At 42.8% G+C, this 144,179-nt stretch overlaps 4 protein-coding genes and 1 long non-coding RNA gene across 6 annotated transcripts in view; 4 read left to right on the top strand and 1 right to left on the bottom strand.

The window, feature by feature from the left end:
• The first annotated feature begins 4,915 nt into the window (after nt 1–4,915).
• On the top strand, nt 4,916–12,140 carry LMOD2 (leiomodin 2). The gene is made up of 2 exons (XM_012929054.3): nt 4,916–5,770; nt 10,742–12,140. The coding sequence occupies exons 1-2, from the start codon at nt 5,498–5,500 to the stop codon at nt 12,119–12,121; spliced, it is 1,653 nt and encodes a 550-aa protein (XP_012784508.2). The 5' UTR covers nt 4,916–5,497; the 3' UTR covers nt 12,122–12,140.
• An 11,412-nt stretch (nt 12,141–23,552) lies between these two features.
• Nucleotides 23,553–85,319, bottom strand: WASL (WASP like actin nucleation promoting factor). Its single transcript, XM_004592491.3, has 11 exons — nt 84,771–85,319; nt 48,194–48,328; nt 45,174–45,260; nt 44,728–44,824; nt 42,764–42,787; nt 36,402–36,570; nt 35,049–35,091; nt 33,983–34,136; nt 30,657–31,174; nt 27,075–27,183; nt 23,553–26,152 (listed from the first exon to the last, which is right to left on the bottom strand). Exons 1-11 carry the CDS (start codon nt 84,891–84,893, stop codon nt 26,091–26,093), a joined length of 1,521 nt encoding a protein of 506 aa, XP_004592548.2. The 5' UTR covers nt 84,894–85,319; the 3' UTR covers nt 23,553–26,090.
• A 16,041-nt stretch (nt 85,320–101,360) lies between these two features.
• On the top strand, nt 101,361–106,621 carry LOC131477969 (uncharacterized). 2 transcript variants are annotated; one of them, XR_009244226.1, is made up of 4 exons: nt 101,361–101,553; nt 101,772–101,896; nt 102,655–102,737; nt 106,308–106,621. It is a non-coding gene; the product is annotated as an uncharacterized LOC131477969 (long non-coding RNA). The 2 variants fall into 2 exon arrangements; XR_009244225.1 differs by having other exon boundaries at nt 101,361–101,896.
• A 12,848-nt stretch (nt 106,622–119,469) lies between these two features.
• LOC101516685 (hyaluronidase-4-like) lies at nt 119,470–126,650 on the top strand. The gene is made up of 3 exons (XM_004592553.4): nt 119,470–120,412; nt 123,960–124,049; nt 126,176–126,650. The coding sequence occupies exons 1-3, from the start codon at nt 119,492–119,494 to the stop codon at nt 126,605–126,607; spliced, it is 1,443 nt and encodes a 480-aa protein (XP_004592610.2). The 5' UTR covers nt 119,470–119,491; the 3' UTR covers nt 126,608–126,650.
• Nucleotides 126,651–141,650: 15,000 nt separating this feature from the next.
• Nucleotides 141,651–144,179, top strand: part of HYAL4 (hyaluronidase 4) — a 9,162-nt gene continuing 6,633 nt past the window's right edge. Inside the window, exon 1 of the mRNA XM_004592554.2 lies at nt 141,651–142,636. Coding sequence (XP_004592611.2) covers nt 141,683–142,636 — 954 coding nt within the window. The 5' untranslated portion in view covers nt 141,651–141,682. The remainder of the gene's footprint in view (nt 142,637–144,179) is intronic.

Raw genomic sequence — 144,179 nt, 5'->3', positions numbered from 1 at the left:
CCACAATCTCTCTTTCTTCCTTTGCTCTGCTTTGCCACGTCAGCATTTCTGACTGCTGGGTTCTATATCGTCATGATCATGTACATATTGTCTTTCTCCCCAGGTAGAATACAAGCCCCATGAAGGAGCTTGTGGGTTGTGTTAACGGCCTTAATGCTAGTAACCAAAGTCAGAACCTGACATGCAATGTGTGCTAAGTAAGTAATTAAATAAAAAACCGACTTGGGGGCCAGCATTGTGGTACGACAGGTTAAGCAGCGACAGTTCCATCCTGGCTGCTCCATTTTTAGCCCAGCTCCTTGCCAACATGGCTGGGGAAGCAGTGGAAATGGCCCAAGTCTCTGGGCCCCTGCACCCATGTGGGAGACCTAGATGAAGCTCCTGACTCCCGGCTCTGGGCTAGCCCAGCCCTGGCTGTTGCAGCCAGTTGGGGAGTGGAGCAGCAGATGGAACATCTCAAAGCTGCACTCTGTAGCTACCTCTCTCTCGTTCTCTCTGTAATTCCGCTTTCAGATAAAATAAATCATTAAAAAAAGAACAAAAAGAAAATCATAAATTTCAGAGGGAAATAATTCACAATTGCACTATTATTTGTACACATGTATGTAATTCAACAGTGGTCACTGTATCACAAGACCCAACACATAATTATTGCAGTCACCTTGTGTCACAATTATATGTATTTTTCTTTCTCAAGGAACACATACATTTTACATAGCTATAAGCATTGTTCCTCCTTTACCTAAAATATATGTACAGCTAAATAATCTACCTTACTCACCAAATTTGGCTCTTACGGTTTGATGACATTGCCAAAAATGAAACGCATTTTCAAATAAAAACATGAGTTTCCATAGAGGCTACAAGAAGGTATATTGCTGCCGGCTCTAAAACAACACAATGAACTCATCTTTTCCAATTTCAACATCTTCTCCCTCCCTCGTTGGTATCAATGAAAAGTGTCAGGATTATTCTTGGAGGCAGAATATCATGAGTTAAGATCAAAATAGTCAAAGCATTTTTGTTAAAGAACAAAGTTAGAGGATTCACCCTTGCTTTGTGTAATCTTTCAAACTGTGTTTGACAGACGGGGAGGGAGAGAGAGACCGAGAGAGAGAGAGACAGACAGACAGAGAAAATACTTCCACCTTCTGGCTCACATCTCAAAGGCCCACAAAGAAGTCAGGAACCAGGAACTCAATCCAGGTCCCTCGAGTAGGTGACAAGAACTCAAGTCCTTGAGCCATTAGCATTGTCTCCCAGGGTGTGGATGAATGAGAAGTTGGACTCAGGGACTGGAGCCAGGTTTGACCCTCAGGTGCTGTGGAGCAGCCACAAGTATCCTAACCAGCATCCTAACTGCAGGCCAAGCACTCCTCCCCGCCCAGAGTATTCAAGATGGAAAGATAAAGTAACTCAGTGCATGTGGTAGGCCTGGTGCAACAGCCTAGCAGCTAAATTCTTGCCTTGCGTGCACCAGGATCCCACATTTGTGCTGGTTCATGTACCAACTGATCCACTTCCCTCCCAGTTGCCTGCGTGTGGCCTGGGAAAGCAGTCGAGGGTGGTCCAAAGCCTTGGGACCCTGCACCTGCATGGGAGACCTGGAAGAAGCTCCTGGTTCCTGGCTTTGGAACAGCTCCGGCTGTTGCAGCCAGTTGGGGAGTGAACCAGTCCATGGAAGATCTTCCTTGCTGTCTCTCCTTCTCTCTGTAAATCCACCTTGCAATAAAATAAATCTTTCAAAAAGAAATAAAGAGATCATGTGGTATTGGTGTAAGGATTGACAAATAGATCAACAGAATGAAACTGAAACGATCCCTTGATTTTAATCAATTTTCCAGAAATATGCCGAGGCATATTAAAGGGGGATAGCGAAGGGTGTGGAATATTTTAAAATAACATAAAAAATTGTTTTTAAAGCTTTTAAGAAAAACAATGTAGAACTAGTACAATTTAGCATGCTAAATAATCCTTTCTGCAATGCCAGCATCCCATACAGATGCCAGTTCCCATCCTGGCTGCTGGATTTCCAACTCCCTACTTATGGGAAATCATCAGAGGATGGTGGACGTCCATGGCCCCCAGCTCCCACAAGGGGACCCAGCAGGCGCTCCTGGCTTCTGCCTTCAGATGGTCTCAGCTCCAGCCGCTGCAGCCATTTGGGGAGGGAACCAGCAAAGGAAAAACTCCTATCTGTAAAATCTGCCTTTCAAATAAAACATTTTTAACATCTTAAAAAACTATATAAAACTGCTCATCAGCATGAAAAAAGATAAATTTGCAGTTTTCTTTACATATATACAAAACTTGAGTCAAAATATATAAGCCTAAAGCTATGAAGATTTTTGAAGAAAATCTGAGTATATACCTGTGGACTTTGGTTAGGAAATGGTTTCTTAACTAACAGCAAACACAGCAGCAGAAAGGGAAAAAAACCCTGCTAAATTGGATGTCATCAAACTACCAACACCTACCTTTCAAAAGACGCCAAAAAAGCAAGCCACAGAATGGAGGACGATACCTGGAAGTCACACAATTAATAAAGCACATGTTCTCAGAATCTTAAAAAAAAAGGGGGGGGGAGGGGTCCCAGTGTGGTAGCCCAGAGGCTAAAGTCTTCACCTTACACGCACTGGGATCACTTATGGGTGCTGGTTCTAATCCTGGCAGCCTCGCCTCCCATCCAGCTCCCTGCTTGTAGCCTGGAAAATCTGTCGAGGACGGCCCAAAGCCTTGGGACCCTGCACCTGTATGGGAGACCCGGAAGAGGTTCCTGGCTCCTGGCTTTGGATCGGCTCAGCTCCAGCCGTCGCAGCTGCTGGGGGAGTGAATCAACACACAAAAGATCTTCCTGGGCTCGGCAGCGTGGCCTGGTGGCTGGGGTCCTTGCCTTGATCCCATATGGCCGCTGGTTCTGGTCCTGGCAGCTCCACTTCCTCTCTGTCTCTCCTCCTCTCAGTATATCTGACTTTGTAATAAAAAAATAAAATAAATCTTTTTTTTTTTAAAGATTTATTCATTTTATTACAGCCAGATATATACAGAGGAGGAGAGACAGAGAGGAAGATCTTCCATCCGATGATTCACTCCCCAAGTGAGCCACAACAGGCCGGTGCTGAGCCGATCCGAAGCCGGGAACCTGGAACCTCTTCCAGGTCTCCCACGCGGGTGCAGGGTCCCAATGCATTGGGCCGTCCTCAACTGCTTTCCCAGGCCACAAGCAGGGAGCTGGATGGGAAGTGGAGCTGCCGGGATTAGAACCAGCGCCCATATGGGATCCCGGGGCTTTCAAGGCGAGAACTTTAGCCGCTAGGCCACGCCGCCGGGCCCTAAAATAAATCTTAAAAAAAAAAAAAAAAAATCTTCCTCTCTGTCTCTCCTCTCTGTGTATCTGACTTTTGAATAAAAATAAAATCTAAAAAAAAAAAAAACCTGCTAAAACTCAGTAATGACGACTCAACTGGAAAATGGACATAAACCTTGAGGAGGTAGGTGACCGAGGGGACATAGAATTGGCAATAAACACATGGAATGGGGCTCAACACCATTAGCCATTTTTTAAAAGATTTATTTATTTTTGTTGGAAAGGCAGATATATAGAGAGGAGGAGAGACAGAAAGGAAGATCTTCCGTATGATGGTTCACTCCCCAAGCGGCTGCAACGGCTGGAGCTGAGCCAGTCCGAAACCAGGAGCCAGGAGCTCTTCCAGGTCTCCCATGCAGGTGCAGGGTCCCAAGGTTTTGGACCGCCCTCGACTGCTTTCTCTGGCCACAGCAGGGAGCTGGATGGGAAGCAGGGCTGCTGGGATTAGAACCAGCGCCCATATGGAATCCCAGTGTGTGTAAGGCGAGGACTTTAACCACTATGCTATTGCCATTAGTCGTTATGGAAATGAAGAATAAAGGTACCAATCCACACTCATGAAAGGGATTTTAACCCTATAAACAGGAACAGATCAGCATGTGGAGAAACTACAGCTCTCATCCATTGATAATGAGAATGTAACTTGGCACAGCCATTTGGGAAAACAGTTTTTCAGTTTCTCAAAAAGCACATGTACCAGGGCAGGCATTCAGGTATCAGATACTCCATTTGTTATTTATTTGTTAATTAATTTATTTATGTAAAATGAGTAGATTTCACACTTTCCACAATAGATTTAGAAACACATTTTGACATGTATTGAGAAATATTTATTTTTACATAATAATACCTATTACATATATTTTATACACGTTAATATATTTTGTGTATCCATGTTAAAATTGAATTTTTACGAAGTTTTGAAAACTATGAAGTTATTTTAAGAAATTCATGGCAGATGGAATTGAAAGATAAGATTATTTGGGGGCAAAAAAAATTTGGACTCTAAGCAGTTTTTATAATACATATTTGTAACTTTTGAAAGACACTTTGTATGTATTTTAATATGCTCATTTAAATATGCGTGTGTGTGAGAAAATACCATCTCTTCAGTGTTCAGCCTAGATACACCTTTACATTTAAATTCTAGCTCTACCGCGTCTTAGCTCTACTTTCCCAGGCTATGTCACCTCTGAGCCTCCACCAGTAATTTATTTTTGCCTTGATTGCCTGTGCTTTTGGGGTCTTTTCCAAAAGCCACCTTTCAAGACTTGGGGATTAAACGAGATAAAGCATGGAAAATACTCCGCTCCAGGGTGACATAGTGTCTGTCCTTAATAAATCATACCCGTATCACTAATTCTTGGAGGTTTCTAGATTGTTTTCACACATCTGGCGATCTCCCAAAGACATACAGAGAAGGAAGTCATTTTGGGCAGTGAGCACTTCTCACCGTCTGACTTGAAATTGTTCATGTGATCTCTGAGGGTAGGTTATCCAGCTCACAGGACTCCCAAGTAGGAAGAATGCATGCAGGTGCCTTGGAACCAGCAAGCACGGTACAACTGCGAGGTACTTCGTTACGACAGTCCTCTCTCCGCATTCCTACCAGCCATGATATGTTTCTAAGAGAACCTGAATAACAACCCAAAGGACACTGTGGGGTCTACTTCTTGGCCCCCAGGACTACAACAGCAGGGACTTTTCATGGCTGTGGTAGTGGTGACAATTTGTTTTTAAGTTGCATTGTCCTGTTCCAGCACGAAGTGAACAGCCCTGTTCTGCTCCCTGTCTGGGACATCCTCTGACTGTCCTCTAGAGCTGTCGAGCTCTGCTAAATATGGCCCTGGCCAGAGTGTTCACAATCCCCACTGGTTCCGAGACCTCCGTCCACCACCGATGTGACATTCTTTGTGTTCAAATGTCTAGCTGACGTCTGATGCTTAAAACAGCCCATGCCTTCACCCCCTCCGCATTGTCACAGCCCTGCATCACCAGTCTTAAAAGGCTACAGCAGCCACGGGAGGCACCAGTTGTTGCCCTGCCTGCCCACTTGCCTCCCTGCCTGCGTCTGGCGGTCTTGAATGCCTGGTTCTTCAAGCTCCCTGTGGGTCTGACAACGAAGGGACCATGTCTACCTTTGGCTACAGACGAGGACTTAGTAAATATGAATCCATAGACGAAGACGAACTCCTTGCTTCCCTGACAGCCGAGGAGCTGAAGGAGCTAGAGAGGGAGCTGGATGACATTGAACCTGACCGCAGCCTTCCAGTGGGGCAAAGGCAAAAGAGTTTAACTGAGAAAACCCCCACGGGGACATTCAGCAGAGAGGCTCTGATGGCCTATTGGGAAAAGGAGTCTCAGAAGCTCTTGGAGAAGGAGAGACTGGGGGAGTGTGGAAAGGTAGGCTCTTGGACCCTGTGCCTTGGCTGCTCTCACTGCCTCACCCCCATTCCACACCCAGGCACCTCGATCTAACTTCTCAGTCCTCATCACTTTAACCTACTTGTAACCCTCGTTGTATGCTGCTACTGAAAAAAAAATTGCAATGCTTAAATAGCCATGTATTATCTATGGCCGTTCAGTGAATCTTAACTGACTGCCTTAAAACAGGAATATAGCTCACAACAACCAAGGTATGTGTTTTAATAGTGTTCTACACGTGTCTTATCCAAATGATAAATTGCTGATGTGGCCTGGCATAGATGACAATATTTCCCAAGCGTTTGTGGAAAGTGGAACTAAAAGGCAGGCTTCTTGGGGTAGAGGAGATTTTTCAAAGTATGCATGGCTTTTTCATAACTTGTATTTCTCATGAACTCTGAAGAACTCATTGTGTGTTTATACAGGACATTCATTTTCTTTTATAAAGATAGAACTGAGACTCAAGGGGCCTTGTTCCAGTCCTGCACTCACTCTAGATCTTGAACGGTCAGTTGTTCGGGGTTCTGTTCCCCTCTGCCCAGCCAGGGAGTCAGGGCAGTGTTCCTTCTGAGAATCCTCTGTTAGGAATGGATCTGCTCTGCAAGAAAGCATGACTGCAGATCTACCACGGGTGCATAAGATTTCAGGAGGATCACACATCCTGAGCCCATCTGAGCACCCAAGTGGAGTTGGCCTGGGTGCAGGATCCCCCCAGCCCTCCCTGCTTTGTGGCGATCGCTCCGAGGCCAGGGCTTGTGTTTGATCCAAATCCCAGGCTTCTGAGACTGCTGTGTACTGCCAGGAAACCATTGCTTTGAATTTGCCCAAAAGGTTATTTACTGCAAGGAAATTCAACTACTCTGGGTGAGCAGTTAAAAATGTTAGTGTAAGAAAGAAATTCTTGAATTTGTGGGTGAATGTAGGTCAGGAGCAAGTTCAAAATCCCTGTGATCTCATGGCATCATGTAAAAATGAAAATGGCCTGAAATCAACGGCGAGGGTACCCCAGTACTCATCCAGGTGCTGTCGGATGCTTACAATTGAAGGGCTGGGAGCAGGTGTGGGTTCATTTGCATCTAGACATGCGTGAACGTTGCCCACATGCTTACGGACGCAGGAAAGGCTGTTATGATCAGGCCAGGGTCCGCCAAGGCCACCGTGGTTGCCTGGATTGAAGAGATACAAGGCGAGGGAGCGGGGAGGAAAGGGAGGACACACGAGCTCAGCCAGTCAATTCCTCCAAACGCTCATTTGAAGAGGTTTTCTTTTTCTCTGATGTGGGAATAAATGTCCGAAGTCTGGTCAAATATAATGACACTTTGGTGACAGTTATTAAAGAATTTTTCTCAGACAAGAAAATTATCTCAGCATAGCCAGGACAAACAGCTCATTGTAGCAGCCACCCAACAAAGGCATTTTAATGTCACAGTGTCATGAGCACAGTGAGAACCGAAGGGCAAAGCTTGCTGTCAGCTGTTGATGAAACCCACCTGATCCTGCCAGCCGTCTGGCTGCTCCCTGCCAATGGCTTATCAGCTCAATTAGAGAGGCTGCCGGGCTGATGAACTTTGATTCCTTTCTTAACCGGTTCACTTTTCTGCTGCCATGCTTGCCCTGCCTGCCAGCTGATTTGGTTGGCACAAAGGGCGTTGAGCAGAAAAGCTGGTGAAGGGTGTAAATCCACTTCCACTGCAATAGAAACCCAAAGCTGCCGAGTGCTGGTGTGTGTGTGTGTGTGTGTGTGTGTGCGCGCGCGCCCGCGTGCTGCAGGAGCAGCTGCAGAGGGCAAATGTGATGGCAGCCAGACCCTGCGAGGGGGCAGGGGGTTCTGCGGGCAGGGTGCTGGCTCTGGGACAGTTTCTGAAAACACTGCAATGCCTGTCTAGTCAAAGTCTTCTGCCCACAAATTCTGACTCTGCCAGAGCCCCCAAGAGGCCTTGGGAGCCCATCCGTCAGCTCCCCTAGCTTGAGCGCCTGCTGGGTCTCACAGGGGCCGGTAAGTTTCCCCGCTTGGTGTCACTTCATTCTTCCCTTTCTGCACACGAGAAGTGAGGTGAAGGGAGGCGGAGAAACCCACTCAGTGTTATCAGCCTATAAGTAGAATGGAAATTCTAATGAAGTTCTGTTGGCACAGTGAGCATGGCTCTCATGCATGCTAGACCCCCGGCACAGCAGCCCCTAAGAAGTTCTGAGAACTGCAAATTCTGGAAGATCTCCACAATGGGTTGAATGCAAAACTCTGGGCATAGGTCCCCAAATCTGTGGTCTACCAAGCCCCACAGGTGACTGTGACAGATAACCATATTTATGATGCTTAGAACCACTCAGCTACTTCTTTAAGATCCACGTGGGCTTCACGACTTGTCAAAAGTCAAACATTTCTATTGTGGGCAGGAACAGGACTAGAACTAAAAAAGCATGCCTCTTACCACCTAGTTCACCTAGTGATGCTAGTGAGACAAACAGGAGAAGTGACTGGCCTCCTCCTTCTTACAACTTCATTTATTTTCTCCGCACACCACCATCGCCCTTCTCTTCACTCAGCCCCTCACCTCCTCTCCACCTCCCCAACCCTGGCCCCACCTTCCCGTCTTCATTCTTCAAAGGATCAGCCTCAACTCCAAAGCAGTGGCCTGTAGAAGATCTATAGTCCAGAGCCAAAATAATTTTTCAGAGAAAGCCAAGTTTGGCTTTCTGCAACTTCCTACCTCCCTTCTGGAAACCTGTTTCTTCCTTTTTGGTGTTCTGTTTCCAGATGGTCCCTCCTTAAGTGATCAACCATCTCGGCCCATCAGTGACCATCCATAGGTGCTGTAACGTACCAACAACCCCGCATCCTGAGAAGCCCCTTGGGCTCAGGCAGAGAGGGGGGCACCTGTGACCCAACACCCACCTCACCATATCACCGCTTTCTCCTGAGTCTAGATGCCGTTCTCTGTGGTTGTTAACCAAGTCAGATTAGACCCATTTGCTCAACAAACATTTGCTGAGGCCCTACTACATGCTAAGTGCTGTGGTAGGTAAGTAAAACAGACAGGGCCAGTGCCTTCACCCACACCCAACGGCCCTTCAAGAAATGGCAAATAAATCGCAGTAGATGCTGGGAGGAGTGGTGAAATTATATTACAGAGTAACTCAAAGGCTTCCTAAGATATGTCACCTGACTACTGACATCACTGGACAGTAGTTTCAGGTATTATTTTTCCACATTTTGATGGGAAAATAGCTCTTGCATATGAACCCTAAGGTCATTAACCAAGCAGAGGAATGAAACTTAACAGTGGCCTAAGATAGTGCACTCTGGGTTTTGAGAATGGCACTTTTCCCTCCAAATACTGCAACAACTAAATTGCATACTGATAAACACATACATGTGCACACAGCTAACATGGATCGGAATCACCATGAAACGGATTTGGGGTGGGACAGAGGGGACATCTCTGCCTACAGTTCTTTTCATCCATTCAGCTACTTACTGCACCTTTGAACACATACATAGAAGGCTTGCTCACCTTATTCCTGTAGGCTTGGTTAAAGCCCAGCTCTTTGTGCTACTGGATTGTGACTGAGCAACACACACACACACACACACACACACACACACACACGGCGCTTCTGAAGAAGTGAGTAAATTAAGACTGACCCAGTCATCTCAGGAGCGCTGACCCCTTCTCCAGGCCATCATCTGATGCCTGCCACTCCAAGCAAGTGGATAACTGGAAGCTATTTTCTCACCACAACTGGGCAAACAAACCTGGAGACAAGTGCAGTTATCCAAGGCTCTTGTATATCTACGGGCCTCGGGCAGCAGCAGGCCTTGGGGGTCAAAAAGAATTTTCTATAAAGGGAGAAGACAGACTACAATTTGGGGGCAGGGAGAATCCCAGGACTTTAGAGAGAATAAGGAGGATTAGCAAGACTGCTGCCTGAGGAAACACTGGACTTCGGCAGCAGTCTCAGAGTTCATTTTAAGCATAAAAGATAACACGATCAAAAAGGAGTCCCTTGGGCTTGATTACGCAGCAAAGTCTTGTAATGACAAAGAAAATGAAATTGTGCTTACCTGAAAGCCTTTCTTAATTGATTGAATGTGGGCAAGGTGATTCTCTTCCCAACCGGTCTTCTGCAGTTTGTTTCATTTAACCCTGAACTGGTTGCAGGGGTCAAGTTTGCTTTGTTACCTGAATATATATATAATGTTACAATATATTATTATTATATAATATCCTATAATATTTGCTTGGACTCGGGGTTTGAGCCAGTCTGGTCTGGGCACTTTCCTCTGTAGATCGGGGATCAGTGGAGAGGCATCTTCAGATGGCGCAGGGCGTGAGTGCCTGTGCCCAGCTCCAGTGGAGGAGACGGAGGCTCTGAGGAGCAAGTGGCGCCCCTGCTTCTGTCTTAGGGCAGAGAACACGCAGCTTCCATAGCATCTGCTACTGAACACAAGGCTGGGGAGGAATTTCTGAACATTAAAAAAAACGGAACTCATTTACACATAGTATGAATTTTTGCTGTCATCTGTTTGGTAATGAGAAATAAAGAAGAGATGCATGGTTTCAGAAGGGAGACTTGAAGCTGTCAAATGTAAGTAACCAAGGACTGAAGCAGTGCAAAGGCAGTCCAGGGATTGAAAATTTCATCAAGAGTTCTTCAAAGTCAGGGTTCTAATGGATTCCTTCAAATTGGCAAAATGATAACATGTTTTTATTCAGTGAAGTTGGACTTTGGATATTTGTAGAAAACAAAAGAGATGCCTGCAGAAGTAGCTATACATAGCTATGCAACAAAATGTTAGCACTGCTCATATGAGCTAGGGAGATCAGAAGCTGGGGATCAGTAACTATTTTTCAGCATAGACCCTTCGTGTTACTTGCGATTATTACTTGTGCAAATTAGAAAAGTATGTTTAAAAATGAACAACGTTAATAAGGATACCCTGGCTTTCAGGTTGCAGAAGAAGAGAAAGAGGAGAGTGAGGAAGAGCTTATCTTCACGGAGAGCAACAGTGAGGTTTCCGAAGAGGTGTACACCGAAGAGGAGGAGGAGGAGGAGGAGTCCCAGGAGCAAGAAGAGAGCGAGGAAGAAGAGAGCGAGGAAGAGGAAAGAGCGGCTGAAGCTGCCAAAGGTGTCAACGGAACTCTCAACTGTGATGGTGTCTGCGCCGACAGCGCTAAGCCCAAGATATTTAAAAGTCAAATAGAAAACATCAACTTGACCAATGGCCACAGTGCAAGGAGGGCTGAATCTCCCGCTGCCATACACCCCAGTGGCAATCCCACAGTTATCGAAGATGCTTTGGAAAAGATTAGAAACAATGACCCCGACATGGTGGAAGTCAACCTGAACAACATAGAGAACATCACGACGCCGACCCTCACCCGCTTTGCTGAAGCCCTCAAGGACAACACGGTGGTGAAGACATTCAGCTTGGCCAACACGCACGCCGACGACGGCGCGGCCATAGCCATCGCGGAAATGCTCAAAGTCAATGAGCACATCACCAACGTCAACATCGAGTCCAACTTCATCACGGGCAAGGGCATCCTGGCCATCATGAGGGCGCTGCAGCACAACACGGTGCTCACGGAGCTGCGCTTCCACAACCAGAGGCACATCATGGGCAGCCAGGTGGAGATGGAGATCGTCAAACTGCTCAAGGAGAACACTACCCTGCTGAGGCTCGGCTACCACTTTGAGCTGCCCGGGCCCAGGATGAGCATGACAAGCATTCTGACCAGGAACATGGATAAACAGAGGCAGAGGAGGATGCAAGAGCAAAAACAGCAGGAGGGGTCTCCCGGAGGAGCCAATCTTAGGACCAAAGTCTGGCGAAGAGGAACGCCCGGCTCCTCACCCTATGCCTCTCCCAGGCACTCGCCCTGGTCCTCCCCCAAACTCCCCAAGAAAGTCCAGACAGGGAGGAGCAGGCCTCCGTCTCCCGTGGCTACACCCCCACCTCCTCCACCGCTTCCCCCACAAAAGCTCCCGCCCCCACCGCCCCCACCCCCGCCGCCACCCCCGGAGAAGAAGCTCATCACCAGAAACATTGCGGAAGTCATCAAACAACAGGAGACCGCCCAAAGGGCTATGCAAAACGGACAGAAAAAGAAAAAAGGGAAAAAGGCTAAGAAACAGCCCAACAATATCCTAAAGGAAATAAAAAATTCTCTGAGATCAGTGCAAGAGAAGAAAACGGAAGAGGGTTCCCGCCCGTCCACCCCACAGAGGTCAGCGCACGAGAATCTCATGGAGGCAATTCGAGGAAGCAGCATAAGACAGCTAAGGCGGGTGAGTAAATTTAGAGCAAACATCCAGGCACGGAATTAGTCCATGGGTCCGACGCCAAGGCACGGTGGCGCCAGTCACCTCTCAAGATGCTGGTTAGTATTTCAGCTCCCCGGGTGTGTGAGAGGAAGCGTGCCGAAGGCCACCTCTTGGTGTCTCAATCCTCCATGTCCCGGGACCATTTAACACATTGCCATAGATCAAAATCCCTATTTCTCTAGGGGGGAGCCAGCACCTGCCGCCACAGAGCAGCTGCACACCGCCGATGGCACAGCCCCACCATGCCCCTGTGCACACACACACACAGGACATAGGCAAAGGCCGGCCACCCTCAGGAACTCCCACCCCTCAGTGTCAAGGAGTGCACCCTGGGTGGGAGAGAATAGAACTCACATTCTAAAAGGATTGTCTCATTCCTTGTTACAATTTTTATCTAGACTTGCATGCTATTTAAAACATAATATAAAATGTGGAAACTCTGCAGCAGGAACCAATCCGTAGTTGGATTCTTCTCAGAGAACCCATTGGAGACATCTGCTACTGGAAATGATCACTTCATCCCTGGTTTCATTGGAGGCAACTCCCTGTCTTGTAGGTCGAAGTTCCCGAAGCACTACGATAAAACAGGATCTTGAGAAGAAGTTGCAGAACTGGTTTGGGAGGCTTTGCGACATGTTTCTAAGCTACCTTCTTCCATTTGAAGTGTTTCCTGACTTTACGAAGAATGTTAAGAAACCAGCAGCATGTTCCTACTGTAAATATGAAAAACTTTTTTTATGTTGCGACATTTGTTTGGGCCACGAGAAATTAGAGATACTCTTTGCGCCTCTGAATGTGTTGGGAACTCTGAACTGGAATGAGAGAAGGAAATGTGCTGTTATTTTTATAATCCCAACAAATTTAGATGGAAGGTTTTTCCCCTTTTTTAAAGCTAAACTAATATTTTCCTAAACTAATATTTCCCAGTTGACACATCTGTCAGGAATGTATGTAACATAGCAAAATATTAAACATCTTATGTTCTCACCCAAAAAGGATTTGGGTCTTTAGCATTCGCCTTTTTTTTGTTGTTTCATCATGTCCAAAAAAAGCTAATCGAGTTTCTTTCTAAAGGACCAGAATAAACAGCCATTCTTAAAACATTCCTTGGTAATAAAAGGTGCCAGAACTGCCCCTCAGGGTGACAGCTGCCATTCTAGACTTCTGATGTTGGACTCAGATGAAAAGCTGATTTTTCTCACTCCCATTTCCATACGATGGACAGTCCATTCACTGATGATTAAAACAGACAGCTTATGAGAAGAAAAAGTGGCAAATAAGGAATTTTATTGGGAGAGACAAAGTAAATGCTAGAAGGAATGCCTGGAAGATAAACCCACTTAAGCCAGAGTTGGCAGGTGACAGATGTTAAACATGCACGGTTACGTTTCCCCTTGAAGTCTCACTGGACAAGTCTTAGTCCATGGGGTCTCGGTGATGTTTTTAATGTTCCTCACAAAGTGATGATTCCAGCATCCGTAACATCCCCTACAGGCATGGCACGAGTACCCGCGACTCCCAGCCATTAGTCTGCTCTTTCCCTGTGCTTAGGGAGGGCTTGAATTCAGTGAAAGGCACACCAGAGATTCCTTCAGTCTGCTCTACTGCTACATTCTCAATCACGGAAGACACAAATCCCTTCCAGAGGCCTTTGCATTAACTCTAATTAGTGATGCATCCATTGTATCCTACAGATTAGAGCGCTGGTGTCGGCAGGTCCCTGGGCCGCCCACGTGGTAAATGTCTGCATTGTGTAAAGCGCTCTGGATTTTCTCCAATTAAGATGATTGTGTTTCACTAGAAAATGTTTCCGATAGTTCCTGGATCCATTTCTTCCAGTCTGTTTCTATTGTTCAGGTGTTCTGTTTGTCAAGAGAAAGTGCTGCTGCAACTGCCTACAGAGGGCTGCAGAGGCCCAGCAGCAGCCAGTGACCCAGCCCTGTGGGAGGGAGTTGGCGAGCTTAATTGTCCACTGTACTTTCCCCAACAGCAAACGCCATTCCACTCAAAAGCTGTAAAAACTGCAGTGTGGACAGAGGTAGGGGGTTCTGTGTGGAAAACCCTTCTGTGTGCCTTGGATGGTGACCCAAAACTCCCAAAGATGCCCCATTGCTGAAACAATGGTGGGAAATTCTCTTGCCTTTGCTAATTCACTGTTTTCACCTCTTTTTTGCATTAGTGTTGACAGTCGTGTTCAGTCTTGTTAAGGAAGTAGAAGCTACATTGTTTTTCAGAGGGCTGTGTGTGTGTGTGTATTGAGAACAGAGAGCCTTCCCCTGACCCTTGTGTGTGTGCGCAAGCATGGAGCTCTTCCCAACTGATGGGGTGCAGTGACAGTAAGAGCTGCCAGATCCACCTTGATGCAGAGCAAATGTTTGTTGGCCATCTGAGTCTCTGAGGAAGCCATGCAGCAGTCCCCAGAGCGGAGGGGGTGGCAGCTGTCCTGAGACAGCGCCCAAGGGCCAGCATTTGTCTGTGTGGCCAGGAAGTTGCTTGGTCTGGAGAGACATGACTAGGCTTTCTGACCAGAAGTGAGCGATTCAGAGACATATTTTCTCCTTTGAATTTAATTTTATTTACAAATATTTTATGTATGTTTTTCAAGAGACCATAATTTTGTCTTACATGATAGTCAATGACTTGCTGTCTCCACTAAATAAAGAGCTTAAAAAATGAAGAGTGACGAGACCAAGGTTCAATGGGAACAGTCATGCACTGTCCCCAATAACCCAGGAAGATGTTCAACTGTACTCTCAACAAGTCCATTTGAAAATAGTCTCACAGTCAAAAGGTTCCTGTTAGAGCTTTCTGTGAGGCAGCTGCAATCACTGACTAAGCATGTTGCAAACTGAAACTCACCAGGAGACACTTAATTAGGGTAAGAGGCATTTCTGGAATATTCTGTTCCAGAATCCAGTACTGCACACACGCAAGCTATCCTGATGGTCATTATTCAGCACAAACAGACATCCTGGCTGATACTCCCTGCAAGTTCCCAGAGCTGCTTTGAGAACTAATTAGCTCATCCTCTATAAAGAGCTTCTAACTCACCAGGAGTTATCTGTCCAAGACTAGATACAGTGTTTTTAATTATGATTTATATGTACATGTCAATCTCTGAAAATGCACTTTGCGGTGGGACCAGAATATTGAGTCTCATTTGCCTCCAGGCCGTGCTGCTCGAGGTATTTAATAACTCAGGGTCAGGAGGATCTTGATTTAATACCTGTCCTCAGCTGCTATCAGAGCAAGCAAGAAGCGATCACTGCTTAGAGAGTCTAGAAACGCTGGAGACTAGCTAAATCAATATGTTCTTAAAAAGACCTCACAGTTACTTTCTTGTCAAAGTTCTGCCTCTTTGTTTCTGAGAGGTCCTTCAAGTGGGTTTTTAGTTCCATCAGAAACCAAATGGCATGATTTCAAAAGCTAAGAGTTGACTGAATGTATACAGAACTCCAAAATGAGCTACAGTTCATGTGCTAGGCATCCGCAAATATCTTCGAGTAATTGTGGGGTTCCAGATCCCCTGTTGGACACTGGAGATGCACAGTGAAAAGAAGATAAAACCCCTGTGCTCAAGAAACTTTCATGCTAGGGCAAGGAAGGAACAACACCACTGCATACACCCATGTGTGTATTTACCCACTGGCTGCTCCCCACGGGGCAGTCTGCTCTCTGCTGGGGAGACCAGCTCAAATGAGAAAGTATCCTCTACCTTAAACAAAATAGACCCTAAAGGAAGCCAACCCTGAGCAGGGTTAAAACTTGCCCTTAGTTCATAGCTGCACAAAGAGTGCTGTAGGCTGAATTTGACCTTGCAGCCACAATTTACCATAGCCCATCGACCTAATGCAGACATAACAGGTGCAAAAGAGATTCCTAATGGGGGGATGGGCAGGAGTGACACTTCATTTGATTCTTGAAGAAAAGAGAAGCCACTGGGCTTAAAAAGAGAGATGAGAGAAAGTGTTCTAAGATACAGTGGAGAATATGCAGGGGCATTTCAGCTTGAAGCAATGAAAAAGTATAGAAAATGGCTGAAATCCATGGGATTTGATGTAATACTATAAAAATAAATTGGCAAAGAGTTAATACTTCATTTTTTTTCCTGGCATTAAAACTTTTGGTGCATTAAGATGATGAATGCTATAAATTTCTATGTAAACTTTTCGTTTTCCAAAAATAGTAGACATGATCATCGAGTAAAAAATCAGAACCTAAATGCATGTATAAGCCATAGAACGCTAGAACACCTACCCCCAGTCCCCGCACAGTAACACCTGCTGACCCTTTAGTGTATGTTTCTTTAAAACCTTCCTTTAAAAAAAAATTATCCATTTTTTATTGAAAAGTCAGATTTAGAGTGAGGAGACACAGAGGCAAAGATCTTCTATCTGCTGATTTACTCCCCAAGTGGCCACAACAGCCAGAGCTGAGCTGATCCAAAGCCAGGAGCCAGGAGCTTCTTCCGGATCTCCCATGCAGTTGCAGAGTCCCAAGATTCTGGGCCGTCCTCAATTGCTTTCCCAGGTCCCAAACAGGGAGTTGGAGGGGAAGGGGAGCAGCCAGGACACAAACCAGCACCACATGGGATCCCAGAGCATGCAAGACGAGGATTTTAGCCCCTAGGCTACTGTGCAGGGCCTGTAAAACTTTCTTAATGTAAATACAAACACAACCGAACACAAACACAATTTTTTTTTCAACAAACTGGGGAAGATGGCTTACAAACCATTATGCAGCTCCCATTTTATGTAGGCAATTACAGTAACCTACAGTGGATCTGTGGGTTATTTTGATAGTTCCAGCTCATCCCTTATTTCTCGGTTGTTCTTTTAGTTTTTCCAAAAATCCTGACTAAGAGAGCTCGACTGCAAGACCAGAGCTAAAAGCCATCTTGCAGGCAGGTGAGCATCGTGAGCCATCAGTGCTGTACATCAAACTGCAAATTGGGCAAATCCAAGTCATGTTTACCGTGAGTCTGAAAGTTGAATCTAAACCCATCAGCCCACAAAGGCATGTTTCTCAGAAAGCCAGGAAGCTCCTCCATGTCTGAATAAAAAGGCTGATATGCCAAGAGGCACAGGAGCCTGAGGAATTTGGAATCAGTTATGAAAACCATGAGGGACACTGAAGGATTGTAAAGGGAGGAATGGCATGATGTTTACACAGATTTTAAAAATGCAACTTGAGTAAGCGATAAAAGGAGGGGTGACTTCACTGAGGCCTGGAACAATCAGACTCTTGCAATGATCTCGGAAGGAGAAGATGCTAGTTTTAACTATGAATGGAGCATAATGATCTCTAGAATGGTCCAGAGATCAGAGTAGTTAGAACAGAGATGAAGAAAGCATAAATTCTGCAGAACCCAGTTACCACTTGAATGCAGGGAACAGACGGCCAGAAAAGAGGAACCTAGATTGACATCTGCTTTCCTGGTAGAGCCATTTTTGTTTCAGAAAATGGTATAAAGAATATGCCTATGCCCCATGCTGAACACTTGGTTTGAGTCCTGCCTAAACTGCTTCCAACTAATGGTTCTGTAGCCTGAGAGGAAAGAGCTGTTGGCTCAAGTGATTGGGTCACTGTGAACCACATGGAATTCTGGAATTCTAGCTTTGGTCCAACTCAACACTGGTTGTTGCAGGCATTTGGGGAGTGAATCAACAAATGAAAGATATCTTCCTCTTTTAAGTAAAATAAACAAAAAGTGTTTTTGTTTCTGTTTTAAGCAGAAGTTTGGATGTGGTCATTCAGAGAGAAAGAGAATGCGAAGAACAAGAGACAGTCTGCTCAGGGGGGGCAGAAAAGAACCAGGGGTGAGTTATGTTGCAAAGCAGAAAGCTTCGCCACAAAAGCAGCAGTCAACAGCAAAAAAAAAAAAAAAAAAAGAAAAATAAGAAAAAAGAAGAGAGTTCTAGATCCAGAAAGTATCCATTTTAACTACTGACCTCGGTGAGAACAAGTTTATACGATGATGGAGCCGGACATTTGGGTGGTAGGCTCAAGTGGCACGACCCATTGAGGTGAAGGGTGTTGTGCAAGGCTTAAGACAACGAATATGCTATTTTCGTGGAGAATCAGAGGGCCACAGAATCTCAGGATAAAAAGACACATCTTCCTACTATGTCATTTCTACTTCACAAAATATTTAATATGTAAAAAGCATTTTATATATGTCTATGAAGTAGGTAAAGTCAACCGGAAACCTCATGCTGCAAGTAACAACCCAAAGTCTTCTTCAGAGGATTCTTCGATGTCTGGAAGGAAGGGGCTGGAGGCTCATCAGTTAGGATGGTCTTTGGGTCCCTATCCTACACATGCATCTGGTGAACCTACAATAAATGCCTCTCCTGCATCACACGGACCACACAATTCCCCCCACCCTTTTCTTAGGTTCCATGCGTACTATTGTGTGCGGACCTGGGAAACAAAGGTAGAACTGACATTACAGTAACACAACTGACTTAAAATTGAAAATGAGATATTCTGTGAATAAAAATCCCCTTCATCAGGGGCCTTTTTCCCACTGTTGTGTTTTTGTCCCACACTATTCTGTTTTCTTGCTGGTTCTCACTTCCTTTCCTCTGTGGTACTCTCACCATCCTAAATGACTCTTGAGAATTCCCCACAGAATTCAGCTCTCTCCACCTCTTCTCACAGGCAGTTCTGGTTCAATTTTTGCATATATCCAAATGGGTCAATGTGGTCAGCAGATCAAAAAGAGATTTTCACATAACAGGAGCCACTCTAAAGACTCAGTGCCAATAGAATGTTCTCCCCTAAATGGTACATCGTGTCTTTGGCTGCCACAAAGTCCCCTGTTGAGTGCTCTCTGGCCTAGGACATTGCTTTTTCTTACTGGTTGATTTCTCCATCTCTATGCTCAGGTGCTCTCAGTTTGTTTCCAACATGCCAGAGTGATCACTTCCAAAAACTCAATTCCAGTTACATCAGTTGCCTGTGTAAAATGCTTCAGTGGTAATCCACATTGTGTAAAGTTCAGAGGCCTTAGCAAAAGTCTTCTGCGTGTTCTAATATTGCTTTTCCTTGTGTGCGTAAGCCATCCTGAACAACTTACTGTTCACTGAACAAGTGATGACACCTAACTTTTCACATTCCATCTGCATGCTTGGAATTGGCTTCTGACTGTTTTAACTTGGCTAGCACCTACTCATTTTTCAGGAGTAGCTCAATGACTCAAGAAGGAAAAGGCATTCTTCAAAATGGCCTCAGTGTTCTAAACTAAAGTCTCCCTACGTGGTCCTATCCACATCCTCATCTTTAAATACCATTCATACCACATAACCCAATCTTTAGCACAAATTCCATCTTGGCGTTCCAGCTCCACACTTTCCATCTTAAACTTAGCATATTTAAATCCAGACTCCCCTTCTTCCCATAGGCACTTCTGTCATCTTCCAGTTTCCCACAAAAAATCATGGCAGCCCTCCCTCTGCCCACCCCCCAGTCTTTCAACATGACACAGCAGCAGCTGTCTTTGATTCCCACATACGTCATCCTGATAATAGGTTCTAACACAGCTCTTGCCACATGATCTTCTCAAGGACATTAGCCATGTCTGCTCTTGTTATTGTCCCAGAGTCAGACACATCCAAAAAGCATTGGTTAAAAAAGTGATCGGCTCCTAGATATTTTGCACATGTGGCTGTTTTCACGGCAACGACATTTTCTATTTCTGATCTGCATGAGAGCAAGTGGTTTGCCTGATCGGAGAGGATGTCACTCCCATCAGTGAAGAGGTCCCGCTGCTCTGTCCTGGCTTCTCCACCTCACTATTTCCACTCGTCTCAAAATGTCCTTTTGTTCCCACCGATGGCTAATAAGCCACTTGGGGGGGGGGGGGGCGTGAGGGAATATTTAAGGACCTGAAGAGGCTTTTGACAGGAAAGCATTTGGCAATGTTAGGACTGGCAACTGAAGAGTAGAACTACCATTCTCAAAATTCTACCATGTTTCTGGAGGTGGAATGTGAACAGTTTTTAAAACCCTAACTCTTTAGTTAATTTGGAAAATTAGCACGCTTAAGCTTAGGGTTTTGACTTGGGGTCTGTTTGCATATTGGCTATTCTGCACTGAATTTCAGATGGTAAATCAGTCTTTATCACAAGGTAGACAACACGAAGCAACATGATCTTTTGGTCAAATATTTAGAAATTTTTAAAAGTTAGACATGTCATTGCAAAGCATACAGTTCTCTTATTAAAACATAATCACAAGTACAAACTGCTTAAATTTTTCTCTTTCTGAATGAAATCTAGATGACCCACTGATCATCGTTACATATACTCAAAACCAATACCTGAAGCTACTCTACCCTGCAAGTTTTTCTCAAATTTCTCGTGTCATAGTTTCCCTTCCAACCAGAATGGGTTGGTGGGAGTGGGAACACTCCAGATTAAAAATCAATGAATTCATGTGAACTAGTAAGTCAACAAGCAACATTAAACAAAACTAGAAAAATGAGTGTCCAGTGCGGTAGTCTAGTGGCTAAAGTCCTTACCTTGCATGCGCTGGGATCCCATATGGGCGCCGGTTCTAATCCTGGTGGTCCGTTTCCCATCCAGCTCCCTGCTTGTGGCCTGGGAAAGCAGTCGAGGATGGCCCAAAGTCTTGGGACTTTGCACATGCATGGGAGACCTGGAAGAAGCCCGACTCCTGGATTCGGATCAACACAGCTCCAGCCACTGCAGCCACTTGGGGAGTAAATCAACGGATGGAAGATGTTCCTCTCTGTCTCTCCTCCTCTCTGTATATCTGACTTTCCAACAAAAATAAATACATATTAAAAAAAAAACCCTAGGAAACTGAAATAAAAGTTAATATATTTTTTATTTTTGACAGCGAGACAGAAATGGAGAGACAGATCTCTCATCTCCAGGTTCATTTTCTCCAGCATCCACATTAGCCGATGATGTGCCAGGCCAAGGTCAGGACAGCAGAACTTCATTCAGGTTTCCCTTATGGGTAACTGGATCCTGCCATCTGAGCCAGCACCTGGGGTCTTGGTAGAATGGGAAGTGGAGGTAGAACTTGAACTAGCCATTCACTATGAGATCTGACTGCTCCAAGAGGCATACACATACACATACAGTACAAGGTGCTCATCCCAGTTTTGTCTTGTTTTAAATTACATTTCAGGGAAGGAGCAAGAGAGAGAATAACATTTCCTTATTCCTTTTTGTGAGTGTCTCTTCTCTCAAGGAGTTATGCTTCGGTCTCCCGCAGCTCCTCTTCTGTCATGTCACCAACTGGGAGCTGGGGAGCCTTGGCACGAAGCTGGGAACTTCATATTCAAGGGGAGAGGGCAGTGCGCAACATCTTTGTGTTTCTTCAAATGCTGCCAAGAATTTTCAGTGCTTCTTTGCAGAAACATTTATAGAAAATTTTAACAAAAACTTTGACCTGTCACAACTTGTTGAAGTGGACTGTGATCCATTATATTCCAGAAGCTACCACTACGTAAACTGTTTTTAAAGAAATGAAAACGTTTTAAAAAGATAAGCCAAAAGCAAAACACAAAAAACAGCGAGCTACATCTGTCAGCCTTGACATCCACAAACTAAAAGCCTCCACTGGGCTGACAGAGGACACACAGGCAGAGGGTAAATTCACAAAGACTCGGAGATAATTCCAACTAAAATGTTGGGTAAGCAAATTTTTGAACATTTGGGATTACACAAAATGCTAGTGTCCTAATTTGCTATTTCAAATAGAGAAAATATTTTAATGGTGATGGATTATAGAATGATCAGGAATAAGCAAAAACAAAACATTCGTAAAAAATATTCTACTTACATATTCCACAATTCTGAGGCTGTTACAGTTTCAAAATTTGCTTTGGCTTGTCTTCCTGGCAGCTGGCATAGCCCACATAATGATGTATTTTCCTTCCTGTTTTTTTTTTTAACAATGCATGAGAATATTCCCCTTTCAGTTTTTGCATGCGCATAAAGAGAGAAATCCCCAGCCTTCCACATTTGAAGTGAAAATACTGGGGTCGCATTCTTGTTTTTCATCCAGATGATCTCTCATGTTTTAGCTGTCAGCTGGTACGCAGGGTACTGAGGTGGTTAAGTGTTTGTATTCAGACAGAGTTTGCAACCCAACTCTGTCACTTCCTAGCTACTTAACTTTGGATATATTACTTGACTTTTCCAAGTTTCATTTACCTTGGCTGAAAAGTTGGGATATCTCACTCACATAAAACTTTCCAAATAGTGCCCGACACCTGAAGTATTCCTGCAAATACTGGCTAGTATTACGATGGGTGCTTTCCAATGTGATTTCCCTCAAAGGAAAGTCACCTTCGTCAGGAAAGGTCTGGGAGTAGGGGAAGCAGCGGTATGGGCCAGGGGCAAGTCCGTCCCCTTGAGATGGCTTCCTCATTGTTATCAAGCAATCATCCAACCTGGAATATAGCATGTTGCACACACACACACTTACTTGCCAACCGTGTTTCCCTCACATTTATCACGGCAGGTTTATCACACTCTTCCCCAGTGGCTTCCCTAAACAGCAAAGTTAAAGAACAAACTATGAATATCAAGAGATAATAAAAAACATGAATGATTCTGGAGGTGAGAGATGACAGCATTACTAAAATGAACACCTTCAGCTTCCCCACAGAGGATTTTTTGCAGTTCTATAAATAGGCCTTATCTTGCCCCTTGGCCTCTTAGGACCCTGTTTCCAAACCAGTCACTTCAGGAATCTCTCCACTGATTAGATAAACACAGGACAGGAACAATTTTGCAGCTTGTCACTTCAAAAATTACCTGCAAAGTTCAATACATTCTTAATGGTTGTACAAAATCGAAAGCTCTGTCAAGAACATTGTCTTGAAATGTTAAATGTGGCTGAAGGTTCCAGAAAGTATTCTTTACCATTCGATACTCCGAATTCCATAATTCCGTTCAATCTTCAGACATCTGCCTGCATCAGATTCAGGGAAACAGAAAGTTCTATTTACCAAAAAACAAGCTTCCTGTTTAAAATAAGTATTGTGTTTGAAACTGTTTATTAAAATCTACTGATTTCCCACAAAAAGTGCTAGACTACCTACTCACTGGAACAACCAGTAAACTCGAATTAACATTTTGGTTTAGAAAATTGCAACATTTTTGGAATGTGCAAGAGTTCCCGGCAGCGTGCCCTCACCCTGTGGCAAAGGCAGGAGCCACCGAGCAGCTGTGCTGCCTCCCTGCAGGACACAGTGTCCCATTCCTGGGCTCACCATGTTTACTTCATGGCACACTCACTGGCAGCAAGGCATGTGGGCTGCTGAAAATGTCAACCATTACTCCCAGCCACGTTCCCTTTGCTAGACTCTGCTATTTAAAATTCTTTGTTTTTTCCCATTTCAATCTCTTCATACTTGAACAAAAAGCACACTAATGTTGTATTGTTTGGGTCAAATTAATTTTATTATGTTCCATGATGAATTGCCACCAGTGCAACATCTGATTCACTATACATTTCAAAAAAAAATTTCACATACTAAAACAAAATTTCAGTTGATAAATGGAAATGAATGATTGAAAGTCTTTATGAATCTCATACATAGAATACGTGGCTAGCTGGAACTGTTAATCACGTAGCACTTAGATATAAAAAGCCTCATGCTAGTTTGTTAAATGCGAAGGCTACCAGAAAATCATCTAGCTGGAGTACATAGGCGAGGCTTTCAGACAACGCGAAGGTACAGTGCTCTTACGGTGCAAGACGGTGGAGGACTGAAACATGCAAGCCTGCATCCTACCTGGCGGAGCAGGTGTAATCTTCATGCCTGAACTCCATGGCTGCTGCTTTGACCAACAACGATTCAGATTGTGCGACAAATCTTTTTATTTTTTAATTAAAGGAAAAAACACAATAAATTATCTTTGGCAAATTATATATATGTGTGTGTGTGCATGTGTACATGTATATATACGCACACATTTTAAATGTTTAAAATTCTATTTTCAACTCAAAGAGTTTTCCTCAGAGCAGAGCTTGATAAATATTTATCATACTAAGGTTAGCTGGAACAGCAGAACTGGCCAAAAATTAGAGATCTTAGATTTGGCATTACCTTTAAAAGACATTTCTAAGAAAATTTTTATAATGTCAAAAGTTTTAAATGGGAAGATGTTCAATGCGATTTAAAATAATTACAGAGTTCTATTTTCTGCTTGCACACACTCCTCATTTCACTGGTTCGTAGTTGTTCAGCCTCATGCACACCAGACTTGCTGAGCTCAAGCCACGATAAACACAACAGAAGGCTCAAGCAGCAGAGGGCGCTGTTTTCACAAGAAACAAAAGTCTAGAATCTTTCCCCTGTGCTTAAATTACTCTTGCAAGGAAGGTAACATTCTTTGAATAACTTAACTATTTTACTGCACCACATACTGCTTTCAGCAACAAAACCTTTTAAATTATTTCTTATGATAACTAGATGCATGATCACTAGATTACGTGATAACAGGTTAAAAATTCAAGCCCAGTCTTGCAGGTCCAGCCTGTCAAGATCACACCCACACTAGGTCTGGGGTGGTCTAACTCTAGATAGCATCGTCTTTAGTTGGATATTGTGACTACAGCAATGAATACATTTGGAACTACATTCTGAACACGACTCAGTGTGAGGAAAAATGTTTGTATTTCAACCAATTTTCTACCTAAAATGTAAAGTAGGTAGGCGTGGTAGTGCTATAAGTGTGAAACCATCGCCTCTAGGCAGATCAGCAGGGTGCAGAGAGGCCAGGAAACCCTAACTAACACACCGGTTAGTATTCATAACAAATGTGCAGGTTGTAAAGTTTTATTTTAAAAAAGCAACCATTCAGTTATGTGTTCCAAGAAATCTGACATTGGGTCAACCAATATTTTAAGGAAAATGTCATCCTTCACTTGACATTTGACAAAAATCTGGAGAAATTATCAAAATAAAGATACGCAGAATGTTAGGTTTATTAGCATTACAGTACAAATCTTTACCAACTAGGTAAGAATTTTATGGTTGGTATTTCTCAACACTCAATCTATACAGATTACAAAATAAAAATATGTAATTCTATATCACTTTGATTTGTATAGCATTTGAAATAAAATATTAGAATAACCATAATGCATAAACCCATTTCATTCATGTAGAAGAAAATTTCTTTCCAAATTTTCAACTTACACAAATCTTCTCTTTTTCAGAACAATACTAAAAAATATTTTTCAGGGTTTGGCGAAAAAGACTCTGCCACATTTGTTACAACACAAAAACAGCCTCAATCAAGTACAGGCACGCAAGGGCTCACAGATCCCAGCCTGAACCATGGCGGCTGCACCAACACTGTAAGGGGCTGTCCGAGGCGGGTCCCTGGTTCTCCCAACGGGGTCCCTGCAGTGATCCGATGTAGTGTGTACGCTCAAGTCTGAGAAACAGTGTCAGTGTGTGATGTCTAGAACTGTGCAATGTGTCAGCTTCAACATTCATTTGTAGTGTTGTATTCAAAATGAAGGCTCTAGAGAAACTAAGGGCTGTGTCATTTAAAAAAGAATGCAGTGCTAGGCTAGATTTCAATAAGAAAATTTAGGTACAGAAAAAGTAGGGTATGAAAATAGTGTTTTCCTTCCGGCATTATAACTAGATTACATTAAGGTTTTTGTCAGTCTCACATACAATATTTAAACTCCCTTGTTGATGGAGTGAAAACATATTCACACCTCACGTGAGCATCCTGGTGTCAGCCTGCACACAGTCCCAGGGAGCAGCTTTGTAGAGGATTATGACAAACCTTTACAGATTATGTGAGGTATTGCACAGATTAATAATAAAAAAAAAGCAAAAAAAAGGGCAACAAAAATATACAGCAATTGGTAGAACATTTACATGATAATTTTACAGAAACCATAGACAGAAAGCAGTGTTTAGTATTTCACCTTAAAAATATATATTTATATAACATACAGATCAGTCTTCCCATTCATCATCATCCTCAAAATCTTCTTCATCATCTTCTTCATCATCTTCATCTAAAAGAAAATCAAGACAATTGAAGCATATGAATAAACAAAATGATGTCCCATAAATCTAGAGTGATTTCTCCATTTAATTCCTGAAACACAAACCATTTTTAGATTTTTATTTTTCAATAGATACATTTTTAAAGATTTATTCATTTTTCCTGGAAAAGCAGATCCACAGAGAGAGAAAAAGAGAGAGAGAGATCGAGATCTTCTGTCTGTTGGTTCACTCTCTAAGTGGCTACAATGGCCAGAGCTGAGCTGATGTGAAGCCAGGAGCTAGGAGTGTCTTTTGGGTCTCTCACACGGGTGCAGGGTCCCAAAGCTTTGGACCATCCTCTACTGCTTTCTCAGGCCAGCCCATGAGCAGGAAGCTGGGTGGGAAGTGGAGCAGCCTGACACAAGCCGGCACATGAGCTGGCACCCATATGGAATCCCAGTATGCTCACGGCAAGGATGTAGTTGCTGGGCCATCGCATCGTAGTTTATTTATTTTAAATAAATACATTAGTATTCTTTAGCAAACTGCTGAAACTTGGGAATCCTCCATTTTCTTAGTCCAGACTCTCACAGATGACAGAAACCTGAATTTTCTGTCCTGGAATGTCCTAAGATGAGACCTGGAAATCACAAGCCTATTTAGAGGTTGCTTGCCAGGAGTTCTATTAGTCTTTCCAGTAAGAGAAATAAGAGAAATAAAAGTGTCATTTTTCCTCCTAAAGCTTTTGCTCAAATTTATGGTTGTGGTGTCATGGCATACAGAAGGTTTCAGACAGACCCAGTTGCAGAAGCATCAACTGTTTATAAAATGCCCAAGAACTCATAACAGTAATTACTCCGACAGCACAGCAAGGCGAATGGGATAAAATGCTGTATCTATAAAATACAAATTAAAAGAGAGCATCCAACATTCCAGGGTATGAATTTGCACCTGAGGAATGAATGGCTTTGCTCCGTTTCTGCATCACTTCCATCAAGGCGCCGACAATCCCAGAAGTGGGTGCAGGCGTTGGTGGCGCAGAGTCTGGGCCATCAGATACCTAGGGAAGAAAGCACAACTCAACACTTCCTTTGCAAAAAATCTGTTCCCAGGACACTTTATTTTCTTAGGCTCATTTATCTTATAATAGGAAACGAAATTTAGAGACAATAAACTGGTAAGTCCGCAATGGGATTAATACGTTCAGACCAATCTGCTCCCTTACAAGAAGCCCTCTCTTTTTGCTGCACAAGCCATCCACACACTCCCAAGGTGACGGTCACATGACAATTCAACCTTCTCCTGTGGAACACCCGTATGGCACTGAGTTACTTCTGTTCATTCCAGTGCACAAACCTCAGCTGACCAAACTTTCAGGCTGTCTTCAAGGGAAGCATTCTCACACCCACAGTCATACTAACATACCAAGAAGCTCAGAAAAAATGCGGAAACTTCTGCCTTCCTAGACAAGTTGAGTCTGTATATTTGTATTTTTAATATCTCATGTGACAGAAAGTTATAGTCACCAGGTACATACTACAACTCAAAATGAACTTCCCTTCCCATACTATGTAAAGTCTCTTTAAAGTGTTCAGCTGAAAATCAGCTTTCAAAATAAACACTTTTCACAAGAAACCGACCCATCCCTAAGTGCAGCGCTTTCATCTGCTCCAGTCAGGGGAACAAAAATATCAGATTCTCACTAGAATGTGATTTCTCAAACGACAGTCCACCCAAGGTGCTCTCTGCTGGTAACGGGGATACTTTAAGGGAGAATACAGGAAGTAGGCTGATGTGCGGTTTAAAATTTTTTAAAAAAAGCGAACTTCTGGAAGGACTGTCATAAAGCTATTTTACTGAAAGGAGCCGCTGCTTTTACAAATACACTTTGAGTTTTGTCTCTGGACTTACTGATATAGTTTAAGATTATAATTAAAGATGGAGAAACACGAGTACTTATATAAAAGCTTATTTGCATATATTTGTTTAAATTCTAAATCAATTCCCACAAATTATTTTACTAAGACACACTTTATCTTGGTCTTTGTAACTTTTCCCGCAGTAGTCTTTATTTTTGGACAAAAGATCTTGTAAAAGGAATATTCAGAAAGGTCCCAGTGAGAAACAGACTGAGCCACCTAGCAGTACTTAAACGTTAGAGACCACATGCTAAGTATTAAAATTCCACAAAATGGGAAAAAAGAACAGAGTTTCTTCTCATTCCTCGTCTGCGCAAGGTCCCCAAAGCAGGGCATCTGCGTTCCTTCAGGCAATGCGGTGACAGGCAGGACTGCGACACTGTCAGCAAACACACTTCCTGGAGTGTGTGAGGAACGAATTCAAAATACACCTAAGTCAATACTTACATGTCTCCCAGGTATATTTTTAAGTACATCTATGATTGTATCTCGTCAGATTTATCACACAATAAATGGATAACCTATGCATAAAATTTAAAGAAACAGAGCTAAGGAAATTCCAACAACAACAAAACGGTTATTATTTTTAAAAACTGGGGTGAAGCACAGGCTCAGTTGTCACGCATTAGCACAGCAGTGAGCGACTACGCGCTCTAGGACATACACCGACTGCAGACAACAGGAGCGAGTACTTGGAAAAAAACAGCCTCGCGTCTTACACTCCACACTGGAGCACGCTTCTCTGGGCTGGATTCTGAGATTCAGTGAGAGGCTGGTTCCTCCCCCACCCCCATCCTGGACGGCAGCTGGGACAGGACGATGCAGAGAGTACAGTAAACAGAAAATGGCTACTTCAATTTGGAAATGAGGATGTGATTTTATTAGTTAAAAATAAACTGCCACCTTCTTACAGCGAAATGAGAAAAACTAAGTTTACTGTGGAGAAAACAAGTGGAAGAGCGAACACAGAAAGCCCTTCCAGGAAAGGGAGATGGAAACCATACTGAAACAGCAGCGATTCTGCTGCAGCAACTGTGCTCCACCTGCTATTCACTGGATCGTGGGCAGCCTCTCCACTAAGCATAACCTGAAGTTCTCCAACTGCTCGTGACAAGTGTTAATGGGAGAAGGCAGCTGAGCTGAATGCCCACGGCTGATCTAGGGGCTGCTGCGTGGCCTAGCAGCGAAGATCTGTCCCTTCTGAGAATGCCTGGGTTCCACGACTCCTACTGCAGGCCCTGGGAGGCCGCAGCGACAGCTCACAGGGCTGGACTCCCTCCCTGTCGGCATCCAGCCGTCACCGCCAACAGTGAGCCGGCTGGGGTTCTGCATTCCCCAGACTACACCTCCGAGGTCAGAAGCTCTTCCCACAACGCTATGCTAACATTTAAGTGCTCTCATTCACTTAGTTGTGTTTCCTATCTATCACTTTCCCTTCTACTCAAAGCTTCTGAGATTAGAAAGTTACCTTTAAATCCCAACACACAAGTTAACTTTAAATTCAAATGTGCATTTTGTATAGTGGTTAAGTGGTCTGGACGTCTCTCGTACTGGAACGGCTAGGTGCCAGTCTTGGTTCTGCTCCTGTTGGGCTAATGCCTATTTCGCAAGCAGCAGAGAGGCCCTGCCAGCCAGACCCACACTGCATTCCTGGCTTCTGTCTTTGGCCTCACCTGCCCTGGCTCTTCAGGGCTTTTGGGGAGCAAACCAGTGGATGGGATTTCTCTGTTCCTCAAATAAATAGAAATCACCCCAAAATTTCAAAGAAAAAAAAAAGTCCTCTATCATCTGTTTACTTCCAAGAAGAATCTGGTATCTATGACTCGTCTGAAGTCCAGCAGAACACATTATGTGCGAGGCTCAGAACAAATGTGTAAGTACAGACAGGGCAGGAGCCGGCAGGGCAGCTAGAGAGCTCCAGAACAAATCAGCCTGTCTCCTGCTGTGCTGTTCTTAAGACAGACAAAACACCACAAAACTCTGAAAGTTAAGAATGATTTTTACATGCTTAATGGTTGAAGGAAAATTGAAAGAAGATATATGATGTGGAAATTGTCTAACCTTTTCTAATTTACAGAATACAAAATGGTCATCACCGTCACATATTCTACTAGAAGTTTCTCAGATTTTCTGTGCAGCCTAATTGCTTGACTAATCTAAATTTCAGAACTTGAAAACTTCACAATATAATTTAGTTTTCATAAATGTATTGGCCTGGATTTATCAAGGTGAGTTCAAATGGTTTCAGGTAGTGCTATTTTGAATTCTGTACAATTATATAAATAAGCATTTTCTGTTTAAGTGTCTTTTACTTGAAAGTAAAGTCTAACATAAAAGAATTGCCAACATATTGCGAAATTCCATTTACATTAATTCTAGAAAAGGCAGAACTACTCTATGGTGGTCAGAGATTTTATTTTTCTTTTGCAGAACTAAACCGGGAGACATGATGTTCTGTGACAATAGAACTAAAATTTTCTTCATTTCGTTTATATAAAATATTTCAAAAATTAATATGGCTAAAAAACTACATGACAAGAGAAAAAAAATAAAAGCATACATTTTTCAAAGATCTTACAAATCCCTTCACATCCCACCACTCTGCATGACTTACAGACTTGAGCTGAATGCCCTGTCGGATCTGGTCCAGCAGCGCATCTCTCCCAGAGCAGGACACCGGTCGGCTGTTCTGTTCCACTTTCTTTAGCTGAGCACCCTCTCGAATTTGATCTAAAAGAGCTGCTTTGCTTCCTGCAGGACTTGGAACTTGATGGTCCCCATCAGAGGGCAGGCCAGGGGGAGGCGGTGGCCCTGGTGGTGGAGGAGGTGGAGGAGGTGGAGGAGGGGCCGCTGAGCCGGACAGAGGTGGCGGTGGTGGCGGCGGGGGTCCTGTGGGTGCTGAGGAGGGAAGGGCTGGAGGTGGAGAAGGGTACACCCTGTTTGGTGGTGGCGGAGGAACTCCTGCACCTGACCTGGAAGGAGGTGGAGGTGGAGGTGCAGCCGTGGGGGCTCGTGAAGGCGGGGGAGGAGGGGCGCCCCTTCCTCGGGCAGGGGGGGGAGGAGGGCCTGAGCTATGTGGTGGGGGTGGAGGAGGCGGCGGCCCTGCCCTTGATGGTGGTGGAGGTGGTGGTGCTGAAACAAAACAGAAAAAAAGAGGTTTTTTTTTCCTCCCACAACTATACTGAAAAAGCAATTCACTCTGACGTGTATAAATACAAAATAATATTACAAACTAAAAGTTTTATGTACACATTTTCTTTGCAAAACTATTTCTGCAGATGTTAACCCATGATTTTATTTGGTAATATTCAGCTTCAAGATAACCTTTCTGTTATTTCTTGAGAAACAGTCACTAAACTAGAATTTAGCTTTTAGGAATCAGTACCAATTTTGGAAATGTGGGAATTCTCTGTATTAAAACAACAGTGAAATTGAGCATTAGTATTATTTTACATTTAAAAATTAATGGATGCCTTCTCTATTTGAAGAATTAAGTACATTTAATATTTTTCTTTCAAAATTAATTCACATTTGTAGATTTAAGCGTAGGAAAAGCAGGAAACTAAGGAAAGCTGAATTTTCTAACTAGACCAAAAGCAGCACATCTTACAAATACAGAGAAAAGAAGAGAGGCTCTCCCTTTCACATAAAATGAATACTTCCGAACTAAAGACAATACTTCACACCTTAAGATTTCACACTGACAGCTTAGGTTTTCTGTGTGAAGTGACAGCAGGAGTCACTGAGCAGAGCGGGCTACACGACAGCCTGTATCTACACCTGACACAACAGACCACTGTACACTAACGGGCTTCAAATAACTGCACATATGCACACAATCACAAGTTACTTTTTACAATCCTATCACATACAAATTTTCAAGCCAGATTAATTAACTCCTCTTTTCCTAATTTTTTCCAAACTGTTGCATGTTAATTATACATCCTATCTACACATATCTGTGGTTTTACATGGCCTGCAAACGGAAGGTCTCCAAGTTCTATTCTAAAATGTTGCAGAGAGGATCCTGAATACAATTACAAAAATTGTTATTCTACATTCTTAAAAGTATGTTTTGTTTTGTTTTTTACTTCATTGGAAAGGCAGATTTAAAAAAGAGGAGAGACAGAGAGGTCTGCCATCTGCTGGCTCCCTCCCGAAATGGTTGCAATGGTTGGAGCTGAGCTGATCCAAAGCTGGGAACCAGGAGCTGCTTCTGGGCCTCCCATATGGGTGCAGGGCCCAAGGATTTGGGCCATTCTCTACTGCTTTCAGGAGCCATAAGCAGGGAGTCTGATGGGAAGTGGAGCAGTCAGGACAGGAACCAGTGTTCATACAAGATGCCAGCACCACAGGCAGAGGGTTAGCTGACTGTTCTACCACACCAAGCCCCAAAGCATTTTTTTTTAAATACTTGTATCTTTCAATGGTTGTTGTATGGAATTCAATGAAGAACTCTGCCCAATTTGATGTTTTAAAAGCAGGTAAAATAAAAAGCATGAAGAAATCAACTTCAGCAAGGTCAACTGAGTTGCAGATATTCAGGGAGAGGGTATTAGTGTCGTAAGTGTGTAAGGCCAGCCAGGGAGAACTGAGAGCAGCTGTACTGTGCGGCTGCTGGCAGAGCTGACCAAGGATGGTGCTCCAGGCCAGCAGCAACTGGGACTGAAACACAGCATGACAAACAGCTGCGCTGTGCCTGCCATGTTTTCGGAAATTCAAAGAACGTGCAAATGTAATTGTTCACAAAGTGAAACAGATTCGCCTTCTGCCGGCTTCCGCAGAAACAGCCGTTTCTCCATGGCAGTAGCTGACGTCACACTTGCTTCCCTTCCTACTCCACTGAGAGTGACGGCAGAAATATCATCCTTACACCCAAACATCCTGAGTCCAGGGCTCACAACTGCTGGCGAGAATGCATCAACCAATGCATGCAAGCATTGAGCATGCAAATGAGCCAATCAATACTGAACAGATAGTACCAGCAAAAAAATACACATGTAAGTCAAATATCTCATTTGAAACAATACATTCTCAAAGTGAAGTTTTAGCTGACATTTTTGCCCTGCTATGAGAATGTAAATATTAGGAACGGAACAGGTGTCAGAGGAACACGTCGGCACAGAGCGGCTGCCTGCGAGACAACTTGCATTTTACTGTGATAACCAACGTACAGCTAATGTACAGACACGTTAAATGAATTATCAGATTTTCACAAACTGCAAATTGAACTGTCAGGTGCTAAGAGAAAGTATATTTTATACAACAAAAAAGCACGCATCTCAAAATTAATAAAAAGATTTCCATTTATATTCTGAAAACATACTACTGATTAGAATGATAACATTTCAATCACTACTTCTGAACTACAAGCAACTTTACTGGTGGGTTCTAGAGTCTATTGAGAAATACTTAACGATATGTACACAGATTGTTTTTGAATTCTAAAATGGAACAGATGGAAGATTTTGAATGGATTTTCATGAATTCAATATAAAACTTAAAAAAATAAAGAAAAGAAAAGAAGCAGGGGCCCAGCACCATGGTGTGGGGGCTCAGCAGCCTTGCAGGCCTTCCGTGTAGCTGTCAGTGTGAGCCCTAGCTGCTCCAGCAGCTTTATGGTCCCGCACCTGCTAAGCGACAGAGAGTGGCCCTAGGACACGGGGGCCCGAAGAAGCCCCTGGCTCTTAGTTTCGGCCTGGTGTGGCCACTCGGAATGATTATCACATCGAACATAATTTCCCCTCTCTCTCTCTGTTTTACTTCTCAAATAAATAACATGAATCGTTTTTAAATAACAAAAAGCAGAATCTTGCCAAGTTTTTTAGTTACATCAAAATTAAATATAACATGCTGGGTCAAATTAACTATCCATAAATTCGAACATTTTGCTCAAAAAATGAAACTGACACCAAGAGCTGAAAAAAGAAGAAAAGTTACCTTGCCTTCGTAGTTCATTTTTAACAGCTTCAACACCTCCCGTTTTCTCAATGAAGTCATATATAACTTTCGATGTTTCCCTGTCTTTAAGCTGTGCCTCTGAGATGCCACACAAATCGAAAAGATTCTTCAATTCTGGATCCAAATTATTCAGCTACAACAGATAAAGCAACTGCTAGCATTAACAACCTATCCCAGTTTATTAAAATAAATATGACAAACTTAATTCTGTCTTAATTAAAATATTTGTTAATGAACTTCCAACACGGCTGAGTAATTACATGCTAACTAAACTTGCGTGTAAGAAAACAGAATCAGAACAAAGAACACATTTTGCATTTTGTTTGACATTTCTTTTTTGTTCCCAGACTCTGGAAGGCAATTCAGATTTCCACTGACCATTCATGACTCAGACATCACCAATGTTCATCTCATCTCCTTGCTGCATCCCACCTAAGATTCCCAGACAAGCACAAACACACAAGCGCAAGGCTGAGGCCACGGAAGTCACCTCCAGCTCCCGGACAGCGCGCGACAGGAAAGACAGAGTGTCCGGAACAACGCGCAGCTGTGGCAACAATATTAGACACAAATAATATTTTTCAAAATTGTTTATAAAGTTTTCACTAGCAACTTCATTACTTTGTTCACAAATCTATAAAATAATGAATGATAAAACAGCCAAAAGCAAAGAACAAAGAGCTGGATAAGAATCTGAGATTCACAATTTGTGTTGTACTACTTTCCAGCGACGTAGTACATATTCCTCTGAAATTATCTCTCAGCAAAAATTATTTTGTCTCTTGGTGAAAGCAGAAGAATTTCATCAGTGTGGGACCGAATGCCAAGGTATACAAAAACTTGATTTTTGAAGAGTTAAGAAAGGACAACACTATGGTTTCCAAAGTCAGTGGTATACACACATATATATAAAACAAACACATTTAAATAGACACTAAAATCCACATGAATGAGTAAAAAAAACCCTTCAAACAAATCTAACTGCAGATCATAACACTGCCACACATTAAGAATGAGAATGTGTAAAGCTTGGAAAAACACTTACATCAAAGCCCGTATTTGGATCCCAACCAACATGTCCGATGTGCCTATAGTAGTAAGTAGAGAAACAAAATGCATGAGGGCGATACACACACAGTATGCAGGAAATCCAACTCATCCTCTGACTGGCAGATCTGAATTAACAGTTCTCATAAACACATTCATATCCTAGGAAAAACTATATATACATAAGGATGCTAGCCCAGTCCTACAGCCAATGGAATCTTAATCTTTCTGTACAATCTCTTGAACATTTAACTTTCCAATTAGCTTAAGAATATATAAGTACTTGGGCTCGGCAGCGTGGCCTAGTGGCTAGGGTCCTTGCCTTGATCCCATATGGCCGCTGGTTCTAATCCTGGCAGCTCCACTTCCTCTCTGTCTCTCCTCCTCTCAGTATATCTGACTTTGTAATAAAAATAAAATAAATCTTTAAAAAAAAAAAAAAAAAGAATATATAAGTACTTTATATACACATACCTATGCATTTAATAAATATGTACATATTTGCATGTATGAATACACAAAACTACTTTATAAGTGCATATGAAATGTCATATGAAAATGTAATACAAATACAAAACACTTTTATTGTCCTGAGGCAAAACCAAGAGGTAATTCTCTAATATTATTTACAACATAAGGTGAGAAATTTTTTTTTAATTAAAAAAATGTTTGTTTTGTTTGAGAGGCCGAGTGGTACGGGTAACTAAAGCTCCCAATGGTTCACTTCTCAAACACGTAATGTGGCCAAGCTGGGCCAAGCTGAAAGCCACAGTCGAGAACTCCCCCAGATGGTTCCCAGGCGGCAGCAGCACAGACACTGCAGTCCCTGCCGCGCCCACCTGCTGTCCCCGGAAGGCACCCAAGGGTATACATCACTGATACAGGACGCGCTCTAACTGGCAGCCTGATCTCCAGGCCAAACATCTACCCCAAGAAATCACCTCATGTGTAATCACGATCTGACAAGAAGACTTTTCCTCCTGAGGGAAGGCACTGGAGCAGAGGTTAAGATGTTGCTTGGAATGAACGCATGCCATAGTGCACGGCCCAGATCTGAACCCCGGGTCTGCTCCTGATTCTTGCTGCCTGCTAATGCTCACCCCGGGAGCATGAGGTGATGGCCCAAGCACCTGGGTTCTGCACATCCAAGGGGAGACCTGCATTCAGCTTCTGGTCCAGTCCCAGCTAGTGTGAACACCTTGGGAGTGGACGACAACAGGGTATCTCTGACGATGTACCACCCCATGCCCCAACCTCTTTGCCTTCCAACAAACAGAAATTACCAGAAAAATCAAGAGCAGCAATGAATAAGTCAAAAGTAAAGATACAAATCACAAAGGAACTGTCTTACTGGAAATTACTGGGTGTTCCAATATCTGCCTTGGTTAATCTCTTCTTTTTAGTTTTTCCTTTCTTCTTCTCTTTGGTATGCGATATATTGTTGACTTGTGGACCATAAAATCTATTTGTGGTGATTTCTGGGTTTTTTATGTCAACTGTAGCCATGGGTAGACTAGGACCTGCAAGGAAAGACAAAATACTATGAAAAGGACATACGTCAAAATAATAACTATATAATTTATAATTAAGTATCTTCAAAGTAGAATAATACTATAAATTATTTGCTTTAATTTAAACTTCAATATTATTGTCGTAAATAAAGTACTGCCTAAACTTTAGCCTACAATAAGTTATTAAACATTTAATATTGGTAAGTTATTTCTAAGAAAGTATATTTTTTATACCATTAGGTTTTATAAATATGAATTTCCATTTAGATTTTACATTTAATTAGTCTGATTCTTTAAATATGGATGGATGATTGTCTCATCACCAACATTTCTCTTGCTGTGTATTAGATAACAGTAAGAAAAAGCTTAGCAAAAACAAAAAGCTACCTTTGTTTTAAATTTAACATATTTAGTCTCACTTTGTTTCAACTTCATTAGTTGAAAGAAATAGGTGAACAAGAAAGTGCTTAGAGAATTAGAAAACATTTTCCCACAACTACTGTACATAAATCCAATATTTTTCCCACCAATGCACAGTCTCACCTATCATACATAGTAAGAGTTCAAAAACTGTAAATGAAACATTCTTACAACACTCATCTTTCATAAAAATCAACACTAAAAATAGGCATTTTCATGTTCTACAGGAGTGCCACTAGACACAGCAGAGTCAAAGTGTGGTTGCAATCCACTCATCCCAAAACTTTTCTCAAACTTAACTGACAGGAAACACTTGTTCCTTGAACACACTACTTGACTGATTCCTTGACAAAACTGCCCACTAGACCAAGCTCCCATGAAATGAATAATGAAAGCTAAGATGCTGTGCGCTAGACCATCACTAGACCATCACTAGCGCACAGAAACGGGTGAGCACTGCAGGCTGGAGCTCCACCTAGACAGCTTCCTTACAGCGTTGGCCGTTAGCTGGCACCTGCGAACTTCCATTTTGAGAAAATTGGGATTCCTTGTTGAGCAGAGGGATTGATTGTTTTGCGCCAATAGCTGCTTTCTACTGGGGACTCTAGACCTTATGCTGTGCAAAGGAAGCCTATATGATCCAGCAAAGACCAGGGGCATGACATTTTTTCTTTAGATGTGTCCACAATTTCTAGAGAAATTAAGCTTATCCCGTGACTGCACTGAGAGAACTTTCTGGAACATGTGTGTCATTTCCTGCAAACTTCATGTTTGTGTCTTGGTCCTTGTTAATTCTCCTTTCTAGCTTTACACTGTAATAAATCCTTGCTATTACAACTGTACACTGATTCCTTCAGCCCTTACAACAATTCTCAAGATGTTAAATGCTGATGCAAGTTAGGTGATCATGACAATTTAAATATAATTCTTCAGTTATGCTCCAAGTCCCAAATGTGTCCCATTCATCAACACTAATTCTATTGAGTTACCTACAGAATCTACTTTCTCAACTCAATCTACTACCAAAGAAGGCACCGAGATAAAACAATCATAAAAGCCACATGCTGGGCCTGGTGCGGTAGCCTAGTGGGTAAAAAGTCCTTGCCTTGCACGCACCAGGATCCCAGATGGGTGCTAGTTCTAATCCCAGTGGCCCGCTTCCCATCCAGCTTCCTGCTTGTTGCCTAGGAAAGCAGCTGAGGACGGCCCAAAGCCTTGGGACCTTGCACCCGCATAGGAGACCTGGAAGAGGCTCCTGGCTCTTGGTGTCGGACTGGCTCAGCTCCGGCCATTGTGGCTGCTTGGGGAGTGAATGAACGGACGGAAGATCTTCCTCTCTGTATATATGACTTCCCAAGAAAAACAAACAAATCTTAGAAAAAAAGAAAAAAAAAGCTATGTGCCACCTCAGAGCATAGAAACACACTGAAAAAAATGTAAGCCTTCACACCACTAAAATTTATTTCCCATCAACAATCAGGCTACTTATATGTAACATACTATAAATGATTCAAAACTTATATTTACAACTTCACTAAAAAATATCATGGAAGGTTTTTAAGTAGAATTTAATAGAATTTACGAATTAAGACATATTCCGTGATGGGGGAGGGATTTGGGGAGGGGATAAGGGAATATGGAGGTGTATCATAAAATGATAACAACAATAATAAAATGTAAAAAAAAAAAAGACACATTCCAGTACCAAAGTTAACTATACTCTTCACATCACGTCCTGGAAGAGGTGTCCCAACGGCACCGAGCAAGGGGAACCACCATTAAAAACGAAAATCCAACATCATTAGCTTTCAGAAAAAAAAAAATCTTTTTCTGCTGCCTTAGTTTGACTGGTGACAGACTTGGCTAAGGTTACTTGAAGTTACCCAAGCTAATCACCTCCTGGGAAATGCACCGTGGTTCTCAGAAGGCTCATCTAGAACTCGCTGGAGAAATGAACTCAGCTGTCCCTGAAGAAGGTTCAGAAATGAAGAAAGCAGGCACAGAAGGCAAGCAGTATGTTAAATGAATAATAACTTTTAATTCATAGCATACTCAGTCCGTATTTCCTCTCCTCCCTCCACTGCTAACCCAGGCCTGGCTGGCTTCCATGCACCTGCCTTGCAGCCCAAACATCTGAGCGTTACCTCTTCAACAGTTAGTACTGATGAACTTTAGTGTTAGTAGAAACACTATGTAAAGAAGCCTATTTAGGAAAACAAAGATTGTAGAGATATACAGAAAGTATTAGATGGGAAATTAAGAGTCTCTTGAAGTTACACAAGGTGAATTCCAGGCCTGTGGTGCCCAGCCCACTCTCCTTCCTATTGGCTATTCTTTCTTTTACATCAGAGTAAACCCGCATGGTAATCACAATGCTATTTATTTTTAGATTTATTTATTTTTATTGGAAAGGCAGATATACAGAGAGGAGCAGAGACAGAGAGACAGAGAGGAAGATCTTCCGTCTCATGGTTCACTCCCCAAGCGGCCACAACGGCTCGAGTTGAGCCAATCCGAAGCCAGGAGCCAGGAGCTCTTCTGGGTCTCCCACACAGACGCAAGGTCCCAAACTTTGGCCCATCCTTAACTGCTTTCCCAGGCCACAAGCAGGGAGCTGGATGGGAAGCAGGCCACCGGGATTAGAACCAGTGCCCATATAGGATCCTGGCGCATTCAAGGCGAGGACTTTAACCACTACACTATTGCGCAGGGCCCTGAAATGCTAATTTACAAACATCAACATCCTTTATTTCTTTGCCAGTGCCCTGCTTCTCTCAGTTTCCAATTCAACAATTAATCAATCAATACTTACTAGAATATGTAAAATTTATATTAAGGAACATGGTTATTTTGGCTGAAAATATTTTAAAATTTAAGACTGTCAAGAAATAAATTAAAAATGGCATTCTAAAGCCTAATTAAGCATGTTTCCAAACTGACATACTGATAACCTAAATGAAGTACACAGAATAATTTTTCATTAAATTAGTTACTGGAAGCTTTGCTAAGACACTCAAGTCATTTGTAGCAAAGTTTGATTTAATTATTATGCTTGTGAAATTACATTTATTTCAAGAACTTTTACTGAGTAAATACACTGACAGAGGAGGCTGCCGTCCTTCATTTGTATAAACAATCAAGATGCCTCCTTTTGGTTACGTACAACTGTCACAGGTAAAGGTTTCAAAATGTTCTTGTGAACAGACATTTCTAGTTAATTTTAAATCCAAGACAACAAACGAATGTCTCCTTTAGCTGCCTCCAAAGCAGAGCGCTCCCCCTGGGCCCACCGGCTGAGTAACAGGTGGCCCGAGGCTTCTGATGTCAGGAGTCAAGAAGCGGAGAACAAATCAGAGGAAAGCTCAAACGTGAGACTGACCAACACACAAATGAGGAATGAGCAAGGAAGATACCTAACCGCGTTTAGGAATATGCTTAATGCCTGCACGAATTGTCTTTTTAATGGTTATAACTTGAAAAGGTCTGGTGAGCTGATTCTTCCCATCAGGATCCCAGATGAGCTGAATGGATCTTACAAGAAAAGGTCTGGTACACACTACCACCAAGTGGGGGCGCACCAAACACAGTGACTACAAAGTGGCCCTACAACAATGCTCTCCAGGGTGGGGACAGTCACTGACTGCAGGGCAGGACGAAACATTAAAACCTCTGTTGCTAATTATTTACTTCATTCTTTACTGTGTATGCAACATGTTAGTTTCAGGCTAAATGTATATTTTATAAATAACTACGTATTCAAATACATATTCTATAGTTATTTTAATGGCACTTTAAAAATACTAAAGATGTGAAACAAATAGAAATCTCACAGAAACTATATTTAATTGCAAATGACTCTCTCACTAGGGACAATAAAACTGAGAGAACCACTGCTGGAGGAGAAATGTTCCAATTCTGTCTGTTTGCAGAAATTAGGTGTTTACTAAGAAATACATTTTTTATGGAATGAAAAAGTTAAATATTTTTGATAATCAAGTATTCACAACCTCAATTTTAACTACATTTATGTATCTACACTTTCAAATCTCAAGTCACTTTCCCCAGTTTTTATAAGCAAATACTAGGAAGCCTTCTCCTTTTAAACTGAATATATGTTCACCAAGCATAAAGCAAATTCAAAAAGAGGTTAAAATACTAGGTACACAAGCAGGGAAAAAATCCTACCACTGCACTGAAAGGTCAAAAACAACTGACCATGAGCTGGCCCCTCCTACTTCCGGTCTGCCCCTGCCACCTAGCAATCAAGCATCTTAAGACAGTATTTACCCTCCCCAGGTTTCTGTTTCTCCTTCAAAATCAGCTTGGCTTGCTAAGTGGCCAAGGGGCCAAGTCACGGTCTTGAAGCTGAGTTCTACTCCTCTAGCATGAACCTGCAGTACCACCTGTCTGGTTACATGGCCTTCAGCAAGTTACCTCTCTGGGCGCCAGTTTCTTCACACCAAAATGGAGATTAAACAAACTACTCTGGCAGGTTACTGGACAGTGTCCAGGGGACAGTAGACGCCTGGCTTTATGGCCAGCAGATGAAGGCGCAGCCTGACGCCCGCATCCCGCATCCCGCATGCACACCAGTTTGAGTCCCAAGACCTGGACACCTCACTTCAGATCCGGCTCCCCAATAACTCACCTGGGAAGGCTGTGGAGCATGGCCCAACTGCGTGGGCCCCTGGGCCCCACGTGGGAGGCCCACAGCCAGCTATCAATACTATTGTCAACAACATATTCAAAATTCATGTTTATTAAGAACTATGCCAAGAGCTTTAACTTATTTACCCCTTAGAGAACAACAAAGTACGTAACACTTGCCACATGGTGAGCAATACTGAAGGTGGTGGTTAGCTCTTGTAAAAACCACAAATTGAATGCAGCAATAATTGGCTTACATCTTTATATAAAGAATACAAATTTAAGGATAAAATCAGAGGATATATAAATATTTAAAGAGGTATACCTCAAGAATCAACAACAGCTGTCATATATATTAAGGAGTCTGGTGTTATTTCTCTTTTAATTATATAAGTTCTGACGAGATCTGAGGTCCGTTTTTAATTTATTTTAACAAAGGTTTTTGGAACAGCAGCTCTTTATCCTCTTACCCAGGGATCCTTTAACATGTGACGCAAGCCAGAGACCCAGACCAGCACAAACACAGCACCGAGCTCGAAGCCGGGCAGCTGCAGCCCGTGCCCCCGCCGCAGGGAGCAGAGCCCTGGCGGTCACGCTGCCCCCACCGCAGGGAGCAGCACGGTCACGTCGCAGTTCTGTGCCTTTATCCTCTGGCATCCCAGCATCATACATACACAGAAATAACACTTCAGGTATCCATTATCAACCTTAAGAAAGTTATATACAACTTCAATTATTCCTAAACACACCATTACAGTAACTTTGGTTTCGTGTAATTCATCGTCAATGTGAAAATTTCTGAAATTAGAGAAAATTTAAAGAAATATTAAAGAATTTTTAAATTAGTAAACATGTTGGGAAAAAATCTATTCTCAGAAAAGATTTTAAGATGCGATTATAGTTTCTAAATGTGACAAGCTGTGAACAGAGGACTAGGTACAAACATTCCTGACTTTTCACCTGCTGTCTTCCTTCTTCCTGGTAAAAAGGTGCCAAGGAGAGTATGTTTCCCAAGTCTCACCTGTGACTCGCTAAAATAAGAACTAAACCATGGTATCTGATCACAGATATGTCTATATAAGAACTGAAGTATAATATAAAATATTTTTGGTCAAAAAATTATCAAAGAGCTTACCATTTGGGGGATCTCGTCTTTTTTCTGTGAGAAAATAAAATCAGAATAACATTATTAGACATATAACATAGTGCCAACATAAAAGTTAATTCCCATAAATGCCATCTTATCCCTAAATGTAAGCACAGATGATCAAGACAGCTTTTCCGAAGAACTGACAAATAAGTAGGCATCAAAATGAACCGGGCATGGGACCGATCATTCACGGCCCTGAGGAGGGCACGGCATGAGGCAACTTCACGAAGACTGCAATGGAGACCAAGAGGGGAGAGTCAGGCACACCACCAAGGGCCCACAGTCCATGGCTGAGGGATGCAGCTTCCGTTCTAACAGGACAGGAAGTAGGACAAGTGACATGATCTAGCTAATGGTTTTCAAAGTTTAGCCGTCAGTGAGCTGGCACAGCACCACAGACAACAGATGGTGGCAGCCTGGGTCAGGACAGTGGCAGCAGCACAGGAGATGAGCGATCAAGATGTGTGTGGATTTTTTTATTTAAAATTATTTACCATGACACAGATTTGTAGGCATCCCTATTCATCCCTCCCTGTTTTCCTCTCCTGCTGTTTCCCCCATATTATCACAGTGGCATCACCCTTAGTTACAGCTTTAAGTGTTTCATGGCACTGTAGGTAGAAGCTAGACCATCTAGTATCATACTGCCAAGGTGTATCTAACTTTCCACTGGGAGTCCTACTTTGTTTGGTACAGACAGCACACACAACACTTTTTTACTTCATATTACACTAGTGTCTGTTATACAATTCATCAATGAGAATGTGGATATACATAAACAGATACATATTCACACATATTTGTTTGCCTATATGCATTCTGTCTGTACTTTGTATAAACGCTTTCTTAGAACATGGTATTTGCCCTTTTGGAACTCATTCACTTCAAAGGCATAATGGTTTCCAGTTGAGACCATTCTGTGGCAAACAGTAGGATTTCACGGCACATGTTCAAAGGCAAAACCAACAGGATGCATGAGGGACCATAACGTGCCTGAGTGATGTGGCAGAACAAGCACCTGCTACTGAGACAGGTGAGGCTGGACCAAGGAAGCCTGGGGATGGGGATGCTCTACTCAGAGACCAAAGGCTGTTGTCACGCTCAGAGCACACAGATCCTGAAGGGCAGTGGAGAGGGAACTGTCATCATTAGGATGTTTTACAAAGTCATGGGTCTAGATAACAGCAGAAAGGGAGAGCACACCCAGAGGATGCTGTGCACCGAGAAAGACCAGACATCAAAGTCACCGGCAGTTAGGGCGGAGGAGGAAAGCAGGGAGGACTTCATCCATTGCTTTCCATGCCTACTTCTACGTACCAGACTTGCTCAGAATATATTGCTTAATCTTTCAGATTTTAGCTTTTTGGTTTAAAGGTGATTGAAAAATGTTAAACAGATGTAATTTCCATATATTTTCTAACACAAAACTTTTTGAAATTATGATCGAATTATGCACAAATGACACAGTAAGTATACCAATAACCATGACTCAAAACTGGCTCCCTAGTCGCTGCACTGGGGAGTGAAACAGCATGGAAGATCTCCCTCCCACCTCATTGTTTCTGACTCTGCCTTTCAAACAAATAATTAAAATCTTCAAAAAAAATTGCTACAAAGTAAAAGTTTGAGAGTGGGCTTACATGAAATTTCATCAACAAGCAAGGTATTAAAATGGGTCATTCAGCAAATCTGGAGAAACTAGTTCTCAAAAAAATATTTCTCTTCACATAGGACTAGATAAGCTTCTTTGCTAAAGGACTCAGACAGTAAACATTTTAGGCTTTGCTAGTCATACAGCATAAAATAGTCACAGAATACAGGTCAATCAGGGAATCAATGAATCCAGCTGCATTTCAATAAAATTTAATGTATACGCTAGGTAGCGGGCTGCATGTGATCACGAGGCAGTTTGCTCACCTATTTAAGCAAAGAAAGAAAAAAAGGGTTACCAGATTTCCTCTGTCGTCGACCCAACAAGTCTGTAACTGCTTTCCGGAATTTTTTTGCTTCTTCTTCATTAGCAAAATTAAGAGCAACTTGACAAGTCTGAAATATTTCCACCAAATAGAACAACAAAATATACAAGTTTAGCTTTATGTCACAATCACGGTTAACAAATATGTTTCTCAAAAAGGAGGTGGACTTCACTCACAAAAGAAATTATTCTGTGATCTGACTCTTCTAGGAAAGCAAAAGGCACAGAGAAAGTAGAGCAAAAGACTGCTATTAGCAAAGCCAGCAGTTACAGCAGACACTGGCACTGAAAGGCGCCCACTTCATCTTTGCCAAAACAAGGGACAGTAAGTTAAACCTGAACTTTCAGGAGGGCCCATAAATAAAAGTTATACTAGGAAAGGCAAGCAATGGCAATAAAGGAAAACAAAACCCAACTTACATCTCCAGCAAAGGTATGAAAATATCCTCTAGGACTATTATATACAAAGTTATTGTATAACTCTTGTTCCCACAACAGTTTCCCGTCCTAGGAAAAAAGCAAACATTTAAGTAAGAGCTACCAACAAAATTTCTAGAACTAAAACAGATGACTCACATTAAGGGAATTATTAACAATAACTTCCATGCAGACATAAACATCTCAGAATTTAATCAACTATTTCACAATGGTAAGCACCATACAACATTTCTTTCATAAAACCTACACATCAAGTGAGTTTAATCCAATATGCTAAAATATAATCTCACTGGCCAAGCATTTCCACATAAATTATGTGGCCAGACATGAAACTAGAACAATTATGTGATCAGCAACGTCACACAGAAATAGGAGCACGCTGCTGTGTGTGTGCTTGACAATTCCACCTGCAATACTTAGATTGTGTGTTATCAAAGATTATAGGAATACTTCATGTTTTTTTTACTCATTTTTGTAAATGTGAAAGGGTCAAATATACCTGTCCATACTGCTCAGTAACCATCTTTGAATTCTGGTTTTAGAGTAGTTTCCTAATTAAGTACCAGTTTATCAGCCTTGCCATGCTGTAGAAAAAGCCTGATGATGACAGCACATCAGTGCTGAACGACAAACAGCTCCAGGACTGCTGCATCTGTCGTTGCAGAGTGACAAACACATTTAGCCTGAATCCCAAATAAGCGAATTCTGAACATGCACAGCAATGTTATCTCCAACTGGAGTGAAGCGAGCGAAACATAATCACTGTGCTCTGTAACGAAACGTGAGGGTCTAACCAGACCACAATTTGGAACTACAAATTGTATTGTTTATATATTTTGAGCAGTTAATGGAATTTCCTTCTTCTTATGTAGTTATATGATTATTCCATTCCTAAATAATGCTTTTCATTACTGCTGAGAGACAGCAAGCTTCTTTTAAGCCTGCCCATGCTTCCCATGCTCCGGGATCACTACCCGGCAGCCTCCGCAACAGGAGCACACAATCCTGAACTGTCCAGGCTGCGGAGAAGCAATGCTGAGAACGCACTTGGGCAGAATCATGGTGTGGCTTCTAAACTGACACCTGCCGTGCTGGCATCCCAAATGGGCACCAGTTTGAGTCCCAGCTGCTCCACTTTCGATCCAGTCCCTACAGATGCGCCTGGAAAGCCAATGCAATGGCCCAAGTTACGGGGGCTCCTGAATGGATGCGAGATGGGAGACCAAATGGATGGGAGACCAGGATGGAGCTCTTGGCTCCTGGCTTCAGTTGGGCCCAGCTCTGACCACTGAGGTCCTCTCTTTCAAATATTTTTTAGAAAATTCACTGTATAAAGTATAACTTAAATTTCAACCTCAGTGAAATACACTGTAACGGATCCAGCCATCCATTTACAAATACCCCTAAGAGTAACCAGGAGTCCAGTTTTTAATACGTACAAATCTTATTACACTTACTGCCACATAAAAATGATAACCATGAAAGCTAACATGCCAAATGAATTTAGGTGCCAATGTCATGGCACAGGGGCTGAGTCACAATCCCATAGTGCAGAGCCACCTGGAGTCCCTGCTGCTGGGCGTCTGATCTAGCTTCCTCCTGTGACACCTGGCAAGCAGTCCACAATGTCCCAAGTGCCTGGGCTCCTGACACACACCAGGCAAACCAAGACGGAAAGCCTGGCTCGGGTTTCAGCGCTGCCTAGGCCTGGCTCCTGCGGCCAACGGGGAGTTAACCAGTGGGGAAGAGATCCATTCTTTCTCTACATTTGGTCTTTCAAATAAATACATAAATAAATCTTTAAATTAATAAAACTGTGTGCCAAACAAAAGCACTTTAAAAAAGTTTCTAAAGTAACTGAGACCTTACCTCAGCAAAACAATAATTACTTTTATGGCCACCCTAAGAGAGCAACGATGATAATGTGGATTTATGATTCACAGTGACGAATTCAGAGCTATAAAATCTGAACATAATTAAGTTGAGAAACAACAACAAAAACATGTAATACATTTTATAGATATGACATAATGCTTCAAGCTAAGCTGAATAACCATATACCAAGCTGAATAGTTTTTTTTGAAGAATATATGATCTACTTTATTGTTTATACATTCAGCCAAAAGGCAGAGAGAGGAGGGATCCACATCTTCCACCCCTGGTTCACTCCCCGAGCGGCTGCCATGGCGAGAGCTGAACCGACGTGAGCCAGGAGCTTCTTCCCGGTCTCCCGCATGCGCACAGGGACTCGAGCACTTGGGCCATCCTCTGGTGCCTCCCTGGCCATCCGCAGGGAGCCGCATCAGGATTCGAGCAGTTGGGCCTATACTGGATGCCAGTGCCTCAGGTAGAGGTTTAACTTACTATGTCACAGCAGTGGCTACCACTACACGGTCCATGCGATACTTACGTGTGCTAGTCTATGAAGAGAAGATGAAACAGAGTATTACCAGAACAGATAAGTGTTGGGAAAGCTCAAGACCTGCAGGTAGAATTTCTTAAAAAGTAGCTTTAAAAGCTTGGTGGTGATGACAAATAAGAAGCTGCAGTACTCCCTCCTACCTGGAGGGCGCGTTCTAACACACACAGAACCCTTCACAGGCTGTGCTTTTTCATATATACAAATATCTATGGAAAATGTAAGTCATAAATTAGGGACGGTAAGGATTAACAACCGCTAATGAAATAAAAAAAATATATAAAATACAATTAAAACAGAATATTATAATAAAGTTAATTAGATTTCATGAATTGTTTATTCAGGAGTCTTTCATAACATTTTGGGATCACGGTCAATTAAAACCATGGAAAGTAAGACAGAACGCAGAGACTACAGCATTCCCATCGTCAGGACATGTTTCCACTTGATCACAATGTCCACGCCAAGCTTTATCCTTCACATATGAGCTTCAATATACTTTATCAGATACAAGACACATAAATCTATACCAAATTCTTATTGAGGCAGAAAATCTACAGTTTAGAGTTCAAACAAAACTTACTTTAATGTCATATATTCTTAAAAAATAAGATCTCTGTGGATTGTCCTTAACGAGACAAGCAACCCCGCTGCACTTCTTCGACCACATACAGTTCCGATCTGCAGCGTACAACTGCACCACGGCCGAAGACATGGTCTGCAAGACAGGATTGACAGCTGTCAGGTGTGGGACAAGAGTCAGAGGCGCCCAGAGCCTGTGAGCATCTCGCCTCGGGCCCCAGGACAGCCCCCCTCACCGCTCCCACATGCCTGACCCACAGGGAGAGAAACACGCATGTGCTTTTTGTTTTTAAAGATTCATACTGTTTTGATCATCAAAGTTACAGATACAGGGTGAGATAGGCTTCTAGCTTCTGAAGTAACTTTTGAAATAAAGTTACTTCAAAAAGTTAGGTATAGTGATTAATAATGCAAATAAAACAATAATCAGTAAAAACTAATTTATTGATGCTTTGCAAGTATTGGGAATACAACCTCTTTTAACTTTTTTCAACTATCATAACTTCATTTTAAACTTAAGAACTGATGCCAAATAAGCAATTTTCTCAACACCATCACACAGCTAAGTCGTACAGAGCTGAAATTCCAAGCAATCTATGACTTTGAGTTTTGTATCCTTACACTCTATATTATACTGTTTCCCAATAAAAAGAACATTTAAACAGTGGAGTAGTATTAGTAAAGACTGGCATCCACAAAACCAGTTAATTCTTCACAGCAAAGACACCAAGCAGAACTTGAAAGCAGGACTGGCAATTACTAATTACAGTGCTAAATACTTGAAACATACCACCTGGAGTAGCCTAGTGGCAGAAGTCCTCGCCACGCAAGTAGCCAGGATCCTATATTGGTGTTGGTTCGTATCCTAGCTGTTCCATTTCCCATCCAGTTTCCTGCTTATGACCTGGGAAGGCAGTGCAAGACAGTCCAGAGCCTTGGGCCCTACACCTGCGTGGGAGACCCAGAAGAAGAGCCTGGCTCCTGGCTCTGGATCAGCTCAGCTCAGTTCAGCTCAGCTCTGGCTGTTGCGGCCACTTGGGGAGTGAACCAGCAGACAGATCTTCCTCTCTGTAAACATGACTTTCCAACAAAAATAAATCTTAAAAAAATTATTTAAAAAAACTTATAAAAACATGATCTGGGTATATGTATAAACCAAAAAATTGAAAAGGAGGGTGGCCATTTGGCACAGTCATTAAGACACCAACTGGGAACCCTGCACCCTGCATCACAGTGCATGGATTCAAGTCAGCTCCACTCTGATTCCTTCTTCTGATGTGCACCCTGGGAGGCAGCACGGGATGGCTCATGTGACTGAGTTCTTGCTCTCCACGTGGGAGACCAGGCTCGAATTCAGGCTCCTGGCTGCAGCTTTTTCCACACACACTCTTGTAAGGCATCTGGTGAGTAACAGAATAGGACATCTGTCTCTCGAACAAACAGGAAATCTGCTTAATCAATAGAGGTCAAGCATCTGGCTCCACAGTTAAGTCGCCACCTGAACCACCTGAATCATTATAGTTCCAACTCCTCCAATCCCCATCTCCCTTCCTGTTGCTGTGTGCAGCCTGGGAAGCCACAGACTGACAAACACTTGGGCTCCCTGACATGCAGGATTCCCCGACAGTCCACAGTCCCCGCTGCAGCCTGGCCCAGCTCCAGCTGTGTCCTGACATGCAGGAGTCCCCGACAGTCCACAGTCCCCGCTGCAGCCTGGCCCAGCTCCAGCTGTGTCCTGACATGCAGGAGTCCCCGACAGTCCACAGTCCCCGCTGCAGCCTGGCCCAGCTCCAGCTGTGTCCTGACATGCAGGAGTCCCCGACAGTCCACAGTCCCCGCTGCAGCCTGGCCCAGCTCCAGCTGTGTCCTGACATGCAGGAGTCCCCGACAGTCCACAGTCCCCGCTGCAGCCTGGCCCAGCTCCAGCTGTGTCCTGACATGCAGGAGTCCCCGACAGTCCACAGTCCCCGCTGCAGCCTGGCCCAGCTCCAGCTGTGTCCTGACATGCAGGAGTCCCCGACAGTCCACAGTCCCCGCTGCAGCCTGGCCCAGCTCCAGCTGTGTCCTGACATGCAGGAGTCCCCGACAGTCCACAGTCCCTGCTGCAGCCTGGCCCAGCTCCAGCTGTGTCCTGACATGCAGGAGTCCCCGACAGTCCACAGTCCCTGCTGCAGCCTGGCCCAGCTCCAGCTGTTCCCAGTCACTGGCAGAGTGAACAGGGGAATGAAGATCTGTGTTTCTCTTTTTCAAACAAAATAAAAATATTTTTAAAGGTTAATTTCACAGAAAGGGACTCACTTAAAATATACCGTAATCTTCCACAAAGATTTTCTAAAGTGTGATAATATATTACATACCCAAGTGTACATGTTTTACTTCTTACTAATGTAGCTAGCAAGTATAAAAATCACACATGATACCAAGTAATAAGCCTTCCCTGACTAGTTATTGCAAAGGTAGCTTTCACAGATAACACTGAACATACAAATGTCAGACAATATAAAACGGTAACTATCCCTTCAACTCTAGCTTGGCAGTGGCTGGATTAAGTTTTCAAAAGCATTCCTTCCATTCCTTTAAAATAACTGCAGCCATCAACTCCATTACTTCTTGCTTTTCATAAGCAAGATGACAAATAACCTGAAAGCAAGTGCTTAAAAGGGAAATCTATTTCTTATTAGTCTATAATGTAAAGCCTGAAATCTGCTAAAAAATATATCATTTTTGCAGACACAGAGGCTGTCGTAGCTTCTGCACTCCTGGCATTCTGGTACTGAGTGCAGTAACACACTGGTGCTCAGAACATTCACTGTCAAGGGCAGAGACGAAGCAGGAAATCCCCTCCCACCGCCCCTAGTCAGAGCACACCCAGCACCTCTGCCTGACTCTGTGCCAGTCAGCACTGAGCGCACAGGTGGAAATGCTGCCCTGCGTCTTCTCTGTGTTTCTAAAATGCTTCTGTCTCTGTCTAGGCAACTCTGTTAGTATACAGATATTATTCTAACACAGAATCATTTTCAGCACCGATTTCCTCCCCCAAACAAATAACAAGTCCCTTAAACACTAACAACAGATTGATAAGCCTATACTTCCTGCTCCACCTGCATTTTGATGGACCCAAGTTAATACCTACTGAATCAAAAACTAAACGCTCTAATTCTGAAGAAATATGGTAATGAATGACAATGATTATAGGATATAACCCTAGAAAGTACCGTATCCTTCTTCTTGTAACTTACTCCACACATCTATATGTTGGAAGAGCAGAAAGCACAAAGGTTACAAATATCTGGCAAGTCTGAAACAGATATACAGGAACTTCTGTACTTACATTTGCAGTTTAGGGAGTAAATGGTCTTACACAGCTTGGAAACGCTGACACAGCATCACTACCATGGCCCTTGACACCGTGTAACACCCTCTACTAACTCTGGATGTGTTCCCATGACTGTTTTGACCAAAATCACATCATGAAATGAAGTGTAAGTTTGAAAAGTGCATGTACCATGTGGACTGTACTCTTGGCTATGCTGCACTAAGAAAGCTAGGATTAAAGACCACATATAAAAGCAAGATCCCCTGCCCATTACACCTCTCCTTTGTAAGCCCAGCCCTCCCTGCCCCAAATGAGAAATGCCAGCTGAGTTCAACTACAGGGGCCAAGCCTCAGTGGCATCAGCAGACTAACCAACCAGTCACCCCACAGAATCAGGAGAAATAAACTGATCATTCTTTGCGCTACAAAATCCTGAGGCAGTTTGCAGCAACATACAACAAATACCAGATTGTTTCTAAACAATCAGGAAAACAAATAACCAACCACAGACATTTGTAACTTCCTCCTCAATTTATTATGGATATGTGTACACTTTTTGAGTTACTTATGCAAAAGGCAGAGTGCCATGGAGACAGAGCTGACATATCTACCTCTTCATGTCTCTGCCAGTGCCCACCAACAGCTAGGCCAGACCAGGTCCAGCTCAAGATGCAGGGCCCTGGGTGGCAGCGGCAGCCAGGACCCGGGTCCTTCACTGTGACACGGAATGTAGGTGTCCCACGCAGCACAATCACCCACTGCAAGATGATTCCTACACCTGGGCATCATGTTTTATACAGAATTTTAAATCGCAAATAAAGTTACCAGAAATCTTAAATGACAAATCATGAAAAGCTTCAGACTTCAATTTTACTGAGTACACATGATTTTTAAAACTCACTTTACTATGATTTTTACTGTGATTTATTGTATGTACAAAACTCATGGTGAAAAATATGCTGGACTGCAAATTATGCCCACCAAGTAACTCATAACTACACAACAATCATTAACTTTTAAATTCATATCTCCAGAAATTACAATCTGACAGACTTTTAGCATTACCTGCCATCAGATTTATAGGTGCTAAAACTTCAAATGGTGAGACTTAATATCATCCTTTGCTTTCTATTTTGAGGATCATCATTTAAATAAAGGTGAGAGGGAGTCTGACATCTTTACAGATGGGGTCGTATTTGCAAACAGGTGTGGATACTGTTAGAAGGGCAGTTCATAGGTGTGGATTGTTCACGCCTGCTACCCTTTCCCTGCAGCTCAAGGACCCTGCTTAGAAGGGAACCCAGCTGAGTGACCCCGCACCGAGAAGGGAACCCACCTGAGTGACCCCGCCGAGAAGGGAACCCACCTGAGTGACCGCACCGAGAAGGGAACCCACCTGAGTGACCCCGCCGAGAAGGGAACCCACCTGAGTGACCCCGCCGAGAAGGGAACCCACCTGAGTGACCCTGCCGAGAAGGAAACCCACCTCAGTGAACCCGCCGAGAAGGGAACCCACCTCAGTGAACCCGCCGAGAAGGGAACCCACCTCAGTGAACCCGCCACAAATGGATTTTTCTTTTCTACTTCTGTCTCCTCTCTCACACAAAATCAACTGAATAAAGGTAAAAGCCAAAATATGAGTTTGTATTTTTTCCCAGATCTACTTACTGAACGACAGGGAGAACAGAGACAGCGTCTCTGCCCTGGGTGCTTCCCCACACGGGCCCTGTGCTCAGGGCGAGGCCAGAAGGAAGCCAGGTGCCAAGGGCTTCTCCCACAGGAATGCAGAAGGCCAGGCACTCAGGCTACCCAGCACTGCCTCCCAGGCCAGCAGCAGGACAGGACTCGACATCCGCAGGGGCATAACGAGCAGGGCCACACACCAGCTTCCTGGGTTTGGATTTTTTAAGGGAAGAAGGTAGAAGGAGACCCTTCCACATCAGCTTACCAAAGTTCAACATTACCAGATCAAAACCAAATCCTGATGAGATGGACCATGAGGAGAGATTCAGGGAAGGGGATAGATTTTTTAAATTTGTATATGCAGCATGCGAAAAAAATTCACTAAAAATTTGTATTATGAAAGAATGCAGGGGTTTCAAGTTTTTTTGCACCAAAATATGCTTATCTTTTAATGTGGTTTTTCTCTGAGTTTGGAAGTACCCTGTAGTCTCACTGTTACAGAATGGTGAAGGAATCTGCCCCGCCCACTATCATCCGTCGCATCACACACGGAGGATTGTGGAAATGCCTCCAGAGCCATCGTCTTCTCTGAAATCGCCATCTTCCATAGCAAAAAACTGTGCTCCCCAAAGTGAGACCCACCCCTAACTTCCTTTTTATGTGGCCAACTCTGTTTCTCAAATATCAGTTCAAATGTTATCATGGGACCCATCCCCAGGGCTCCCTGACACCCTCCTTCAGCCATCAGCACAGAGACCTGGCCACACCACTCCCACCTGCCAGGGCATACCCAGGGCAGTCCCTGTATTGTCATCTATTCACTAGGGTCTCCTCATCAGATGGTCACTTCGCTGAACACAGGGCTCTTGTTTTATTGCTATATTCATGTAGCACTTCGCCATACATAAGGCATGCAACTACAGAATTGTTGAAACACACAGGAAATATTAACACCCCACTGTTACATGCAATCATTTATAAGGGCAAGCACATCACCTTTCCCAACAAGACGCTCTGCTCAGCTCGTATACCCCGAGGTCAGAAGGAAGCGGCAGTTCCTCCTCTCACTGACCTTGCCAACAAGACTCTTCTTAGTAACTCAGTCAAGTGGTTACATAAATAGGTCCTTTCCGATTACACAAATGCCCAGGTTCAACATTTTTAGGGGGTAGGAAACACTAAAGAGTAAGATGACACTCACATTCAATAAGCCAGTAAGAAGAAATTAAAATAATTTAATGGTACTTTGAACAGGGGAAATCTCTTACAACAGTGCAAGAGTTCTCCCACTAGGAGGCACAGACATCAATAACAATTCTTTTGGAAAAGAAGCCCTATCGAATGCCTCAACAGTAAAGCTGCTGTAACTCAGTCTACCCAAACAAAATGCTCAGAAAACACAAGCATTACTCAAATCATATTATTCATCTGGAGTACTAACAAATCTACAAAACATTAAAGGGAAAGTTTCTAACAATTAGCAGTGCAGAGAAGTGTCACAAAATCAAAGACAACATCAAGTGTGAAAAAAAAGGATCCGTAGCTGGTTAGCCCTAACAAACCAAGGTTCCCGACTAAAAATGTTACCAAAGTAGGAAATGAACAAGTTCAGAAGCTATAGGAAAAGACAATATGCACCTTCGAGTAACAAAGATTCTGAAGCAAGGAAATACAGCCCAACAGAACACATGGCACCCCAGCTGTGGCCACAGACAACAGATCATCCTGTAAGGGTTAAAGAAAGTGCACTAGCTACTTAATTTGACCAGGGTAGGGAACTAACACTTCAGAAAGATCTTTGAAATCATAAATATTTCAAATTTTATGCTTATTCAAATCTTCGGAAGTTTCAATTACTGAAAATTAATTTGACAGCTGGAATTGCCTAGTTATTAAGAAAAATACCCATGTGGCTTATGAAATAAACTGGACTTGAGCTCTATACTAGGATACTAAACAACTGCTCAAAAAATGACAAAAGAGATCATCTTTAATTACTAAGAGAAGTTGTTAAGACACATTGCTTTGTGAGGAAAATTGCAAGAACGCGAGAGGAAGGGATGTGTCTGCCCACATCTGTATACAACAGCAGGAGCCTGGACAGAAAACTGGCATTTTCCTAAGGAAGCGCAGAATTGTGTGAAAACAGAAAACCAATTACAGTCCTAACGGCCTGCAGCTTTGGTGTGTGCCCTGCAATCTGTCAGAGCAGGAACAGCTGAGCAGTACAGCAAGCACACACACGAGATCGCCAGTCCTTTCCTACTTTCTAACTTTTAAATCATGTGAATACTCTACTTTATCCAAAACTAAATATTTGAAAAGTACACACACAAAATACAACGGATGATTCAAATCGTATTACTGTGTAAGTCCAGGGAAAAACAAAACAACATCTTTCTGAATCAGCAACTATAACCTAGGAAGGACACGGATTAGCTTTCAAGCCTTGCTCTTCAACATTGCAATGAACACTGCTGAATAACAAAAGCTACAGAGCCTTAAAGCAAGAAAAGATGAGGGGGCTGGCACGAAGGCTCAACTAGTTAATTCTCTGTCCACAAGCACTTGCAACCCATATATGCACTGGTTCCTATCCCGGCTGCCCCTCTTCCCATCCAGTCTCCTGCTTACAACTTGTGAAAGCAGCCGCGGACGGCCGAAAGCCACGGGCCCCTGCACTGTAGCGGTGTGAGACGCCAGCCTCCTGGTGTCGGATCAGCTCAGCTCTGGCCACTGGGGAGTGATCCAGCAGATATAAATGAAAGATGTTTGTCCCTGTGTCTCTTTCTCTGCGTAAATTTGCCTTTCCGATTGAAAAAAAAAATCTTTTAAAAATGAAAACCTGCTTGACAGTTGAAAATACATATGCATATTTTGGTACTCCAGGGAGCCAGCCAGTGAGGAAGGCCAACGTGGGTAATGCCTTCTGCACACATTGCCTTCGAGTTTTTCAATGCTTAGACATGACTAGTCAAGAAAATTTTAAACTGAGGTCCATATTCATGATCCTGCATTGAACAGCTTTAAGTCATTTGGGCACTTAAAGGTCGTCAGTGGGATGCTTTGAGCACATTTAACTTGCCTGACTTTCACATCTACAATCTTGAGGGGAGGGGACATGCAATGGAACTCCAACCTGAGCAAAGAAGCAACATAAGAGTATGAGGAGCATGAAAGTGCAAGGCACTGTGCTTGAAACACAATCACACAGCGGGCTCATCACACAGGCGGGCTCATCACACAGTGGGCTCATCACACAGGCGGGCTCATCACACAGCGGGCTCATCACACAGGTGGGCTCATCACACAGGTGGGCTCATCACGCACGGTGGGCTCATCACACAGGTGGGCGTCTCTACGTTTCTGTGCAAAGCTGTCCTCTCAGTTTGAGAGCTTTTTTTTTTTTAAAGAAAGCATATAATAATGGTAAGAGCCATGTTACTACAGTTCAGTTTAAGACTAAATCTAACTGAAGACTTACACACAACATGTGAGACTCTCAAACACACATGTAAGAATCAGGGAAAACACAAGAATTTTCCTGAAGTGTGAAGTAACAATGAGCAAGCGAATAACCTGAATAATTAATTATTCAGTAGATTGTACACCTCTTCAGCCAGCTTAATGCTGACAGCTTCAAAGGCAACTTTTACTCAAAATACATGAATCAGTGTTTCTAATTCTGCTTAGTCTAACTTAAACAGGGAACAGTCAATGACATAGATGTATAATTTTAAACCTTACAATAAGCAGGAAGCTAAATGTCTTTAACTTAAAAGTAGATAATGTTGTTTTTCTAATTTATTTTTATTGGCAAGGCAGATTTACAATGAGAAGGTGAGACAAAGAACCTCCCTATTCCCTTATCAAGCCACAATGTTATTATTTTTTAGAAACTGCCTGTAACAATAAATTCAGATGACTGCTTACCTGCCATTAAAGGACTAAATATCAGTGACATTCTCTACATAACACAGAGTAACAGTATTTGCAACACATTTATGTAGTACTAACCATGAGTAATCTATAAATGAATTAAAGTATGTAGAAGGTATTGGGCCTGTGGCACAGTAGGTTAAGACACCACTTGGGTGCCTGCAGCCCCTATCAGAATGCTAGTCCAAGTCTCAGCTACACACCTTGTGCGCCTGGGAGGCAGCTGATGACGGCTCAGGTATGAGTTCATGCCACCCACAGGGGAGACCTGGATGGAATTCCTGGCTCCTAACTTCAGTCTGGCCCAGCCTTGACCATAGTGGTCAGTTATGAAGCAAGGATTTGGCCATTAAGCTATTGTGCTGGGACCATATTGTGCATATTATTTTACAAAACAATAACAGGAAGTGATAATGTGAAGTTTTGCCTTCCTTGTCCTTACAAATTTCATCCTATGTCTCTCTCTATTTATCTGAAAGGCAGAATGATAGAGAAGGAAGGGAGGGCTCGTCAATCTGCAGGCTTACTCCTGGGCCAAAGCCAAGAGCCAGGAGCTGCAGCCAGATCTTCCATGTGGGTACAGGGGCCCAAGGACATAGGCCATCTTGTACTGCTTTCCCAGGCGCATTAGCAGGGAACAGGACCAGAAGCGGAACGAGCGGAACTCCCACCTGATGCCCGTAACGGTACGCCTGCACTGCTGGCATAACATGCTGGGTTACAGTGCTAACCTTGAATTTCGTATCTTCTAAGAAAGGGTTTCCATAAAATGTCCTCCCTGGCACTTTGTAGAGCAGTACTAGCAGCCGGGAGAACTTGCTATGATGTATGCTAGTCATTACTGTTACTAAATATTTAAAATATGGCTAATATGACTGGGGGTGGAGGCTGAATTTTTATCTTTATTAAAATAGCCATTTGCAGCAACTAGCTGCATTGTTAGTGCTACTCCAGGGGGCAGAGCCCATGAACACCCCCACCTTCCCTCTTTCAGAAGCCACCCACAACTGGGCTTCCTCGGAGAAGACAGTAGCACTGTTCTGACTCAGAGTGAAATAGCTGGAGCCAGTACAATGGCTCAACTAGTCAACCCTCGGCCTATAAGCACCAGCATCTCATAAGGGCACTGATCCATGTCCTGGCTGCTCCACTTCCCTGTTGCGGCCTGGGAAATCAGCAGAGGATGGCTCAAAGCCTTGGGACCCTGCACTTGATGGTAGATTCCCAAGAGTTCCTGTCTCCTGGACTTGGATTGGCTCACCCGTTACAACCATTTGGGGAGTGATCCAACATGAGGAAAACCTTTTCTCTTTCCTGGTCTGAGGCCAACAACTCATTTACACTCATCTCTGGCTATTAATTCAACATGCATGAGAGACAGAAGGAGGGAGAGCGAGCAAGAGTGAGAGCAAGCAGTCAGATAACCTGCAGACTTGGAACAATACCATGCTCATTCTCACGTGTGATGCCTGCTTTCATAGGAGAACATGGGAAACTTTAAAAACTCCATGTCTGTACTTCAAATATCACTCTTGATCAAATCCTGCCCGATTTCCTCAGAACCACCCCCCTTGACATTCTCATAATGCTTCATCAAAGCATCCATCATGCAGCGACCTGTCACATGCTGCCCCGTGGAATGTGCTCCAGCGATGGCCTCCTCACCCTCTAACGACCAGGGTCACACACAGTTCACGCACACACGGCCTTACATGCACTTCAGACTCATTCCAATCCTCAAGTGAACTGAGAACGATTTCTTACAATCATATTTACCTTTGCAAATCAATGGTATCAAAATTATTTCAAGCTGGATGAGAACAATTTTTTTTGTTACAATTCAATTAATCACAAAGACATGGTGAAAGCTCTCAGTGAGTGCATCTCCACCTCTGACATTTCAAATGCCACACGCTGCAGCAATCTGCTTCACCACAGGGGGCGTGCTGGAGGACAAAACAAGTGCACTGAATTAAATGCAGTTTTAGAAAGAATGTACTTTCCCCACTAGTTCTCAAAATATACCAATAAGTATATATAAGGCCAGGAAGTCAGACGAGCACAGGACATTTGTTGAACTGAACAATGGTGTGGCTTTTTAAAGCAAAAACAGTGTTCCATTATTTGCATTCTGTCATGGGGAATGCATTGCATACAAATGCAGAAAGAACTCTAGTTAACTGTTCAACGAATCAGCTTGTCCAATACTGCTGTGCAAAGAAAATGTAACGCCTGGGCTTTCTAGACTCAAGTTGCTAATCATTAAAGACTGGGATTAATATGAAAATTGAAAAGGTATCCAAAGACAATGGATTAATTAGAACACACGTAATCTCACAAGGGATTTACATAGGAAACATTTTAATTATCAAGGTACAGTTCTATAAAACAAAACTATGCCACATTCTTGAAACATATACCGGATGACTTTTTCCTCATCAGAATACCAAATAAAAATACAAATGCCAGCTACATAAAACTGAGTATTTGTATCTTCCTATTTATTTAGTATCAATCCCAGAAGAAACCAACTTCATACATGAGGAAATGACAACTTGCCCACTCTCACAGTGGCAACAACTAGCTGAGCCGATTCTAAGCTTTAATGCATCTACACTGTCATCATTGTATTACTTTTGGGTGCAAAACACAGCTAAACCAAATGGCCCACTCCGCCTTCTCTAAACATTTAACTAAATCAGTATTTTAACAATGCGTGCAGGCCTGGCGTGGTAGACTAGCGGCTAAAGTCCTCACCTTGTATGTGCCAGGATCCTATATGGTGCCAGTTTGTATCCCTGCGGCCCCATTTCCCACCCAGCTCTCTGTTTGTGGCCTGGGAAAGCAATCAAGGATGGCCCAAAGCCTTGGGACCCTGCACCCATATGGGAGACCTAGAAGAGGCTTCGGGCTCCTAGCTTCAGATTGGCTCAGCTCTGGCCATTGCAGTCACTTAGGGAGTGGATCAATGGACGGAAGATCTTCCTCTCTGTCTCACCTCCTCTCTGTACATCTGACAGTACAATAAAAATAAATAAATCTTAAGAAAAAAGAAAGAATGCTTGTAGTTTTGGTCCTAAGAATGGAAGTCCAACTAATGAGTATTTCAAAGTAGATGTAATGTTCAAGAGTTGACACAGTGGCAGATTTAAAAAATTTCTCTGAAATGTGCTAAAAGGATAACATCAACTTGGTTGGCAGAATCCTGCTAACAAAGCAAAAATACTACTAAAAAAAAAATATCACCACATCCCCAATGAACATTGATGTAAGTGTCCGAAGCATTAGCAAGCCGAAATCAGAAAATCATGGCAAAGCAATCATGCCCAAGTGGGTTGAGCACAGGGACAAGGCCGGCGCACCACTCTACCACCACTCCACTCTGCAGCGGGCCAAGTGCTGGGCTGCTGCTCCCACCTGGAACCGGTTCCTCCAGGTCCTGCTACTCCCGCCCTAATTCCAGGGTGAGAGACAATGGTCACTTGAGGCAGCGGCCAGGGAGGCTGGCTCCATGGCTTATGTGTCTGCCAGTCCTGGGAGAGGGCCTCTGGCTTTAACCAGGCCCTCCTGCCGGGAGCCTCTGGGGCTGCAAGACCATACACAATGTCTATTCAGCAGTCTGTCCTTCTGCCTTTCAAAGAAAAGGGAACATCCTTCATCTGATAAGGGACATCTAGGAAAAATCCTGCTTTGCTTTTATTTTTTTTATTTTTTTTAATTTTTTAAAGATTTTATTATTATTGGAAAGCCGGATATACAGAGAGGAGGAGAGACAGAGAGGAAGATCTTCCATCCGATGATTCACCCTTCTTACCAATACCAAGAACAAGATAGGATGTGTATTCTTTCCTTTTTGTTTTAAACATTTATTTATTTTTATTGGAAAGTCAGATTTACAGAAAGGAAAGACAGAGAGGCAGATCTTCCAGGCACTGGTTCACTCCCCAAGTAGTCCCAATGGCTAGAGCTGAGCCAATCCAAAGCCAGGAACCAGGAGCTTCTTCCAGGTCTCCCATGCAGGTGCAGGGATCCAAGGCTTTGAGCCATTCTCTATTGTTTTCCCAAAACCCAAGCAGGCAGCCAGTGCCCATATGGGATCCCAGTGCATGCAAGTCAAGGATTTTAGCCACTAGGCTACTGCGCTGGGTCCAGGATGTCTATTCTTATCACTTAGACTTCAACATTGCAATCAAAGTTCAAACAAGGGAAAAATGGTAAATCCATAAATAAAAGGGATAAAGAGAAGAAAGTTGCCACTATTCATCAAATACATAGATATATAAAAAAATATAGAATCTACCCAAATAACTACCATAATTTAATTTTAGCAAGGTTAGAAGATACAAAGTGAATATAAAGTATGGTTCTATAAGCAATTAATAATTAGAAATAACAAATTTTAGGGGCTGGTGCGATGGCACAGCACAATCATCTTCTGCCTTGTAGTCCCGGCATCCTGTGCAGGTGCTGCTTGTGTCCTGGCTGCTCCACTTCTGATCCAGCTCCTTGATGGCCGGGAAAGCAGTGGAGGATGCCCCAAGTTCTTGGGATCCTGCACCCACACGTGAGACCTGGAAGTAGCTCCTGGCTCCCAGCTTCATAGCAGCTCAGCTCTCGGCACTGCGGCACCCTGGCAGTGAACCTGTGGATGGAAGACCTTTTCTCCCATCCAAGCACTAACCAGGCCCAACCTACTTAGCTTCTGAGACCAGCCGAGACCGGGCGCGTTCGGGGTGGTATGGCCGTAGACACGAACACTTCTTCTACCTCTCCTCCTTCCTCTGTAAACTCTACCTTTCAACTAAAAATAAACCAGGTAAAAAACAAATAAAATCATTAAAAAATAAAACTTTACAGTACTATTTAAAACAGGACACATTCACACAGAGGTGTCAGATTCATAGACTAAAATTCCCAACATGCTTCCTCCCCACACGGACACACATGAACACATCCTCCCCACATGGACACACATGAACGCATCCTCCCCACACGGACACACATGAACACATCCTCCCCATAGACACACATGAACACATCCTCCCCACACGGTCATACATGAACACATCCTCCCCACACGGACACACATGAACACATCCTCCCCACACGGACACACATGAACACATCCTCCCCACACTGTCATACATGAACACATCCTCCCCACACGGTCACACATGAACACATCCTCCCCACATGGACACACATGAACACATCCTCCCCACACGGACACACATGAACACATCCTCCCCACACGGACACACATGAACACATCCTCCCCACACGGACACACATGAACACATCCTCCCCACACGGACACACATGAACACATCCTCCCCACACGGACACACATGAACACATCCTCCCCATAGACACACATGAACACATCCTCCCCACACGGACACACATGAACACATCCTCCCCACATGGACACACATGAACACAACACAATCAACTCTCCAGCAGACATTCTAGACAGTTTGAAAAATTGATTTGACTTTTTTAAGGTTTATTTTATTTTTATTGTACTGTCAGATATACAGAGAGGAAGAGACAGAGAGGAAGATCTCTGTCTGATGACCCGCTCCCCAAGCAGCTGCAAAGGCCGGATCTGAGCTGCTCTGAAGCTAGGAGCCAGGAGCTTCTTTCTGGTCTCCCACGTGGGTGCAGGGTCCCAAAACTTTGGGCAATCCTCGATTGCTTTCCCAGGCTACAAGCAGGGAGTGAATGGGAAGCGGGGCCGCCAGGATTAGAACCAGTGCCCATATGGATCCCAGCCGTATGTAACGTGAGGACTTTAGCCGCTAAGCTGCCGCCTGGGCCCCCCCAAAATCCATTTCAAAAATCAGATGGAAATTCAGATTAAAATCTTGAATTGTAAGATTCATAAACAATCTTGATAAGAAAAAAGTGGCTTATCATACCTGACTTTAATATTTATGATACATCTATAATAACTAAATCAATATATACTGGGCAAAGGATAAAAAGCAAATTAGTGGTATAAATCAGGATCAAAAAATAGATCTAAACATATAGTCAACTAATGTTTAAAAATTGTTCCTAACCAATTTAATGATGAAAAATAATGTTTTTTAATAAGTGAATACTAAATCCAATGGATAACTGAGTGGAAAAAGAAACTGTAAAGAAAAAAACCAGCCTAGGGACACCCATGAATAAGGCCAGTTTTAGTGTAGGTAAGAGATGAATTCTGGGTGATTCCCAGTAACAGGGTTATGAAACTTTCGGGCAAGTGTGGAGGCTGAGACCTGATGGTTTGGAGGGGAGTATCCATAAGATCTATCTGGGCCAGACTGATTCACCAGCCCAATTAGGAATCCTGAGATGGGCTGTTAGCATTGAGCATCACTGACTGCCACACACCACTCCACACCAAAGCTATGGATGGGGACCTGTCTGGCAGAGCTAGGTACCATTACTTGACTGGGTGGTGGAATAGTGGACTGGTCACACTTGGCAGGGTCAAGACACTAACCAGCACGCAAAAGAACTAGGTCCAGGGGAGACTCTGTGGGGGAAATATGGGCCTAACTGTGGAAATACAAGTCCCGCAGGTTAGCTTGCAAGCTGGGGTGGCGATGGGCTTAGCTAGGAGTGACCATGGCACCTGCCATCACTTATGGGTAAAGGAACCGATGGCAATCTGGGCAGGTCAAGGCAGCACCACCCGAAGGTGCATCCTAAAACAGGATGTTGGGTGGGCCAAGCTGCAACTGGAAGGGGGTGGACTGGGCAGGACCAAGCAAACTTCAACTCACAAAACAGAACAGAAATCAGGATGGAGCACATGTCATTCCAACCTAGGCTCTTACACCAACTGGTCTGCATGAGGCAGGGTTACAATGCCACAGCATCAAAGGCAAAGGCTGGGACAGGTGAGGGGCTAAGCCAACTGGGTCAGAGCAGCCACTGGCAAACATGTAATCTAGGGCTGGGAATAGACTAGGTTGGGGAGCTGTGAGAATACACCCTTGTTGGGTTGGGATTCCCACGGGAGAATGCAGCGGTTGGAGTGGGGGCTGCGTTCTGGTCTGGATATGGCTGCAATCTCCCTTGGCACAAGTGTGGATTGGGGCTGAGCATACCAAGCTGGGCTAGATGCCAGCACCATCTGGCGCTCTGGAGAACCTGGGTAGATGTAGGACAGACTAGGCTGGGTCTCTGTCCCTACTGCGCCATGTGTGAGCAGTCTCTGGGTATGGACAAGCCTTGGCTGGGGTGAAACAGCTAACACCAAGAACTGGAACAGCTTGAAGGCCAGCAATAAAGGCTGGGCCACAGAACCACCAGTACGTGCAAGACCTGGCATGGGGAGAGGTTCTGAAGGAGGAACTAGGGAAAATCCTCTATCAGAACACAGCCCCTACAGGTGAGCACAAGAACCACAATAAAGAGCAACCCAGACCAGGCCAGAGGAAGATACCCACCATCATACATATGGCATAGGTGGGGGGCAGACCAGGCTGAACCCATTCACATCAACTGCTGGCAAATCTGAGCACCAGCATAAAGTGTGAGTCAGGCCAGCTTCAATCGCAACACATACCAGTGCACATTAAGGAATGCCAAGGTGAGATGAGCCGTACCAGATGTGGTTGCAGTGCACACGTGAGAACGGGGGGGGGGGGGGCGTGGGAGAGCGGGGGATGAGGAGGCAAAGCCGGCCGGGGAATGTGGACACCCCTGCTGGACAACCACTCCCGCTGGACAACCACTCCCACTGGACAGCATGAATTGGAATGGGGGCAGATCAGACCAGGCAGGGGTACAGCATCTGTGGGCCTCACGTGAGCTAGATTAGGGAAGGGCCACATTGGGCAGACTATTCCGACTGGTGCAAACAAAAATTAGAGTGGGTGAGGGTTGGTTGGGCTTTGCTGCAGCATCAGATGGCAGAGGCTGGCACTGGGGGCTAATTCTATCAAGTTAAATGACAGAATCACCTGAAGAGTATATAACCTGGGAGTGGGAGTGACCTAGTAGGGAGACAGTGGGCACCTCCCTTGTTGGTTACCACTCCCACTGGAAAGCAGGAAAACCAGGACAGGGGCAGGGGTGACTAGACAGAAAGGCACCTGCCAGTATATGTGTGGGTTGGATAGTAGGTTGGTTGGGTTGAACTAGGCTTCAATGCCCACTGACGAGTACAAGAGCTAAATGGGATGTGGGACAGACTGAACAAGCCTGCGGTACATACTGGCATGTAAGGGAACCAGGGTAAGGGGTAGGCTTGGTGGGGGTTATGGGGAGTCGCCCCAACTAGGCTGCAGCTCCCACTGGTTTGCGTGAGGACCAAGTATGTAGTGGGTAGGATCGAGCTGGACTACAACAGCCATTGGTTCCAGTGGAAGACAGGGCTGGAAATAGAACTGACCCAGCAATTGCATCGACCAGCATGTGCATAAGCTGATTGTGGCAACGGACTGTGCCAGACCCTGTACGGGAAAGCACACACAAGAATCAGGTTTGGGATCATCTCAGATGAAGTTTCTTTGGAGATCCCTCCAACTGAACTGCTGATCTCAGAACCCCAACCATGTAGAGACTGTCAGCCAGTGGATTCTGAATAGGTTTCATTGCGATCGGAACTGAGAGACTGGCAGCAATCCAGAACTGATGAACTATCAAAACTGCTTGAGCAGGACCCTCAGAGCGTGCCTCACATCGGGGACCTGGGATGGGTGGGAGGTTGGGTGGGGCTTTCCCCTTTGTATCTCCCCTGACCCCAGATACAGGGAAAAATATGATGATATTAGTGTGGAAACAATGGTATTACCCACTTTCCTGTAGCCCTTGACACTTTGTACCAACTAAGTAAGAGTATTAAAAAAAAATAATTCATACGACTTTTTCTGTACTCCATATATAAATAAACTACAATGACAATAAACACTGTAACAAGTCAAAATTTCGTAGAATTCAAAATGCAGGAGAAAAAACAGGTCAATCAGTCTCAAAACTTAAAGACCTCATACAAGAGCTAATTAGGCAAGCCACACTGAGAGAAAAACAGGCGGAATGTATCTCTAACTATAACCTTGGATCCAGATTATACAAAACATTTCTACAAATCATTAACAGCAAACAATCTACTGAATGAGCAAAAGAACTAGAAAAACTACATTAAAAACAGAGATATTCTAACAGCCAACAAACACAAGAAAAAGTGCTCAACAGGATTAGTCACAGAAGAAACGCAAATAAAAACCACATGCAAACACCACTTCACATTTACTAAAATAACTAAAATAACAGACTGACACCCCGCCCCTCCCCCAGCACTGGAGAAGGCAGGAAGCTCCTAGAATTCTCACACTGCTGGTGGAAATGTCAAAATGGCACAGCCACTGGGAGGACGCCAAAGGCGTCTCAGCAAAGGTACATACACCCTTCACCTGTGTAATGCTCTCCTCAGTATTCACCCACAAGAAATAAAAGCATGTGACACACACAAGGAAACTTGTAAAATATTCACAGACGCCTTCCTTATTCCTAATAGTCAAAAACTAGAAACAAGTTAAATATCCATCCACAGGAGAACGGAGAGTCTGTGGCATGTTCATCAATGGAACACTACTGACCAATGAGAACAGAGGAGTAGCCGTGCAGTAACTAAGACGGTGTTCAGGAACACGCCCAGGAAAGTGGCCAAGCCGACAAGATGGGGCCGAATAGCAAACCAGAAAGTGGCTGCCAGCAGGGGCCGGGAAGACGGGGAGACACGGGAACTAGAATGTGATTGACAGACACAACAGAACTTTTTTAGGGGTCAGAGATACAAACTTATTTTTAGTATATTGCCTACTTATAATCTTTCTCAAAATTCATCAAAATTAGAAAAATCTGTATCTATTATTGCATATAACTTCAGCCCTAATTTTAAGTAGGGAAAAAAAAGCCATACTAGTGTATAACAGAATTGTAAGAAAAAAAAAGAAAAAAAAGAAACAACACTAATAATTTTCTGTGCTGACACACTGCAGTTTTAAAGTAGCTAAATAAATTGGGAAGAAATTTCCTAGTAACGGTAAGTATTAATGCAAGCTTTCTAGTTGTTTTTATTTGGAAAGATACACTTCCCTTTAAAATGAAAATACATAAACTTAACTATACGTAACCCAGACAGTCATCCCAAGCCTACAGTAGAAGCAAAGTTGTTCTGAAGAGGCTAGAGGGAGGTTGGCTAACAGGTGCGGAAACCCACACAGACAGGAGCTGCAGTGCACAGCCCAGCCCAGGGGCTACAGCCCCGACAGTGCACCACAGGCTACACGAAGAACTGGAACACAAGGGCTCAGGGGCTGCAAAGAAAGAAAACACATGCAGTGTATGTGCCCTGAAGTATTATAATGTACCCTACAGACATCAACAAATATTAGCAAATAAAAAATGCCAAGAAGATAACCTGCAACTCTTTTTTTTTTTTTTAAATTGGAAAGTCAGATATACAGAGAAGAAGAGAGAGATGATCTTCCGTCTGCTGATTCACTCCCCAAGTGGCTGCAATGGCCAAAGCTGCGCTGATCTGAAGCCAGGGGTGGGAGTTTTTTCCGGGTCTCCCACGTGGGTACAGTATCCCAAGGTGATGGGCTGTCCTCAACTGCCTTCCCAGACCACAAGCAGGGAGCTGGGTGGGAAGCAGAGCTACCAGAATTAGAACTGGAAGCCATATGGAATCCTGGCATGTGCAAGGGGAGGACTTTGGCTGCTAGGCTACCGCACCAGGCCTAATAACCTGCAACTCTTATCTGACACCTGGGATGTATCTAATGTGCTGCCTGAAATGTCCGATCACTTTGAATCCAGGTGCACTCAGCCTCAAGCCACCATTTTTATGAAGCCTTTTTTCTTCTGTCTTGTGCCATGATGGCTTACTATCCTGTAAGCTTGCTTCTGCCCACAAATCCTTGATTATTTACATTCTGGAATCCTGGATCTGTCTGCTGTTCCTCTATTTTAAGAACCTTTTGCTTTGGTGGCCACTTGTTATACACTGGGTTTTCTAAAAACAGCATTCATTACCTTTTATGTTAAAACCAAAATGTGTCTAGGAATACCTGGAAAAATCATACTCAACATTCAGGAAAAAAAAACATTTAAAAATGTGTGACATTTTTATAGCATTATATATAAAATAGTATTGCTACTTCTATTTATGTAATCTTACATGGGTATTACACATTTTCAACAATTATACAACATACTAGATTATCATTACAAAACTGGAATTTTTAGAAGGTGAAACTTGGCAAGTCAAACACACATTTAAATAGTACTTACCCTTTATCCGAACCAGCCCATTTCTTGCAAATTATCTTTGTAAAATAACAAGCCAAGTCACTGAAATAAATGGAGGGAAGGAAAAGAGGGGACAGGACAGAGCAGAGAGGGAGACAGCAGGGGAGAGCAGGGGAGTCTGCCCTCCCTACAGGGCCGGTCAGCCCACTGGACAGGTCTACGGGGAACAGTGTACTCCCCAGCATGGAACAGCAGCCACAGAAAACCCGCGTCTGCTCTTGTGGGGGCATGTCTAAGACTAAGGGCCTATGTGTGTGGTCATCATTCAATAATTCTACACAATAAAATGTTTGTGTCCATATTATACATCAACAAAGAATTGTTTCTGGGTAGCACAGTTTATAACTAGTTTCCGTTTTTATCCTTTTTATTCTACAATAGGCCAAAATGTGCATCATGCAAAGGTAACAGGTGAACCAAACAAGCAGCTTCCGAATTGTTACGAGCCAATATGTAAATAAAAAGTGAAACTGATTTTAGTATGCCACCTAATTGAATATATAAAAACACTATAATTTAAATTATATTATTAGAATATTGATGAAATATTTTTCTTTTTTTTGGGTAAGTCTTGGACATGTAAAGTGTATTTCACACCCACCGAACAATTCAATCTGAATATTTCAACTGTTCAGTAAACACGTGCTGTGACGACCATATACTGTACGAGGCATTATAAAATGAAATCTCTAAAAATAGCACATTTTTATGAGAAAGAAAAGTTGTTTCTTAAATAAGTCACTTCACTTGATCGCAGAACATTTGCCAAAGTCTCACAGCTGTGTATTACATAATTTTTTGGATTACTTCAAACTGTTCCCTAGCATTCTGTGGAAGATTCTTGTTTTCAGAAACGCACGGGCTGCTCTGAGCTTACGGAACAGAGACATAACAACCCAAGGGTCTACTTAACATGTGGCACTAAATGAACTTTCTGGTCCTGCGTGGGTATCCATATCAACAATAGTGAGATTCTGACACACACTCTCAATGAGCACTACTTGGAGACTATGATCATGCAAAACTGTCTAATTAAGAAGGAAAGGTTTTTCGACAGGGCAGACGTGGTGCAGCAGCCAAGGCAAGGTTAGGGACGCCTGAACCTCATCTAGGCGTCTGGGTTGGAACCCTGGCTCCGCTCCTGACACTAGCTTCCTCGCAAGGCAGGCGCTCAGCCGCAGCAAGCAGTAACGCCTCCAGCGCTTAGGGCCCTGCTGTTCAGGTGACTCAAGTGAGTTCCTGGCTTCCGGCTTCTTCCCAGCCCAGCCCCAGCAACCAGCGACTTGTGGGGAGTGAACCACTGCCAGAACTGTCCTCACTTCCTCCCACCCCTCACTGCGACTCTGCCTTTCAAAAAATAAAGAAAGAAACAAATCATCTTTAAAAGAAAAATCTTGCTCTGCACTATAATTCAACCATAGAAGAAAACATAAAAGAAAATGTCAGGTGCTCTTAAAATTGGCAACAACTTCTTACACCAAAACTAGAATCTATGCATGAAAAAAATGATTAATGGGTCTTCGTTAAAATTTAAAACCTGTGTTTCATGAATGCGATTAGAAAATTTAAAGGCCACAGACTGAGAGAAAATACATGCAAAAAAATGCTGACGAAGAACTTGGCTCTAATATAGACAAAGAACTCTTCAGCACAGATGGTAAAGAGGTATATGCAATGCTCGGTATCACATGGCCTTTGGAAATTACAAATTAAAACAATATGACAACAAACCTATTAGAATGGCTAAAATTGAAAACACTGGTAACACCACACATCAGTGAGGATGTGGAACCGAAAACAGCAAGCCAGTCTGTAAAGACTATGCGCCATGATTCCAACTAGACCACTTTCTGCAGCAGGCAAAACTACCGAGAAAAAAAAAAATCGGTAATCAGTAGCTATCTGGGTTTCAGCAGAGGAAGAGCAGGAGTTTCAGAAGTTAAATTACTCCATATGACACTAGACTGATGGATACATGATATTACATGGTTGTGAACACCAGAGCCATAAGTCCTGACAACACACAGAGTTTAATCCAACTTCCACCATGGGTGTTAGCCAACACCAGTGTTCTAACAGTGGCTCTTTCACAGAAACAATGTATTATCCTAACGTTAAGAACAAGAGAAACCAGGAAGCAAGCAGGGAAATGGGGCACAGGAGAACCCTGTGCTTTCGGTGCAATTTTTCTGTAAGCCCAAATTGCTATAAACAATAGTCAATTAACTTTAAAAATGCAAATCAGCGACCTACACTGAGCATGCAATATTTCCAACAGGAATACAGACCAGGGATCAAGAATCGAGAATAATCAGACAACTGAACAAAATCAGCATCAAAGAAGGGTACTACCTTAATAGAAAGTACAAATGATTCATACAAGAAAAAAGCTTCTTGTTGAGAATCTTAAGAAAACAAAAATACGTAATTAGCTATTATTGTAAGAAAAATAGCAAAAGAGAATAGGTTACTATTAAAACAGCCCTATCAGCCCCGGCACAGTGGCCTAGCACCTAAAGTCCTCGCCTTGAACATGCCGGGATCCCATATGGGTGCTAGTTCTAAGCCTGGTGGCCCCACTTCCCACCCAGCTGCCTGCTTGTGGCCTGGGAAAGCGGCCGAGGATGGCCCAAAGCCTTGGGACCTGCACCCATGTGGGAGACCTGGAGGAAGTTCCTGGATCCTGGCTTCAGATCGGTGCAGCTCCGGCTGCTGGGGTCAGTTGGGGAGTGAATCATCGAATGGAAGATCTTCCTCTCTGTCTCTCCTCCTCTCATATCTGACATCGCAATAAAAGTAAGTAATTCTTTTTTAAAAAATATACCTATCGGGCTTGGCAGCGTGGCCTAGTGGCTAAGGTCCTCACCTTGATCCCATATGGCCGCCGGTTCTAATCCCGGCAGCTCCACTTCCTCTCTGTCTCTCCTCCTCTCAGTATATCTGACTTTGTAATAAAAATAAAATAAATCTTTAAAAAATATATATATACCTATCAACATTATAGAAAAGACTTCATGAAAAATAAAAAGTAACCCCTTTACCACCAAAAATTCCAGGTTAGATAAGAATCAAGCATAAATGTAACAGTATCTAACATTTAATAAAAAATTACAAGTTATGCCAAAAAGCAGGAAAATATCCATAGTGAACAAGAATAAATCACAAAATAAAATGACACGCAATGTTAGTAGATAAGGGCATTAAGGGAGCCCCTGGGCTGGGTACTGGGGCACACTGAGTAAGCCAGCTTGAGGCAGAGACATTTCACATCAGAATGCCAGATCCAGTTCAGGCTATGCCTGCCTTTCAATCCAGCTTCCTCCTAAAGGACCTGAGAGGCCACAGGTGGCCCACATACCTGGGTTCCCGCCGCCCACACGGGATACCCAGTGGAATTCCCAACTCCCAGCTCCAGCCTGGCCCACTGCTGCCCATCACAGGCATCTAAGGAATGCCCCATGGGATGAAAGATATTCTCTCCCTTCTTCCCTCCCTCCCATATAAAAACAAACCTTAAAAGGTATCTTTAAAAAGTCATAAACAAAAAAAGCTATTATGCCTCAAGGGAGAACCACAGCAGACTCGGTTAGTGATAAATAGGAGAAGAACAATGGGCTGCGGGGCAGTAAGCAGTGCACGACCTCAAGCAGTCCAGTATGTGTCACTGATGTCCAGGAAAACCGGGCAGGGTGTGGGTACTCGGAAGTACTCCTGAAAGCTTCCAAACTTCATGTAGATGCTGTATTATAAACTCAGATTCAAGAAAATTTAGTACAAAAATCCATCAGAAAATTACCTAAAGGTATGTCATATTCGTTGTCATTTTTCAACTACAAAAAAAATTTTGAAAAAGAGACATAAAGATGCAACATATACTGAATATTAATAAAAAGGACAATAGATTTCCTGTAAAAATAACGAAACCACAGGAGACACTGGGCACTGTCTCTGAGGTACACAAAACAAACACTATCATCCCAATGTCGCACACCAAGTGCATGCATCTTTCAACTGCGAGGGTACAACACAGACGTCCTGAGATTCAGCAAACGGACAGAAGCGATGAGCAGGCCCACACCACAGAGATGCTCCAAACAGCAAGAAAGGCCAAGGAACGCCACCGAGCAGGGACCAGACCCCGCAAGGGGAGCGAGGACACCGCAAGGGACAGGCGGGGGAGACACAAACTTGCTGTTCTCTTACTATTTAAGAGACGACCGGATCCTTACAACAACAACAACAACAAAAACCAGTAACAAGAGATCATGAGTTTATAACCTCCATAAAAGTAAAATACATACCAATGATATAGCTTGATGGGAAAAAATTTCTTGTATGAAATGTGAAATGACAATAGTTCTTAGAAATAGACTTAATTATGCTAATAAATGTACTATAAACCCCAAAAAAAGTTAAAACAGAGGTACAACTTATAAAAAGGAGTTTAAAAGTAGATAAGATACTAAATTAATTCAAAGGACCATATAAAATGGAACAAAGAAATGAGACAAAAAACTGAACTAATACAGGACATAAATAAGACGATGGTAGATTCAAAGTCAACAACATCAACAGTCACACTGAATATAAACAGTTCAAGTATCCATATTAAAAGGCATATATTGTCAGATAAGATTTAAGAGCAAATAACTCCTGTTGGCCCTCCTTATATGCAGGAACAGACTGGCAGATTCGATTAGGAATGACTGAAGAAGATTCAATCATTTAAACACTGTATCTGCACTGGCAATGGGTTTACTTCTGGTTATTATTCTCTAAAAAACACAGAGTAACAGTATTTGCAACACATTTATGTAGTACTAACCATGAGTAATCTACAAATGAATTAAAGTATGTAGAAGGTATTGGGCCTGTGGCACAGTGGGTTAAGACACCACTTGGGTGCCTGCAGCCCCTATCAGAATGCTAGTCCAAGTCTCAGCTACACACTTTGTGCACCTGGGAGGCAGCTGATGACGGCTCAGGTATGAGTTCATGCCACCCACAGGGGAGACCTGGATGGAATTCCTGGCTCCTGGCTTCAGTCTGGCCCAGCCTTTACTGTGCAGTGAATGAGCAGGTTGAAGGTTTCTCCCTCTGTCTCAGAATAAATGAGCATTTTTTAAAAACAAAACGAAAAGCACGTGGCAATACATGCAGAGGTTATAAGCAAACACTATGTCACCTAATATAGAATACTTGGGCACCAGCAGATAATAGTATCCAAAGGGCTCCTGCAAGCAATCACCCAAGCATACCGATGACAGCAGTCTGTGCTGACCACAAAAACCCTTCTTGTGTATCAAGACACAAAGAACTTGCAATGTAGGAAAGCAGAGAGATCAGAACCCCAAAGGAAAGATGCACTGGTTATATTCCTAGCAGACAGGGTCGACTTCACAAGAGGATATAACAACTGCTTAAGTTTACACACCTAACAGAGACTCAAATTCTATAAAGCAACAACTGACAAAACTGCAGGTAGAATCACATGATCATGATTACTGCCGAGGAACTGAACACCTAGAACAAGTAGACAGAAAATCAGTAAGGATGAAAGACAACTGCAGGGCCTGGCGCGACAGTGGTAGTTGTTAAAGTACTCGCCTAGCACGCACCAGGATCCCATATGGGCGCTGGTTCTAGTCCCGGCGGCCCGCTTCCCATCCAGCTCCCTGCTTGTGGCCTGGGAGGGCAATGAGGACGGCCCAAAGCCTTAGGACCCTGCACCTGTGTGGGAGACCCAGAAGAGCTCCTGGCTCCTGGCTTCGGATTGACTCAGCTCCAGCCATTGCGACCACCTGGGGAGTGAACCATCGGACGGAAGATCTTCCTCGCTGTCTCTCCTCCTCTCTGTATATTCGCCTTTCCAATAAAAATAAATCTTAAAAAAAAAAAGGAAGATAACTGGAACAATGCTAATGATTAACAACATACTCAACATTTGCAAAGCATCACTTAGGATGAAATGTGTGACATTAAATACTCATGTTCAGGGGGTAGGGGGGTAGGGGGGAGTCTAAAACCAATTCCCTTAGTAATTACCATCTTAAGAAAAACTAGAAAAACGTATTAAAACTAAAGTAGCATTATGGCACAGCACAACAAGCTGCTACCAGTGATGCCCGCATGCCATGTCAGAAAGCCAGCCTGAGTCCCAGATGCACCACTTCTGAGCCCGCTCCTGAGCTAACGCGCCTGGGAAAGCAGTGGAAGATGACCCAACTACTGGGGCCACTCAACGCAGGTGGGAGAGCAAGGTGAAGTTCCTGGTCCCTGCCTCTGAGCTGACAGCCCTGGATCGTGCCGCCATCTGGGATGTGAAGCAGAGGAGGGACGGTCTCTGTGTCTGTCTCTGTCATTATGTCTTTCAAAGTGAAGCAGCACACTCCTCAAAAGGAGTTAATTTTACTGTTATATTAATATATGTATTTTTTTCATATGACACAGTATTATGTAATGCAATAAAATTAAAAAGATGCAGTACACACAAAGGGACATGGAAACGAAATGTATGAAAAAGTTAAGTTTTATGCATAACAATATGCGTAAAACCAGTGTTGTCTGGAAAATTCAAAACAAAGTTTCTCTACTACTTCTTTCCTCTCCAGTGCTCGTCAGTCTGGGCTGTGGTGCTCTCCTCCATGACCCTGACCTTGAGATCTGTACAAATCTAATTCCACTCCCATGGCCTAAGGAAGCAAAGTAAGCAAAGGAAATCCAGAGCACAGCAGAAATCAATATAATAAAAGCAGAAAAACAACAGGGATCATTGAACCCAAAAGCGAATCTACTCAGATGATCATAAAACTGAAAATTTCTATCCACACAGAACTGGGCTGGGAGGGTTCAACAATGCTTAAGAATATGACAAAAGTTGGGCCCGGCGGCGTGGCCTAGCGGCTAAAGTCCTCGTCTTGGAAGCCCCGGGATCCCATACGGGCGCCGGTTCTAATCCCAGCAGCTCCACTCCCATCCAGCTCCCTGCTTGTGGCTTGGGAAAGCAGTTGAGGACGGCCCAAAGATGTGGGACCCTGCACCCGCGTGGGAGACCTGGAAGAGGTTCCTGGTTCCCGGCTTCGGATCGGTGCGGACTGGCCCATTGCGGCTCACTTGGGGAGTGAAACATCGGATGGAAGATCTTCCTCTCTGTCTCTCCTCCTCTCTGTATATCCGGCTTTCCGATAATAATAATTCTTTAAAAAAAATAAAAGAATATGACAAAAGCACAGGTGGGCAGGGATACAGAGCATCAAGACTGGCCATCAGCCGCACCTGCCGAGTCTGGGTGACAGGCGCAGGCAGGTTCATTTTGCTATTTTTGTGCCATTTAACAGCCTCTGGCCCAGCAGCTTCGATGCTGCTTACGCTGGCCACTCCTCACTCAGCGCAGCCAGGTGTGAGCATGGTTTTGTTTGACTTCCGCTTTCCGATAATCTGCGTCTTGCGAGGCCCTAGGTAAGACCTGGGCATGGGTCCCTTCTCTCCTGTGGGAAACCTGAGCCGACTTGGGGGTTCCTGGCTTCGGTCTGGACTGGCACCAGCTGACTTAGGCATTTGGAAAGTGAAGCAGCAAACAGAAAGACCTCTGTCTGATGCCCCACCCCTCAAACAAAATGAACATAAGTAATGAACAAAAGCACCTGTAAACAGATTTTTCAAATAATTTGAGTAACATTTTAAAAAAAAAATCGGATGAAGAATTTATGTGTTCCTTACATTACCTGCCCAGATTATGACCCCAGACACAATATAGACACACACCTACACACATAGACAAGCATATGAGGAGGGGAAAGGCAAAAGAAGAGATTTCTGTGTGGCTTAATTATATTGTTGGATATGAATTCATGTTTAAGTAATACATCAATGAATGTGCATGTATGTGCATGTGTATTTAAAGTATAATCACAATGAGTTTTATTTTTATACTTTTGAAAATGCATTAAAATGGCTGATATGTACAAGAAATCATAAAACCACAGAAGGAAGTGACTTAAAAAATATATCCCTTGCAAACGCAAGCCTCAGTATGTCAATTATTTCTAAGTTAATCTACAAATCTAGTGTTATTCCAAACCAAAGTCAAATATTTTTGGTGGTGGTGGTTAGAAAGCATGGTAGAGGGCAAAACCTTACTGAAACTAAAGGAAAAAAAAAAACCCCAAGCAAACCAAGTTTATTAATATTGCCAGAAAAATACCATAAGAGTAATGGCGGTCCTACTCTAATCAAATTGCATCATCATTATAAAACTACACTAGTTCTGTATAAGAAACTTCCAGCTCACACAGTTCTAGAGCTTGCACCGTGTGAGACACCCAGACTCTGCAATTCACTACAGCAGTCCCAGGAAGCTATCGCACCCCTCCAAAGAGGTTAACTGCATATCTGTTATGTAATTATTACACATTACATTTCTTCATCTAATGTAGTAATATTATATAAGACATACAATGTAACAAAAAAGGATGAATCAGTATGGAGAATATTCAAACAACTCAAAATCAACATACCGTATGATCCAGCAATAGCACTCCTAGGAATATATCCAGAACACTTGTTTTATGAGAAACTAACATGCACTCCTACGTTCACAGCAGCACAATCAGTAATTGCAAAAACATGGAAGCAACCAAAATGCCCATCAACAGAGGATTGGATAAGAAAGCTATGGTTCATCTACTCCATGGAATACTACTCAGCTATTAAAAAAAACAAAATGCAGTTCTTTGCGGCCAAATGGGCCAAACTGGAAACCATAATGCTAAGGGAAATGAGCCAATCCCAAAAGGTTAAATACCACATGTTTGCCTTAATTTAAGATGATATGATGTTATGTATAACATGTTATGTTATGAATGTTATATGTTGTGTATAAACTAAAATTGAAATGTAAGTGAGGTGGTCACAGAAGGTGGCTAGGAACTCGCATTTACTTTTAACATATTGGTTACTCATTACTATGTCAATTAATTCCATAATGATGTAAATTTTTGCTGATGGTATGTTGGAGCTTTCAATTGACTGGGATGATACTCTGCTGGCTCTGTCTTCAGACCAGAGGGGGTATACCTAAGAAGCCGTTGAACTTGACTGGACAATAAGATGCTGGACTCTATGTTTGGCATACGCTTGCAATGGGGGAATCTCAACTGAACTTGAGCTGTGGTTATGCAACAAGGTGGAGGAATCCACCATGGTGGGAGGGTTTGGGGAGGGATGGGGAGAACCCAAGTAGCTATGAAACTGTGTCACATAATACAATGTAATTAATGAATTAAAAATAATAAATAATAATAATTAAAAAAAGAATAAAATCACAAAGCCAAAAAAAAAAAAAAACCCAAAAAAGGATGCAGTAGACACAAAGGGACATGGAAATGAAATACACACGAAAAAGTTAAGTTGTAGAACATGCAAAAAATCAACGGTTTCTAATAAATTCAAAACAAAGTTTCTCTACGTCTTCTTTCCTAATGTTCAAGACCACTACGGTGCTCTGCTCCTTGACCCTGACCTTGAGATCTGTACAGATCTTCTAATTCCACTCCCACAGCCTAAACTATGTACACTCTGTAAAGGATTCCAAAAGCTCCACTCCTACAGTTTCTGCTATCCAGCCATTTGCACAAGGATGTTCTGTTGTCATCTGGAATTCCCAGAGGAAACTACATACTGTTAATTTTTTGTGATGTTGTATCTCACCTTGAAATGGCAACCAGATCCCTATGATCAAGGGGGACAGATACAGCGGCTCCCTGGGAAACAGACATTCTGACAGCGCATCTGCAATCAGAGGGCAGTGCTGTGAGCGAGCGGTGGCCTCTGTCACGGGCACATTCACTCAAGGCCTAATCCTCACTGTTCCAGACGCTGCTAGAATCGATTCTCCTTAGGTAAAACCAGGGAAGCTGAGATAATAAATGAAATGGTATTTAATAAACTTACAGTGTTCCTGTTACGAATGATCGTTCCCAATTTTGCCCAACTCGGAATCATCACTATCTTGATATTTCTTATATCAAAAACCAGCTACTGACTAAAGCAAGCTCAATCCATACGATACAGTTCAAGAGGCAGGTTTGTGGCACAGCTGTTATATTACTGCATCCTCTTCCAGAGTGCCTGGTTCAAGTCCCACCGCCGCTGCTTCTATCACGGCTTCCTGCTAACGTGCTCTGCCGAGGCAACGGCCGTTCCAGTTCCGTCTGCTCCCTGCTAACATGCCTTGGAAAGCAGCAGAGGATGGCCCAAGTGCCAGGGTCTAGAAGAAACTCCCGGCTCCTGGGCTTGGACTGGCCCACCCCTGGCTGTTCTAGCCACTTCTTGCTCCTCCACACACAATGGCTCAGCTCTAACTATATGAGCAGTGAAACATCAAATGAAGATTTCCCTGTCTCTCCTTCTCATACTTCAAAATCTGCCTTTCAAATAAAAATGAAACAATCCTTTTTTTAAAAAATAGCATATTTTAATTAAATCCCTAACAATGTCAGAAAGAGACAGACAAGGCAGGAGATATGAGAATACATAATTGAGAATCCAACTGGATATATCCTTAATAACTGTGCTTGTCTAAATCCAGAGCACAGCAAATACAGCAGCTGAACAGTCAGGAAAGAAAGTAAAAGGTAAATCTTTTCTTTTTTAAAAGATTTACTTTCTTTTATTGGAAAGGAAAATCAGATTTTACGGAGACAAGAGGAGACAAAGATCTGCTGGTTCATTCCCCAAATAGCTGTAACAGATGGCGCTAAGCCGATCTGAAGCCAGGAGCCAGGAACTTCTTCTGGGTCTTCCATGCAGGTGCAGGGTCCCGGGACTTTGAACCATTCTCTACTGCTTTCCCAGGCCACAGGCAGGGAGCTGGATCAGAAGTCGAGCAGGGGGCTCGGCAGCATGGCCTAGTGGCTAAGGTCCTCGCCTTGATCCCATATGGCCGCTGGTTCTAATCCCGGCAGCTCCACTTCCTCTCTATCTCTCCTCCTCTCAGTATATCTGACTTTGTAATAAAAATAATAAAAATAAATAAATAAATCTATAAAAAAAAAAGAAGTCGAGCAGGAAACCAGTCCTCATATGGAATGCCAGCGTTGCAGTTGGAGGCTTAGCTTACCTCACTGCAGCATCAGTCCCAACACAGAAATTCTTCGAAAATGTTCATCATCATTAAAAAGCCCTCTATTTCTAATAGGCCAAATGCTTTGTAACAATAAGGAATAATAACCATAAAACTGCTAAGAGTTGTTCTATTACTAACACCCTTTGAATCTATTCTCCATGGCTGTTTATTAAATGTACTAAAAGTTCAGAAGCAAGTGAATTTGAAATGGGAATTTTAGATGGAATAATTTGAGTCTTCACCGTGGAGACACACAGATGCCAGGGTGAAGAGCAGGCTGTTCTGTCTCTGCGACAATGTGTCCTTGGCATCCAGGAGAGTCGGGCTGATCAAAGGCTGAAAGGAGAAAGACAGTGGGCTCTGCTGGGCAAGCCCTCCCGTGCAGGCTCCCAGTCACCGTCAGAATCACTGGAACAAGCGGACTCCTAACAGATACCTGGGCGGCTCCGAGCGACTGCCAGAAACAATCCCCAAAGAGCTTTTTCCAAGCTTCTCCTCAAATCTTAGTTTATATAATTCATAATTCACTGGCTTTAAGCAACATTATTAGAATTGACTAATTTAAACCACATACAAGAGTTCAAAAATTACTATAAAACCTCCATGCTAGTAACAGAAAATATAACCCAAACTCTCAGATTTCTTCAACATGCAAAGCACTCTTAAGTACTCTGTGTGAAGAATTATAGGACTCTGAAATCCTTGCCTATGTCCAGCTTACAAAACTTGAAACTGAGGCGCAGACTGGCCAAGAAATCTTCCCATAATAAAAAGCTTAGAATAATCCGAAACAGGATTTCTAACCCAGCTTAACTGGAGTCTTCTGACCAGGTGCTTAGGGTCCACGCTGCATATTCACACTCAGCTCATCTTTGTCCTCTGAACTAGACAAAAGTTTCTTCTCATCTTTGTATATTCCAAATCTGGAGGATTTTAACACTTTTCTCCTTCCATTCTTTACTTAAGATGAAATACATTCCCAGCCCTAACTTCCCACCAACAGTGGCTTAACTCAGTCAAGGCAAGGATCCCTCATATCCCATCTCCTCTCTACATCTATGTAAGAATCACTACCCAAAGGTCTGAGTTAAAACAGAAGAGCAGGAATTTGGCCCAGCAGGTGAGTGGCCACCTGGGCCATCAGCACCCCATCAGAGTGCCTGGCTCAAGTTCAAGCTCCTCCACTTCTGACCCAGCCACCTGCTAATGCGCACCTTGGAAAGCAGCAAAAGGCGGCTCAAGTTCTTGGGTCCTTGCACCCTTGGGAGACCCAGATTGAGTTTGGAGCTCCTGGATTCAGCCCGACCGCAGCCAGCGAACATACAAAAGAACGGACAGAGGACAGATCTGTTTGTCCCTGTCTCAATCATTAGAACCCACTGATCTGTGCGCCACATGGTACAAACATTACAGAAAACTAAAAAGGGGAAGGTCCACCTCCCTAACTCACATACAGAAGGGAAAGCCTAACTGAAGAACGAGTGCTGAGGAACGGGAGGACATCCCAGCCAAAGTCGAGAAATAAAAACGGTTTCTTAATAGCAGGTGAAAGTAGAGGGGAAAAGGTGGGGAGTTTCTAGGGAAAGGTAATAATGTTCAACAACTTTATCATGACTGAAAAGGGTTAAAATGACTGTAAAGGGATAAAGTCTTTTTTTCCCCATTCCTTAATTTCTTATTTATTCAGAACTGCAATGAGTCTCCAAAATTTACTGAAAACACCTAGTATGAAAAAACTTCAAAACTATGTTCCAAAATACAGTTATCTTTGAACTCCATTTTCCATTAACTTTTTGAAGTGTAAAAGCACCTTGTGGAGACTGCACATGAATAATACATGAAAGAGAAGAGAGCTATACTTTTAAAAATCATCCTATTGGGAAAAAAAAAAACAGAAGCTAATGAATAGCATCAGAGCTACATCCCTTTTGTAAAAGCACACAACGTATACTTACACATATTTTAAATAAAAGCTCGATTTCCATAAAATCTATTTTTAAAAACTGTGGCAAAGCAATAAATTTTCTGAAAATCCACCTCCTTCATGAAAACAATCGCCAATCACAAGTGTCCCTAACATGCAGCTGATGGGAGCCCTGTCTGCAGGTTAGAACACCTGCCCTGAGTCCCTTCCTGCCCCCCCACTCTAATCGCCCCTGGATCCCCACCAGCAAGGTTTCCATCAGGCGGTGGAGACCTCTCTGCACTCTCACAAGCCTCCTTCTACCTCCTCCACTCCTTCCACCTTTCCCCTCAAAACTTCTCTAAAATCTGAAGCTGATCTTGGGGTTTCCCCACTTCCTGGTGTTTCCTCCATTCCCTTACCCGGCTAGGAAAGGCATGTTACTGATACCTCAAGGAGTCAGAGCAATGCCACTCTCAAGGAACTCATTTTAACACATAAAATACTGGCCAAAGATGGGAGGAAAACTCATTAACATTTGCAAAGTTACTTTTCCAACATATGATATTTCTAACCTGGATTCCAGGATTACTCTATCAGAAAATAATGGAGTTTCCCATTGAGCCTCAAGCTGCAATAAACTTGCTAAAACCAGAAATGCCCAACCTCTACCTCAGACTCAGTGAATTTCAGTGCTGTTTAGAAACTGGGCCCCCAGGGACACAATGATTCAATGCATATCAAAGCTCGAGACATCAAGGGGAAAGCCTTTCAGCTCCCTAACAAAGTATCAGCAGGTACCCTAACTTGCCAAGCTATGGAACATCCCTCGTGGACTGCAGGCTACAAACGCAGTTGTTTTCCACTGCGGCAGGTGGTCTCTTAAGGACCACTCTGAACCACTGACTTGCTCAGTAGTTCACTCGTGGTTCACTCGTGGTTTCCCTCTTCAGAGTTCAAGCTCCCTGAGGGCAGGTCATCAATCAGGATTCTGACCTCAATCAGGATTCTGACCTCAACTTTTAGTCACCTAATACACATCTTGTTGAATGCAAGAAGAAATTAAGCTCTTCAGGAGCTGGTGCCGGAACTACTTCTGGTTCAATCCTTGACTTCTTAGAGAACAAACTTCCTGCCTAACACATTTAGTCTGACCTGTAGCTCTTATTGCTGGATTGATTGCAAAAACGTATTAAAATGCTGCTTTCAAGTATAGGAGACTATATAATCAGCAAAGGTGGAAATGACTAAAAATTAAAATGAAACTGTCATTCTTAGCGTTACTCCCTGTCACCTGGGGACAACACATTTCAAAGTTAATCTTCCTGAAAATGTCATTCCACAGGAGCAGGCAACTGGAGCAAGTGTGGTTTTAAACGACAGAATTTCAAAAAGCAGCACTGATTAATAAAAGATGACATAGACATGGAGCATGCACTACTGACAACCTCTGCCCAATCCGCTCCTGGACCCACTCAGCAGGCCGTCTTCATCCACCCCAGCATCATCCACGCGAGGCATTTTTCTGAAGCCAGTAATCACTACAGGTAAGCCACGGAGCCATTCGTAGGTACACGTGTGCATAACAGCAATGTCCTTCCTGCCTCATGTTTTAGGATGTCCGGCATGTAAAACACAGCACAACTACTTCCTTTTTGATGCAGATTACCCCGCATACGTAATAAACCAGCAAAGTGGTTTCTTTTTTCATTTACAGCTAACAATGAAACATGCTGGAGAGTTTCTGAAGTTGAAAATCTGTAAAAAGTACTACCTTAAAAACCCTCCATTTTTACCTAGGGTTTGGCGCTTTAAAAATGAACAGGTATTTTTTAGTATCGCCTTTACAAACAAATCAATAACGAGGTGGGGAGGTTGCAGGGACTGTGCAAACTACAGCAACAAGATTTGGCAGAAAGCACGGGGCTTGGCACCAGGAGCGCTGGCTTTCTGGTTAGTTACCAAGTCGCCGTGGGACCTGGTGACAGGAGCTCCGTTTTCTCACTTGTTTACAAACGTGTGGGGGCAGAGGAGGACTTAATTATATTTAAAGTTGTTTCCCAAACATCTGATTTGGAGCCACCCTTCCGGCTTGATTCTAATCATTAGCTCAATTAGCTCAATGCTCTTTTAAGGTCGAAATTCTGAAATGCAAAATACATGGAATATTGAATGGAATGACTCAAGTCTCCAACGGCACAGCCCCGAGATATACAGAGGAGCTTCCGGTAAAGTTTAACAATTTGGTGACTTTCCAGAAATTGTTTAACCCTAACATTTTAAAACAAACAGGTGCAGCCTGGTTTGACATCGCTACCATTACTATAGGGAGGGGGAGAAGGTGATATCGCTCTGCTTACCACCACTTCCGTCGGTGGTTCCTGGGTTCCAGGGCAAACTCTCGCAGGTGCGGGCAAAGCAGGGAGAAAGGGTTCCAGCCTGCACTGACCGCAGGAAGATCCCAAGACAAGGCCAACGCCGGGAGCAGAACCTCCCCACCCCCAGAAGTGCCAGCAGCCAATGTAATGAATGCTTCCGTCAACAACGCGCGTTCCCCTTCCCACAGCAGAAATGCTCGCTCCCCACCGCCCAGCTGAGGCTCGGAGCGGCCGCCGGCCACCAGCTCGGCCCAAGACCACGAGCTACTGGAGTCTGCGGTTTCCGCGTGCAAGGCTGCGGGGACACCAGCACCCGCACACACACAGATTCAGTGGGGAGGAGAGGAGAAACCAGGCCTAGGCGAGACTGCTGGAGAAACCAACCCTGCTTCTCCACTTCGGGGGAGCAGCAGTATTTCCTGCCCTTCACCTCTCCCCAGCCCCGTAGATTCCAGAAACTCCCCGGACCCCCGGGGTCCTCCACTGCCTCCTGCAAATCCTCCGGCCTTCACGCCCCGGTCTATTCGCCACTCCTCCGACCTCTGGCATTGTTAGGCAAGGGTACCGCCCAAGATTCAACACAGGAGAGGTGACTGGTTTTGTGAGCTTCTGCGGCTCGGGCGAGGAGAAACCTCCCCTGGGGTCTCCCAGTAAACTTTCCAGCGGCGTTCGGGGCGCACGGCCAGAGGAAGGCCCGGCGAGGTGACACTCCCTTGTCCTCGGACAAGCTCGGGAGCCGGCGTCCGGCCGCCCCAGCCCGCACCCCGCGCGCCCGCGGCCAGGGCGCCCACCAGGGGCCTGGGCCCGCGCGCCGCGCCGTCTTCCTCACTCCCACTTCCCGGCCGCCCAAGCCCAGGCCCGAGGCGCGGGGGAGGCAACAGGGAGGGACGAGCGACGCCGGTCCCGGCCACTGACCACACATTTCTTGCCGAGGAACGTGAAGAGGGACTCGTTCTCCTGCGGGGTGAGCAGCAGGGACCCCACGTTGGTGACCCTCCGCGGCGGCGGCTGCTGCTGCTGCTGCTGCCCGGAGCTCATGGTGGCGCCGGCGGGGATGGGCGTCCAGGGCCGTGTCCTGCGCTGAGTGGGCCACGCTCGTTCCCCGGCTCGGTGACAGCGGCGGGAAGAAGCGGAGTCACCAGCGCAGCATCTCGCAGTTCCTCCGGCGCGGGGAGGAGGAAGAGGTGGAGGACAAGGGAAGGAGGAGCTGACGGCCCAGAGCGCCGCGCGGAGGAAGGGGACGCTCCCAGCTCCAGCCCGGCTCAAGGCTCGGGCCTTGACGGTCGTCGTTCTCGCACACTCCGGCGACTGCGCTAAACTCCCAACTCCTCCTCCTTCTCTTCCTCCTCCTCCTCCCAGCCTCTCGCGGCGCCGGCGGCAGCCTCACAATCCAACATGGCAGCGGGGGCGGGCGAGACCACAGCGCGCAGGGTGCGGGGGAGCGCGCCGGAAACGCGCGCCCGAGGCCCGGGCTCCGGGTGACGCCCCCGCCGCGCCACAGGCACGCGCTCCGCGCCGGCCGGGGCCTGTGCGGGGCGACTACGGGGCCCGACCTGTCCTCCGGGGGGCGACTGGGGGACCCGGCCAGGGCCTGTGCGGGGCGACTACGGGGCCCGGCCTGTCCTGGCGGGCGGCTGCGGGACCCGGCCAGGGCCTGTGCGGGGCGACTACGGGGCCCGGCCTGTCCTGGCGGGCGGCTGCGGGGCCCGGCCTCTCCCCGGAGCGACGGCCGCCTGGAGCGACACGCGTTTCTCAGTCGCCGAAGTGGGACGCGCGCGCCGCTGGCGAAGGGTCGGCGTGTGGAGAGGAAGGTCGGGGAACCGAGACGCGCTAGCACCCCACGGGTCCAAGCCGCAGGTGCCTGGGCTGTCCCCGACCAGGAGGGGACGTGGAGGAGCAGGCCTCCTGCAGGGACACAGACCAAAGTCACTGTGGAGACACTGGTGCCACCCGCCTGGCTCGCCACCAGGGATGAAGTGTACCGTTTCAATTCAGATTCTTTTAAGGATCCTAAACACATCCCCTACCTCCCCCCCCCGCCTGCTCCCCGTCTGGTGAATGGGTAAATGCCTCCCATCTTTCCTCTTCCTTTCGAACCCTGACGTTCTTCTTGCATATTTTTTTTTTTGTCTAAAAGATGTTTCTGACACGCGCCTCCGGATCGCCAACGTCGCTTATCTGGTTTAATCCTTAAAGCGCGATCTCAGGGTTTCTGTGGTTGTTAGTGTGTATTCTGCAGAAGGTTGACAGTCTCTAGCCTGACCTCCTTTATAAGCTAAACAGTTGTTGTGAAGGGAAAGTTTGGAACGTGGAAATGATAAAACGGGGACTGTGGCGAACAATAAAATATGCATCTGACCTGCACGTTAAACCTGTTATTTATGCATGCACTGTAATGTCATGCTTGCTAATTCTCAATTTTAAATTAAAAAATTGTTATGTTGAAACATGTTCCCAAGGCAAACTTGGGCAAAACTATTGGATTTTAACGGCTCTGTTAACTTTCCCTGGAAATCTCCAACACATTAAGTAGATTAATAAACCATTATCAACGCACTTTGAACATGTTTGGAAAATTTAAGATTAAAGCTATTCTAGTGAAATAGGACAGGCGCACATCTGCGAAGGGAAATGCACATTTCACCTTGGAAGTTTTCATACCAATATTAAACTTGGTGAAAAATGTTAGAAAAAAAAATGGGCCGGGGCAGCTTCACTAAATGGCTAGCAAGGACGGTGCTAGAGATGGAGATCTGGAGTGGTGTCTGGATTGTGTAAAATAAAGCTAGCAGGTGAACTAGTTTGTCTCTGATTTACAAAATTAGATATAAATGTCGCAGCAGAAAGCATTGCAAACCTTGGAGAAGGGATAGACACCGAAACCCTCATGTCTTCAAGCCTATGAACAAGTGTGATACCAAAAGAATAGACTTCAGAAACGCCCTGAGGAACAGTTCCTGCCAGGCCTCTTAGAACCTTGTAGGACTTTGGACCAGTTAGCTCCTGTGAGTCTGTTTTCTCATTCATAAAATGAAAATGATTTCTGCCTCACAAAAGTATAGTGTTGGGCTCTGGCGTGATAGCCTAGTGGCTGAATCCTTGCCTTGCAAGCCTCGGGATCCCACATGGACACAGGTTTGTGTCTCTCCGCCTCTCCACTTCCCGTCCAGCTCCCTGCTTGTAGCCTGGGAAAGCAGTGGAGGACGGCCCAAAGCATTGGGACCCTGCACCTGTGTGGGAGACCCAGAAGAAGCTCCTGGCTCCCGGCTTTGGATTGGTTCAGCTCTGGCCTTGTAGCCACTTGAGAGGTGAACCAGCAGATGGAAGATGTTTCTATCTCCTTGTAAACGTTAAAAAAAAAAGTGTGGTGTCAACATGGCTTATTGTTTCAGTGACAAAGTTAAGCAGTACAGTGTAAAGAAATAGCATGTAGTGATCACTCATGTGCTGCCACTGTCCTTGCCTGGGGTTTGTGCCAATATTGGGCCGAAGGTTCAAGGTGAATGAGAACACATTTTTGTAAACTTTATTCTTTCTAAGCCTGATTGTTCTAAAACTCTCCTTAGAATTCCCCAAGGATATGGTTGTTGGCAGAATTTCTTATTAGTCTATTACAGTATGCCAGATTTGCAAATATATCCCTGTATACCAAAATAACAAAAATTTGGAAAATTAAATCCAGAATGGAATACTATTGACATGTAATTAATAAAAACAAAAGCATTTTGTATTAGAAATACCAGCTTTTAGAACTTAAAGATCACACTATTGTGAGTTTCGATAATCTTTAAGCCTCTTATTTGCCCAGAACCGGTTTCAGTTGCTTTTTTTTTCTACCTCCAAATTTTGTCTTATCCAAGTGCAATTCCCCATTAACCCTTGTCCTGTTTCTTTGAAACATCTTAAAATTGAAAATTAAGACTGTCACAGACTTTTTTCCTCGGGCCCAATTTTTTTTCCTTAGTCCAAAGTGTTTAGTTTTAAGTGGATACTGTGTTCAGAAAATTGCTATTCAAGTTATTTCCTTCAGTGTTATTTTTTGCTTTGCTTTGGGTTTTTTGCGAAAACACCTTGATTTTCTGAAAATGTGGCAAGTGTGCATGAACATTTCAATGGAAGAAGGACTTCCTGCCCCTTGGAGCATGGGAACAGGTAATATTTAGGGCTCCCTGCTTCCCAGGAGTTAACGATTCTGTTTTTCCATATTCATCTTGAGATTCAGAAGTACGGACCACATTCATTGCAGAAGTTTTAGCAAGTCCTTTCTGCCTTTCATTCTTGAGAACATATCCTCTGGCAGAGCACAAGACATCTTTCAACTTGTGTTTTCTTTGGCAAGTTATGTTCTTATCTCAAATTCTTCTTACCCAGTTTCAGAGGTTGAATGTAGTCCAGGAAATACGCGTTTGATTTCTCTTTAGCTTACAGTTTGCTTGAGCTTGTAAGCCAGTTTAAGAAGACTGAGAATTTTATCCTCTTGTACATATAGAATATACACGCCGTTTTACAATGTGAAGATGACACACGCAAAAGGCAAGTCTTGCATTTCATGTCTTCCTTTTGCCTTCTTGCCTCACCTAGTACTTGCTCCATTGTTTTCTCCTTTCTCCTCTGTGATCCTTTAACATTCTCATTTCAACAACAACAACAACAAAATATTAGCAGTGGGTTATTTATGCGAATGAGTACCTATTTTCAGAGCTATTCCCTGCTGTCATCATCATCATCCATCGCAATTTTGTCTGGTCCTGATACTTAACTCATTTTTCTTCTTTACAATCATCACTGTTTCTGTGTTGCTGCAGAGCCTCTGGAACGCACTATTCGCTGTTAGTGTTTATAATTTAAAATGCAGGGACACCCGGGGCTGTGGAGGCAGCCGCACGCAGCCACCTATGGCACTCGGCAGCTCTTGGAGTCACAACGACCAGCACTTGTGCCCCTTGACTGGGGCAGAGCAACAGCAGGAAACCTGGATTCTGCAGAGATGACGAATGACATTGCTTTCACACAAGCTCCAAGCACCAAGAGTCGGAAATGTTCACATTGTAAAAATATTTCTGCACAAGTAATGTCCCTGTTGCACGCAGAAGTGCTTTGAGTTTGTCCCCGTGTGTGTGCTCCCAGGTTAAATATTGACTCTTTTGTTGACTGAAATCTTGAAAAGTAAGCCAGCAAACTTTTTTTATTCTCCTGCTCTGCAGTTCAAGATCATTTTACACACAAGACTCCTTGAGGACTTACATTTTCAGGTATTGTTAGCTTTTTACAACTCGTTCTGATTTCTTGTTGATGTTAGTAAGAACTGAATTCTTAGTCATGCTAGGCAATTAGCAGTGAGTTAATAACATTACCTGACCAGGTCTACTGGATACTTAATATGCACCTTTATTTGAGAGATTATTTGAAGAACTCTTGGATGTCATGTTCCCATGGCTTTTGCTTACTGGTGTTCCAGCCACAGCTCCTTAACTTTAATGAAGATTTGTTTAGTGGGTCTTAGTTTAGTGTTCCAAGTAAATTTAAATAATTAGGTGTAAATTAAAAATGGTGAGGATTTATCTATTTTGAAAAAGGATTTATTCATTTCTTTGAAATGCGGAGTTGCAAAGAGAGAGAGAATGAGAGAAATTGGGATCCGTTGATTCACTGCCCAGGACTAGGCTGGACCGAAACCAGGAGCCAGGAGCATGGTTCGCACGTGCAGTGTAAGTGCAGGGACCTAAGTACCGGGGCTGTCTTCCACTGCTCTCCTGGAAACAGTGGGAAGGAGCTAGAAGGAAAGTGGAGCAGCCAAGACCATGCCAGTGTCACAGCCGACACCCTCACCGGAGCACCCAAGATTTATCTCGTAACTGCCACTTCTGCGCGGATCTGTTTAACACAGTTTTAGCATAACGTGTTGAAATCATTAGCATTCAGAATAATGTGTGTTATTCTCTAATGAATGAAGTATTACAGTATTGTTTGCATGCTGGAAAGTTCGTGGCTTCTTTCTCCCTCAATAATTCCCTCAATTTTTCTTTTTAATTAAAAAATGTTTATTTAACAACTATAAAATCCCTGCCCAAGTTATTTCCCACATAACACATATCAAACTATCACATAGATTTTTTTTTTCCACAGCCCTTCCTCGTCCCATGTTCTTTTGGACTGTGGCAACACTGCTGTTGTGTGGAATATTCTGTAGTGATTATCCTAACATTCCGTTCTACCTCCTTTCTGCTACAAACATTCTGCTTCTTGGATTTGATTTCATTTATCTTTTAGACACTTTGAATATTTAAAAGATTTTTTTAATATAAATCTGGTAGTGAAGATTCTTTAGCGCCTTCCTAACAAAAATATACAAGAAGTAATTTTTTGAGGACTTTCCTTATCTAAAATGAAGTTTAACTCCAATCTCAACTTTGGCTAGTAGTGTAACTAATGAGGAAGAGAATTTCAGAATATATAATAGTTTCTTTCAGAATTTATAGGTGTTATTTTGTTAATTTCTAATTTTCAACACTGCTATTGTAATCTGATCTTATTTTGGTTATGAATTTCTATTGATGGCTTCTCTAAAATATTTTAGAATGTTCTCTTTGTCCATGATATACCATACTGGGATACATTGATTCCTGGCCCAGCCCTGAACGTTACAGCCTTTTGGAGAGTGAAACAGAGTGATTGGAGATCTCTCTCTGTCTTCCTTTCAAATAAATAAACACAACACAACAAAGATGACTTTTTTTGTACTGCATTACATACATAAAAAATAAAGTGGGGCCCAGTACAATGGCCCAGTGGCTAAATCCTCACCTTGCCAGTGCCGGGATCCTATATGGATGCCAGTTCATGTCCCAGAGGCCCTGCTTTGCTCCTCGCTCCTTGCCTGTGGCCTAGGAAGTAGAGGATGGCCAGAACCTTGAGTCCCTGCACCAACGTGGGAGACCCAGAAGAATTCCTGGCTCCTGGCTTCGGATCAGCTCAGCTCCAGCTGTTACAGCCATTTGGGGAGTGAACCAGAGGATGGAAGGTCTTTGTTTCTCCTTCTTTGTGTAAGTCTACCTTTCCAATAAAAATAATAAATAAATCTTTTTTAAAAAAAATAATAAAGTGGTTAAATTCTGATAAGTATTTTTTTATGTTAATTTTGGGTTTTGTCCCCATACAAAGTCTTAATTTGGAACAAACACTACCTTCTCCATCCCTCAATAATATTGTTTATCTTGGGGAAGTTAGTAATTGTTGACTGGGTTGATACTATAAAATACTCTGATATGGTTTATCAAAGAAGAGCTCTTTAATTGATCCATTAAGGAAAATTGAATTTAACATATATGAACAAAACCAATGTTATCGTGATTATTTCCATTTGTAAACTCTACTGACTTACTAAATGTCTGACTCCTTCATTGACCTGAAGTCTCCCTGAGAGCTGCTATCATATCTTAATCATCTATCTATCTTCTTAACATTGTATCTACTCATAGCCAATATATATTTCTAGTACTGATTACCACTTCTGGTTCAAAGGAAATTATGAATGCTTTTTTTTTCCATCATGAACAAAAATGGTTATACAGGTTCTGAAGCAAAATTAAGAGAACCTACAATTTGGTCCAAATTCTCAAAGTACTAAGCAGGTAGTATACTGTGAGCAATCAGAGAGAAAATTTATTCCTGGAAATCTGCACACACCCTAACACGAGCAGGGGTAAGGGTTGTGACTACAAGCTGTAGACAGTTCTGACCTACACTTATTATAGGTAGCAAAGTAATTCAAGTTCAGGGAGTGAAATGATTTCCTTTTTCCAGAGCAAGCATAGGTATCTAGGAGCACAGTTTGAGGAGGAGAAATGTGAAATACTTGTTTTTTTTTAATTTCTGAGAATAAAAAGGTTTTTTTTAAAAGACTTATTTATTTTTATTAGGAAGTCAGACTTACACAGAGAAGGAGAAATAGAAAGATCTTGCATCCGCTGGTTCACTCCCCAAGTGATCACAATGGCTGATGCCAGAAACTTCTTTAGAGTCTCCCAAGTGGACGTAGGGTTGCAAGGCTTTGGGCCATTCTCTACTGCTTTTCCAGGTCATAGGCAGGGATGGGAAGTGGAGCAGCCAGGACTCAAACTGCCGCCCTAATGAGATCCCAGGCAGTTGCAAAGTGAGGATTCTCAGACATCAGGCCTAAGAATAATAGTTTTTATCATGAAATGATTCCTCAACTTGGGCTTGAAAAGCTACTCTGGCACCTAGAAGCAAATTCAATACTCGGGTAAATTCCAAGCTGGAGTAAAATCAAGAATTAGGACAGAAAAAAAAAAACCCCACCAGGATCCCATATGGGTGCTGGTTTGTGTTCCGGCTGTTCCACTTCCCTTCCAGCCCTCTGCTTGTGCCCTGGGAGCATAATGGGGGATGGCCCAGGGCCTTGGGACCCCCTGAGTGAGGGACCTGGTGCGACTCTTGCCTTTGGATGAGCTCTGTTCCGGCCATTGCAGCCACTTCGGGAGTAACCAATGGATGGAAGATCTTTCTCTGTCTCTCCTTTTCTCTGTGAATGTGATTTTCCAGAGGGAATGAATAGATCTTTAAAACAAACAACAGTATACTGGCATCTGTATGGCCCAGGAGAGCCAGGTCAGTAGTTTTGAATATTTAATTTCCAAACTGGCATTGCTAGTGTCAACTGGAAACGTGCTAGAAATGCACATTCTTGGGCTCCCACTCTGTACCTGGACATGAGTCACCAGTGCGTGTTCTGTCAAGGCCTCCTGGAGATTCTGATGAGCTAACCTTAGGAAAACATCTAGGAGATTCACATTTCCAACAATAACAGCCTCCTTTTGCTTCTCCAAGATAACAAGGCAAATAGCATTGCACAAACTGTATTATATCTTGGATCTTGGATCTTGTTTTGTAGGGAGATGGTAATGAACCACTGGGATTTATTCTTGTGAGTTTCAAAACTAGATAGGTTAGATTCTGTGAGTGGAATGTCTTAATGGTTCATGATTGGGAAAATAGTGCCTGGGTCGAGCAGGGGTTAGCCGATCTAATCTAAGTTCTTATAGGCTTGCATTCTCAGTAAGTCACTCAACCCTGGCATGTTTCTATTGACTTATTTCTGAAAGGAAAGGAATAAATTAATGATTGACAAAGTTCTTCCCGACTCAAAATTAAGTAATCATTTCTATGTTTTTTTAAGACTAAAAAAATGTAGCTGCTTAAGAGAGAATGGATAAAAGGCAGTGCATCACAAATGATCAACAATGTGATATTTTTTCACTTTTACAAATACTTTCCTATAAATGTGTACCTGTTACAAGACAAGCTTTATTGGAAGATGGAGTCATAAGAAATACAGTTTCTGTGCATTAAAATTCTACCTTTAATTACCTCAAAGCAGGAAAATAAATGGACGACTGTGACTTGTTTCTTGGAATGATGAATCTAATATGTAATATTTATTTTCCACAGTGTTACAGAATATTTGATTATTTTTAGTCGGTCTTGACTCAGTTGCTCATGGCTAACAGTATTATCCACTGCTTTTTAATATTTTTAAAGATGAGGAAAAATGTTTAAAAATCAGTTTAGATAGTCAGTGGCCATATTCAAATAAATCCTCAGTATCTGAATTTAGAATCAGTGCTTTGCATCTGGCAGGGACCTTAGCAATTATGTAGTTCAAAGTCCTCATTCACCTCCACCTAAAATGGAAAAGGCAGAAAGACATAAAACAATACGTGGATATATTTGGTTAGTTACATAGCAACAAATGTTGATTAAATGTGTCTAAAAATGTCATTGAGAAGCACCGTGATATGGTATAATAAAAATGTATAATTAGAATAACAGCTCTGTAGTGGTCAGATTGGTTACCTTAATTGTACCTCATTTTTTCTCATCTGTACAGAATGCCTGTCTCCTAAGGGATGGTGTAGGAAGGAATATTGAGCTTATGTCACAATATACACTGCAAACAATCCTGCATGCTTGGTTTCTGCCTGGTTCTGACTTGGTTGATGTGTCCCCTTGGGGAGTGGACCACTAAATAAAAGATCTCTCTCTCTCTCTGTTTCTCTTTTTCTGTACTTCTCTATAACTCTAGCTTTCAAATAAATAACTTTTTAGAAGAAGAACAAAAGAAAAGAAAAGAAGCTTGGGATAGTACTAGGCTTCTTTAGAAGAAAAGAGACAACAGAGGAAGAACGAGAAATGGATTTCATAGCAAATAGGGAAAAGTAAAATATTTTAGCTAAAACAGCCAAGCAAGGTTGTATTTGGCTTTCTAAGTTCCTGATCTCTCCATCCTTTTCAGAGGGGGCAACATGTGTATCATAGTTAAAATTCATGTCTTTATGTTTGCATTCTCCTGTTCAGAGTTTTTGTTCATGACTACATTTCAAATTATTGTTCTGTATTTCTCTGTAACAGATACCGACCCTTCTTCAAAATTGATGTCCATGCGCTCAAGTAAGGGGTAACCATGTTATGTTGTGTGGTGAAGTCGTGTGTGTGTGTGTGTGTGTGTGCATGCTCAAAGAATATGGGCAGACATGTTCTGTGTACATGGAAGAGAACAACTTGCAGAGAGGAAGCAGCATGAAGTACATCCAACAGAAAGAGGACATGGGAGATGAGGCACTCCCCCTGAGGAGGAGATAGCAGCCGGAACAGCCTATAAGCCTGCAAACTTGACCGTTCCTCGTGTTTGTTCCTGGGAAGCTCAGTTTCACGTCTCATGTTTAGATTTTTGAGAAACACTCCACTGTATTATATAAATTCCCCATTTTTTCTTTTTTGTTTCTCCAGGTGTTTCCTATTGCCTGCAGTTAAAAAAATAGCCTTCATTTAAGGTAACGTTGTAACAAGTGACTTAAGTCATATACTGCCTTTCAAACATGTCCGGGTTTCTCCTGTTAGGACAGGATGATATAAATAATGACATATTGCTACATTTTTCACCTTGATGCTCTTCATACTGAAGCTGTTGTGTGTTTATAGGCAGTTTAATTGAGACATTGAATCTATGAAGGAGGAATGCTGTCTTCAGCATTAAAAGTGCGTTGGCATGTTGATTCAGTTCCTACACCATGATGCTATCTACATGCATGTGCCTTACAAGTTCTGACACACATAGGGAGAATGTGTCACTCTGTCCAATTTCCTGTTGAAATGCAAGTTCCGGAGACATTGTAGTCTTCGCTAAGCTCTCCCAGCACCATATTACACCAGGGAGTGAGAGACAATTGACAGATCACCTCACAGTGGAGAAGCACCTTTTGCTGTCAACTCCATTCCAAGATAAAAGGCTTGTCATCACTGAATCCATGGTTGAATAAGGGACTCAGTTATGACCTGTACCCATCCAAGAGGCTCATCGAAGTTCATTGTTACTGAAAGTTTTGGAAGAATAGCCAAGTACCCTTTGGAAAGAAGATATTTTATGTGCCTTAAAACGCCAGAGTCCCAGAAAGGTCCCTGTGGTATTGGCTTCCTATATTTGATGGGCTTTGTCTCTGCTAGAAAATCTAAGTGGTTCTGAAATTTGTACCGTTAAGGTGATTATAGACCACAGACATTCACCAAAAATTGGATTATTTCAATTGGTTGTTAGGCTGTAATGAAGCAAGAGGCAGGGAAATTCTCATGCATATTCCAACATGGGAAACTAGCACTAGATATCAGGATGTTACCTCTACCTAGAAGGATTTAGAATATTCTGGGATTCTAGAAAGTATTAGGGCTAGAGCCAGAAATGTATGTCTAGAGCTCAGTTGGGCCTGGTGTCTGTTATTGTAAAATATTCTAAAACATAGCCATCCACGTTGTTTTATGCATTGTCAATGACTAGTTTCAAGCTACAACAACAGAGTTAAGGAGTTGCAATAGAAGCCATTTAACCCGCAAAGGCTCAAATGCAGAAAAAAAGTAAGACAACCTTGTTTTAGGAAACCATACAGAATGGCAAACTGGTCGACAAATAGCTGCTTCAAACCATGGGTTCACACTCAGCAACTGTTGACAGTAATTCTGAGCAAATCTGTCTGGAGTATTTGTAGGATTGAGATAACCAGTAATGAAGTTTCTGACCTGTACAGTGTTTCAAAAGTAATGATTTAGGACTGATATTTGTTGGTTGTTTTTATTTTTCAGCATGAATGGCTCTTGTTGGTTACCATGTGAAAAGGAGGGGATTAGGACAGTTCCTGCTCCTGGGGAGACATCTGCACATTCGTTCACCACCCTCTGTTTGTTTTCAAAGAAAAACTGTTTATTTATAATTTTAAACACACACACACACACACACACACACACACACACAGAATGAGATCTCTTTAATCAGCAATTTCCCCAAATGGCTGTAACAGCTATGACTGGATCAGGCTGAGGCCTGAAGCCAGAAACTCCATCCTGACCTCCCACGTAGGTGGCACGGGTACAAGCAGGTGCAGCGTCTCCTTTTGACTTCCAATGTGCATTAGCTGGAGACCAAATTGGAAGTGAAACAGCCAGGACTCAAACCCAAGCGGTCTCATACGGGATGCAGCGTTTACAAGTGACAGCTAAACTTACTTCCATCCTGATAGTATCTGAAATACTCTATAATGAGATAGAATATGACCATGAAAATACTTTGTAGCACAGTTATTTTACTGTGGCTTTCTTACAAGGATTACTGAATTTAGGATGCTACATTTTTTTTTTAACTTACGAAACGGGCAGCTACCGAAGCACGCTGATCGGTGGTGCTGACATATAGTTGTGAATAGTTACTTGCAGGAAACAAGAAACAGGCACATTTAAACGTCTTTGTCCATTGTTTGTTACATAGAAAACAGAGTGAGATTTCCTACTGCTGGAGTTTACTTCACAACTGCAAGAAGATCTAGGAACTCCATCCATTTCTCCAGTGTGGGTGGCAGATGCTGAACAAGCTGAGCCATTGCCTCTGTGTCCCAGGAGTCCCGTTAGCAGGAAGCTGCAGTCGGGGCCCACGTCAGGTGCAGGTGTCTTCACCACCGTGTCAAATGCCCATGATGAGGCACACATTTAATATGCTACTTCAAGTTCTTAGCCATCAGTGAAAAGAGAGCAATCGAGAATGGCCCGAAGCCTTGGGCCCCTGCACCCACGTGGGAGACCTGGACGAAGCTCCTGACTCCTGGCTTTGGATTGGCTCAGCTCCAGCTGTTGTGGCCATCTGGGGAGTGAACCAACAGATGGAAGATCTTTCTCTCTGTATCTTCTTCTCTGCATAAATCTGCATTTCCAATAAAAGTAAATGAATATTGTTGTTGTTGTTGTTTTTTAAGAAGTGGAGTAACCAAGACTCAAAGCAGCACAAATGTGGGTTGTTGGATCCTCATTCTGTGGCTGCGCTGAAACACTGCCAGGAAGAAAAACCTTTTCATATCATTGATGTCTCAAGATTTTTCTTTCTATTTCATTGCTTTCCGATCACTTAGTAGATGTCTTTGATCAAGCTGAAGTGCTCATCTATTTTCAACTTGCTAAAGAGTTTTTCCTTGTGAATGACTGATAAGTTTTTTGTCAAGTTTTTGTTCTTAGATAAACTATGGTTTTCCTTTTTCAGACCGTTGGTTATTGCGAATGACACAGATTGATTTTTGGAAGGCGAGGAGGCAGAGACACAGGGAGCTCCTGCTTGCCTGTTCACCACCCAGACTCTCAGAATGGGCTCTTCTGGGCAGGTCTGCCTGAGGTGGCAGTCATCACTGCTGTCACTCAGCCTCTGCTTCAGCAGGAAGATGGAGATGAAAGTTAAGCCAGGTTCTCAAGCACTATGTTGTGGTGGTGGGCATCCTAACCAGGGTCTTACTATGGGAAAAAAATGCGATATTAAGCACCTGACAGTGACTTATTTTGAACATTTAAGGCATTATTCAAAAAAAAAGGAAAATATGCTTCTGGTGGTATTTTAAATGTTTTAGTTCTTTTAATTAACACAGCTATAGGTGTTAAAGACTGAAAGTGAATGTTTACAGCTGATAAGCAAGATATAAATTATCAACAAAGAACAATCTTAGTTTCTAAGATTGTTAGGGTAGGAAAGAGGGTATAGGTAAGGTAAGAAAAAAGTTGACAGTGCAAAATTAACTGTTTGTTAGGGTTTTACTTACAAATGTAAGCATTAATTGGGTAGTGGAATCAATGTAGTTGCCAATGCCAGAGATCCCGTAATATTGCTTAGGAAATGTGGCAAGGCAGTGCAGGCCTGGTGCTCTCATAGTTTGCCCATAAGACCCTTGTTGGTTTTCATAGATTTCGCAAAGTTAATATCTGCTAAGGAAATAGTTTGCTTTTTCAAAATGAATCCATGAGAAGGAAAATATTCATGCACTAAAAAATAAGGCTGAATATGAAATGGAGCAGAAACTGAAGCTTAAGGAATCACTGTTTCATAGTCCAATGCATGTAGTCTGCATTTCTTCACCTAACTTATGCAAAACAGTACAGGCTATCTTAGTCGCCATATGTATTTTATTTTAATACTTATTTCAAGGTCATAACTGATATTGCCTTATTTCTGAAAATAGCTAGCAGTTTCCCTTCCTGCCTCCTTTGTAAGGCTGAGACGTCTTCCCAAGGACGTTATTGCTCTTCTCTGGAGTGCTCCGTCAGTCTGTCATTTTAGAGCACGTTCATTTGTTGTCGCGCTAACTCTCCTCCCTGAGATATGGTTTCCAAGACCAACCTCTGTGCTTGCTTTCTTTTGTTGCTGTTCCATTGTATTATTTCTGTCTTCAGCACCACCTTCTTGGTTTCCCACGATTTCTGTTCCTAATCTTCCTAACTGAAAAGACCCTTGGGTTTCCAAGAACGCACATTGTGTCCTCAGGGCTATTATGGTGATACCTAACCTACTATAAAAGGCTCCTAATTACAGTTGCTGCTGAACTATGAATTGTCAGAAGGCTTTTTGTTGTTTGCTTTTGATTGTCAATAATTGTTGCTTTTTCTTCTCTTGATTTTTTAGAGTGTATAAATCTGTCCTCAATTAGTAATACAGAACACCAGTATTTCAAAACCACCCCGGATGGCATAAACCTCAACTGTTTGCTCTTTAGTTTCAAAATCCAGTAGGAGATGTGGGGTTTGTGGAATTTTCAATAGAAATGCTTTCCATTAAAATCCCTAGGGAATCAGTTTATTTTTTAAACTAAATTACATCCCTGGAAGGCGGTATGGTTGTGCTGTATGAACTTGTTCATAGAACAAAATGAACTCAGTTATATTTTTGAAACTTTTTAGAAGATGCCCTTTTTTTAAACTTCAGCATTCCTTTGCTGAAAGAGACGCTTGACTGCAGGTGATGTAAGCCTAAGTGTAACGTGAATGTGTGTTCTAAAGAAAGAACAACATGTGAATTGGATCTATGGGTTGTTACAACCTAAAAAGATTCAGGTCGAGCTTTTAAGGCTTAGCTCTATGCAGGCGTCCTGATGTCAGTTAGGTCTCAGTCCTGGCTTCTTCACTTTCCTATTCTATCTGAGGTTGCCATGGCCCTTTGGCAGGCTGTGTCTGTGTGCTAGATCCATGACCAAGGCTTTTGTGCAGGATAGCTTAGCAATTATTTCCAGAAAACAAATAAACAAATGAAAATTTCAAAAGCAAGCAAACAAGCAAAAGCTCTGCCACAACTAGAGCAAAAAATTATTTCTTGATTTTAATTGCCTCGACAGAGTCACAGGCCCATCCGCATGGCATTTGCTGTGTTCTGATTGGCAAAGCTGGGATGATGCCGCTGGGAGAGCCATGTCAGTTCCACCCTCAGCACATACACTAATTGGGAGCAGATAGTCTGTAGGGCAGACGAGGGTGTGGAAGCCACACCAGCCACCGGGAAGCTGCATGGGAGGTACGCGAAAGTGTCAGATAGACTCTCAAATGCAGACAAATATTAATCAGGGCACAGTGGTACATTTCTATTTCAAATAAACAATAAATATTTTTTTAAAGATTTATTTTATTTTTATTGGAAAGGCAGATATACAGAGAGGAGAAGAGGCAGAGAAGAAGGTCTTCCGTCCGATGGTTCACTCCCCAAGCAGCCGCAACGGCTGGAACTGAGCCAATCCGAAGCCAGGAGCCTCTTTCAGGTCTCCCATGTGAGTGCAGGGTCCCAAGGCTTTGGGCCGTCCTCGACTGCTTTCCCAGGCCACAAGCAGGGAGTTGGATGGGAAGCGGGGTGGCCGGGATTAGAATCGACGCCCATATGGGATCCTGGGCGCGTTCGAGGTGAGGACTTTAACTGCTATGCTATTGCGCCGGGCCCTAAACAACAAATATTTTAAAGCGTATGCACATCCTATGCACTATGTGGGACTGCTAATATGAAAAAACATGTTATGGGCTTGGCAGCGTGGCCTAGTGGCTAAGGTCCTTGCCTTGATCCCATATGGCCGCTGGTTCTAATCCCGGCAGCTCTACTTCTTCTCTATCTCTCCTCCTCTCAGTATATCTGACTTTGTAATGAAAATAAAATAAATCTAAAAAAAAAAAGAAAAAACATGTTATTTTTCTGAAATTCAGATTCAACTGGACACTTGACGTATCGGATAACTGTATGACAAAGTAGGTAGATACAGTCAGTTTAGAAAGAACAAAACATGTGAGAATAAGTTAGTTTTCAAGGGATAAGGAAATGCATAATCTTGTATTAGGCAGCCACTTCATCCATCCAGAATCTGGAGTGGTACAGAGCAAGCACATCACTGCAGTAAAATATATAATCCGTTATCACCCTGTCTGATGTATCAAGATAATCACTTGACCTCAACGAGGAAAGCAACTTCTGACATTATGTCCACGGATTCAGTTGATATGATTTAAGTATCGTTGCTACTTTGGGTTTGTTCATCCAGAAAAGGCCTTCCTTAGGAAGGCACTTCCTCTTCTTCAGCAGTTCTGAGTCTGGGAAACGTCAGGGTGTTTGGACTGCTTGTGCCGGGCCATGGCTGCTGCAGGACTTCCTGGTGTTTTGCTGATGTCATCTGAAAAATGTGTACAGCAGGCAGAGTCATCAGTGTGGACTGGTCATCCGCACCACCCTCGCTGAGTAAGCGCCTTAGCAGCTCCAGCTGCTGGTGGAGGAGCCACCTCTTCTTCTGCGGTGTGCAGACTGGGTGGGGCTGTCAGCCACTCAGGTGAGGCGAAGCCAGCGGCTGTGCCCTGCAATGTGTACTTCAAAAGGAGTCAAACTCTAACAACAACAAACAAGAACAAATTTTCAATTCAATTTGAAAATGGCTGGAGAGGGCATTGTGTCTTCTTTCCTTTTTTTATGATTCTAGGCAAATGAGGTTAACCTCATTTCTGTCCTCAGTAAGATGTATGTGACCTCCCTCACCTTTCTGTTTCCTTTTATTGTATTATCTTCCAGAATTTTTGTCTGTTTTTATTTTGGAAACATTTATTTATTTGTATTTGAAACGCAGAGAGACAGAGACAGAGAAAGGTCTTCCAACCACTGGTTCACTACCCCCTGGCCACAATGGCTGGAGCTGAGCCATCTGAAGCCAGGAGCCAAGAGCTTCTACCAGTACTCCCATGCAGGTACAGGGGCCCAAGGACTCAAGCCAACCTCTTCTGATTTCTCAGACCATAAGCAGGTGGCTGGATGTGAAGTGGAGGAACTGGGACGTGAACCGGTGCCCACATGGGATGCTGACACTTGCAGGTGAAGATGAATCTATTGAGCTAATGCACAGGCCCCTCTGTTTTTAAAGATCTGTGAGCCTTGCTAAGTAGATGCTGTATCATTTTGACATTTTGAATTGTGTTTCTCCTGTCAGCTTAAAATTCAGCATGAGACTCTACCGTGATACAGTCACAGCAAGAGAAACATGAGTCCTGGGCTTGTCAGCCATGTCTATTTAGTCTTTCTTCTTTCCCCAGGTGAATTATGGCTTCCAACAGGGGGATCTGCCTTAATCAGCTTTGTTTATTGCATCCAGTTTCTCTCATGAAAGGTGCATATGGAGTAAAACTGCTGGGAGGACAAAAAGATGAAGAACGCAGTTGTAAGTTTCAAAGACCTGATCAAGTGGGTTTGGGTCCATGAAGTCCAAGTGCAAGAAGAGCGTCCTGGTTAGGCTGGGTGCAGACATGCCCAGGGAGGCAGGCGTGCCCTGGGCTCTGCCCTCTGTGGTGGGAAGGGGAAGAAAGCAGGAGCAGACAGAAGGAAAAGCTAACCTGGGAAGCCAACCCAGTGAGGGTTTTGGTCCACCCAGGAAAACCGCTGGAGCTAGAATGTCCCTTCGAGGTATTCCTAGACGATTTTAATTAGTCTTGGCTGTGAGTTGCTAAGAAAGGGGCATGGCCTTGTATGAGGTGGTCTGTGCCATGGCAGCGGGCCTGAAGGGGCTGGCAGCTGGATACGGCTGCCAACAGCCTTGCTGGCAGTTAGGGTCACAAGTCCTCCCGGAGTGCATGCAGGTGCTGCTTTGCAGTATCCACTACAATTAACCATGGAGTACCAACAGCCACCTCGAATCCAAAAGAGAAGAGATTTAAAAATACAAAATTAAAAACTTGATCACTTACTAATATATAAAGATAAAATAGGCTTTTGGGTTTTTATGGACCAGTAAAATATCTCTCAAAACCTTTTATTTTTGCCACATATAAGCTTTTTTTTTTTTTTTAATAAACTTAGTGATGAAGAAGACAGGATATTTTAATAGTAAAAGTTAGGCTGGACATAGTGTCAGAATAAAGGACAGTGATGTCAGCTGAATGAATATGCCTACCTAAACAACGTCATTGCCTTGTTCTCCAGGTATTTCATTTTGTGCTGGCCAGGAGAAAAGTTCCTCTTTGATGACGTTAAATCCGGGCGGTTCTGGAAAGACAAGTAGCAAGGTGAGTCAGGGAAGAGGTTTCTGGCTGAGCGAGGAGCAGCTGCCGGTGGAAGAACAAGGTGCAGCCAGTCATGTGACGAAGCCCGGAGATCCTGCGGAGGAGGGGCATTAGTCATGGAGCGGAGGCTAATGACTGATTCAGAAACCGGAGCACAGTGGGGCCAGGTTACGTGGGGAAGTAAGGTGGACATTCTGAGCCAAGAATTTACATGATCAGAGTTGTACTTGCTGTAAGAGAAGGGATTTACCAGTAAATAGGTTTCATGTATTATATATAAGTTTTAAATGGACCATGGACAATGTTCAATGATGCTTCCCATGGTCAGTGGAAAGAATTTCAATGAGGAGGTGCTATGTGAGTGGAGACTACAGGAAAATTTAAAAGCTGATAGGCACAGGGGGCAGACAGCTCTTTTTATGAAGTTGCAATACCAGAACAGTATAAGTTCCCGTTCTGTGCAGTTCGGTATAGGCCAGGGTGATGGGGCAAACTTAAGTGTAAAAAGGTAATTGGGGGGCCCTGCTCGGTAGCCCAGTGGCTGAAGTCCTCGCCTTGCAGGCGCTGGGATCCCATTTGGCTGCTCCACTTCCCTTTCTGTTCCTTGCTTGTGACCCAGCAAAGCAGTAGAAAATGGCCCAAAGCCTTGAGACCCTACACCATGGTGGGAGACCTGGAAGAGGCTCCTGGCTCACACTGGCTTAGTTCCAGGCGGTTGCAGTCACTTGGGGAGTGAGGTAGCAGGCAGAAGATCTTTATCTTTGTATCTCCTTCTCTTTGTATGTTTCTGCCTTTCCATTAAAAATAAATGAATATTTTTAAAAAGGTAAATATAAATACAAGGCTCTTTATTATTTATGGAGATTGAAGAAATGACATGGTTTTAACTACGAGAACTTCAAGACATGATTATGTAATCTTCAGTACTGTTATGGGCTTCTAGATAACTCTTTATGAACCTACAGAGGAAGTTCCATAGAGCATTTCAACCAAGAAATAAAGCATGCTGAGTCACCAGCACAAGCGGTAAATTCTTGTCGTTCTCTTACACTAAACTAATTGTGTTTATGGAATGGCTTTACTATTTTAGGAAGAGGTTCCATGAGAACATGCCTGGACACTGCACATACGTGCACATGTGTGTATGTCCATTAGAGACAGAATACATTTATAAAAGTGAGTTTAATCGTGTGGTTTTAATATTGTTTACCTTAGTTCTCATGTTTAGTAAATAATTTTCCCAATTTTTAAAAAAATATGTTCAAGTTAATTTTTTTCAAACTTTTCCAGTCTAATTATGAAAACAATGTATCAGATAAATGAATCCAAACAATGTCTAACATACATATGTATATGAGTTAGAAATTTAGCATAGACTGTTTACATATGACATAATAGATTTTTAAAGATCTCTCTGGGGCAGTCATTTGGCCTAGCAGTTTAAATGTCATTTGGGCCTCCTGCATATTATATTGGAGTGTTTGGTTTCCGGTCCCAGCCTTACTCCTGATTCTAGCTTCTTGCTGGCACACACCCTGAGAAACAGCGGATGATGGCTTATATACTTGGGTCCCTGCCACCCACGTGGTAGACTGGCCTTGACTTCCAGGCTCCTGTGTGCCTGTCAACCTGGGCTGTGGCAGCCACTGGGAGGGTCATCCAGTAGCTGGATGCTCTCCTCTAGGTCACTACCTTCCGCAGTGTCACTCTGCCTCACAAATGATAAAATAGACAATGCATTAAACATTTTAAATAACTCTCTGGATGTTGACTATTTAGAATCTTACATGTTTTAAGAGTTGAAGATCTGCTTAATTCAACTAGAAAATATGACACAAAGGCCGCACTGACCTCACTTAATGACCAGCCAAAGGAAAACAGAAGTTAGAGGTTTCACAGCTGCTAGCAGGACATCTTTGGAAAGAATTATTTTGGAATATTCTTACTGTTGCCAAAGAAAGGAGTTAGCGAGGTCAGAAATAGGAAACTCAGGAGAAAGCAAGCGTGTCAGCATTCAAAACTGATTACTGTGGAATTACTCTGTGGTTAAAAATCCACAGTGTTTCAGCAACTTTATTTAGTAGTGTTTATCCCAAAGGACTTTCATTGCATGTATTTTGTACAAATGAATTTGCCTACCTTAACTCTACAAAGAGCTCCACAAACCACATCTGCTTTGATTTGAATTTTCCAGTTTTCGTAATGGCTACCAATCCCATTGAAAACAACGAGCCTTCCAGGATGTGGGCAAGGCCCTAGCTGTCACAGGGTTGAATTCTGTGGCTGTTGCTGTTGTTACTGTATGTGTCTTTCAATAAGTCAGATACGGAGCTGTGTTCTACACCACTAGCAACTGTTATTTGTGTCAACACCCCTTCTATTGAATGTAACAAAGGCAGAGTCATGCTTTTCTAACCTAAGCCTGATGGATCATTTACTTTCATTTTTTGTTTAATACCAGTGCCCTAAACGCCTAATGAAAAGTTAAATATAATTATTTCTCTGAACCAGTCGAAATACTCCCACTTAGATTAGGTAACCATGGTGCCTGTTAGATGAGGTTGTGGAGAACACATGAGCTGAGTAGGATTCCGAGCTCCAACACTCTGTTTTCCATACTTGGACCGTTTGGTCAGTCTTGTCAATGGCAGGTTAACTTCCTTAGCCAGAGCGGCACCATGTTTAAAATGAAGATCATGATACTTAATTCACAGTGATATGAGGATTGAAGAAGACTGTATGTGCCGAAGTATTTCTCTTTTTATTTTTTAAGATGCAGTTGTTTACATGAAAGACAACAGAGAGAGGGAGAGAGGAAGAGAGAAAGAAGGAGAAACAGAAACACAATGGTTAGAGCTGATTTCATCCAAAGCTTCCTCAGGGTTTTCCACCTGGTTGCAGGGGCCCATGCGTTTGGGCCATCCTCCATTGCTTTCCCAGGCACATCAGCAAGGACTTGAATGGGAAGGGGAGCAACCAGTCAAAATGGCACCTGTTGTGGGAAGCCAGTGCCACAGGTTGCAGCTTTACCACCTGCTTCACAGCTTTGCCCCTGAAATATCCAACTCAGACAATAATGAGCTGAGAGGAGACCCAAGATGAACACCGAGAAGCACTAAAACAAGGGAGGACCACATTTCCAGAGGCTGAGGGAAAACCTCAGCAAAAGAGTGACAGGCCTGCAGGTAGCACAAAGACTCAGAAAGCCAGGAGGCAGAGGAGCAAAGGGCTCGCCAGCTGGGGACGCCATCTTGCTGAGACAAGGTAAGCCCCACCCTCTCCAGGCATCACCACAGACTGGGTATTGTTGAGTTATTGGCATCCCATATTGGCATGCCAATTCAAGTTCTAGTTACTCTGCTTCTGATCCAGCTTCCTGACAATGTACTTGAGAAGGCAGTGGAAGATGCTCCAAGGACTTGGTCTTTATGGGAAACCTGGATGTAGCTCTTGGCTCCTGTATCCGGCCTGGTCTGTCCTTGGATCTTGTGGGTTTTTGATGTGTGAACCAGCAGATGGAAAACTGATAATCTCTTTCTCTCTCTCTCTCTCTCACTTTCTTTCTGTCACTAGTCCTTTCAAATAAATATACCATTAAATATTTTGTTCAAAAAATAAGTGATCATTGAAAATGTCCAAACTTTTAAAAGCAAGGCAGACATCCAGATGTGGAAGCCTGGAAGGACCCCCCCAGACCCAAGCAAAAAAGAGTTTCTCCAAGGCATAGAACAGTAAAATTGTCAAAACTCTCGAAAAGTAGCAAAAGAGAGAAAATCTTAAAGATAGTGAGATAAAAAACAGTTACATATGAAGGAAAATCCATCAAACTAGCATCCTATTTCTCTGTAGAAATCCAACAGGTGAAAAGAGGCCGGGGTGACAAACTTAGGATTTTACATAAAAAACAAAATCTTCTAGCTAGGAATAGCACATCCAGTGGTGTTACCCTTTAAAAGTGAAGGAGAAATACAGTGCTTCCCAGACAAACAAACAAACAAACAAACAAATTTCATCCCCACCAGACCAGCCTTATAAGCAATCCTAAATAGAGTTCTACGTTAGAAGTAACTGTCATGGTAGCACACAACAGTACAATATTCACAAGCAGAGCAGTCAGCCAGGAGACAATCTATCAAGGCAGAAGGCTACCAAGATACAAAGATAAGTAACTAGAGTCAGAAACACAGAATTAAATAATCAGTAAGGAACCAAGAATGACAGGAATTCTTGTGTGTCAGTGTTAACATTGTAACTGAAATAAGTGCTCCATTTAAAGACACAAGTTGTTTCAATGGATGGGAAAACGCCCAACTCTATGCTGCCTACCAGAATTTCATTTCACTTCCATCTCAAGGTAAAAATACACATAGATTGAAAGCGAAGGATTGAAAAAGATATCACATGCAAATGGAAACCATAAAAGGGCCGAAGTACCTATATTCATGGGACTGAACAGAAGACGCTCCTGGCTCCAGCTTCATCCTGGTACAAGCTTGGCCACTGAGGCCATTTGCAGAGTAAACCAGTGAGTAGATCTCACTCGCTTTTTCTTTCTCTCCCTTTCCTCTCTTTGTGAATGTTTTTCAAATAAAATTTTATATTTATGAAAATGTAAGAATAGAATTGGATCCCTACCATGTTAAAAAAAAAAAAAAAACTCAGTGTGGATTAAAAACCTGACTAAAGACCTAAAATACAAACTAGGTAGAAGAAAACAGAAGGGAATTACTCCCGGACATTGATGCGGACAAGGGTGTATTGAGTAAGACTCCAAAAGCGCAGGCAACACCAGACAACAGGAGCGCTATCAAACCCAGAAGCGTCTGTTCAGCAAAGGAAACAATGAGTACAGGGAAGACACATCTCACATCATGGGAAAAAATGCTTGCAAGCTGCTTATCTGACAGGAGATTACCATCCAGAGTTTTAAAGGGACTCCAAAAACTCAACAGCAACAAAATAACACACCCAACTAAGAAGTTTGCAGAGGAATAGTTTTTAAGGGAAGAATATAAACACCCAAATACATAAAAATTGTTCGATGTCAATACCTCAGAGGGAAACAGCAAACCCAAAGCACAATGGGGTATCACCGCATACCTGTTAGGATGGTTATTATCAAGAAGAAAGCAAAATGCTAATGAGGCTCTGAGTGGTAGGGAGAGATGGGTGGAAATTGGATAACTTACCAAACTGGAGTCAAACCACAAGAGTAAGTTTCTGACATTACATGGTGTAGTGGGGGAGATTATGCTTCACAATAGCATGCATTATTTGAACAAATAAAAGCAAGCAGTTCCAAGATTACAGTCATGAAGTAGTGTCAAAGAAAGGAAAATGCTGATTACCCTGTTTGCTCAAAGCCCATTGCAAACCATCCCACTGCAGTGTATGTGTGTGTCTGTATATATACTTCATATAGGCCCATAATATATAAAAACTAAAGCATTGAGAACTTACTGTAAGTGAATATTTCCTGAAGGATGTGTTTTATGCAGAGATATCTTAATCAATTTAGTTTGTCCCCAAATTAAAATAAATGAATATAAATAGATACTTTAAAAAAGAATGGGCCATGTCGTTTCATTCCCCACTCCCTCCTCAATCCCATCTCCATTGCTTCTTTGCTGCTTGAAGTTCCCTGAACTCGAAGGCAAGGTCAGACGTGGGACACATGACAGCCTCGGCGGTGTGCCAGTTTAGGAGAGTTCTGTGACAGCCCTGGGCTACACTAAAGATTTGCTGCATGTAATGCAAGCTTTGACCTGTGAAAAGTGACCTGTAAGCAAAAAGTGTAAATTCTCAATCCCATTGCTGGCAAAATAGGCAACCCCTCGAGCAGAAACCAAAGCACAAAGCCCACTTTGCTACAATCACATTTCTTCTCCTTCTACATTTCTTGTCCCATAAGCGGATGAAAACAGCCAGAATCGCAAGGTCCAAATTATAGGTCATAATCCTCACCTTTTTATTTAAATTTTTACTTGCTGAATATGCTTTTGACACTCTGGGCACATTTTTGTTTTCCAGAACATTGGTTTTTCTTTGATCTGCAGAAGTCCATCAGTACCGGAAATGGTTTCCATGGAAAATTTTTGTGAACATGACTTTTCATATGCTAGATAAATGCTCAGCTCGTCATTTTGATTGGAGACGTGTCAAATCATTTTATTGCACTCACTGTGAATTTTTTAACACATATTTCCACCTCCACACATACTGTCTTTACTCTGTTTGGTTCATTGCTTATCTTTGGGGTTAATTGAAAAATCAATCTGAACTCATCTGTTAATATACCTAATATATTAATTACAAGAGAATTGTTCAAGATTTTCAGTGACATTATATAGTTAACACTATTTCATACTGAAGAGGGGATTTTAAACTTTATTTCATTCTAGAAGCTGAAATTTCATGTGAACTGCTCCAATTCACATGGTCATCTGAAAGCAGGCTGCTGTCACTTGAGTGGGTCACTTTCTCCGTTCTCCGCTCTGTGCTGGAAACCTGCACCAAAGGTCTCAGGGCCCCAACAATGATTGAACCACCAGCAATCTATCTGCCTGTGTAACAGGACGAGTGAGTGATGGCAAGACCTAGGTCTTTATACGCCTGGGGAATCACCTCCAGGCTCTCCCGTTACCTTCTTCGGTTCCTTAAAGTGCTCATGGACATAAACAATGTAACGTTCTTTCTGAAGCGTTTTTGTGTGCTCATGTGTGCTTAGAGTTGAAGAGAAGTGAAACAACAATAATAAAAGGGCAAAGCAAACCTTATCTTTTCAGGGGGGGCAAAACAGGAAAAGAGCATTTCTTTTACCCTGACAAGTCAACAGTAGAAACACTAACAACGAGCCACAATGCAGACGTAGCTGTTGGTGTGCTGTGTTTGAACATCCCAATAGACCCTGGGTTTCCTGTGGATTGGAATTACGTTTCTTTGTGGAATCCTCAGCCCTCAATGTAGTACATATCATCAACCCATCGATATTGGCTCAAAGAATTGAAGCTATTGTGAGTTAACACTCTCATCTTCTAGAGTAATTCTAGTCTTAGAAACTTTCAAATATAGTAAGACGTGAATCCAGTGGAATAGAACTGAAAAACAAATCTCTGGTCTCACCATGTTGATGAGTTCTTCCTACAGCTGTATAAGGAATGTTCATTGTCAAACATGCCAAACAAGACTTTTAAAATCCTGGAACCTAAATTAGCTCTTGGCTCTGCTTTTGTCCTCCCTGAGAAGCTGTTCTCTCTCTTTGTGCCACTGTGTCTGTTCACATGCTGTGAAGTTAGTAAAGTGTTCTGAATTTAGATGAGTACATACTGTTCATTGAGGACACAAAAATATATTGGAAAATGGAATAGTTGATGGGTACACAGATCGTTGTGCTTTGCTTTTGTTACATATTCAGCAGTTGGTGTCTCTCACTGACAAATATCAAAAACATTTCATGTGGGAACAAGGAAGTACCTTGGTTGCTGTGCAGTCAAGAGTGTACACTTGAAAGCCTGTACTATTTTACTGCCTCTGTTCATAAAATTCCTTCAACTAAGGCATGATTTTATGACAATTTTCAATTAGTTGTGTAGGTAGAGGAAGCCTGATTCCCATGCTCTGTCCCTGCACTATTTAATAAGATCACTGCCATCCACAAACGATGTAGTCACTCTGCTAGAAATTGATTCTAGGAATCATCACACTCCAGCTGTGGGCGACGGCCTAGGTTGCATTGTACCTAGGCAAGTGTTACACTGCTGAGAGAAAAACAGCTAATAGCTGGCAAATATCCTGGGCCTGGTTAATGTCAAATCTGTGTTAACCATACCAGTGTGCCAGCAAAATTGCTTAGCTTGTTCTATTATCATTATTTTTCTTTCTAAAGGTATAAGGGGGAGGTGCCAGGCCCATGAGCTCTGGGCGTGGGGGATCTGGTGGGGCCCAGGTTGCCTGGCCTGGGTCCTTAGGCCTGCCTGCACGGTGAGTGCTGGGTCCATGGGCCTCTGGGGCTGGAGATCTGCTGGGGCCTAGGTCACCTGGCCTGGGTCCTGAGTGCCCTGCAAGGTGGGGTGCCAGGTTCATAAGCCCTAGGGGCAGCAGGGTCTAGCAGGGCCTGGGTTATCTGGCCTGGATCAGACCCACCTGTGCAGTGGTTGCCAGGTCTGTGAGCCCCCGGGGTGTGGTGAGTTATGCTGCTTGGGGTGCAAATGGTACTGGGCAAAGCCCACTGACTGCCCTGTAGTGCGCTTGTGGGGGCTTTGTGTTTGGGTTGCAGGGGTTCCAGGAGCCGGCACAGGCGTGGTAGCCTAGTGGCTATAAAATTAAGTGTGATGATTAGTTGTACAAAATATAGAGTGCCTTGGGCTTTATCAGTTAGCACACACCATTTCCTCACCTGCACAATCATATTCCAAATCTTAAAATGTTGAGCCCATGCTTACCTGGCTTGTTAGTTTCTCCTGTTTGAGTGGTCCTATGGCTGAAGTTGCCCGCAGTCTCTTTTTCTCATGGCCTGTGCCACCCCTGCTGAACTGCTTTTCTCTCCTTGCCAAGGACAGGAGGGGAACTCCTACTGAGCTCCGTGATCAGAGGTATTTCTCACAGAAGAATATGTAGGCACCAAGAAACAGGATTCTCACTCACATCTGAGCTTTCTCCTGCCACAGCACGCGCATCCCTAGTGACTAGGAGTGTCACCAGCAAGGTCATGTGCTACCATCACCAACAGTGTGTGCTGACATCAGGCAAGGTACCAGCTTAGCCTGCTCCACCACATCTTCCTCCCAGGCCCCGAGGTCCCTTTACCCCGCCAACCTCCTTCAAGAGACCTAGTTACCCAGATTGGTTTGTGGATGTCTGAACATTAAAAGGAGATCAAATTTGAGGTCTCTCATAGGGAGGGACAGAGATAATATTCCATCAACTACTTCATTCCCAGTATGGTGGCAGCAGCTGGGGCTGTTGCAGGCCAAAGCCAGGAGCTTCTTCCATGTCTCTTGAATGGGCACAGCTGCCCACACACTTGGGTCATCCTCCACTGGCTTTCTAGGTACATTTCCAGGAAGTTAGATGTGAAGTGGAACAGCTGGGTCTTGAAGTGGCATTCATATGGGATTCCAGTGTTGTAGGCAGTGGCTCAACCTTGTGTGCCACAATGCTGGCCCTGGAAGTCTCTTCTACAGATATCCCAGCACCATGAAATACTACCATATGTCTAGTCCTGTGTTTGGGTGTTTTGGAATATTCAGTGATAGCCAAGAAACTTCTGGAACATCCTGTGACAGGAAGTTGCACTATCTAGGACATAGGGGTCCTCATACCATGTTCCTAACTTGACCTAGACCAAAATATTCCTTAAAACATATCATACTTGCCACATGACAAGCTCTTGGCAAATACAGCTTCTTTATATCTTCTCTGCTGGAAAAGAGTTTAATATATTTGCTATAAAGTTAACTATAAACATATCCGTATCTTTCCCCAAGCTAGATAAAAGAGCCAAAGTCATGCGGATCATGTTTTGTGGCCCATTCCAGGACTTGATTTCTTCCTACGCAAGCAGCCTATAAAACCGTGAATGTCACCGTTCATCAGATTTGCTGCTAGTGGGAGGGTCTTCAGACAGCATCCTGCGCAGAGCCACAGCTCACATTCAGCAAACTGGAAAGTCTTACCTGTCAGGCAGAAAGTAATTTGTTCCTCGAGTGCCATGTGACAGAAACATAAAGAACAGGACTCTCAAGCTAAGAGTAAGGCCAAGGAAACAAACAAAACTCCACCCTAAGGCTTATGAGAAAGCAACCATATTGCAAGGGATTGAGGCCTCTTCCAGTCTTGTAGTTTGGTGAACTGTGAACGCCTGCCATTGCCAAGGACAACGGCCGGACACGTCTCAACAAGACACTGAAGGCGCAAGGCAATGAATGGTTCAAGACTATCAGACCGTGGCGTCAGGAATTTGGGGAAGATAGAAAATGACGAGTAGAACTGGTTAAGTGGAAAGTTACTGAGACCCAGCGCAGCCCATGGGGATTCTTTACTCACTCTGGTTTGGAAATTCTCAACTGTTACGGACAAGGATTTAGAAATTGATTTAAAAATAGGAATTTCTGAAGTTTGAATTGTGAGCCTTTGAGACAGTAACTTAAAATTTTTAACACAATCATGTTGGGTTCTGCTAGTCTCACCTGGAGAAATGAAACTGAGAAATCACTTGTGCTAAAGTAGAAAAGGCAGCAAAAGCAGCAGGGCTAACAGCGCTAGAAGGGGCTGGGGTGGGGGGTGGCTAAGGAAACAGCTGGTTAAACAGGTCTGCCCTATGGCTGCGTGATTTTGCTCCTAGAAATATAGCTAAGCAACAATGTAGACAAATAGACACTTAACATTCCATTTTAGTCTTTATGCTGCCAAAGCGAACACTGGATACTGAACATTCAAAGAAAACCTGCACACGAACACCCACAGAAGCATCATTCGTGAGAAGAAAGGCCATCGATAGATAAATGAGCAAACAAGTTAGTCTGTAAAGACCACGGAATATTATTCAGCTACATAAACCACGACATGCTGATACATACACACATCGACAGACTCTGAAAACGTTGTTAAATGAAAGAAGGCAGTCACAACAGGTCACGCACTCTGCTTCCATTTGTACGAAATGCCCAAAACAGGCGAATCTACAGAAACAGGAACTAGATCGGCGGTTTCTGGGAGTTGGGGGAAGGAAGGTGCAGGGATGGGATACAAGACAGTAATAGCTAAAAGGAATAAGAAGATCTTAAAAAGAAGAGAGAGAAAGAGAGAGATAGGAAGGAACAGAGAGCAACAGGGAGGAAACCTGAGTTAGCATCTGCGCTCCCGGGGTAGGCGCCGATTCAGTGGGTTCCGCCACTGAACACAACACCGACGGCCCCTAGGAATGCATGTTGGAGCCCGAGCTGCTGACATCCGTGTGTCTGCTCACGTCCTTGGGAGCAAAGAGGAAGATGGCCCAAATGCTAGGGCCTCTGCCACCCACGTCAGAGAGCTGGATGGAGTTTCTGGCTAAGGCTCAGTTGTAACGGCATCTGGGGAGTGAACCGGCAGATGGGGAATATTTTTTTCCTCTCTGATTTTTTTTTTTTTTGTCTCAGCATTTAGCTGGGATGACTACCTCTGCACCCTTCCCTTTTTCCAACTGAAGCCTTCCCCGCTCTCCTGGACCCCGGCTGTCACAGGGTCAGTTGGGAGAAAGGTCAGACAGAGTGCCAGGTCAGAGGTCAGAGCAGGCCCGTTCTACTGGGACTCTTCACCTTTAAAATGGCCAGAGCTCCACACTTAACTTCCTAAGGAAATCTCGGTACATTTCCGAGAAAAGTGTCACCAAGGTCCGTGGGGAACAAATCTTTGAAAGCTAAAAAACCCGCAAACTTTTATTTTTTTTCCTTGCTGTGTTAAAACAGCCAGCCATTTGCGTTGCTGTTCAATGAATGGATGTGAAGAAGAGCCCTCTGGTGGCCGGTTCCTCGCAAGTGCCCAGCGGACCCCAGGCTGGCTCTCAGGTCCCTGAACTACAGACTTTCTGAAACTGTCAAGGCGGGTTATTCCTGGCAATCGTCGCCTTATATTGTAAACAACCTTCTCAACAGTGTCAGAGTCTAATTTACGCAGCTTCATATATAGCAATCGATTAGAAATGGTGATTTGAAAAAAAGACATAACTTTTCACTTACTTGTATTCTAACAAGAATACTTCATCCATCAGGCCTCAGTTTCAGAGCTTGAAAATATTTTATTCGGAAACTTAATTATAACTATAGCAGATACAATAATTTATAAAGCTCCCACTTTTACATATTCCCCAATAAGCGATTTCCCAAAAATTATTCCATTATGATCCACCAGGTGGCGCTATGTTTTCACAGTTCCTAAAACCAGCAACTTCCTAAGGAAAAAGACTCCATATTAGCATACAAATGTTTAAGCTTTTATTATTCAGGACAGTGTAGAAAATCAGGAGCTTTGGAAATAAAAACTATCCATTGTAAGTAAAGAGTTTGCAGCTGTACAGTTGGATGTCTTAAGTCAGTCTTGCATAAAACCAGAGGAAGCAGTGTGATTAATAGGCGAAACATGTTAAGAAAACTGAAGTCAATGGAACCTCTGACTTACTACCTTTTACCTTCTTTAAAAACATTGCCATGAACCAGAACCTAGGGGCATCTTCGCTGCAGTGCCAACTGTCTGCCCAGCTCACAAATCGTTGCCCCTTTCCTCGATGTACCACAGTCTCCTTGTGCATTCCTTACTGATGGGCATTTTTGGCGATTATAAATACAGTGGCTTTGAACCTTCATGTACAAGTTTTGTCTAGATACACATTTTCAAGTCTTTTGTGCAAAAGACAAGGGGCTCTATTACTGGATTACAAAACAAGAGTATCTTTCTCTTGGTAAGAAGCTGCCATGCTTTCTTGTAAAATAAGAGCGTTACTGGCACCCTCAGCAGCCATGAATGAGAGAGCTCCTGTTGCTGGGTGTTGCTGATCGGCATTTAACATTGGAATAGTTCTGGACTTTGGACTTTAAAGCAGGATGTAGTGATATGTTACTGTTGTTTTAATTTCCACTGCCCCAAAAGATCTGTTGCTGGCCATTCTCCTTACACTTACCGGTAGTCTACACATCTTCCTTGCTAACATCCATGTAAGCCCTTGGCCTCTTCCTTTTCCTACTGTCATGTGTTAAATGCTCTTTGTTTATTTTAGTTACAGTTCTTTATTAGATACTTCTTTTGCAAATATTTTCTTCCAGTCTGTGGCTTGTCTTCATACTCTTGCCAGTCGCTTTCACAGAGTAAAAAATGTTCGTTTAAGGAAGGTTACGTTGACAACTGTTTCCTTTGTAGGTTGTTTCTTTGGTGTTGTATGGAAAGAACCATTCCCTTGCCCAAAGTATTCTAGAAATTCCTAGGAGCTATACAATTTTTGTATTTTACATTTGGATGTGTACAATTTTTGCAACATGCAGAATTATGTTCTTTCAATAAGTCATCCCTTGACCTGATTCACCAAAACACAACAGATACTCATAATTGTTGAACAGAAAATCTAGGCTATGTTTTTAATTGTGTACATGAACATATATGGGTTTATATATGCTATGAATGGAAAAATGTCAATCTAACCTGATACTGTGTTTAGAAAAGTAAGCAAAATATCAATAGATATTGTGTGAAAATAATTAATTATAAGCTTTATATTACTCATACTGCATGATTTTGTGCCTTAGTGGAAGTTATAAGATGCAATTCTGATACCCAGTGCTGTGGCTCAGTGGGTTAGCCACCACCTGTGCTGTCAGCATCATGTAGCAAACTGCCGCTTTGAGCCATTCCTTTTCCATTTTAGCTCCCTGTTAATGCACCCGGGAAGGCAGTGGGAGATGATCTAACTGCTTGGGCTCTGACATCTGCATGGAACACCCAGGTGCAGTGCTGGGCTCCTGCGTTATACCTGGTCCAGACCCCTGGCTTGGCCATATCTGGGGTGTAAGTAAACCAGTAGACGGTCAATCCCTCTCTCTTGTCTTTGTTTTTCCTGATCTGTCATTCTGCCTTTTAAATAAATTAATATCAGAAAATAAAATGCAATATATACTTGAGATTACAATAAAATCAAAAGTATTTTTCTATATACATATATATGTATATAATGATGTCTATATACCCATAAAATATAATCAAAATCTTCTAGAAAAGGAAATTTGTTGCTGGATTTTACAACAGTGCAATAGGTTGTATTGAAGTCACTTTATTTCTGCAAAGTTTCATGTGATGTGATATTCAACCAATTTTTCTTTTCTGTGGAAGGCACAGTTACTAGGTGTACTAGTCATTCCTTGGGATACCGAAGGGATGGGCTACAGGTGCCTCTCAAATACCAGACTCCGTGGATGTTTACATACATTATCCCAAATGGTGTAGCGTCATAGATGTGGCCTATACAATCCTCCAGTACCATTATCATCATTTCTAGATTGCTTATACACCAAAATGAAAATGCTACATAAATAGGTGAATGATGACAAGAAAAGTGTTACCCATTCAGTTACAGACTCATTTACTTCTCTCAAGTATTTTTTATCTGTACTTGGTTGAATTTATAAGTGTGGAAGCCACGCTTACACAGGGCTGACCAGAGTCCGCACGTACCGTCAGGGTAGGAGGAATATAAAGATTGATATTTATGGGGAGTGGGGACCCTTACATTCCTCCCCACAGTGGACATGATGAAGAGGAAGCTTTACTTCTGTTATTTTACCGGGGGAACAGACAATTAGCTCTCCTGGATAGAGAAGGATCAGGTGTGTGGAGCCAGCTTCCGGTGACACAGAGACTTACCTGGAGCTATGGTACCAATTTCATAGGGAGTCGGTTTAGTGCAAGCAGTAAATCAGCATTCACGTTTGTTGACTGGAAAGTTGACCGTGTAGTGTAGAAAGCCTAGGACTTGCTCGTGTGGTCTTGTACAGTGTGAGAGTGCTTGCCTTTTCCCGCATTGGCCATGTGATGACGACAGTAATTGCACAACGCACACCTCTTTAAAGAGACCGAGTTTAACTATGTCAGAGAAAATGCCGTTCTCTTGTTTATACAAAGGACATAATAAAACAACTTGATACGCAAGTTCAAACACATTGGTTTCAGGGTGAGATCCTACTGACTAGAACAGAGCAGCTGCTACAGAGTTCTTACATTCTGGGAAGATTCTTTGGCAGTTTTTTCCCCAACTGACTAGGGAGAAGGCGTGAAAGAGCCAAGTCACTATTGGGATTTAGCTGCTGGAATTCAGTCTTGTTTCTTTACAGGAAAAAGGTGGAGTGAAAGAACAAATTGGATCTTAGGTTTGTTGACATGTCTGAGAAATAATGGCATGGAAAATCTGTAATTAAGTCCCAGGTAATTGACATTGCTTCCTGTTTTCTATTTCAGCTTTTTCTACTTTCAAGGGTAACTGCATTGCTACTTATTGTCTTTTAATGTACAAAACTCTAAGAAAATATTAATATTTTCTTCTCTCTTTTCCTCCCCTTCTCTTCCCTCCTCTTTCCTTTTCTTTCTTTCTTTCTTTCTTTCTTTCTTTCTTTCTTTCTTTCTTTCTTTCTTTCTTTCTTTCTTTTTCTCTCTCTCTCTCCCTCTCTCTTCCTTCTTTCCTTTCTTCATTTTATTCTTTCCTTTTTGAGATAACATATTTTTAATTTACATTATAGTCAAAGGCTTCATGATTCACTAACTAAAGAACTCAGTAAGTAGAAATTAAGATCAAAGTTCAGCATGAGTTTATGAAAGAGATAAAGACAATAACCAAACGAAGGGGCCAGTGTTGTGGCATAGCAGGCTTAGTGATGTTGGTATACCATGTGAGTGCCTATTCAAATCTTGACTGCTCCACTTTTTTTTTAAGATTTGGCAGAGAGAAAGGCCCAGTGCAGTAGCTTAGTGGCTAAAGTCCATTCCTTGCATGTGCCAGGATTCCATAGAGGCACCAGTTCTAGTCCCAGCAGCTCCACTTCCCATCCAGCTCCCTGCTTGTGGCCTGGGAAAGCAGTCGAGGACGGCCCAAAGCCTTGGGATCCTGCACCTGCATGGGAGACCTGGAAGAAGCTCCTGGTTCCAGGTTTCAGATCGGCTCAGCTCGGCCATTGCAGCTCCTTGTGGAGTGAATCATCGGACGGAAGATCTTCCTTTCTGTCTCTACTCCTCTCTGTGTATATGAGTTTCCAAAATGAAAAAAATAAGTAAATCTTCTTTTGTTTTTTAAAGAAAAGCAAAGAGAAGAAGAGACAGAAAGAGTGAGAGAGAGACTTTCAGCCGCTGGTTCACTCCCATAATGGCCACAGTGGCAAGAGCTGGGCTGATCTGAAGTCAGGAGCATGTTCTGGGTCTCCCCTGTGGGTGCTGGGGCCCAAAGACTCAAGTCATCCTCTACTGCTTTCCCAAGTCTTAAGCAGGAAGCTGGTTCAGAGATGGAACAAGTGGGACATGATCCACTGTCAAGATGGGATGCTGGTGACGCAGGCTTACTCTGCTGCTACCTGGCTGCCCCCCGCCCGGTGCTTCACTCCTGACCCATCTTGTGCTAATGTGCCCGGAAAATTAGCAGAAGATAATCCAAGTTCATGGAGCCCTGCATTCAGGTGGAAACCTGGATAAAGCTTCCATGTCCTGGCTTAGACCTGGCCATCTGGGCAGTAAATGAGCACCTGGAAGATCTCTCTTTCTCCCTCTTTTTGTCTTTCTCCCTCTCTTTGTACTCTGTTTCAAAATAGATTAGCAACTAAGCTGTACAGGTATTTCTTTTTGTTGTTGTTGTTTTCATTTTTAAAATTTTCTTTGTGCTCTTTTCAGAAATGAATGGATAAAGCTTGAGACCAAAGCATTTCAAATTGTGTACAAGGTATTGTTTCCTGTAGTACAGTTTACTTCTTGTTGTTTTAACATTTGTTAAGATGCCAATATTCATTAATTTTCAACCAAGGGTATCCTTGGAGTCACTGTTCCAGTCAGCAATAAAATCTTGAAAAACGTGTCATTTTCCTTTCCTTGCTCAGGTGAACCTACACATTTGGCTTGCATACCGTATTAATAAATCTCAAAGTGTTTTTAAAAGCTCTGACCTGTTCCTGTGTACTGCTAAGTGACAGGACTCCAGCAGGCCTAATTTTCATCCTTCTTGTTTTTAAGGACATTGCTTGCAATGCTGACACCTGTACAACATGAGTAACCCTTGGGTGGCAGGATTGGGGGTGCTGCTGTTGTTGTCTGTGGACTCCCTGCCATACCTCAAGCCAGCAATGCACCCTGTAATTGAGAACCAACCTTTCAACATCTTCTGGGCTGCTCCAACCATCTATTGCAGGGATGCTTTCAACGTGAATATGGACCTCAAGGTGTTTAACATTTTATCTAATCCTTCAGAGACTCAAAGTGGATCAACAATCACCATATTCTACCCAAACGAGTTGGGCTATTACCCTTACTTCTCTCGAGATGGAGAGCCCTTTAACGGAGGGATACCACAGAACATGAGCCTTTCGAGACACCTTAGGAAAGCTGCTAATGACATTACAGAAAAGGTTCTCTGGTGGAGATCGGAAGGACTTGTGGTTATTGACTGGGAAAGCTGGAAACCCCAGTGGGAGAGAAACTGGGGTAACAGAATAATCTATAAAGAACACTCGTTAACCTTCACGAGAGCCCGTCATCCTTACTGGTCAGAAACAGAAATGGTGAGAGTTGCCCAACTGGAATTTGAGAGTGCTGGGAGGAATCTGATGAATACGACTCTCACCCTGGCTAGAGAAATGAGACCCAAGCGTTTATGGGGCTTCTATCTCTATCCGGATTGCTACAATTATGATTACAGGGTAAATTCAGAGAACTACACAGGCAACTGCCCAGAGGGCGAACTACTCCGCAATGATCAACTCCTGTGGCTGTGGGAAGGGAGCACGGCCCTTTTCCCTTCAATATATTTGGAGAGAATGCTGAAGTCGAGTGCAAACGCTTTGAAATTCGTGCATTACCGAGTTAGAGAAGCCATGAGAATCGCAGCTCTGACCACACAGGACTACGTCCTGCCAGTGTTTGTCTTTTCCAGGCCGTTTTACTTACGTAGCATGGAAACCCTGTCTCAGGTAAGCAAGCACAGCCTGACACCAGAAGAGAAATGACATTTAGTAGAGTCATACACAACTGTCTAGACGGAAATGTTGAGTAACATGCGTTTTCTCTTAGTTACAGAGCGTTATTCTCAGTATTAGAGGTATATATAGCCTGGTTCTGAAACAGGGTCATTGGTGGATAGGCATATGCCAAGAGTTTTTGGTTCATTTTTTTTTCTAACTTAAATTTCACAGGAGTTTCCTGCAGGAAAATTGTTCACCTTTAGGCAATTAATGTTAGCAGATTAACTTTAACCAAGGAGAGGTTTCAGAATAAGCTTCTAAATATGAAGGCACACAGCTGTGGTATTTCTCAAGTGACAAATCTCTCAAATAGTGTCATTTTCTCAAAGAGCATTTGGAAAAAGATGAGATTACATTTAGTGATAAAAATATTTTTTGCAGTATTATGGTATAGTGGGTTAAGCTGCCACCTCCACACAGCATCCCATATTGCAACACCAACTTGAGTCTCAATTACTTCTGACCAAGTTCCTGATAAGGTGGCCTGGGAGTGTAGCAGAAAATGATTGAGTATTTGTTTCCCAAACCCCAACATGGGATCCCCAGATGTTGTAAGCTTCTGGAGTGGCCTGGCCTGGCCCTGATCAATGTGGCCCTTTGGAGTGTGTATCAGCAGAGGGAAGATCTGTTTTTCTCTGTTTCTCCTTTCTTTTAGGTCACCCTGTCTTTCAAATAAATAAAAATCAATCTTAACAAATTATTTACTGAGTGCCTAAAAAGTGTTAGGAATAATATGTTATTAAAAATTATAGTGAAACAAAATGATAACGCTATTTGGTCGGATAGTTCATTTGGAAAAGAAAATGAGAGAAGGAGACGAGACGGTTTCAGGAAAGCCTTGTTGTAACTTTTCTGTCATGTACCACTACACTTGCAATGAAAACTGTGAGCTAAGTATCATCATGGAACTGTACTTCAGAAATCATTAGAATGTTTATTCACTGAAACATACAGAGTTAACTGGATTTCATTTTGAAATGTTTTGATGGTTTCCTGTGTGTTTCATATATTAACAGAGAGTGTAGATTTCGCGTCTTTTATCTAAGCCATCACTTTTCAGTTGAAAGTTTTCTTTTCCACCTCTGCTTGGTCTTGTCTTTGAAAGAGTCCTAATTGAGGTAAAAACTTGATTTGTGAGTATGGTGGAGGATCCAAATCAATGCGATGTAAGAATGACTTTCTTACTGTTACATTAAAAAAAAATTGCAGAACTCAAGTATTATCCCTAATCTGAAAAACCTGAAAGTCTGACGCTGTGAACTCTGATGTGACGGCATAAACTTGGCCTCATGTGACAGGGTCACAGTCAAAAGGCAAAAGCATTAAGAGTACTGCGCAAAACCAGCTACAGGCAAGGTGCGAGTGAAACATAAAGGGATTTTACGTTTCGGCTTGCATTCTGTCATCAAGACATTTCACATATGCAAATATTTTAGAATTTTTCAAAATCCCAAATCTGAAGCACTCCAGGTTTCAAGCACTTCAGATTAGAGAGAACTTACTGTAGTGGAACCTTGCTGCAATTAAGGGAAGCTTCGTTGTTGCCTGGTCATTTACTCATCACTGGTTTTGAGTGCTACATTTCTGCCCTGGACCTGGGACTCTCCATACTTTGTAGAAGGGGAAAGCAGGTAGGCTGCCCCATTGGCTACCCCCTCTATGTTTCATCTCTCTCCCGTTTCTTGACTCTTGGTCTATGATATGAAACACCACCTTGTCAGATCTTGGTGGGTTACAATCCATGTAGTTTCTCAACTTGAAGGTTGCTTAGGTACTCCCTATCTCTTCCTGTAACTGACTTTTCCATCTTAATTTCCAAGCAACTCTTCACTGTCTCCTGTGTTACACAAGGACTGGCGTGGCCTTTGTTGCGACCCCATCATTTCTTACTGAATAATGGCCATCATCTCCTGATGGGTGCCCTTGTCTTTATTATCCTGACCCAAACCTCTAGTGCATGTTTTACACAGCACGTAAAATTATCTTTCAAAGATGCAAATTTGTGCCTTTCTGGTGCTAAAGTGTGTAATGGCCAAGTTATAATTCTTTAAAATAGCATTTTTTGAAACTTAGGTATTGACTTACATACAGAGGTTCACATACTTCTCAAATTCTATGTGCTTTTCCACAAGGAGCTGTGATCTGGAGGGCTGGTGTTCTTGTCTTCAGATAAACCTCTGACTTATTCTTTGCAAACATACAAGTCTGCTCTCCCCAGCCTATCTTGCAAGCTTCCTTTCATTCCTAGGGACCCCCTTGCAATCTAACCTGTTCAAAGAAGCCTTCCCACATTCCTTTCCATGCAGTATTAAGTATTTCTATTCAATATATGCCTTGTGACCGATGCTAATATGGAAGTTTTGATACTGTAATTTCTTGTTCATACGTCTGCACGAGCCATCACGTTAACACACATCTTCAAGAACAGGACCTAGAGTCTGTTATTTATAGCAACTAGAACATTGCCTGGAACACTGCAGTATCAAATAATTGAAGAATCCAAGGAAAACAATCACCTTTCTATATTTTGCTATAGTTTCCTGTTTTAGAGAATGATAACATTATTAATATGCTTTTTAGTTCATGGGTTGAGTGTTACGATTTTCTAAAGACTATTTATTTGAAAGGCAGAATTACAGGGAGAGGGAGCGGGAGAGAAAGAAAAAGGAAGACAGAGAGAAAGAAAGAGAGAGAGGGAGGGAGGGAGATTGAGATATTTCATCTGCAGCTTCATTCCCCAAATGGCTCCTGAGCCTGGGATGAGCTCAAGCTGAAGCCAAGGGCTCAGTGCAGTAGCCTAGTGGCCGAAGTCCTCGTCTTGAACATGCCAGGATCCCATATGCATGCTGGTTCTAATCCCAACAGCCCTGCTTCCCATCCAGCTCCCTGCTTGTGGCCTGGGAAAGCAGTCAAGGACAGCCCAAAGTCTTGGGTTCCGGCACCCACATGGGAGACCTGGAAGAGGCTCCAAGCTCCTGGCTTTGGATCAGCTCAGCTCTGGCCCTTGCGACCACTTGGGGAGTGAATGGAAGATCTTCCTCTCTATCTCTTCCTCTCTGTATATCTGACTTTCAGATAAGAATAAATAAATCTTTGCAAAAAAAAAAAAAAAAGTGGGCTCCAGAGAACCTGGAGAATTGGGAGCAGGAATTATTACAGGTACTAATGGTAAAAAGGTGTCAGCACACTTTGCATGGACTTTCAAAGCACTGGCAAGTAGTGAGTTTAAAAAAGAAAAGCTGAAGCCAAGCCTGGGACTCTGTCACAGCTCCCACAGCGAAGCAGGGGTCCAAGTGCTCGGGGCATCTCCGGTTGTTTACCAGCTGCTTAACCAGGAGCTGAGTGAGAAGTGGAGCAGCCGGAAGTCAAAGGGGTGCTGACCAAGGTACTGGCAACGCAGGCTACGCAACACTGCAGCCCTCTAAGTTTTATTACTGAATTACCCATCTCTAGGTTTGCCTGGATGGAAGGCACTTGTGATGTTTCTGTTTTCTAGGAAGACCTAGTGCATACGATTGGTGAGAGTGCTGCCTTGGGGGCGGCAGGAGTGATATTGTGGGGAGGAGATGAGTACGATGTTTCAAAGGTAAGTCAGGATTTCTCTGCATCTTGAATGTATCTCGGATATTGGTTTGGGATTTTAAAAATTTTTCACAACAGGGGCAAATGGTTGCATGTTATTTGCTCACTTGGCATTGGTGAAGCTCAAAGACTAAAGGTACGGACACTTTGTGAGTACCTGCTCTGTGCAGGCGTCTGTGGTTAGCGGAGGATGGGCACAGCACAGTCCTCCCCGTCAGACTGTCCTTAGTGAGAGGTGAGAATTTCCATTCTAAGAGAGTAATTTATAATTGATAAATTTATTTATTTCATTCACAGCAAGGGCAAATTCTCAAATGATGATTTTGCTGATTATTTAAATAGGAATGCACTTGAAAGTAGCACATGTTTGTAAACAAAGGTTTATTAATGATCCACTTTTTCTAAGATCATTCAATATAAAGTCTACTCTTAAATATTTGGAAACTTACAATACCATACTAACTATAGACAGTATTTCATACAGCAGATTTCTAGGACTTACTCACGCACAACAAGTGAAACTTACTCTGAATAACAGTTCTTCCATCCTCAGCCCGTGAGGATTACTGTTGTTTTCTCTGTGTCTGTGAGTGGGACTATTAGGTTCTGCCTGTTAGTGTCTGTTCTGTGCCTATCTTATGTTACTTAGAACAACATCTTTGCAGTTCATCTATACTTGTGGCAGAATTTCCTTTAAAAAAGATTTCTATTTATTTCTGCCGGAAAGACAAACAGACAGATATACAGAGAGAAGGAGATGCAGAGGGAAGGATACTCCATCTGCTGGTTCACTCCCCAAGTGGCTGCAGTGGCTGGAGCTGGTGCGATCTGAAGCCAGGAGACAGGAGCTTCCTCTGGGTCTCTCACGTGGGAGAGAGTCTGTCCGTGGGAAGCCTCAGAGCAAGCAGGTATTGGGGAGGCCAAGAGTTGGAGTGCCAGAGCGACAGAAGCACATGACCAAGAGAGCAAGCCCTCCCTATCACGGATCTTCTTGGGGGCTTGCGAGATGAGTGGTTACACAGCAGTGGTCTACCACCTCCTCTCCTGTTCCAGGCGATGATGGGTGGGTAGGAGGAACACCTAGGTGCTGGTGGAAAACTGGCTTCAGTAACCCTGAACGAGATGCCTACTCCACAACGCACAGTATTTTTTTAAAGATTCATTTATTTTTTATTAGAAAAGTAGACATACAGAGAGAAGGAGAGACAGAGGGGATGATCTTCTGTCTGTTGATTCACTCCCCAACAGGCCACAAAGGCCAGAGCTGAACCAATCTGAAGCTAGAAGCCAGGAGCTACTTCCGGGTCTCCCATGCAGGTGCATAGTTCCAAGGCTTTGGGCCATCTTTGACTGCTTTCCCAGGCCACTAGCAGGGAGCTGGATGGGAAGCAGGGCTGCCGGGACTAGAACCAGCACCCATATGAGATCCCAGCACGTGCAAGGCAAGGACTTTTAGCCATAGTCTATCATGCTAGGCCCAACATATAGTATTTTGTATAGCTGTGTCACCATTTTACATTCTCACTAATGTACAAATATTTCATTTTCCCTAGATGCTCATCAACACCTTCCCTTTTGTTTTGTAAATAGTAGTTATCATAACAAGTGTGAGGTGATGAACTCTCTGAAGTTTTGATCGACATTTTCTTGATGTCGATCAAGGAAACATAATAATGATGTTAAGAATTCTTTCACCTGTTTTTGGTTATTTGCATACCTTCTTCAGAGTAATATTTGCTCAAGTTGCTTGCCATTCTTATTTTGCTATTGGGTGACAGGAGTTACTTAAATATTTTGGATATTAATGTTTCATCAAATAAATGGCCTATTAATTATTGCCATTCTAAACATTCCTTTCTCATTATCATGATTATGTCTTTATTTTGCAGCTTTCTTTAGCTTGACATAGTCCTGTTTATTCATTTCTGGTTTTGTTATCTGTGTGTTTAAAAAAAATAGTCTTCTTCATAAAGGTTTATCGCTCGTTCGACCTTATAAAGGCGTAGTCCCTCAATTAAGTGGATACTATTTCTGAAATTCTTATCCTTCCCGATCTTGCCAAATGCAAAACTTGAGGTGTTAATGCCAGGGTCATGACATCACATTCTGAGAGTGCCATTTCTTCCACAGGAGACCTGCTTATCTGTGAAACAGTCTGTTCAAGGGCCCTTGGGTCACTATGCTGTTAATGTGACGTCTGCCGCCAAGTTCTGCAGTCAGGCTCTATGCAACAGTCATGGGAGATGTGTTCGCAAAACCCCCGAGTCCTCCTCCTACCTGCACATGCCTGAAAGCAGCCGTAGGAAGTACGTCATCAGTAAGAGCCTCAGGTTCACCCTTTCTGAAAGCAGTAAGCTGAAGGCAAAGACAGCCATGAAGAATGGATTTGTGTGCCACTGCTATCGTGGCTGGCACGGGGAGTCTTGCCTTCAGCAGCACACTTCAGATCTCTCAAAAAGGAAGAGCACAGCGTCCAGCACATCCTTCCGCTTACCAACTTTTCTCTGCATGACGTTACCTGTGATTCCACTGAAATTCCTCTGCTCCCTACTACCATGTTAATTGTTCCTGGACGAGTATAAAATGTTGACTCTTCATTTAACTTCAAGCCTCTTCTAAAATATTTATTCACATTATGATTGTAGAAAGTAATCATTGACTCCATTCATTGATGTCGCAATTATTCATTGGGTGCTCATTTTCTGCGAGGCATTAGGGGCAGGAGGTACTTTGTCCTCAGGGAGTGTAAATTCTTAGGAGAAAATGAACACTAATAAATAAACATATACATATCTATCAGGCAAGTGTTATGGAGAATAATACAGCCAAGTAAAGGGACCAGGGAGTGTGAAAGAACTGGCGATTGGATAGGCGGTCATAAGTCCTCTGCAGTTATTTGATCCGAAGGCAGGCGAAACAGGTCAGTACAGCGGGAAAGAGTACTCTTGAAATAGGTAATACAAATGCAAGAAGAAGAGGGAGGAGGAGGAGAAAGCTATTCAGTTTTCAGAGATTGGGGGTTTCTAAATACAGCGGAGCCCAGGATGCTAAATTATAAAGGCTGAGAAGGAATCTACGAATGTCCAAAGTATCAGCAAGGCGTTTGAAAACCTCTTTAGCTATCATCCATAGCAGAGGTTATGTCCTATTAGATTCTCATAAACCAGAATTTATTTTGAACATTATTTTATGTAGTCTTTGTTGGCTTATTAAAGAATGTTATATTTGAGCAGTTCATCAGTTCTCAATGTGTGATAATTCATTTAAAGAAGTACATGTACTTCCTGGATATGACCTGGTTATAATTCAAATCAACTTTCACAAAGATTCAAAAGCTGTAATACCTCAAATACTGCTTTCTTCTGTAGGGGTAGATAATTCTCTCTGCTACACTTTGCAAATATTGCATTTTCCAATGTGCTTTGCCCTGCCGTACAGAATGGGCTTTGGCAGGCAAACCACATTTATATTCTACTTCAGTTCACTTGTCTGCTCATTTATTATTGGTTTCTTTGGGGAAGCTGCGGAAGTTAAAGTGCTTGAGAGCTGAGGGTAAGTTTTTCCTTCCTCTTAGCATCCTTCTACATGAAGGCTGCAGCGTGGGCAGCCTTGGGCCCAGACACAAGATGTTTTTGCAGCTATTAGAGTTGGTGCCAAGCCATCACAATTTTAAAAAAAGAATGGCTCCTTTTGTCCTTACAGTGAGAACAAGTTCTTCAACAATTATTAACTGGGTTTTGTTATGAATTCATTCAAGTAAAACAGAAAAAGGCCAAGACTAATAAATGTTATCATGATTTCGAGCATGAAGAACATAGAATGTGAAGCATACCCAACTTTGTCCAAAAAAAAGTTTATATCAGATAAAATATATGTAAATTTGTTGTTTAAACTTACAATATCTCTGTAATAATTAAAATATGAAAGACAAAGGTAGATAAGATGAAAAATAAAATACATAATTAAGTAAAGTACATAGAGGAAAATAGTAAATATTTAAATCTTATTACTCCACAGATAATCATTTGACTTTTTCTTAAAAAAAGAGTACTATATGATGTTATGTAAAACATGTAATGCTATGTATGTTATGTTATAAGTTGTGTATAAACTAAAATTGAAATGTCAATGAGGTGGTCACAGAATGTGGTTAAGAATTCGCATTTATTTTTAACATATTGGTTACTCATTACTATGCCAACTAATTCCATAATGATGTAAATTTTTGCTGATGGTATATGGGAAGGGTTTCCCTAAGAAGCCGTTGAACTAGGCCAGACAGCAAGATGCTGGACTCTATGTTTGGTATATGCTTGCAGTGAGGGAATCTCAACTGAGCTTGAACTGTGGTTATGTAACAAGGTGGAGTAACCCAACATGGGGGGAGGGTGTGGGAAGGGGTGGGGATATCCCAGTACCTATGAAACTGTGTCACATAATACAATGTAATTAAATAAAATTTAAAAAATACTAGAAAAAAAATAAAAAAATAAAAGAGTACTAATTTTTCACTTTAATAGGAGATAAAAGAAATAAAGAAACTAATTAAATCATCTGGCGCCAGAGATCAGATTCTAAATTTAAAGGGAAAGTTAGAAGGCAGGAGTCAGAGGGCCGTGGAAGGGATGGCTTCCCCGCAAAAATAAACACGAAACCCCAATTTTCCAAGGACTGGAAAATATGATCACAACATATTGCCTGTGAGATGAAGCTATAACAATATCCTTCTTACTTAAAAATAGTCTAGAACAATCAGAGATTGAATAAAACAAGTGTCAACTCAAAAAATTTCTGTTTAAATAAAAGCTCATTTAGTTAAAAAAGATAAACTTCTGAATAGTTTATAGAAGGGACTAAACAACAGTGTCCTAGGAAGCAGAAAGTTGTTGAGCAAGCAATTCACTGATGGGAGAAGCCTCTTTGGCTTTCTAATGGGTTCTGTAATTATCTTAAAAGATATGTTTCAGGTTATAAAATCATTTCTAGTATTTGCAACATATTATGCTTATAGGTGAGTCCTTGCTTAACTCCTCTTTAAAATTTTTTTGAAATTGGAAACAGCTTAAATTTTGCTCTTTACTCCAAGAGAGCATAGGGGGTTGGGGGCGACAATGCAATGATGTAACTTGCTAATCCTCTGTCAAAGCAGCAGCATATCATAATGGCACCAGTTCGAGTTCCGCCTGCTCCACCTCTGATCCAGCTCTCTGCCAAAGGCCTATTAAGTAGCTGCAGCTGGCTGAAGTCCTGGGACCCTGAGGCCATGTGGGAGATCCACTGGAATCTCCGGTCTCCTGGCTTTGGACAGGCCCAGCTCTGGCTACTGCTGCCATGTGGGGAGTGATCCAGTAGACGAAGACCTCTGTCTCGGTCTTTCTCTCTGCATTTCTTCATTTTGAGTAAATTAAATACATCTTTTAAACGAATTAATAATAATTGAAATTTTCAAAAAGCATAGGAATGTGTATATCTCTTTTTAGATTAGAGGTAACTGGTGACTTCTTACAGCTATATTGTCTGAAAACTCAAAATTCTGTAAATCAAAATAAATTACAAGAAACCATATGTTTTTCACTATTTATTATTTGCTTGAGCAATCTATTTACAAATAAACTTCTGAAAAACACATGCCATCCACTGCTGTGTCTTAGCCACCAGGACATCCAGTTCCCGCACATGCACCCCCCCTCATGTTCCCTCCCCTCCTTATGGTTTTCCCCCCACTCTTGCAATGGGTGTCTTTCACATACCCTCAGAAGTCCATCATACTGCCATTGAGGTGTCTCCCAACAATGTAGGAGATTATCTACTGTTTCGCCTTGAGTCCATCCTTGTACTTCACGCACGGGGACGTACTTCTCTCTACCTATGAACATACTTACCTCCGCTGTGCTTCCATTATATATCCCCTTAGGTACAGTCCACCATGGGTTGAGAAAAAAAAAGTATATTCAGATCTTAAGGTGTTTCTTTTTAATGCAAGGGGCAGCACTTATTTCCAGAGTAATTTTCTATTACTGTTCTTGTTTGTTCTGTATGTTTGACTTTTAAAAGTTAGATTTTTTAACTTTCTTTTTTTTTAAAGACTTTTAAAATTTATTTTTATTACAAAGTCAGATATACAGAGAGGAGAGACAGAGAGGAAGATCTTCCGTCCGATGATTCATTCCCCAAGTGAGCCGCAATGGCTGGTGCTGTGCTGATCCGAAGCAGGGAACCAGGAACCTCTTCCAGGTCTCCCACGCGGGTGCAGGGTCCCAAAGCTTTGGGCCGTCCTCGACTGCTTTCCCAGGCCACAAGCAGGGAGCTGGATGGGAAGTGGAGCTGCCGGGATTAGAACCGGCGCCCATATGGGATCCCAGGGCGTTCAAGGCGAGGACTTTAGCCGCTAGGCCATGCTGCTGGGCCCAGATTTTTTACTTTCTAAAAATTTCTAGCTTCCTCAATTTTATCAGTCTTTGGGTCATGTGAATCCATCTTATTTTTAGCTTGTGTTTCATGACATGTGCTAATAATGACACAACAGATACATCCATTCAGTTTAACATCTTGGACCATTAATTCTGGTAGATTTATGTTTCCCCCTGCCCCCCATAGGATTGTAACTGATGTTCTTGTATCAGTCACTAATTCCATTATCATTAAGAAGATTTACTTTTAAAATAAAATATGTTGTGCTTCACAAAGCCCCCTTTTTCTCTTTAATTTGGACACCTTAAATATACAGTTCTTTTTACCTCCCTATTTTCCAAGAACAGTCTCAATCAAAGTTCTCTTCCTTTCTTGTTAAGTCTGTGAATTCAAACTGGGTATTTTCAGAAAGCAATGGTCATTTACACCAAGATGCTTTTTTTAAGAGAGGCCGAGTCCAGTTTTAAAGAGGTTTAATGCAAGCTTTCAGGTTAACGTGGAGGCCTGAGTCACCTCTGTAATGACATGCTTCTCTGAGCAGATGGGGCATCCTTTGAAGCCCAACCTCTGCTTTGCCACAGGTGACCAAAGGACCAGCAGAAAACAAGAACAAAGGTAACTGTGCTTTTCCTTTTGCTCTATTTAAAACATTGTGAAGATTGGCTTTAGAAATCTATTTTTTCAGAGAAAAACTGACTTAAATTTATTAGAATATGTTTTCTTAAGTCTAACTTACTCTACTTTTCAAAGGCAACACCTTTCAAAACATGAGCTTGATTTTATGGAACAACAAAAGAAGTACATTTGGCATTGACATGTATTGGTAAAACTTCAACTTGTCTTGTCATAAATTTGTGTTTTTAAGTGATTCTTTCTTTAACGGCTGCCCAAGGTCTACTTCATTGCGCCTCTTTGGGCACAGTTTCTCTGGAAACAGCGTTTTGCAGTATGTTGGATTATCATAACCCAATACTCAACTTGAACAACATCAATATGTATTCCCTGAAGCGGATGCATAATCTGCTTGCAGATAAGGCAATAGGAACAGCTGACTTTATGGGTAGTATGTGACTGTATGCCTATCATTTTGATACCTGATAGTTGTGAAAATTTTCTCAAGCTGAATTTATCAACCTAAGTGTTTGCCAGTACAGTACAGATTCATTTGCTTGTTACATGGTCTTCAATGGCCTTTGCTTTCCCCTAGTTTTACCTGTCATGGCACGTTCTTTTGTTCTCATACTTTTGATGCTAACTAGTATTTGGAAGTTGTTATTGGCAAGAATAGTTTATAAGAAACATGAAACATTGATCATAAAGATAGATTTTAAGTTTTCTCTCCAAATACTAATAAAGTGACTATCTAGAAATTAATCATTAAGATATTCTTCAAAAAAAGCCTTTTACCAAATTGTAGGGACAAATACATATGAGGATTTTTTTTAAAGTTCATGGAAAATACAATTAAGAGATTGATTTATCTTGATGCAGACATATTTGAGACTCGTGTATAGTTTTCACATCCTACGCATATTTCAAGGTCTTTTTTGAAGACTCTTCACATGTATATTTAGGTAGATTTTCCAGAAAAAAAGAAAACCCAAACAAGTGCCAAAATACTGTGAAAAAAATAAATCTTAAATCCACTGGAAAGAGAAAATGCTTAAAGTCAAGAGATTTTTCTAAAGGTGGGGAAGAAGCTGTTTATCATTAGTTTAGTGACTACATGTATTAAAGATAAGATAAAGATTTGAAAAATTGTTAGTTGAAGATAATCTATGACATAAAACTTGGCACTTAACTCTTTTATTACCAAACTTAGGGCAGATAATTTACAGGCTTGCTTTTTACCAAGTACCACACATTAAAAGTAGAGTCTCTTGTTCAAACACGAAGCAGAGATCCAATGTTCATAACAGACCTCATCTTCCCTCCACGTGTATTTAAAAAAAAGTCTTCTTCAAGGAGCACTATTTCTCTGACACAACCTGCTAGATAGTTTCAGAATTGGCCATGAACCCAAGCTGGAATTACATGCACTTTTGACCTAGGCATTTCCAAATAAGCTTATTGCATCCTCAGTCCAACTTAGAATCTGTTATTAGAACTTTTCTGAGTTTTTTTTTACTGTATAAGACCACCAGCTGAATATTACCTTTGGATATTAAAAGCTATTATAAAATATTGTCGAGTTATAGGTTTTGCATAATTAGACTGCATCTAATTAGCAGTCTTAATCAAATACAATTTTATTGTTTACAGATGTGTTTATTATTATTAGAAAAGCAGATTTAAACAGAGAAGGAAGGACAAAGAGAGATTTTCCATCTGCTGGGATGTTTCGAAGCTGAGAGCCAGGAACTTTGGCCGCGTCCTCACATGGGTGCAGGTTCCCAAGGATGTGGGCCATCTTCCGCTGCCTTTCCAGGTCATAAACAAGAAGCTGGGTTGGAAGAGGAGCAGCCAGACTAGCACAAAGCCCAAATGGGGCACTAGGGCTGCAGGTTGAGGATTAGCAGGTCGAGTCACCACGTCAGCACCCACACAAAATTATTTTTTAAAGAATGAAGAACATTTGTGATAAAGTATTTACTTTATGCTTATGGTTTGTACCTGCACAGGTTGCTGCAATTAATGCAGCAATTCAACTGTCATCCTCATATCTAAGTGCAAGACAATTTTAATATAGTGTGAATAGTTAATCAGAGCAGAAACACACTCTGATGATTTTTCTTAAAACAAAAGCAAATTAATGTTTCATTAACAACTTTATTTTTTAAGACTTATTTTATTTTTTCTTGAAGAGGTAGATTTATAAAGAGAAGGAGAGACAGAAGAGTAAGGTCTTCTCTCTGCTGGTTCACTCCCCAGGTGACCACAAAGGCCAGAGCTAAGCCATTCTGTAGCCAGGAGCCAGGAGCTTCTTCCAGGTCTCCCATGCAGGTCAGGATCCCAAAGCCTTGGACCATCCTCTATTGCCCTCCCAGGCTACAAGCAGGCAGCTTGATTAGAAGTGGAGCAGCTAGACACTAACTGGTGTCCATATGGGGTCTTCATGGTTGCAAAGCAGAATTTTAGTCACCAGGCCTCTGTGCTGGGCCCTATTTGGTGTTTTAACACAGTTTCTTTTTATATACAAACAAAGAATAATTCACTTGGTCACATGATAAAATAAATTTTTATTATTAAAACCTGGTGGAGATGAGCTGATAAGCTCATTCCATTGTGAGATTTGGTATTTTGTTATTGATACAGACGGCTACCTGAAGTGGGAACCTTAGTCGGAGTATACAGAAACCACAAATGGGAAAAAAAATGCATGCAAGCAATTTGACTAGCTCTTAATTCCTCCATAAATCCAAATCTTGCCAGAATGCTTAATTTTGATGGGATTCATAGTTTATGTCAAGTTTACTGAAAGTCTGAAATAGTTCAAAAGCCAGAGATCCAAAGGTCACTGCAAACTCAGGCACAAATGAATTAAATACTAGGAATCCTAGCACTGGGATAAAATGTCCATAGAAAAATTTTAATTTAGGAGGATTTCCACCTGAGTTGGAAAAATCTATCCTGTGTGAAGATGTTAAACCAGAGCAAGAGGAAGAACGAGAGAAACAGAGAGAGGAGAGAGAGCTACAATGTTGCAGAAAAAGAGGTGAGTGGAAGGCAAGATTCCGCCTATATTCATGAATTAGAGAATCAGAATTTAAGTTACAGCTCATAAGTATGATTTTCCAAAGCTCAAGTTTCTGTTTACAGGCAGAGAATCAGCAGAACTATTACATTTGGATGAATAAAAAGCTATTGTGGCTGGTGTTTGTGGTGCTGCATGTTACGTTGCAGCCTGTCACACTGGCATCCACAGGAGTACCACTTCTGATCCAGCGCTTTTTATGCTCCTGGGTCAGTAAGCAGCGGAAGCTAGCCTGGCTGCTTAGGTCCCTGCTGCCCAGTGGGAGCTCTTGCTAGAGCCCCAGGCTCTTAGATTCCTGCTGCCCAGTGGGAGCTCTTGCTAGAGCCCCAGGCTCTTAGATTCCTGCTGCCCAGTGGGAGCTCTTGCTAGAGCGCCAGGCTCTTAGGTCCCTGCTGCCCAGTGGGAGCTCTGGCCAGAGCCCCAGGCTCTTAGGTCCCTGCTGCCCAGTGGGAGCTCTTGCTAGAGCGCCAGGCTCTTAGGTCCCTGCTGCCCAGTGGGAGCTCTTGCTAGAGCCCAGGCTCTTAGGTCCCTGCTGCCCAGTGGGAGCTCTGGCCAGAGCCCCAGGCTCTTAGGTTGCTGCTGCCCAGTGGGAACTCTGGCTAGAGCCCCAGGCGCCTGACTCAGGCCTGCCCAACCCAGGCTCTTGTAACCATTTGCGGACAGAGTATCTTTTTTCTGTGTCTTTATTTCTGGAACTGGGATTTTCAAATGAATGTAAAAACTAAATAGATTTTAAAAGATATATTTAAATAAAATATTCCCTGTCTTACCTTCAAGAAATCAAATGTGCATCTTGTCTTACTTAGGACGGTAAATGAAAGCAGTGGAGATTCAAAATTGAGTAAGAAAAACAATGAAAATGTCTCTGCTGGGGTAGTAACCGACTTCAGCGTGTAAGGTTTTTACTATTGTTCCGTAAGTGGCTTTTTTCATATTGTATTTAGATTTCCTTATTTTGTGTTGTAAACACCAGGGCAGTTGGGCAGAATCTGAAGGGAGTATTCACATTTGAGAAATGATTTGCAAGGGGAAATTGTGAAGAAGCATGAAAGAACTATTCCATAAAATCAGAGAATAAAAAATTAGCTCAGAGGTTACATTTTATTAAAAAGATATAATTGAGTGAAATATGATTGCATTGGACTGTGTAGGAAGATTCAAGAAAACATAAAATTGAAAAGGTGAATTGTTTAAAATATGGTTGATCACCCAAATAAAGAGCAACCACCAGCCCATCTTTTTCACATGCATTTCCCCCAATATTTTTATCCGACATGAGCAGAGTCTTGTTTACAATCACCACAGGCCTATTATTCTACAGCACATTTTCTCCCTTGTAATAAGTGGTATTGTGGATTGCATTTTGTGGTGCATAAATAGGCTAATCAATTCCTTCAACCCTATCATTAGCATTCCTACTGAATCCCTACTAAACCATTAACCACTGTTAGTTTTTCTTTGCCACAGCTAATTAATTAACCTGTAATTAGCTCTCAGTTCTTGTGTGTCAGAGTGGAGCCTTATTTCAATCTCTGGCTTCTGTGTTCAATGAAAATACTAGGTCCTTTTTATTTCCTGAAAAGGGCTCTCTCTTGCCAAATAGCAGAAAAGCATACGTTTTTCTTCAATAACATTTAAAAAAAATGATCTTCGTTAAAAAGTATTCAACTCCTATGTGACCCTCTTTGTTATAATTGGAATAAATTTGCATCTCCTTATGTGTTTTCAAGGATCTGTACGAACTCCTAATTAAATCCGTGAGTCCTGTTAGCTACCTAGCAGCAACAAAACCCCAGCCAAAACTTTCTTCCTAAAGAATCTTTCAACCCTTGGTCACTTCACTCACTTGGTCACCTGGTTCTCCCTGGAAGCAAGCAATGTGACCATTCCTTGAATGTCCCCTCAGAGATATGCCTCAGTATATATACACATCTCTTGTACCATTTCATATTCTGATATATATATATATGTATGTATATATATATATATACAGTGTATGTGTACCTAACCTAGAAAAGTGAAAGCATATCAGCCTTATATGTCTTACTTTCTAAAAAGTGAAGCATATGTATATGTGTGTGTTTGTGTATGTATATGCTTACACACATACATATTTTGTAATGTCTGGAGAATGTCCATATCAAAGTCAACTTCACTCTTCATTACAGCTACATATGGTGTGGCCCATATGTTACTTATACTATCTCTTAAGGAGGGACTTGCGTTTCCAGACTTGGTAATTGTAACCTGTGCTGCAATGAGTAACACAGAAGCCAAATTTCTAGGTGAAAGGTTTTGAGAATTTATTAATTCCGATAGGAATTTCTGCTGCTCAGTTTCTACAATGAATTGTTCTTTGCTTCAAACTGCTTGGAATCAATCCCTGCATATTTAATCTTGCTCAGATTTCTTCTATTGCCAAAGTATACATGTCTGTGCAGAGATAAACGTGTCCTTCATAAGGCCAGGTAAATCCTATCTTCTAAGCCATACCTGTGAAAACTGCGGAAAAATTTGAAGTTAAGTCAATTGACATGGGCTAGGACCATGCGATCTGGCCAGGCCCACTAGATTTTCTAATGTTTGTGCTACTCCAATCTTGCACCTGGATCTGAAGTTGGATCACTCTTTCCTGCTTAAACATCATGAGTGCTAAGCTTGGCTCTCACACCCCCAGGTTCTATTTGGTGAACTTGTCTAATATCCCAACTTGCCTAGTTCATAATTTGGGTCATATTTTGAGAGAAGAGAATGCTTTAAGTTATAATCTTGGCTACAGACATTGAAGAAACTTAAGTCACATTCCATAGATCACTGGATCACTTCGCAACTCAAAAGCTTTAATTAGAAAGCTGAAGATTTAAATCAACTTTGTGTTATTTTAAGGAACTTAGTTAAAAACAGGTTGACAGAGGGAACATTTTCTTCAAAATGTGGTCTTAAGACTTTGTGTGCTTTCCCCAGAAAACTGTTGATCTTGGCTGCAAGAAATTTTAAGTCTCAAAGGAAAAATAATGTTTTTGACAAAGGCTAACACTGTATTTTATCTATAAATATATAAATACATAACATTTTTAATTGAAGGGCAGAGTTACAGAGAGAAGAGGAGAGAGATAGAGAGAGGAAGGGAGGGAGGGAGGGAGGGAGAGAGAGAGAGAGAGGTGGAGAAATCTTCTACCTGCTGGCTCACTTCCCAAATGGTCACAGTGGCTATAATTGAGCTGCTACAAAGTACAAAGCTAGGAGCTAAGTGCTTCCCTTGGGTCTCCCATGTAGTGCAAGGGTGCAAGGATTTGAGTCGTCTTCCGTGCTTTCCCAGGCCACAAGCACAAAGCTGTATCATAAGTAAAGCTGTCCGGGAGCTAATTGCCATCCATGTGGAATGCCACTACTGCGGATGGAGGTTTAGCCTACTCTGCCATTACACCAGCCCCCATTTTATATTAATTCAATTTATCTCTTTGAAAAACAGACACATACATACACAGAGAGTGAGTGAGCAAGACAACATGCTATCTTTTCTTTGCTGGTTCACTCTCCAAATTCTCAAACGACTAAGGTTAGGGCAGACTAAAGCCAGGATCCTGGGAGCTTATTCCAGGTCTCACATTAGGTGGCAGGGACCCACGTATCTGAGCTGCTGTTTCTCAAGGTGCACATTACGAGGAACCTAGACTGCAAGTGAAGTTGGGACTAGAACCCAGGAAGTCTGATATTGGTGTATGTGGGTCCCAAGCAGAGTCTTGCAACAAATGCCCACTTCTAACTCCACGCTGTTATACAAACACAACTAGCCTGTGGGTGATAGGGGTCAGAAAGTTGGGCCATCTTCTTCTGCTTTCCTAGGCAGTAAACAGGAGAACATGATCAGAAATGGGCCAGGCAGCTGAAAGGGCAGTTGAGCAGCTGGCTCCAACGACCATCCCCAGAAGGCATGCATTTAAACTTTTTCCAGGCTGTTTATTCTGATCATAAAGATTAGGGCAGATCACCATCATGCTGAATGATTGAATAAATCTGTACTGAGCTTATGAGAAGTTTAGATTTGCAGTCAAAATTAAAATATCAGAATTGATTTACTGATTTAAGACATGAAGTATCATGGTTCTGTGTGGTGAACATTACTAAATTCCACTAAATAATTGGTTCAAACCACTCTCATTTCTCTATTGCATTATTACAAGAGAGCTCTTACAATCTTCTTCTTCTTCTTCTTCTTCTTCTTCTTCTTCTTCTTCTTCTTCTTCTTCTTCTTCTTCTTCTTCTTCTTCTTCTCTCTCCATCTCTCTCTCTCTCTCTCTCTCTCTCTCTCTCTCTCTCTCTCTCTCTCTCCTGCCTTATTCTTTCTAGGCAGCCAAGAAATCCAATTAAGCCCAAGTCAGATCATGTCATTCTTCATAGCACATCCTCTGAGACTTTCCTATTTCACAAACAATGAAGCCCACCGTTCCTTTCAGGCCCTAAACGACCCTCCTTCTTACTTCTCTGGTCTTTACTTAACCTCTGGCCTCTTTGATATTCCTGCAACTTGGCAGATGAGCTTGATGTCTGGATCTTTCCACCTGCTCCCCAAGTGTTTCTGCAGATATCCTCCAGGTTAATTCCTCTTTATCTTTCAGAACAACGAGAATTTCCCAAATGAAAATGAAACCCCTTCTTCCTTTATTTGCTACTGTCATCATTCAATGCATGGTGTGCATTTTATTGACTCCTTTTGCGTATTGTCAATCTCCCCTAAAAGAGTGTAAGCTCTGTGAAGGATGGAGCTTGCAGTTGGTTTGTTCACTGTTGCATCCCTAGTATTTAGAATGGGAAGCCTGATATGTGGAAGATGGTCCTCAAAATGTCCTGAATTCATGTTGTAGGGTGAATGACGAGTTATAGTACTTCTGCCTTCACACAGGTGGGAATGTCCCCAAGCCCAGAGAGAACTCACTTGCAGACCAGTGCACCAGGGTTTGTTTTGTTCCAGTGAGAGAGACTGCACTTACATCTTTGGAAACAGTAGGATTTCTCAGTGGTGTTAGGAATAAGCTTTCACAGGACTTGGATATTGTTTGGGTGACTAGAGCAGGATCAAGAAAGCAGACAATTGCTCTAGATTGGATGTGTCAGAATGCAGAGGCATTTCTATGATTGTATGAAGAATAACAGTCATTCATTTAACAAGAGAGGAGGCTGGCTGGTATTCTGTGGGTTGCACAGTGGCCTTGTTTTCCTGCGCTGAAACTAACTTTAAATGTCTCCTTTCTTCATCTCATTTTACTGTGGTTGGACAATGAGCATGTCTGGGTTGGCATTCTGAAATGTCTGTGCCTGACAGGGGAACCACTAGCCTCCTCGTGAGCAGTGCCAGCCTCTCCATGCAAGAGGCTACTGTTCTTTCTTCTAAAAAATTAATCACAAGAATGAAGACATTAGAAACAGCAGTATGCAACGGATGGAGGGTTCTTCATGGACTCTGTTGGCACACAACTCACCTGGCTCCTCCAAGGTTTCTCTCTCACTGCCAGGAGGAGGAAACCACAGCCAGGGGAAGGGATGGGACCTGCTGGAAACAGTCCTCACTCTTCTGTTGCTGTTCTCCATTCCTGTTCAGTGGGGTGAGAGGATCAGACGGTAGGGTCAAGGTTAGTGGAGGAAAAGCTAAGCCTTCCTCACAGAGACTATTCCTCCCACCAGGGAGGGCTGGAAGGGGAAGCTACTTCCCCTTACCTCTGTCTTTCACAGGTGTGTCACTCACTGGGAACACTTGTTCCGGGACCTTCAAAATGCGCAACAGTTTGCACCTTGAATCAGAGCAACTGGCCCTCCAAAGACAACTCTGGATGACTCTCTTAGCTAAGCAAAAATGGGTGATAAGCTTTGATTTTGATTGGAAAGGCAGATTTCTAGAGAGAAGGAGTGACAAAAATCTTCCATCCACAGGTTCATTGTCCCAGTGGCCACAACACCCAGAAGAGTCAAAGTAAAGCCAGGAACCAGCACCTTTTCCCAGGTCTCCCATACAGGTTCAGGTCAGGAATAACCAGAGCAGGGCTGATCTGAAGCTGGGAGCCAGAGCATCTTCTAGGTCTCCCACATGGGCACAGGAGCCCACTGCCTTGGACCATCCTCTGCTGCTTTCCTAGGAGCATTAGCGGGGAGCTGGTTCACAAATAGAGCAGCCAGGACTGGAATCAGTGTTCATATGGAATTCCACTGCCACAAGGTGGTGACTTTATCTGCTAGGTCACAGGGCTGGCCCCGAGATTACCATTATTAATATGTGATTTACTGGGTTTTGCAGGAGAAAATAGACAGAAGCCATCAACTGCACAGAAAGCCTCTGTAACCGTTACAATTTCTGCTTCCAAACAACAGGAACAAAATCTTTTTCACTTGAGCAGAAAAACGTCCTAGAAGGGCAAGGTTGCTACTTGACACCACAACCATTACATTCCATTTGCCTCCATAGTTCTGATGCTACCAGACCCTGGCATTTCTGTTGCCAATGGCAGCACAGTCTCTGACTCTGTGAATCCTAAGAACCAAAATCGTAGTCTAGAGTTAGATGCATCTTACTGGGCTGGCCATGGTCACATACCAGCACCCAGCTGTAAGGAAGACAGGAAAAATGTCTGACTGCTTTGGCTTGTTTAGTGAAACAAGGACTCTCTCCCAGAGGAAGCGATCCACATTCCAGACACGCTGTTAAAGGGCACACATCCACTGTTGACCCTGACCTACTGTGCTAGACACAACCACAGTGCATTTCATTTTAATGATATGGAAAGGTGCAAAGGTTTGTGTCGTCACCCTATATTGGGTTGTCTAAAAATTATTTTGTAGCAGCCTTACCAATAGATGACTGAAAAGTCAACGTGATCAAGTAAACGATGCCTTCGTCTCTCTCTCGCGCGATCCATTTGTCTACCTGACTTCTTATCTCATGTTGAGGGTCATGTCTTCTCTGCAGCATTGCCGGCCCTTTCCTCTTCCTGTGTGCTTCCAACCCCCAAGAGAACTAACAATTGTTTTAATTTTATGTTGCCTTACTTAACACAACATCAGTCAAGCCTCTATCTCCCTCAACGTTGGTTTCCTAATTTGTCAGCTGAAAATGCTACCACGAGCTTCAGTTATTAAAAGATTAAATGAGAAAAATGTTTCAAAAGCCCTTGAAGGTCATGTCTATGGCTGACGAACTTTCCAATATGATCATGAATATCACATTACATCTCTGTTTGCTCATGAGCTCTTTGAAGCAAAGACCCCGTATCCTGGACGTGGGATCTGGTGTTCCCTGAGTGCGAGATTGAATTTCTTTGTCCCTAAACTTAAGCTTATTTATTACACTTACTGTATTTCTCAATTTACTCTAAGATCTATTTAAGACATTTAAATGAAATGCACTTCAAAATATAAATATATGATAATATCATTCAGTAGCTAAATCTTTTTTTTTCCTCAAAATAACACCTAATGGAAAATCAAATTGTTCCACAGGTCTTCCGGTACAACAGAAGATAAAACGGGAGTTTTCTCTTACGATGAAACTATTATCTGAAGGACAACTAAAGCTTTGCATGGTGCAGCCAATACATCCCACATCATGGTTGTTCATGCTTTTCATTCTGAAGTCAATCTCTTCTCTAAAACCTGCCCGGCTTCCAATTTACCAAAGGAAACCTTTTATTGCAGCTTGGAATGCTCCAACTGATCAATGTCTGATAAAATACAACTTGAAACTAAATTTGAAAATGTTTCAGGTGATTGGAAGCCCACTGGCCAAGGCCAGGGGACAAAATGTCACTATATTTTATGTGAACAGATTGGGATATTATCCATGGTATACATCAGAGGGCATTCCTGTTAATGGAGGCCTCCCTCAGAATATAAGTTTGCAAGTGCATCTGGAAAAAGCACAGCAGGACATCAACTATTACATCCCTGCCAAAGACTTCGGCGGACTTGCTGTGATAGACTGGGAATATTGGCGACCACAGTGGGCCCGGAATTGGAACATGAAAGATGTCTACAGACAGAAGTCAAGAAAGCTTATTTCTGACATGCAAGAGAATGTATCAGCTGCTGATATAGAATATTTAGCCAAAGCAACTTTTGAAACAAGTGCAAAAGCTCTCATGACAGAAACCATCAAGTTGGGAATTAAGAGCCGACCAAAGGGCCTTTGGGGCTACTATTTATATCCTGATTGCCACAATTATAATATTTATGCTCCAAACTATACTGGCTCATGCCCAGAAGAGGAAGTTTTGAGAAACAATGAGCTCTCTTGGCTCTGGAATAGCAGTGCTGCTTTGTATCCTTCCATTGGTGTCAGGAAATCCCTTGGAGCCAGTGAGAATGTTCTACGCTTCTCACGCTTCCGGGTGCGTGAATCCTTGAGGGTCTCTGCCATGACGTCCCAGGAGTGCTCTCTGCCCGTGTTTGTCTACACAAGGCTGGGGTACAGAGATGAACCTTTGTTTTTTCTTTCTCAGGTAAGGTACTCTTTGCTCATTGGTGGCAGATTTCTGTCCTATGTCTTGGTATTTCTTTTTACATTTGCCTCTTCAAAGAATTCCCAGGTCTGTCAGATAAAAGCTTGATTCTTCCTCAATGAGTCATCTGTGCAGACTCTTCATTTATGCAAAGTGAATTTTTATTGTTTTATGGTTGTTCTTTTAAGGAAGAAAGTAAAGTTGGAAGGAGTTGAAGTGCAATACCCACAACTGCTATTCAATTATACAACCGTGCAGTTGGTCCTTGTGGAAGGCTATTGTGAACAGTGAAGAAAATCCAAGGGGATATTTTTAAATGGAGTAGTTTGCTCATATATGTAGAAGTGGAATGAAGTAAAGCGACTTTCCTGTGTCAACTCAAATATCCAGTGAAACCATATTTTCTTTCAAATGCATAATCCTGGTTTTGAAAAAGGGAATATCATGGTGTGACTATAACGGTTTGCACATACATGAAACTGCTCAACTGCCCAAGGAAACTTCAAAAGGTTGATGGGAAGCAAAATTTAAAAATAATAATAATACAGTTGGGTGCTTGGTCTAGCAGTTGAGTCTGACTCGTCCTCTGTCAGAGGGCCTGAGTTCTTGGGCTTCAATTCCTGGGAATGTTAAAATTATGAGGCAGAGGTGAGAGTATGTATTCAGCCATCTTGCTTTCCCTTGCCTCTAACGAAAACTAATGGGACATCACTAAGACTTGTGTATTTCTAAACTTAATACTGATATTACAAGTGAACCGTATGTAGCCCAGGTCAAAACCTACACATACAAGTTTTAGTTGTCTATTTATTTTTGCTTAAGTGTGCCTGCTGCCCATGAGGTAACTTTTAAAATAGGAGAAAATAAAGAATAAACTATGTGAGTTTTTAGCCAGATTTTCTCCCCCTTCGCCCTTTGCCCTTTGCCCTTTGCCAGTATTAACACTTCAGTGGAAATCTCTTGGTCCTTGGTCCTTGAATTTGAGTAGTAACATGTAAACTTTGTACACGGAGAAGACTCGAGGTTTCTACCCAGGCCTTCACATTGCTGATACAGTTAGTCCTGGATACCAAGGTTTTAATGTCATTTAATCTTTTCCTATGATTACAACTTTCCACTTACCAGCATGTGTTAAAATACAAAGGCATTCTGAGTGTTAGATTTCCTAAGGAAGAAGTTTGGCGAACACCTTGGTGTGGGGTATACCCGATTAGCAGGTATCTGAGCAGTGTGTTCACCAGAGGGGAAGGTGCCAATGCAAAAAGCAGGGCAATTATCTTACCTCTGAAATCACTCACAAGATGGGCATGGGGGAGAAGAAAGTCCATCCTTAACTGACATTGATACTACACAGAAAAAATCAGTTTTAGCTAAAGCAACTAGTGCAGCATAATAAGAAATTGGTACAGCCCGGAAGACTTCAAAGGGACACCTAAATATTTACAGAACGATCTTAACTCTGGAATTGAAAAGCAACACAACCTTCTTATATGGGACTTCCTTCCAATATTGCTCAGCAAATCCCTTTAGTGATAAGGCTTAT

This window comes from Ochotona princeps, chromosome 25 (genome assembly GCF_030435755.1).
Source record: "Ochotona princeps isolate mOchPri1 chromosome 25, mOchPri1.hap1, whole genome shotgun sequence".
In the NCBI taxonomy this organism is placed as follows: Eukaryota; Metazoa; Chordata; class Mammalia; order Lagomorpha; family Ochotonidae; genus Ochotona; species Ochotona princeps.
The sequence above is the reverse complement of the archived record's forward strand: the minus strand, read 5'-3'. Positions and strand labels throughout refer to the sequence as shown.

Coding starts and splice junctions, on each gene's coding strand:
- LMOD2 (XM_012929054.3), top strand. CDS start 5,498: ATGTCTACCTTTGGCTACAGACGAGGACTTAGTAAATATGAATCCATA. Junction 5,771..10,741: donor GACTGGGGGAGTGTGGAAAG/GTAGGCTCTTGG, acceptor CCTGGCTTTCAG/GTTGCAGAAGAAGAGAAAGA.
- WASL (XM_004592491.3), bottom strand. CDS start 84,893: ATGAGCTCCGGGCAGCAGCAGCAGCAGCAGCCGCCGCCGCGGAGGGTC. Junction 35,092..36,401: donor GGAACACCCAGTAATTTCCA/GTAAGACAGTTC, acceptor TTACTACTATAG/GCACATCGGACATGTTGGTT. Junction 27,184..30,656: donor AGGGCATTCAGCTCAAGTCT/GTAAGTCATGCA, acceptor TTTCTTCCCTAG/GTATCTGATGGCCCAGACTC.
- LOC101516685 (XM_004592553.4), top strand. CDS start 119,492: ATGAGTAACCCTTGGGTGGCAGGATTGGGGGTGCTGCTGTTGTTGTCT. Junction 120,413..123,959: donor GCATGGAAACCCTGTCTCAG/GTAAGCAAGCAC, acceptor TCTGTTTTCTAG/GAAGACCTAGTGCATACGAT. Junction 124,050..126,175: donor ATGAGTACGATGTTTCAAAG/GTAAGTCAGGAT, acceptor TTTCTTCCACAG/GAGACCTGCTTATCTGTGAA.